The 102330-nt window shown below is 49.0% G+C and overlaps 2 protein-coding genes and 1 pseudogene across 4 annotated transcripts; 2 read left to right on the top strand and 1 right to left on the bottom strand.

Moving 5' to 3' along the window:
• Positions 1 to 17918: 17918 nt before the first annotated feature.
• On the bottom strand, positions 17919 to 20219 carry LOC131820954 (small ribosomal subunit protein uS2-like; annotated as a pseudogene).
• Positions 20220 to 20431: 212 nt separating this feature from the next.
• On the top strand, positions 20432 to 69181 carry LOC131822019 (IQ motif and SEC7 domain-containing protein 2-like). Of its 3 annotated transcripts, XM_059158398.1 has the most exons (5): positions 20432 to 21399; positions 45503 to 45532; positions 57867 to 57962; positions 66699 to 66788; positions 68459 to 69181. In XM_059158398.1, exons 1-5 carry the CDS (start codon positions 20693 to 20695, stop codon positions 68556 to 68558), a joined length of 1023 nt encoding a protein of 340 aa, XP_059014381.1. In that variant the 5' UTR covers positions 20432 to 20692; the 3' UTR covers positions 68559 to 69181. The 3 variants fall into 3 exon arrangements, with proteins under 3 accessions (XP_059014381.1, XP_059014382.1, XP_059014383.1); XM_059158399.1 differs by lacking the exon at positions 66699 to 66788 and having other exon boundaries at positions 20435 to 21399; XM_059158400.1 differs by lacking the exons at positions 57867 to 57962; positions 66699 to 66788 and having other exon boundaries at positions 20435 to 21399.
• An 8872-nt stretch (positions 69182 to 78053) lies between these two features.
• LOC131822018 (IQ motif and SEC7 domain-containing protein 2-like) lies at positions 78054 to 98358 on the top strand. The gene is given in 14 exon segments (XM_059158397.1): positions 78054 to 78431; positions 79392 to 79656; positions 79659 to 79792; positions 82300 to 83195; positions 84602 to 84763; positions 85239 to 85361; positions 86357 to 86523; positions 89292 to 89431; positions 90372 to 90497; positions 92388 to 92487; positions 92992 to 93153; positions 94727 to 94900; positions 95392 to 95441; positions 96041 to 98358. Coding segments are annotated over 14 exon segments (3828 nt in total). The 5' UTR covers positions 78054 to 78068; the 3' UTR covers positions 97007 to 98358.
• Positions 98359 to 102330: the final 3972 nt, after the last annotated feature.

Here is a 102330-nt window from a genome sequence, read left to right as displayed (position 1 = left end):
AATGGAAATACAACATACCAAAATTTATGGGATACAGCAAAATCAGTTTTAACAAGCAAGTTCATAGCAATAAACACCTACATTAAGAAAAAGGAAAGATCTCTGGGATGCCTGGGTGGCTCAGTCAGTTAAGCCACTGCCTTCGGCTCAGGCCATGATCCCAGGATCCTGGGATCGAGTCCCACATTGGGCTCCTTGCTCCACAGGGAACCTGCTTCTCTCTCTGCCTCTGCCTGCCACTCTGCTTGTTTGTGCATGCTCTTTCCCTCTCTCTCTCTCTCTCTGACAAATAAATAAATAAATAAAATCTTAAAAAAAAAAAAAGAAAGATCTCAAATAAACAACCTAACTTTACACCGAAAGGAACCAGAAAAAGAAAAACAAGCCAAGCCCAAGGTTAGTAGAAGGAAGGAAATAACAAAGATCAGAGTGAAATAAATGAAATAGAGATGAAAAAGACAATAGAAAAGATTTTTTAAAAAGCTTTGAAAATGTAGACAAACCTTTAGCTAGACTTAACATAGAGAATGAGAGGGAGAGAGAGAACTCAAATAAATGAAATTAGAAATGAAGGAGGAGTCATTACAACTGAAACCAAACAAATACAAAGGATCATAACAGACTGTGAATAATTCTATGCCAACAAATTGGACAACCTAAAAAGAATGGATAAATTCGGGGCGCCTGGGTGGCTCAGTGGTTAAGCCGCTGCCTTCGGCTCAGGTCATGATCTCAGGGTCCTGGGATCGAGTCCCGCATCGGGCTCTCTGCTCAGCGGGGAACCTGCTTCCTCCTCTCTCTCTCTCTGCCTGCCTCTCTGCCTACTTGTGATTTCTCTCTGTCAAATAAATAAATAAAATCTTTAAAAAAAAAAAAAAAGAATGGATAAATTCCTAGAAACATACAACCTATCAAGACTGAATCATGAAGAGATAGAAAATCTGAACAGAACAATTACCAGTAATGATATTAACTTAGCAATCAAGAACTTCCAATAGGGGCGCCTGGGTGGCTCAGTGGGTTAAGGTCTCTGCCTTCAGCTCAGGTCATGATCCCGGGGTCCTGGGATCGAGCCCCGCATTGGGCTCTCTGCTCAGCAGGAGCCTGCTTCCTCCTCTCTCTCTCTGCCTCTCTGCCCACTTGTGATCTGTCTGTCAAATAAATAAATAAAATCTTAAAAAAAAAAAAAAAAGAACCTCCAGTAAAGAAAAGCCCAGGACCGGATGGCTTCCCAGGTGAATTCTATCAAACATTTATAGAAAAATAAATACCAATTCTTCTCAAATTTTCAAAAAATATAGGAGAAGGAAACACTTTCAATCTCATTTTATGAGGCCGGCATTACCCCAATAACAAAACCAGATAAGAAGACTACAAGAAAAAAATTACAGGCCAATGTCCGATCCTGAATTCGAAAATACATTAAAAGAATCATGCCCATGATCGAGTAGAATATATTCCGGGGATGCAAGGATGGTTCAACATCCACTGACCAAACAATGTGATACACCACATTAACAAAATGAAGTATACAAATCATATGATTTTTTAAAAAATCATATGATTTTCCTAATGGATGCAGAAAAAAAATTTGACAAAATTAAACAAACTGGTTTAGAGGGAAGATACTTCAACATAATAAAGGCTATATACGACAAGCTTACAGCCAATACCCCACTCAGTGGTGAGAACCTGAAAATTTTTCCTCTAAGATCAGGAGTAAGAAAAGGATGCCTACTCTTGCCACTCTTGTTCAACGTAGTACTGCAAGTCCTAGCCAGGGAAATTAGGTAAGAAAGAGAAATAAAAGACAGCCATATCAGAAAGGAAAAAGTAAAACTGTTTCTATTTGTAGATGATATAATATTATATATATAAAACCCTAAGGATTCACAAAAAAACTGTTGGAAAGAAACAATTAATTCATCATATTTGCAGAGTACAAAATCAATCTTAAAAAATAATTTGCAGGGGTGCCTGGGTGGCTCAGTGGGTTAAAGCCTCTGCCTTCGGCTCAGGTCATGATCCCAGGGTCCTGGGATGGAGCCCCGCATAGGGTTCTCTGCTCTGCAGGGAGCCTGCTTCCTCCTCTCTCTCTCTCTCTCTGCCTGCCTCTCTGCCTACTTGTGATCTCTGTCTGTCAAATAAATAAATAAAATCTTCAAAAAAAAATAAGTTGCAAAACAAAATAAGATGTTTTCTATATGTAAGATATAAATGCTGACAGTGAACTATTAGAAAGAGAAATTAAGAAAACAATCCTGGGGGTGCCTGGGTGGCTCCGAGGTTAAGCATCTGCCTTGGACCCATGTCATCATCCTGGGGTGCTGGGATTGAGCCCTGCATCGGGCTCCCTTCTCGGTGAGAAACCTGCTTCTCCTTCTTCCACTCCCCCTGTTTGTGTTCCCTCTCCCGCTGTCTCTCTCTGTCAAATAAGTGGGTAAAATCTTAAAAAGAAAAGAAAAACAATCCATTTACAATGGCATTGAAAGGAGTAAGATACTTAGGAATAAATTCAACCAAGGTGGTGAAAGATCTGTACACTGAAAACTATAATACATTGATGAAAGAAGACACAGATAATTGGAAAGATATTCTATGCTTGTGGATTGAAAGAATTACTGTTATTAAACTGTTGTACTACCCAAAGCAATCCACAGATTCAGTGAAATCCTTACCAAAATTCCAATGGTATTTTTTCATAGAAATAGAACAAACAATCCTAAAATTTGTTGGAACCATGAAAGATCCTGAATAGCCAAAGCGATCTTGAGAAAGAACAAAGCTGGAAGCATCATATTTCCTGATTTTGATCTATATTACAAAACTATAGTCATCTAAGCAGTATGCGCTCATAATCTTAAAAGTTCTCATCACAAGGAAAAAACCTATAACTATATGAGGGATAGATGTTAGCTAAACTTATGTTAACTAAACTTAATCATCTTGCAATATATGTATGTCAAGCCACTATTCTATACACCTTAAACTTATGCAGTGCTGCATATCAATTACATCTCAATAAAACTGGAAAAAAAAACAGTATGACATTGGCATGAAAAGAGACACATTGATCAGTGGAAAGAATAGAGAGCCCAGAAGTAAACCCAGGCATATACAGTCAATTAACTTACAACAAAGGAGCCAGGCATACACTTGGGGAAAGGATAATCTCCTCAATAAATGGTATTGGGAAAACTGGACAGACACATGCGAAATAATGAACTGGACCTCCATCTTACAACATACTCCCAAATCAGCTCAAAATAGATTAAAACCATGAATATAAGACCTGAAATTGTAGTAGAAAACATACAGGGTAAGCTCCTTGACAGTAGTCTAAGCAATGATTTTTCGGATTTGACACCAAAAACAAAGGCAGCAAAAGCAAAAATGAATAAGTATAACTACATCAAACTAAAAAGCATCTGCACAGCAAAGGAAAGTCGTTATTCTGCACACCTTTTTGAAATGGAAAGGCAACCTATGGAATGGGTGAAGATATTTGCAAATCATATATCTGATAAGGGTTAATATTCATAATATATAAAGAACTCATACAATTCAATAACAAAAAACCCCAATAAGATTAAAAACGGGCAGAGGAACTGAATAGACATTTTTCCAAAGAAGATACACAAATGACCAACAGGTACATGACAGGTGCTCAGCATCACTAATCATCAGGGAAATGCACCTCAAAATCACAATATCGCTTCACGCTTGTTAGAATGGCTATTATTAAAAAGACAAAAGATAAGTGTTGGTAAAGACATGGAGAAAAGGGAACTCTTGTGCACTGTTGGTGGGAATGCAAATTGGTGCAGCCACTACTGGAAAACAGCATGCAGGTTCCTCAAAAAATAAAAACTTGAACTACCATATGATCCAGCAATCCCACTTCTGGTTATATATCCAAAGGAAATAAAAACAGAGCCTCGGGTGCCTGGGTGGCTCAGTGGGTTGAGCCGCTGCCTTCGGCTCAGGTCATGATCTCGGGGTCCTGGGATCGAGTCCCGCGTCGGGCTCTCTGCTCGGCAGGGAGCCTGCTTCCTCCTCTCTCTCTCTCTGCCTGCCTCTCTGCCTACTTGCAATCTCTCTCTGTCAAATAAATAAATAAAATCTTTAAAAAAAAAAAAAAAAAAAAAAAAAACAACAGAGCCTCAAAGAGATATCTGCATTCACATGTTCATTACAGCATTATTCACAATAGCTAAGATATGGAAAGAACCTAACAGTATATGTGATATATGTGATATGCATCCATTATATATTATTATATTATATTATATTATATCATATTATATATTCAGATATATACTCAGGCTATTATTCAGCTGCACCAAAGAAGGAAATCCTGCCATTTTCAACAACATGAATGGACCTAGAGGACATTATGCTAAATGAAATAAGTCAGACAGAGAAAAATAAATATTACATTGTACCATGCAATGTGTGGAATCTAAAAGGAAAAAAACAATCAAACCCAGAGAAACAGACAGGAGAAAAGTGGTTGCCAAGGGCAGGGGAGTGGGGAAGATGGGGAGAGGTTGGTAAAAGGGTAAGAACTTTCAGCTATAAGAAGAATAAGTCTGAGGATCTAATGTATAACATGGTGATTAGAGTTGACAACACTGTACTGTATAATTGAAATTAGTTAAGAAATTAGAACTTAAGCGTTCTCACCAAAAGTAATAAATAAATTAAATTAAATAAACAACAACAACAACAACACAGTTTCTCTAGCTCCTACCCTACTTCTCTGCATGGGCAAAAAGCTTGAAAATGTTTGTACTCGTGTACATATTTCCTCACCTCCTGTTCACTTTTTTCCTCTTTTAATCTTTTATTCCTCCAATCTCCCCTTAACCCATTGCATTTTGCCTTCCACTCCTTCATCTTAACTGATTGTAATTTGCCATCCACCACCATCACTCCCTGTTCTCTGCAAGACAGCCAGCCAGTGACCTTGCTGGTAAATCTAGTGGCTGGTTTTCAGACTGTTTCATGTACTATTTGTAATGTTGACCTGTTCCCTCCATTTGGAAGATAATTTGCCCTTGGTTTCTGTGACACCCCATTATTGCTTCTATTCTTTACTCTTTGGCCACTACTTCTTGTTCCCTTTTGTGGGCCCCTTTCCAACTTCCTTTCCTCAAATGTTGGTGTCTGATAGGGTTATGTCCAAGACCCTTTTCTTTCCTCAGTCTGTACAACCATGGTGGGTGATCTCATTCATTCCTAAGGCCCTAATAACCATCTACATGCTGATGGCTCCCAATTCTCCAGCTCCTGACTACATTTCTTTCCTGAACTCCAGATCCATAAATCAAACTGTCTCCTGAATATCTTTCCTTGGATATCCCCCAGACACCAAAATCGAATTCAGTATTTTCTCTCTGAAACCTGTCCTTATTTGGTTGTTCTCTGTCTCAGTGATTTGTTCCACTATCCTCCCAGTCATGTCAGCCATAAATCTAGGCTTCTTCTTTGACTCACTCTGTTAACTATCACATGCAATCCATTCACTAATAGTGCTGATTTTCACCTCCTAAATATTCTCTTTTATTTAAAGAGTTTATTTATTTGACAGACAGAGATCACAAGTAGGCAGAGAAACAGGCAGGAGAGAGAGAGAGGGAAGCAGGCTCCCTGCCCAGCAGAGAGCCCAATGTGGGGCTCGATCCCAGGACCCTGGGACCATGACCTGAGCTGAAGGCACTGAGCCACCCAGGCATCCCCTGAATATTCTCTTATTCAGAGATTCTACACAGAGGTTCATAGGCTCTGGAGGGTTTTAGAAAGTACACGAACATGCTGAGTTGTAAGCAAAACTTGATATGATTATGTATATTAACATTTTTCTGGGAAAGTGTGCAGACCATAGCTTTCATCACACTCTCATAGAGGTCTGTGACTTGACAGAAAGTGAAGCATCGGAGCCCCTGGGTGGCTTCACCCTATTCGTTGGTTCCCACTTGCAGAGAACCCCTAGCAACCCCTCCAAAGAAGAGGAAAGGAGACTGAGCTTGAGGTATGATGTCTGTAAGTAGTGAGACACCAGCCCCAAGTACAGCTGTAGTAGCTTAGGAGAAATATGTGGTCAGGCCAAGGAATCATGGGCCTTATAATTTTTTATTAAAACTTAGAGTTTGGGGGCACCTGAGTGGCTCAGTGGACTGGGCCTCTGTCTTTGGCTCAGGTCATGATCTCAGGGTCCTGGGATCAAGTCCTGCATCAGGCTCTCTGCTCGGTGGGGAGACTGCTTCCTCCTCTCTCTCTCTCTCTCTGCTTGCCTCTCTGCCTACTTGTGATCTCTCTCTGTCAGATAAATAAATTAAATATTTAAAAATTAAAAAAATAAAACTTAAAGTTTGGAAGATAATTTTAAAAGGATCTAACCTGATCTTCCTCTCATCTCATGCACATGGTCCTTCTTGATTCCCTACTTTTCTTCATCCTGTACCTCCATCAACAAGTTTATGGGCTCCATTTTTATATATATTTCATTTTTTCCATTAACCTAAGTGTCTATTCTTTCTTTTAATACCACTACCTTATGTACTGTAGTTTTATAGTATTGTAGCTATCTTGAAATCAGTAGTGTGAATCGTCCAACTTTGTTCTTCAGTATCATTTTGGTTATGATAGGTCTTTGGCTTTTCCATATAAATTGAGAATCATTTTGTTTATATCTACAAAATAGTTTGAATGCATTTTAACTGAAATTATTCTATAGATCAAGTTGGGAAGAACTGACATATTTGACAACATTGAGTCTTCCTATCCATGAACATGGAATATCTCTCCATTTATTTAGATCTTCTTTGTTGTTGTTTTTTATTTGTGTTTTGTAGCTTTTCACATTCAGATCCTGTACATATTTTGTTATATTTATACCTAAATATACCTACCTATATTTATACCTTCATTGTTTTGCAGCTGCTGTAAGTAGTACCATTTTCTTAAAAATTCCTATTCTAGGGCACCTGGGTGGCTCAGTCATTAAGTGTCTGCCTTCAGCTCAGGTCAGGATCCCAGGGTCCTGGGATTGAGGCCCACATTGGCTCCCTGCTCAGCGGGAGGCCTGCTTCTCCCTCTCACACTCCCCCTGCTTGTGTTCCCTCTCTCTCTGTGTCTCTGTCAAATAAATAAAATCTTTAATAAATAAATAAATAAATAAATAAATAAATAAAAATTCCTGTTCTAATTTTTCATTGCTGGAATATAAGAAAGCAATTGATTTTTGCATATTGAGGTTGTGTCTGCAACCTTGCTATATATGTTCTCATTAGTTCAGAAGGTTGTGTGTGTGTGTGTGTGTGTGTGTGTGTGTGTGTGTGATTGTTTGGGGTTTTCTACAATGCTGCAAATTTTGGTAAACTGTATTTTCATTTTCATTTTATTCAAAATATTTTAAAATTTCTCTTGAGACTTCTTCTTTGACACATGCATTATTTTTTTTCTCTTTTTTTTCCATTTTATTTTATTTCTTTTCAGTGTTCCAGCATTCATTGTTTATGCACCACACCCAGTGATCCATGTAATACGTGCCCTCCATAATACCCACCACCGGGGTCACCCAACCCCCCACTCCCCACCCCTCCAAAACCCTTAGTTTGTTTCTCAAAGTCCACAGTCTCATGCATTATTTAGAAATGTGTTGTCTAATTTCTAAACATTTGGGGATTTTCCAGCTATTATCTATTACAGATTTCTAGTTTAGTTCCATTGTGGTCTGAGAGCATACTTCGTGTGATTTCTATTTTTTTCAATTTGTTAATATATGTTTTATGGCCCAGAATATGGTCTATCTTTTTTTTTTTTTTTTTTTTTTTTTTAAAGATTTTATCCATTTATTTGACAGACATAGATCACAAGTAGGCAGAGAGGCAGAGAGAGAGAGGAGGAAGCAGGCTCCCTGCTGAGCAGAGAGCCCGATGCGGGGCTCAATCCCAAGACTTTGGGATCATGACCTGAGCCGAAAGCAGAGGCTTTAACCCACTGAGCCACCCAGGCGCCCCGAATATGGTCTATCTTGTTGAGTGTTCACTGCAGACTTGAGAAGAATGTGCACTCTGCTGTTCGATGGAGTAATCTATAAATGTCAATGAGATCAAGTTGATTGATAATGATGTTCAGGTAAAAATATATCCCCAATCTGTCCACTTAACTTTCTCTACCATCACTATCCTAGCATAAGCTATTATGGGACCTGTACCTCCTAACTGGTTTCATAACTAGCCTACTAACTTTTCTGTTTCCAATTTTGCCCTTCTTATAATCCATTCTCCTCACATCACATAGAATGATTATAGATCATATCACTCCCAGCTCAAAGTCTCCATTGGCTTTTCATTGTACCTACAATAAAATCTAAACACTTTCCCATGGTTGGCATGGCTATGCACAGTCTTTTTAAATTTATTTTTAAATTTAGGTATAATTAACATACAGTGTTTTATTAGTTTCAGGTGTACAATACAGTGATCCAACAATTCTATACAAGACTCATGTATAGGGCTCATCATGATAAGTGATAAGTGATCAATCTCTACCATTTCGCTGTGTTCCTACCCACCTCCCCTCTGGCAACCTCCGGTTTATTCTCTACATTTTAGAGTCAATTTTTTTTGTTTGTGTCTTTTTTCCTTTGTTTGTTTCTTAAATTCTGCATATGAGTGCAATCACATGGTTTATTTATCTTTCTCTGACTGACTTGTCTCACTTAGCATTTTACCCTCTAGCTCTATCCATGTTGTTACAAATGGCAAGATTTCATTCTTTTTTAGGACTGAGTGACATGCCTTACACAGTCTTGCTCCAGAACTTCTTTCCTGCTTCATCTAATATCAGTCTCCCCCCTTGCTCTCCCTAGTCAGACTTCCTCCTGAAACCCTTTGAATATACCAAACTCATTCTCATCTTAGGGCCTTTGACCTTGTGTTTCACCTTGTCTGGGATGCCATGGCTCTGGATCTTCAGGAAATGACTACTTTCTTGTCATTCAGTCTTGCCTTTGCTGTCACCTCCCTGGAGAAACCATCCTTGCCTACTCTATTTAAACTTGTTCCCCACCCCTACCCAGTCACACTGCCTTTGTAGATTTTTTTTTTCCCATTTGTTTTCAAAGAACTTTTAACTTTTGGAAATGATCTTCTTGTATGTGTTGGTTGTTTGTGTCTATTATCTTTTCTCTAAAATGTGAACACCAAGAGAGCTGGGACCCTCTTAACCACTGAGTTGTCTATACCTAGAATAGAGCCTGGGACCTGAATATATATTGAACGGCTACACTTCCACTTGGACATCTCCAGTGACTTGGAACTGACTGCATTGATCTATGAGGCAGCCAATGCCTCTGTAGGTAGTTTTGTAATTTAGAGAGTTCATTTTTCTCTTGAGCTAAATACTGCATCCTTGGCCATAAAAACAGATCAGAAAAGAAAAAAACATGACCATTACAAAAGATGCTGAGGAAGGCTTTGATAAAATTTGACACCTGTTAGTGACCAAAAACAAAACAAAACAAAACAAAATAAAAAACAAACAAACAAAAAACCTTGCATACTAGGAGTAAAAGGGAACTTCCTTAACCCAATGAAAGCAACCTCCAAAATCCTACAGCAAACATATATAATGGTGAAACATTCAAATTTTTCCTTTTAAAATGAATAACAAAACAGGGATGCCCATTATGGCCCCTTTTGTTCACCATTGAACTGGAGATCCCACACAGTAAGACAAGGACATAACATAACAGGAGTAAGGTTTTGGAAGGAAGAAACAAAACTGTCATCTAAATCTACTTTTTCAAATCTTTCACCCACTCGTCCTCCTTCTGTTTCCTGGAGGCCCACAGACCAAAGCTGTCCCCTCTTCTGCATGACAGCCCAGGTCTTCTTCCCTCTATGGGCCTCAGTAACCTCAGGTGGAAAATGAAGGGTTGGACAAAATAATCCAAAAAGCTTTTTGTGGTTTCATCTTGCCATGATTTATGAGTCTGTACCCTCTCTACTACTAAACACCTCTATTTTCTTTAACAGTTTCTAATAGTGATGACTTCCAGAACCTTCCTTTCTTACTGACATGCTGAATCTTGTTTTTTTTTTTTTTTTTTTTTTTTAAGGTATGATGCCCAGAATTGGGCAGAAGGTGAAAAAAGGATAAAGCACGAAAAAGCATGAAAATATTGGAGTAGAGGGAGTTAGCCTGAAAATAGAGCCTAAAAATGAAATGGTAGAGAGAGGTAGCAGAGGGAATGGTCAAGGGACGGCATTTGAGGAAGAAATTGCCTGGTGGGAGAGAACTCCTTGACTTCTCTCCCTGGGATGGGAGAATGGTCCCCCTCATGGTTTAGGGGACAGTGATGGGAACTGAGTTGTAGTTGGTCACAAACATTTGGTGGCTCTGTCAGTCTTTCCTTCCAGCTTTCCTATCCCTAGGCTGTAGGACCCTCCTTTCCATAGCTGAGATTGGGGGAAGAATATTGACTAAAGCCAGCTCAGGGCGGCAAGGGAGGCTGCACTGAGCCAGGTCCCTGTCCAGGAGGCAGGAGCAGCCATCACAGTGGGAGGGAGCAGCAAGCCAACAGCTGAGTGAGACAAGGCCTGGGTTATTTTTTTTCCAGTTTGTTGGCATGTGGGTGGATTTTTCTCCTTTTTTCTTCTCTCCTGCTCTCTGCCGTTTCCACAGAGATGTGGGAGTTTGCAAATTTGTCTCCGTGGAGGGGAGAGGCAAGAGCTGATTTGGGGGGTCCTTGACAGGGACCAGGGGAACACCAAAGGACACTGCAATTCTGGTAGCAAGAAACTAGGACCTATTCCCTGATGGTATCACTGGGGCAAAGAAGGCTCTCGCTCTCTCTCCTTTCCTCTTAAGGTCACAGATATGCCTTCTCACCTCTGCTCAGCTCTTGGCTCTCAAATCCATCCCACCTGGTAATTGCAAAAAATCTCTCTCTTCTTCTTTCCTTGCTCTGCAGTGCCAAATGCCTTTTCCTCGGGGCATGGGAAAATAGAATATTTTCTATGGGAAATATGAGAACAAACTATGGGAACACCTGACACTCATGCCCAGAGGCTGCTCTCCTCCCCAGTACCTGTGGGGGTTTGGGGGTGGGAGGCCAAGGAGTCTTACTTTTTTTTCCAGTTATTTATTTAAAGCATTAAAAAACCCCAGTACCTATAGCACATGCTAAGTGTCAGATGAGTGTTTCAGGGGAAAGCTTTCTGAAAGGACTGAGAGGTGGGTAGTTTAGGAAAGGCTTCCTGGAGGGCGTGGGACCTAGACAAATTGACAAAGCACACAAAGGCATGCCAGGCAGGGACAGAGAGCACGGCATTGTGGGTCTGGATACCTACATGTTGATCCCAGTTCTGCTATAAATTTGTAATGTGATGTTGAAAAAGGAATTTGCTTCTCTTGGGCTTTCTTTTCTCATTTGGGAATCAGGCTGGGTAGCTAAAGCTCTACAGGTCTCTGGAGCCTGAATCTTCATTCATGGCCCTGGGGGCTATGAGCCATCGAATGAGATCGTGTGTATGCATCGTGCACTAAACGTCATCAAGGGGTAAAATGACCAAATTTCACTGTTTGCCTGGGACCCAGAGGTTCCCCAGAAAGTGGAACTTGAGAGCTGAAATGATCCCGGGCAAACCGGAGTGGATGGTCACCCTAATAAGGGCCACATCCATTACTTGCTATTATAGTGATCATGATCATTATTACCACTAGAGGGCAACACTCTCTTATGCTTGGGAGAAGGTCTTACCAGACCCCCCCCCCACTCCGCCACCACCACCAAAGATGCAGAACTGCCCCCTCATTCCAGGACCAGTTAATCCTCTGGATCTTTCTCCTGTAGAGGACATCACTAAGGAACAGAGAAATCTGGATTTCAAATACCAGCAGCGTCCTTTTGGCCTTGCCAGCCCCATGTCTGGTTCTGCCTTTCGTGCCTGGTACTCAGGTGCCCAGTCTGTGCGACTGTGGCAGAACTACTGTGATTCTCCAGGTACTCACAGCTTTGGTTTGTCTAAACACAAAAGGCACTTTCTTTTCTTTCTTCCTTCCTTTCTTCTTTTAGGTAATCTACACCCAACGTGGGGCTTGAACTCATGACCCCAAGATCAAGAGTCCCATGCTCTAATGACTAACCCAGCCGGGTGCCCCCAACTGGCACTTTCTCAAGGCTATGCTGTTAGTTTCCTACTTTGATTGTCTGGCAGTGTAATTATTCTACAAGGCCAGATCCGTTGATACAAGAGCTGGCTTTCTCCCTCCTACGGAATTGATTTCTGTATTACCATATATCCCTTATCACAGTGAATTGTAGTTATGATTTATCTATCTATATACCCAATTAGGTTGTTGATTCATGCATTCAACAAACATAGATTGCTTATTGCTTGCCTACCATGTCCCAGGCTTTTTGCCAGACTCGTGGTACAGTGGGGAGCGTAACAGACGGAGTATCTGCCCTTGTAGAGCTAATAGTCTAGTGAAGGAGGCAGGAGGAAAGCAAACAAAGAACCGCACAAATCAATATGTAATTACATACTTGCTAAGCTCAAGGAAGGAGAAAGACTCACTGAGGGCGTTTATCAGAGGGATCTGCCTCATCTGGGAGTGAGAGACGGTGCCGCTGAAGAATTGACATTTGAACTGAGATCTGAAGGATGAATAGGCAGTAAGTAGGCAAAGGCAGCGAAAAGAGCTTTCTGCGCCAAAAGAACAGCAGGTGTGCAGGGCCCAAGAAGGGAAGAGCCCAGCTCCCAGGAGGAGCCGGTTGCTCCTTGAGGGCACAGCCTGCCTCTTGTTCCTCTCTTGCTATAGCTCCAGGCCTGGCACACAGATATGCCAAATCAGTGTCTGTTGAATTGAAGTGGATGAAATTTTGTCATGGAAAGTATTGTGGGCTGCGGGTGGGGGTGCCAAAAGACCCAGCTTCTACTTCCAGCTCTTCTGGGCAATTCAGTTCCATTTTCCAACTGCCTACTGGGCATTCACCATGTCCAAGGACCTGCAGCCCCATCTAGGTGGGGGACTGAAGGGTAAACAAAATTGTCTCTTCCCCTTAGTACCACATGGTCAGTGAAGGGGCTGACAGGTAGACAGGGAGGCCCCTTCCACTCTCTGGGCCTCTTTCTCTCCAGTTCTAAAGTGCGGGGTTGGGATAATAGGATCTCTAAGGCTCCTTCCAGCTCTAAAGGTCTTGATGTGCTCTTTCTTGAATAACAGCACCAGGAGCAATGGAGCTGATTTTTTCGTTTCTCCTGCCCTGTAGGAGTTAGATGGAATAAGACTGGGGAAATTGCGGCCGGGGATTCTGTTTGTGGATAATTTTTCCATGTACAAGGATCTTGGAAGCAATTAGGGTTTGCTGCTTCTGACTAGAATGTTCTAGCATTTGATGAACTTTTGTATCTTTCCTGTCTCTTTCCCCACCTGTCCCCTGCCCCAGTCTTCTTTTCTACACATAGAGCTGTGTTTTACGTCTATTAGGGCTGGAAAGGGCCTTTTAAATAATCTCATCCAACCCTTCCATCCAGTGCTTACATTCCCTATGCAATAAGCCCCTCCAAATGAGGCCATCCAGCCACTATATGAAGACATCCCATGGTAGTAAACTCACCGTCATTGCTAAGCTTTGCCTCTGAGAGGTTTCTTCCCTCTGGGAATTGGTCTTCCTGTACTTTTTATCCATTGCTTCTGATTGTGCCCTTCAGAGCTAAGCACAATAATTCCACTGCATTGCCCCTCTGACAGCCTATTGGATATTTGAAGCCAGTAATCATGTCTTCACAAGCCTGCTCTCTTCTAGGCCAAATATCATCTGTTCCTGCAAATGTTCTTCACTAGTTCAAATCCCCTTAGCATCTGTAAATATAGTTTAGTTTATGTAAGATTTATATCCCGCCTACCTTAAAGAGGATATTAGGAGGCTCATCAGTTATAACATGAAAGAAAGACAATTAGGGATAAAAATGTGGAAGAAAACAGACCAGAGACCATGTAAAGGAAGCATGAATAGATGTTGCCAGGTACCCAAAATGAACTGGATTATAATTGGACTCTGAATTTGGCTCAAAATTTTATGGCAGCTAGGACAAATTTGGAAACACATTGGGTTATGTGGTTTTATGTTCTGACAGGATCAAGCTTACAAATCCTCTTCGGAGAGAAAATTTTTCCTGAAACAAAACTCCCGACTAACCTATTAGGATTGCTTTCTGTGAGACTGTTCAAGACTGACAGGCACTTTGGATATATCTTGTCCCTTCCCCCACTAGGGGAAAGAGGACTGGAAAGATGATTAATTAATTAGCTAAATGCTGTCTCAGTTTTAAGCACTGCTATCTCTTTAGGGATCCCCACAGAGATGAGAGACTTCCTTTTCCCGTCCTTCTTGGTTCTCCTATGTTCCTCATGGATAGGCACTTCCTTAGCATTCCGCTCTTTATAGTCTGCAATCTTAAGACTCTTTGGAACACTGGACCTCAGGAAATAGCCCAAGTCAGGAACTGTACCTCAGTGATCACACAGCAAGTATGTGCAAATCATTTCTCTGGGTCCTCAGCGCCCTCATCTGAAAAGTGAGTTAATCTTTAACATCACTTCTGCTCTGACATTCTGGACCTGCAAACTCTCTGATGGAAAGAACAATGACTTTTAAAAATTTTTTGATTTTCCCATCTCATGTCTGGCAGCTAACCGGTATAAGAGAAGATCTGTTTATGGACAGAGCTGTGAGAACCCAACAGGAAAAACCAATTTGAACAGGTGCCACCTTTGCATCTGAGGAAAATATTTCCTGGCTCTCGTTATCGTGATGAGTTTTGTTGACTGGATACTGGTAATGGTGAGATGTGGTTTTCAGGGCTCTTTCCTGCTCTTTCCTGCTCTGGCTCCATATTCCTTGGCAAAGCCGGCCCTAGGATAAGGAGAATTGGAGCAATCATGCCAGAGGCTGAGGCTTCTGGGAAATGACCCTGGGAGCCAGCAGGCAGGAAAAAACAAAAAGGTAGTACCACAGTTTCAGCCAAATAGCAATGAACCAAGACAAAACTCACCTTATGGTGTATAATGTTTGGTACATATGATATCCATGTGGAGCCCCCCTCGCCGCCTACCATGTTACTCTCTTGCTCAAAAATGCTCCTGACTTTTCATTGCCTGTAAGAGAAAGTCCAGATGCTCCAGCTTGGCAATGGAGTCTTCTCTAAGCTAAATCAAGCCATGTCTTCCCACTACCTCCTATCCCTTACAACACACACACACACACACACACACACACACACACACACCTGCTCACACACTTATATCTTGTGCTCTCTTCAACCAAACTGTGTGTGGCTCCTCAAACACACAGTTTTACTGACCGTTCCTTTCCTCCCACCACACGTGGCTCCATGCAACAGGTATTTTTCTCAGCTCTTCCACTTCCACCTGTTAAAATCTTTTTTAAAAAAAATATTTTATTTATTTATTTGACAGAGAGAGATCACAAGTAGACAGAGAGGCAGGCAGAAAGAGAGAGAGGGAAGCAGGCTCCCTGCCGAGCAGAGAACCTGATGTGGGACTCGATCCCAGGACTCTGAGATCATGACCCAAGCTGAAGGCAGCAGCCTAACCCACTGAGCCACCCAGGCGCCCCCCACCTGTTAAAATCTTAAGCTCAGCTCAAATACCTTCACAGCCATAAAGACATCCCAGCACCCCAGTCCTGCTGCGCCTCTGCTCTGGTCCTTTACACCTTGTGTTGTTAGTCCTGTCTGTGACTTATGGTTGGAGCTCTCTGACTAGACCGGCAGCTCCCTGAGGGCACAGGCTATGTCTGATTCACCCAGGGCTCTCTATCATCCTTCCTTGTTTGGTCTTTCTCCAGAGCACCAGTGTTAGTCTCCTAGGGCTGCTATAACAAAGTACCCCAAACTGGGTTACCTCAAACAATGAAAATTTATTTATTCTCTCAGGGCTCTGGGGGCTGGAAGTCTGAAATCAAGGTGGTGGTGGGGCCATGCTTCTCTCTAAAGTCTCTAGGGAAGAATCTTTCCTTGTGTCTTCCTACCTTCTGGTGGTTACTGACAATGCTTAGCATTCCTTGGCTTGTAGATTGCAATCTCTGCCTCTGTCTTCACACGTCATTCCTCTTTGTGCGTGCACACGTGTGTGCATGTTGTGTGTGTGTGTGTGTGTGTGTGTCTATGTCCAAGTTTCTCTCTTCTTATAAGGACACCAGTCATTGGATTAGGACCCACACTAATGGAGTATGGCCTCACCTTAACTTGATGACATCTAGTATACCATCCAACATGCTCTGTATTTTCTATTTGTTTATTGTCTCTCTGTTCTACTAGAACATTAGCTTCATGAGGTTAGAGATTGTTGTCTAGTTTGTTCATTATTCTATCCTCAGCGTCTAGAACAGTGTTTGACACATAGTAGAGACTCAACCAGTATTTTGTGAATGAATCTCCCTACCCATTCACCCCATGACCCACAGGGAATCTGAATGAAAGAAGCAAGGATAAGGATGAGAATGCAGGTATTGCCTAGAACATAATACTCTGTAAGTGTTCACTGGATGAATAGAAGTGTGCAATGGATGTGTTAACTTAACACAAAGATGGTGCATCTTTTTTGTATAAAATACTGAGAAAAGATATGAAGAAGCGAGAAGGAAAACTCTGAGCATCCTGGCTATGCCTCCTTGTGACCCTGGGCAAGTCATTCAACCTCTGGGTTTCACTCTCCTTGTACCTGTAACATGGGGGTAATAACACTACCTACCTCATAGGATTGTCATAAGGATTAAGTGATGTAATGTAAAATGCTTAGCACAGTCCCTGGCACATGGTAAGCTCTGTAGAAGTGTTAGTTATTACTACTGTAATTGCTGTTATGTGCTACACTCTGTGCAAGGTATTTGGTTTTTTCTTAAAATAGCCTTATCAAAATAAAATTTACATATCATAAAATTCTCCCTTTAAAAATGTACAGTTCAGTGGTTTTTAATTAACAGAGTTGTGCAACCATCACCACAATTGAATTTTATTTTTTTATTTATGGTATTTTTAGAGAGGGAGAGAGAAAGAGGGAGGGACAGAGGGAAACGGATAGAGAGAGTCTTAAAACAAACTACACACGCAAGGAGAAGCCCACCTCGGATCTCCATCTCACAACCCTGAGAACACAAACTGAATTCAAGAGTCGGGGGCTTACCCGAGGGAGCCACCCAGGAGTCCCACCAATCTAATTTTAGAACATTCATTCTCTCTCAAAAAACCTCATACCTGTTAGTAGTCACTCTGCTTTCCCCAACACATGCCCCAGCTCCTGGCAAGCACCAGTCTGCTTTTTGTCTCTATGAATTTGCCTATTCTGGAATTTTATATAAGTGAAATCACGATATGTGGCCCTTTTTTCTTCTTAATAGAGAGAGAGAACGAGAGAGTGAGTGCATGCCGGGAGCAAGAGGCAGAAAAAGAGGGAGAGTGAGAAACTTAAGCAGGCTCCATACCCAGCATGAAGTTCAAGAGGGGGCTGCATCTCAGGACCCTGAGATCATGACCTGAGCCAAAATAAAAAGTGAGCTGCTAAAGCAACTAAGCCGCCCAGGCATCCCACAATATGTGGCCTGTCGTGTCTCATTTAGCATAACGTAACATAATGTTTTTAAGGTTTATCCATGTTTTAGCATGGATCAATACTTCAGTCCTTTTTATGGCTGAAAAGTACTCCATTGTGTGGATATGGCACATTTTGTTTGCCCATTCATCGACAGATGAACATTTGATTGTTTCTGCTTTTTGGTTTTTGCAAATAATGCTGCTATGAACATTCATGTACACGTTTCTTGGTGGACATATGTTTTCATTTCTCTTGGCTATGTACCTAGGAGTGGAATTCCCGGGTCATATGGTAACTCTATGGTTAACATTCTGAACAAATTTCAAACGGCTCTCCCAAGTGACCACACCATTTTGCATCCCAAAGGACCACCCAACGGTTGTTCCTACCCATTCAGTGGCCGAAGCAGTGGGAGTTGCAGACCAGTCTTCTGTAGTGGGCTGAGCGCTCCAGTCTTCAGCAGGGAACTTCTAGGAAAGGCACCAAAGGCACATACACACCTTCAGACCAGTTTAGGACCTTGGGTTGAGTAACAGTAAACTCAGGAACTGGAGCAGTACATTCACCTTGAAATTCCTCCTTGGGCACAGCCTTTTCAGCAGTAGCCTGCTCTTCCTCTTCAATCTCTTCAGGATCTCTGTAGAAGTAGAGATCAGGCATGACCTCCCATGGGTGCTCATGGGAAACGTTGCCATGCATGCACAGAAAGAACTTCCTGGTCCAGACCCACTGAGGGTTCTGCCTTGTTGTTGCATGGAATGGCAATGCCCACATGGCACAGAGGAGTGTCTGTGTAATACAGAGCATTGGTAGGCAGATTAACATAAGACACTTAGGTGGCAGGCTGGTGATCAGCCCGGGGACCAGACATCACCAGAAGTCATGGCTCCAGGGAGGCTGTCTGGAGCTGGCTAGTGAAGTTTCGGGGAGTGACGTGGCCAGCGGTAGGACTGGATCCAGGAACAACAGCAAACTTGAACACAGCTCACTGGCCACTATTACTGGAGTATATGACACTGGCAGCAACCAAGTTTTCAATGGTATCAATGGTACAAGCCACCAGCAGAAGCTTCTCCCAGGTTTTCTTCAGATTTAAGCTGTATATGCCTTCATTTTTCTCTTTAGAGATGTACAGTTCCACTTGGAAGTCAAGCTTGGTGCCACTTAAGAGGGTTCTTGTTGCAAAGATTTTAAGGACAGCCGCCTCCTTCATGTGGAGGACACTAAAGGCTCTGGAAATTGTGAAAGTTATGACAGGAACTCAGAACAACACCATATGGGTAGCACAGAAATCTCATTGTGTGTGTGTGCGTGTGCGTGTGTGTCTCATTGTGGTTTTTGATCTGCATTTATCTGGTGGCTAATGATGGTGAGTGTCTTTTCATGAGCTTATTGGCCCTTTGTATCTTCCTCAGAGCGATATCTCTTCAAATTCTTTGCTCATTCAAAAACATTGGGTTGTCTTCTTGTTGTTGGGCTCTAAGAGTTCTTTGTGTATTCTGAATACAAAACATTTATCAGATATACCATCGGCAAATATTTTCTCCTATTCGGTGGATTGTGCTTTCTGTGCCAAATGTTTTTATCTGCTTTTTTCTAAGACCACTCCTACCAGACAGGTGTTATTGATTGGGGAAATGGAAGTTCAGAGAGAAGATAGAATTTAAATCCATTTTTGTCTCACTATAAAATGGATGCTTTCTCCTCTACCCCAACCTGCTCACAAGGATGAATGAAGACATGTTTCTGGCTTTAAGGAGCTCGACTTGGCAGAGGACATAAAATAAGAACACAAACGAATACATTTTAAAGCAGAGATCCACTTGTCCCATAGTACCACAAGAGAAGTGTAAAGAAGTGAAATGGGAGGTTGAGAGGAGAGAGAAAGCGAGCACTTCTGGCCAGGGAAATTAAGGTTGGCTTCAATAAGGTGACATTTAAGTCTTGAAGGATGGGTCCCACTGGATGAAGACAATGGACACAATGGAGAGCATTTCCAGAGGAGGGCAGAAAGTGAGAGCTGGAGGAATGAATGGAGCTTTGATCCTTAGCTGCGATGGGGAGTCCCAAAACTTGTTGGGATGGGATTCTGGGACCTCCTTGGTTGGAGGACCCAGGGACTGGGTAACTTTCCTAATCCTGGGGTTGAGGGGGTGGGGGATCTGGATGTTGCACTGGATGGAGAGTTTAGGAACTGGCTGCAGTGGGGGGTGGATGGCTGTGATGACTGTGGGGAAAGGGAGGTGATGTTCTGGGGGCTGCCTGGGAAGTGGGAGCTGTGGCCTTCCTGGGCTGGAGGGACACGGGGCTGGCTGAGATGGAAGAATGGTCCAGGGACTGGCTAGGGTAGTCCCGGGATGTGGGCGGGAGGGAGGTCGCCTGAGATAGGACGTCCGGGGGTTGGATGGGATGTGGAATCGGACACTTGGGATTGGCAGGCCCGGGAATGCGGAGTCCTCGGGAGGCCCGGATCCGGAGGCTGCCTGCAATGGGGGTTCCAGGGATGTCTTAGATGAGGATCTTGGGCTGAGAGGACCCCAGGGACATTGGAACGGACCGAGATGGAGGGCTGCGTTGGGCTGCATTGGGTGAAGCCCCTGGGAGCGGTGGCACAGAGAGATTCCCCGCAGCCTATGTTGCGGCCGGCGCGAGTGTCTCAGGGCGGGTCTGCCTTCGGGCTCGGGTGGCGGCGGCAGGTGGGGCGCGCGGGGGCGGGCCGGGCGCGCGGGGTGGGGGCAGGGGCGGGGGGCGGGCCGGCGGCCGGGGCGGTCCCGCGCGGCCGCGCTGCGCAGTGACTCCGCAGCGGGCGGAGCGCCGTGGGCCGCGTCCTCCTGAGCCGTGGCGGTGGCGGCGGCAGCGGTAGCCTCAGCTCCTGCTCCCGGTGCGGCCGGCTCCAGAGCTGTCTCCCGGGCCCCCCCGGGCCCCCGGGCCCTCGAGCCCGGTGCGCGCCCTCGCGTCCCGCCGGCCCCCTCCCCCGGCTGGGCCCGGGGGAGGGTGGCGCCGTGAGCGAGCGGGGACCGGGCTCTCTTGCCCCTTCCCCTGCCCCTGGGCCGCCAGAATGGAGGCGGGGTCGGGGCCCCCGGGCGGTCCGGGATCCGAGAGCCCCAACCGGGCGGTGGAGTACCTGCTGGAGCTGAACAACATCATCGAGAGCCAGCAGCAGCTGCTGGAGACCCAGCGGCGGCGCATTGAAGAGCTGGAGGGCCAGCTGGACCAGCTCACCCAGGAGAACCGCGACCTGAGGGAGGAGAGCCAGCTGCACCGCGGGGAGCTGCACCGGGACCCCCACGGCGCGCGGGATAGCCCCGGCCGCGAGAGCCAGTACCAGAACCTGCGCGAGACCCAGTTTCACCACCGAGAGCTGCGGGAGAGCCAGTTCCACCAGGCGGCTCGGGACGTGGGCTACCCGAACCGGGACGGCGCCTACCAGAACCGGGAGGCGGTGTATCGGGACAAGGAGCGGGACGCCGCCTACCCGCTTCAGGACACTACCGGCTACCCAGCCCGCGAGCGCGACGTGGCCCAGTGCCACCTGCACCACGAGAACCCAGCCCTGGGTCGCGAACGTGGCGGGCGGGAGACCGGGTCAGCTCACCCGGGCCGCGAGAAGGAAGCCGGCTATTCGGCGGCGGTGGGCGTGGGGCCCCGGCCACCGCGGGAGCGGGGCCAGATGAGCCGTGGCGCATCCAGGAGCTCCAGCCCCGGGGCCGGCGGCGGCCACAGCACCAGTACCAGCACCAGCCCGGCCACAACCCTCCAGAGAAAGTAAGGAACGTGTGTTCGTACCACCACCCACCCCTCCGTTCATCCCAGCTCTTCCCCTCTAGTTCCCTCTCCAACTTGTATGGCTGATAAAGTAAGAAGCCCGTGCCTGATTCCATGTCCTCCTCTCCCGTCCCAGCCTGTCAGGAGGAGCTGACACCCCTTCTCTAGCCACCCCAGCCTAGGTTGGCCAGATGAGTGCAGGTGTCTCTTCTTTCTCAAAACCACGAAGTGAGGGCCTACAGCAGTCATCACCCCTCCACTTCTTCACCCCCTAGCTGTACCCTTGCCAGAGGATGGCTATTTATTTATTTATTTATTTATTTTGGAGGTGCTGCTTGGGATTTTTATTATCTGATGGTGTCACCTCAGAGCCCCAAGGGAAAGAAAGCCCCCCCCCCCCCCGGCCAACCAACCTTTGGGTTTCCTCTGCAGGTGCTGAGTGCAGGCCTGATCTTGTCTCTGATGGTCTCAGACCCATCCTTTCCCAGATAGGCAGGTGGGGACTGGAATGGCTGCTGGAGGCTGAGACGCCCCTCTGAGGGGAACTGCAGCACATTCTGGCCAGGGGAGCAAAGATGGGAGAGCAAAGATGGAGGCCAGGCCCTTGGCTAGTTCCTCAAAGACCACCCCTCTCCACCCTGGAGAAAAACACCACCCAATGAAAGAGCTACCAGGAAGGGAAGTCTACAGATCTTCCCTCTTGTTGGATCAGTGCCAGTTTCTCTTCTGGGGCCTGTATCAGCCTATTCGGGACATGTTGGCAGTGTCTCTTGGGTTGGTGGGACATAGGCTGGGTCCACTTCTTCCTTGCAGACAGTACCATGAACTGGTCGAGATAAATGTCAGGCTAAGAGAGTCAAGGGCATGTAGGCTCACAGGGCTTCCCTGAAGGCTCCCTGCTTTCCCTTCTGCTGTATTGGAAAGAACACTGAACCGGGAGTTAGGAGACCTGGGTCCCCCTTCCAGCTGTGCTGCAGATTGGCTTCGTGACCTTGACTGAATCCCTTCCTCTCTCGGGCCTTCAGTCCCCCCCCCCCATATCTTGTCTGCCTCGAATGCTCTTTAAGGTCCCCCAGCTTAGATTTGATGGTTCTGTGACTAATACAGCCACACTACAGAGCAAGTCTGAAGTCCTCTAGCGAATGGACAGCCTTCCCCCTCCTCTCACTGCTCAGCTGGTCCTACCATGTGCCACAACCAGTGGAGTGTCTCTTGGAGGCTGGGCTGGGGGTGGGGAAGCCTTCTGCCTCAGGAAATCTGCCGGGAGACAGCTCTCTGCAACTCCCCCGTGGTGAGGCAGCAGGCTGGGGTGCTGGGTTGAGATGGCTGGGCCCCAGGAGCAGCAGCTGCAGCTCGAGGGCTCAGCTGGGCTCCGCTGCAGTGCACCCTCAGCTGAGTTTTGGTGTGCACTGCCCCAGAGTAGTCCGGGGACGAGGGAGATGGGTTCTCCTGTCCAGGCATGACTACTGGGAGCCCATTCCCCGTAGACTGACTGCTTGTGTGGGTCCCACGCTGGAGGAAGGAAGGGGTCAGACCCACTGAACGAGGCTGTTTCAGGAGAGGCCCCTGGTGGGAGTAGGAGCAAGAGACTGGATGGACATGGTGGTCCTTGAGCCTGGCTGTGGAATAATTTTCCAGAGTGGTCAGACCTGTGATAGTCTCATTATGTGTGGCTCAAGGGAGCAGAACCAGGAGCAGGCGGAAATTAGGGGATAATTTAGGGAGAACTTTCCAGCCTGGCTGGATGGTGATGCAGTGGACTGACTCAAGAGATGGTTGGGGGGCGGCGCTGGACATGTCCAGTAGAGGCCCAGTGGGTGTCGGGAAGAGCTAGAGAAAGCACCATTCCTGAATGAGGTATAGAGCCCAGTGAAGTGACCTGGGTCTTCCCCAGTTCCAGGATTTCATTACCCTCAGATTCTCCATCCTGCAGCCATGGATCTGAATCTCTTGGCTGGCTGGAAGCCCATTTGCTCTTGAGCTCTGTGCTTCTGCCATCCGCACAGGCCTGCCTCTCGGTCTGTCCCTCTTTTGTAAACCCTCCAGGCTGTTTGTTGGATTCTTTTCTTCAACTAGATTAATAGGAGGGTTTAGATAGTACTTTAAATTTCTCCTAACCATATATTAAATATTTGCACATCCACCTTGGCCTCTTTGGAGCCTCACAACAGGCCCTGTGCAGTGATCAGTAGCAACTCCATCTTAGAGATGGGGAAACCGAGGCTCCAAGATGAAAGGGTTTTGCTCAAGGTTATGCTGCTGGTCCTAACAGAGCTGGGACTCGAACCCAAGTCCACCTGCTCCAAGGCCTGTCATTTTTCCACCAGAGCTTGGCGATCCACAAGAGTCTGTTGGCTTTGGGACCTGGCCAGTTCACAAGCTAGGAGAGGCCAGGAGAGCCTTAGATATCTAGAGGATTTGAGCTGGAGGAGCTGACACTGGGATGAGTGGGGGAGCCAACGAGGGAGGGAAGAGGGTCCTGTGTCTCCCTCCTTTCCTCTCTCCCTCGCAGCCAGGCATCAGGAAGGGGCCTGTTGCTGCAGTAGCCATTGCTGCCACCACTGCTGCCAAGGAGACTCCCCTGCCGGGCCGTTCTGGGTTTGTAAGGAGTGGGTGAGAAGGCTGCCTCGGAAAGCCAGGGCAGGCAGGGTGGGAGTTTTTGCAGCAGAGGCTGCCGCACTGGGGGAGGATAGGTAAAGCGGGTACAGGCTATAGGCGTTTCTGGTCCCCAGGCTCCCTCTGGCGGAGAGAGAGAGGAGAGAGGCCAGCTGCCGCTAGCTGAGGGCCCCGTGTGCCTGGAGATTTAATTCAGTCCTCCCCGCGATCCTGTGCGTCTGTCACCACAATGCACATTTTATAGCTGAAGAAACAGGGGGCTCAGAGGAGTGAAGCGACCCGCCCGAGGTCACACTACCCCGAAGACAGACTTTTGGTCCTGGGAACTTTAGCTCTGCTGCAGCTGCAAGTGGCTGTCTTGTCCACCCCCACCCATGTCCTACTCCACTCCGCCCCCCCCCCCCGCTCTCCCCCCCAGAGTCCCACATCCTCCTGCACTGTCTCTTCTGGACAGGTTCCCGGATGCCAGTCTGCCTTCTGCTGTACTCTGGGTGTGGCCTTTTTAGTGCAGCATAGAGTGAGAGGAGGCTCAACCTCCTTCCGGCCACTGGTCTTCTGGATGTGAGGGCTTTGCTTGGTTGTTTGCTTCTTTGTTTGTTAGTCACTGCTGGGCTCCATCAGCATTCAGGTCTTTTATCCTTGGCATGGCCGCCCCTCTCCAGATGATCAGAGAAGAGCTCTGCGTTCCTGGTTGATCTTGGCCTGGCCCCCCTTGCAGTTCTGGGACCTGGAATGATTTACGGGTGTGCTGGGGGGCACTGCTGAGACACTCCACACTGAAGAGAGCTGTATTTCCCACGCTTTGTGCATGGGGCCCAGCTCTGGCTCCGCTGTAGGCGGTGGTGGGCTGAAGCTGGTTGGGTGGTAACTCTCCATCCTCTGCCCAACCCCCTCCAGGCATACCTCCTCCCCCGCCCACCCACCCTGCAAGCTAGCTCACACTGGGGGACAGCAACCAGAGGGCTCGGCCTGGTGTTCCTGACAGCCAGGACAATGCATGGTCTACTGCGTGGCTGCTGGGCTGTGTCAGTGTGCTTCCTGCAGGGGCCGAGGGCACTGGGGGGAAGTGGGGGTGATGAGAGAGAGCCCAGGGAGGGGGCCCTGGGGAAGTGTGTCTCCTCTGGGGTCTTGGTTGCTTTTCCCGGGGGTGAGGGGGCTCTCCTTCTTCCCAGGAGGGTAAGCCATTTATTTTCCCCCCACTGTGTTGGGAGCATTATACTTGTGTGGGAGGAAATGATAATGTTGAGTTGAATGAGAATTAGAGGAGTCTTGCTTCTCTGTCTAGATCTGGGGCAAGAATGGGGTTGTTGTCATCTACAAACATTTCTTGGCTGCGTGCACAGATCAGCAGGGGCCCCCAGGCTGAGCAAACACCGTGCTCTCAGCACTTATAGAGCCCCTTCCTACTGGCCAGAGACACAGCCCATGGCAGCGACAGTGCTCAGCACAAAACAAGCAGCAAGGGTGGTGGGGGTGTGCAGGATCTGGGAGGAAGGAAGGATCAGGGCAGGGCAGGCCTCTGGCTGAGTACCTGGCTGGAGGGCTTTGAAGGGAGTAGGTGTCTCCTGGTGTCAGATGGGGGCCTATGCGGGAGAAAGACTGGACTCAGGCTTGCCCTCTGCTACTGTTTGATCTCATCCCCCACCACCTCTTGCCTTGCCTACTGGGGCCTCTGAATTTGTTGAGAGTATAGTAAAGGCCTGGAGCATGGAGAGGAGGCCACACACATGCTGAGTGAGTCTCAGCCTTCTGTGTGCCAGGTGCCACCCTATGTGGCTTTATGTAAGAATAGCTAGATCTTCTTCTTCTTCCTCTTCTTCTTCTCCTTCTTGTCCTTCTTTTTACTGAATTTACTGAGTGCCAAGCACTATTTGTTCTAAGCGCTTTCCATGTATTAATTCATTCAGTTGTCACATGAATCCTTTGATGTGGATGTTGTTATTAAATCCATTTCACAGGGACGCCTGGGTGGCTCAGTTGGTTAAGCAGCTGCCTTCGGCTCAGGTCATGATCCCAGCGTCCTGGGATCGAGTCCCACATCGGGCTCCTTGCTCGGCAGGGAGCCTGCTTCTCCCTCTGCCTCTGCCTGCCATTCTGTCTGCCTGTGCTTGCTCTCTCCCCCCCCCTCTCTGATAAATAAATAAAATCTTTAAAAAAAAAAAAAAAAATAAATCCATTTCACAGATGAGGAAAGCAAGGCCCAGAAAGTGTTGGTTAACTTGCCCAAGGTCACTCAGTGAATAAGCAGCAGGACCAAGAAGGAGCTCGAAGGAGCCCAGGTGGCAGGCTCCAGAGTCCATCTGCAGTGCTCTCACCCACCATGCAGTCTGGCCGCTTATCTCATTCGCAGAGTCCCTTGCCAGGTTAGTGAAGGGGTAGTATTATCCTCATTGTTCAGACAGGGCAACCAGGATCGGAGAGGTACAGCGACCTACCTGAGGTTACACAAGCTCATGGGGCCCAGAAGTGTCTGGCTTGAGTCTGTGAGATACCATGGCCTCCCGTAGGCAAGGTAGAAAGACTTTAAAGACACTCCAGGAACAGCTCTGGCCTCCCCTCCATCCCCCGGCAGAGCTCCGGATACCACTAGTCGAGTCAGGGTCCGGCTCCTGATTGCCGCCTAGATTTTTGCCACAGTCTCCTCTCATAGATGCCTCCCCTGCTCTTGCTCCATCAAGCCTCTGGTAACACACAGCCAGGCCGAGCTTTCTGCAGGGCTCCTCCACCTGCCACCCAGGGCCCTCTTAGGATTGGCACCCAACTCACCATTCTCCTCTCACCTCTTCTCCAGGCCCCTTCCCATACACCATGCTCCAGCCAGAAGGGCCGGCGTACCCCCTCATTAGCCAGCGCAGCCTGCTCATGGTCTCGCGGTCTTCACTCATGCTGCCTCCTTCTCCTAGGCTGCTGCTCCATCCACTTCCCAAGGCCGAGCTGCCCTGTCCCCTCTCCCATGTTGGTTTGCTGGGTTACCTCCAGCCCTTGAAACGAGCACTTTGCCCCAGTTCTTTGTTTGCATCTCGTGTCCTCCCTACTGGATGGAGAGCTCCTTCAGCTTGAGATTGAACTGACACGTATCAAGAGCATGTTGCCTGTGGCAGGTGCTCTGGGCATGAGTGAGAGAGCAAGCAGCTTGGAAACACACAGCACAGCACACAGTAGCTGCCTAGGAAACAGTGAATAGACAAATGAATGTCAGATTAAGCCTTGGCGCACTAATGGCTAGAGGTGCCTCTGTCTTTCCTCATTCCAGGGCTCTGGCGGTGTGAAATAACTCCACTTCAGAATCCTCTTGGCTCCTGTGTGGCCTTGTCCTCATGCTCCCAGGAGTGGTTTGGCCTCCACTCTTTGGTGCTTTTTGCACTCACTCATTTTTACAGTTGGTAGGATGTCAGGGTAGCAGAGTCAGACAAAACTTTGGGGACGCCACGGCCAGTCCACTCATCGTTACCTCTCCCTCCCACACTGTGGCCATGTCATACCATGGTCCTGCCCTTTGGTGCAGAATCTTCTTCTCTGAAAGGAGCAAAGAGACATGCATAGGACCCATGCACAGTCTGCCCAGTCTAGTGGAAAGTTACTTATTTTTCATCAAATCTTTATTGGGTTCAGACCCTGGGCCAGGCATGGGGTCTTAGAGTCAAATAAGACTCAGCCCCTTTGACTCTTTCCCTACTGTGTTCCCTGGCAGAAGGATAAACCCTGGTCTTGGGGAAGGATGATGAGTAAATGACTGGTTTCCACTTTTGATGTAACTCACGTAGGGCCAGGTAGTTTGCTAGTTACTCCGACTTTCTCCTGGAAGTTATTTGGTCTCTCTCCAAGCATCCACATTGAAAGTATTTATGTGGGGAAGCCTGTTCTCAAACACTTAAGAGCCAAATCTCTCTAGGGGCCTTAGCAGTCAGGGAAAATGCAGCACTGTGGAAGGAGGACTTTTCTCCAATTCTGGGCAAGTCACTTAACTCTGAGAACCTCGGTTTTCTCAAGTAGGAAATGAGAAAACTGTTTTCTGATAGAAAATATTCATGTTGAACCTCTCCCCACCCCCACCCCGCCGCCAAATATATCAGAAAATTGCCTCTCTGCCTAATATACCCATCAAGGCTCTCTGATCCGGATGGAAAGCTGAGAGCTAAGGATGGCAAATAATCTGTGGGGCTACCCTGCCCCCTAGAGGTGTAATGTAGCAAACAAAACAACTCAGCCAAGAACCTCACCGCACATCTTCAAAACAAAGGTAACAAGGCAGAGCCCCGTGGGCTCATCAGGATCAGTCCTCTAATATTTTGGAAGGAAATTTATCCCAAGTAGCACCTGATATGTACTGTTTCCCTAATATCGATCCATTTCTTTGTAGCTATGTGATTTTTATACCCTTTTAAAGGGATAATATGACCGCAGATCTGGGCCTTGTGATTTCCTGCTGGATTCTAGGATGCTGCCCTCACCTGAACAAAGCCAGTATTTTTCTCGCTATAGCCACGTTAGAATCACTGTCATCATATCTGTGATGAAAAGTACCTAAATCGTTTTCCCTCCCCAAATTTCCCTTAGAACAGTGGGAGGGAGGCAGTTGTCCATCTGATGGGCTGGCCAGTTCCTAAATGGTTATGAATCTTCTCGGGATTATTGTGCAAATTAAATAAGATGACATAGGTGAAGCGTTCAGCACACGGTGTCTGCTTCCTTAGCAAGAAGCATTATTATTATTAATAACTTGGCCAAACTCTGCTGCAGAGGAGCTGGAGGGAGAGGCCATATGGGAGCTCACTGCATTTCTGAAAGAGAGGTCAGTCCAGTGAATGTTACGAGCCTAGTACGTGCCATGTCTTGTACTACTGCCGGCAGGAAGTTCTGTGGTTAATATTACTCAGTTCCCGGATTCCCGGCATTCACAGTTGGGTAGGGAAGATGAATATACTGAGGTTTCCTGTGGGCTAGAGGGGAACACAGGGGGGCTGTGGGTGCCCAAAAGAGGGACATCTACCTAGACCATCAGGGAGAGCTTCCTGGAAGAGGTGATGCCTGAGCTGAGACTTGGAGGATGAGTAGGAGTGAGTTAGATGAAGAAGGACAGTATGGCGGAAATGGAGAGCAAAAGGGAGGCTAAGGCAGAGGGGACCACATCAGTGAATGTGCGGAGACATGGAACCAGCTGGGTGTGTAGGGGAGGGGAGCACTTACTTTTATGAGGTCAGTACAAACTGAAGCACAAACAGCGAGACAGGAAGGGTTTCTGGAGGAGGGTCTGCAGGGTCAGCCAGCCCAGATCAGGAGGACACTTGAATAGCAGGATGAGGAGCTTTATTCTATTGGGAATTGGGAGCCAGGAGAGGGTTTTAGATTGAGGAAAGAGATGCTCATTTTAGACTGTGGGGTGATGTGTTGAGAGCTAGGTTCTGGAGAGATCCCATGAGTGGACAGTGTGGAACACAGATTGGAGGGCATCCAGTGAGGTGGCTAGTGGGACAATCTGCATGAGAGATGATAAGGCCTGATCTCAGTCAGTGGGGAGTAGAGATAATCTACTGGAGGAGAAAGACAGTGACAACATGGGGGCAAGAGCCGTGACAGGGGTGTGTAGATAGCTGCTGGGCCTTGTTCATGACCAGCACAATTTCAGTGATTCCAGCATAAAAGCCAAGAAACTTGAGCCAGAGGGACCCTTAAAAAGCATCCAGCTCAAGCTGTTCATTTCACAGATGAGAAGGGTGAGGCCCAGAGAGAAAGGGCTCGTCTGAGGCCAATGTGTGAGTAGAAGAGCTCTGACCAGAAGAGTGACGCTAATGTTAGTGCCCATGTTCAAAGGATCATCCCTCAAAAGTGCAGTTTTATGCCTTGAAATCCTGGGAAGGTTGCAGGGCCCATTCTCTCTGTGTCCTACAGATGAGAAAACCTGGGCTTGAGGAGGCTTGATGACTTGCTGGGGAGGAAGCCATGAAGAGGAGGCATCCCTCAGAGAAAGGGTCTCTTGCTTTGATGGCAGACAGACCCTCCACCCTGTCTGGCTCAGCCCCTCAGAAATCAGATCTCCTAGATTCACAGTGAGGGAGAACGCCCAGATTTCCCTTTCTCCACCCAGGCCCACCTTTCTCCCTGCTGCTCTTTGCCTTTGAGGTCCTCATTTAATGTAATTGAGACAGCTCAGAGGCAACTTTCGGCTTGAGAGCTAGGCCAGTCACCCGCCTTTTTTCTGTTTTCATGGGAGAGGGCAGGCTTGTGTCTGTCATCACTTGGGTGCCTGTTGCCTTGGGCAGAGCATCTCCAGCCCGGATGCCTTGGTTTTGAGGCCCCACTGTATGATACACAAAGAATGAGCTTTCGAAATGGAGAGATCTAAGTTTGTCTCTGTTTTTTTGTTTGTTTGTTTTGAGTGTAGTGGACACACAATATCACACTTGTTTTCAGGTGTAGGACACAGACTCCACAAGTTTACACGTTGTGCTGTGCTCCCCACAAGGGTGGCTACCAGCACACAGACCCAAGTTTGAATCTCGGCTGTGCCCCCACTGGAGGACCTCAGCTATGTCATCTTGCCTTCTCTGAGGTTTAGTTTTCTTGTCTGGAAAATGGCATGATAATGGCCATCTCTCAGGATTAACCGAGATCATTTCAATGGCATTCCCTGATACCCCTAGGTGCTTAATAGTCATTTTCAGGGGAAGAAAACATATGGAATCATTCAAGATTGTGCCAAAGTACATGCTCTTATACATTATGTCTCTCTCTCTTTTTTTGTATTTTTGAAAATATTTAATCATTTGAGAGAGAGAGAAAGAACAAGTGGGGTGGGGTAGGCAGAGGGAGAGGGAGAAGCAGACTGCCCGTTGAGCAGGAAGCCCCAACTGAGGCTCAATCCAGGACCCCGGGATCATGACTCGAGCTGAAGGCAGATGCTTAAATGACTGAGCCACTCAGGTACACCTCTTATACCTCATTTCTATAATCATGATATTACCTGAGATTCTTTAGTTTTTATAGGCCTTAACTCATCCAAATATCTGGATAGCACATCATTAAAGTAGGACAACTTTAAGTTTAAAAAACAAACCAAACCAGTCCTTTCCTTCTCCTTCATGAAATCTCCCACAGACAGTGATTTGCAAAATTTCTTGCCCGGCAAAGATTTATGTCCCTGGAGAACGGCTGTATTTCCTCCTTCCTAACATGAGGCTATCATGGCTCATTGTATCTCGCTCTAGTTCCCCAGCTACCGGCCAATTTGAAATACAGTTTGAGCATCTTTGTTGATCTCTTTTTCTGAGTCCTATTTTCTAGTTCAATTTTTTAATTCTTCCTTTATCTGTGTTATTGGAGTAAGCCACCTCAAATCCTTTGTGACTCAGGCAGGTATAAATAACTAACTGGCGTAAATAGTCAAATGAATGGAAGGCTGGAGAGGCTGGACAGACGACCGTGGGGCTGGAAGGGGACTGGAGGGCCGTACAGGCTGGAGCAGCTGAGAAGGTACCCTCACCGACTACTGTGACTCCAGAAGGAGTTGAGGTGTTAGTTGGGGGCGGGGGCTGTAGCCTGTCTCATTCCTGCTCTAAAAAGAAGGCTGCACTGGAGAACAGGCCCTCACATCACGTGGAATCATCACCCTCCCTCTTCTGTCCGTCCTGTGAGGGAGACTGAGGTCCAAAGAAAGAGGAGGGGCTTGTTTTTTTTTTTAAATTAAGTTAAAGCTGTACATTTGCATAATTTTAAAAAGGCAAATACTGGGCAGGAGGCTGGCTGGTTCAGGCAGTAGAGCATGCAACTCTTGATCTCTGGGCTTGGTGGGTTCTAGCCCCACGTTGGGCAGAGAGATTACTTAAAAATAAAACATTTTTTTAAAAAAAGGCAAAGAGTACACAAAGATGTATATAATAAAAAGCCTATGTCTCCCTATTCCCCCCTTCCAGCCCTCGGAGGTGACTGCTTTTACCATTTAGGTTTTCTGGTGGTGATTTCACATCTCTAAATAACATGCTTCCGTGGTTATTTCTTCATTTATCAACTTGATCTTTTTAAAACATTTTATTTATTTATTTGAGAGAGAGCGCACTGTGAGAGAAAGAGATCACAAGAAGCAGGGAGGAGGTAGAGGGAGAAACAGACTCCCCGCTGAGCAGGAAGCCTAGTGCAGGGACCCTGGGATCACGACTGAGCCACCCAGGTGCCCTTCATTTATCAACTTAAACATTATTTACTGACTTCTTTCTACTAAGACAAATGAGGATCTAGCTTCTTCTTTTTTTTTTTTTTTAAGATTTTATTTATTTATTCGACAGAGAGAGATCACAGGTAGATAGAGAGGCAGGCAGAGAGAGAGGAGGAAGCAGGCTCCCTGCTGAGCAGAAAGCCCGATGCGGGACTCGATCCCAGGACCCCGAGATCATGGCCTGAGCCGAAGGCAGTGGCTTAACCCACTGAGCCACCCAGGCGCCCCAGGATCTAGCTTCTTTACAACACCTGACTCTCTCCCTTTCATAGATTGCGATAGTTATACTACTACTTCGGTTCCTCTGTTAGTTACCTTTGTAACTTTAACAAGCAGTGTTTTGTTTATTTTTTATTTTTATTTTTTAAAGATTTTATTTATTTACTTGACAGAAATCACAAGCAGGCGGAGAGGCAGGCAGAGAGAGAGAGAGAGCAGGAAGCAGGCTCCCCGCTGAGCAGAGAGCCCGAAGAGGGGCTCTATCCCAGAACTCTGGGATCATGACCTGAGCCGAAGGCAGAGGCTTTAACCCGCTGAGCCACCCAGGCCCCCCAACAAGCAGTGTTTTAAACTACGGTTTCCTATTCCATCCATTTTCCACACTATCTCTTCACCACTTGGTCTCTAAGACATAGTTATTAGGGCCCCATCCTCCCCTCCCTCTCTCCTCCACCCTGGCACCTCCCACATTCTGTGCTCAGTACTTTTGCATTCCACAGGGTTGACTGCATTTGCATTCTGTAACAATTAGGTGTTTGGTGGTTTATCCAGACAAACCGACCACCAATAATGCACTGTGTTCATGTGCTTAGGACTATAATTGCACCTCAGTTTCCATGGTCCGCTGTCACAATCTCTGTACTCCCAGGAAGATGTTCCTAGTGTCAAAAGCAAATGCAGGGTCACCTGGGTGGCTCAGTTGTTAAACGTCTGCCTTCGGCTCAGGTCATGATCTCAGGGTCCTGGAATTGAGCCTCACATCGAGCCCCACATCGGGCTGAGTCGGAAGCCTGCTTCTCTCTCTCCCACTCCCCCTGCTCGTGTTCCCTCTCTCGCTGTGTCTCTATGAAATAAATAAATAAAATCTTAAAAAAAAAAAGCAAATGCATTTTCCTTTCTTATTTTCTATGACATGGCTCAAAATCATGCCACTGTTTACTTTGCTTTGTATTTGAGACCAGAACTTTCTTTCTCCCTTATTTGTTCGCTCACTTGTTCATTTATGTCGTTACTGTCCCGTGGAGTTCCTTGAAACTGCAGATAATCATAGCACACCTTCTGGAGAGAGTTTGCTGGAAGATTTCGAGAAGGTGTTCTTTTTTTCTTTTTTTCTTTTTTTTTTAGATATCACATGGAAATATGATATGCATACAGAAAAGTGCTCATGTCACAAATGAATTGCTCAATTTTTACAAGCCAAATACACCTATGTAACCAGCTATGTAAACTATGTAATCAGTTCAAGGTCTGTTTTCCATTCACCCAACCTGGTACTCAGTGAGTCGGTTCAGTTGGATTCTTTTGATCTCTCCTTACATAATTTCTTCGGTAGTTTCTTTCCTTTCATTTTCTCTGTTTTCTCTTTCTGGAATGTCCGCCAGTTAGATGTGCAACTTCCTGGATTGATCCCCGAGGCTGCCTGTCTTTTCCCTCATACTTTCTATCTTATAGTCTATGAATGAGTTAGGAGAAAGTCTGATTGAGATGCCCTTACACCCAGACTGGCTTATCCACTTGCTGGCTTTATTTTAGGTGAGACACCAGGGGGCTGGCTATTATAATGGGTGCTCCCTGAATGCCAGAATGAAAAGCACTTCATCCTGGGGACACCAGTAGGCCCCTGGGGGCCCTAATTGACTGCAGATAGGTTCATTCCCTTAGTCAGGAGCTCTCTGATATCTTGCTTTGCCAGGCAGCTTGGATTCTGGATTTGGGGCTTAGGGGAGCAGGGGAGGATTTCATGTACTTACCTTCAGCATATACCCCCATTTTCAGATCCTGACCATTCCTGCCCTTCCTCATACCTACCATCTTCATGTCTGCAATCTCTTTGGACCTCTGCTGGCCAGATTGGCTCCCACCCTGGCTGCAACCCCCTAAACGGTGTCCCTTCAACTATGAATATTCTCCTCTTTCGTTGTTTTTGTTTTTGTTTTGCTTCCAGAAATTTGTTGAAATCTCTCATCAATACCACTTTCTTCCATCCTCTTCACTGTTAGGACTTCATACCTTTTTTTATTTTTCACATTCATTTTAGTGGGCTCCCAGGAGCTCAACCCAGCCTGCTTTGCTTAGGCAATAGGAGCAGGTAGGCCAGAGATGGGCCCCTAGTGCGCAGGAGGGGGCTTTGAGTCTGAGCTGAGGTTTCTGCAACATCGAGCTGCTCTAAGCTGCTCCCCTTTCCACCCACTCTCCTCCCCATCATCACTGAACTTCCATCCCTCTGCCTCTAGCAGAGGGAGGCAGGAAGGGAGGGCTAGAGAGAGAACCAGTTCCATTTTCCTTTTCTCTCTCTCTCTCTCTCTCTCCCCCTTCTTCTTCTTTCTTTCTTTCTTTTTCTTTTTTTTTTCTTTCTTTTTTTTTTTTTTTTGTCATAATGTGGAGCTGATCTGGGCTGCAATACCTGTACCTAACACCACCTTCCTGTTTTGGCGCTCCCCCTCTGACCTTGAATGATTGCTTCTTTCAGAAGCACTCCCCCCCACCCCAATGCTCATGGGTGGTGGGAAGGTGGGGGCAGGGGCTTGGGCGGCATGTTGTGTAGGGGAGATTGGAGCCAGGTGAGGGAGAGAGGCCAAGCTCACAGGCTGGTATGGGAGATGAAGTGCCACTTAGCTCTGACATAACAGAAGGAAACCACAGCTGTAGAAGTTAAAAGCATTGGTTTTAGAGTCAGACCAACCCAGACTTGAATCTCAGCTCCACCGATCATTAACTGCATAACTCTAGGCAAATCACATTGCTACCCTGAGCCTGAGTATTCATATTTATACAATGGCAAGAAGAATAACCATCTCGCCCAGCTGTCAAGAACATAACACAAGCCTGAACCTTCGTAGGTGCCTAATAAATAGTCACTTTATTCTTTCTGCATTACTAGAAGGCAGAATAAGCGAAAGACCAAATAAAGCCTGCTTGACAGGAAGGAGCATGAATTGGGGGAAGGCAGCTTTTGACCTTATCACGCCCAGGGCTGAGCTCCCCAAGGACTCCCCAGAAATTACAGAACAATATACCCTTGCCTGGTATTCAAGGCTCTTTGTTGTAGCCTCTGCCTGTCTTCTTTTTAAAATAAAAAATGTGAAGTGGCACTTGCCTCATTTTCTGAGGAAGAAATTTAAAAAACAATAGCTAAACATTTCTTTGAAGTATGCAGCCATCTTCATCATCATCCTCAGCATCCCAGAACTTGTTCAATGAATAGTGGTAATCAAGGACCCCTTAGGAAGAGTAATCACCAGCAAAAGGATAAACGGCAGCTGAAATTGCCACGGCCTTCATTTTGCTTCCCTGCCACCATTTTGGCCTTGGATGTCGGGTGGATCCATTACTGACAGTGGCTTCATTATCCCCCAAGCTTTCTGATTTGTCCGGTGGTTCATCTGGTTGTTCTCTCTTATTAACCCTTATGAGATTTTCTTGCATGTCACCATTCTCTTACCCTCCTGACCTCTCTACCTCCCTCTGTGTCATTTCTAGGCTCAGATTGGGCTCAGATTGGTCCCTTAGGCAGGAGTCTTTCTCCAGCTGAATTATCTTTCAAGAGGTTTTTTACAGTCACTTTTCACATTGTCATGATTTAGGTGGCTCTTGAACTTGGGAGGTATCTTTGCCTCTCCCCGAGGGCTTTTCCATTCCCTGGCCATCATCACAAGTAAGTCTTTATACCATTTATGGTCTAGGAAAGCTCTCGTGTGCTCCTTTTGATCAGACCATGGCTCCACTCATCTCTCTAGCCACGGTCTTCCCTTCCTGACCAGTATTCAAGTTGTATTGAACTGTCTAGGGTTCCTAAGCATAACAGACTTATGTGTGCCCCCATGCCTATATTCTGACTATTGTATTTGCCAAGAATGCCTTTTTGCCCCTAAGGAGCAGATATCCACTTAACTGTAGAAGAACATCTTCTCTGTTCGCATTGTTCTAGGTGTTTGGACACAGTGAACAAAAGAGGTAAAATCTCTGCCCTGCGGAGCTGATATTCTATTGTGTGTATGTTGGGGGGCGGGGTGTGGAGCAGGGGCAGAAAAGAAACAAGATGACACAGAATATGTCCTATAGTGGTCAGAGCTATGGCAAAAAAAAAAAAAAAAAAAAAAAAAAAAAAGCTGGGCAGAGGGGATGGGGAGTACAGGAGGCCCCATCAACTCTACCATAACCAATATTTGTACAACGATTATTAAGCAGCCTTTCCTCATTTAAGCCTTTTCCAATGTTATTACATATTCTTTACAACCACAATCCTTCCAGCAACTCTGTTAGGTTAACCCTGTTGTTATCTCCATTATACTAAGGAATAAACGGGGCCTTATAGATGTTAATCACATAGTTACCGAGGCCAGAGCTGCCACTGAGGCCTAGGCCCCTCTGACCCAAAGCCTGTGCTCATAACCACTAGGCCTATTTGTCCTTAGCAAACCTCACTGCAACCCTCTGAAGTTGGAATTACTATACCTATTTTACAGTTGGGGAAATTGAGGTTCGGATAAAGGAATGGATTCATTCATGGTTTCACAGCAAATAAGTGGTTTTGAACACAGATCTGTCCACCTCTAAGTGTTAGGCCTTTTTGTAAACCCTGAAGGCGCAAGGACCTATGGACTTGCCTGCCTCTACTTCTGCAGGGCCCATCAAGGTACCAGCTTAGGCCCTTGGCCCTCCCCCCTTCTCTTCCCACCTGTGGTTCATATAGAACCTTGATATGTATATGGACACTCAAGGCGACATCAAAGCCCCACCTCCCTCCAACTTCCCCTTGGCCACCTGTTGGCCCTAGCAGATGGACCTGGATAATAAGACCAAACAATTCTTGCAAATAACCTCAAGAGATATGAGCAGGGAATTCTGGGGTTCTGGGTACCTGGAGTGCAGTCTGGAAGACAGAGAGCCAAAGATCCTGACAGTCATATTCCCTTGGCCCCACAGACTCTTCATCTCATGGAGAGGGGCATCTGAAGTTTGGAGCCCAGTGTAGAGGTCTCTGTTTCCCAGTATGGCCTATGGTGATGTGATTTTTAAGAAGCTAGACTCCCAAGATCCTCCTCCTTTGGCTTCCAGAGCAACATCCTTCTTTTGCAGTGAGAGGGGGTGGTGTTCCGTGGGTCTGAGTCTTCAAGGCCTCTGGACAGTGGAGAACAGAGCCTTCCCAGCAAGCACTGCTGGACCTGCACTCAGACTCTCAGGTGCCCTTCACAGTGTTTTCTCCATGGCACTCTCAGTACATTTACCTTCGTTTCTTAGGAGCTTTTTAAAAAATTAGACATTTAATGCACTTGCATTAGAAAATGTAGAAGAACTCAGAAAAGTAGAGGAGAGGGGCGCCTGGGTGGCTCAGTGGGTTAAAGCCTCTGCCTTTGGCTCAGGTCATGATCCCAGAGTCGTGGGATCGAACCCCGCATCAGGCTCTCTGCTCCTCAGGGGACCTGCTTCCTCCTCTCTCTCTCTCTCTGCCTGCCTCTCTGCCTACTTGTGATCTCTGTCAATTAAATAAATAAAATCTTAGAAAAATGACTTTATTTATTTATTTGACAGACAGAGATCACAAGTAGGCAGAGAGGCAGGCAGAGAGAGAAAGAGAGGGAAGCAGGCTCCCTGCTGAGCAGAGAGCCCGATGTGGGGCTTGATCCCAGGACCCTGAGATCATGACCCGAGCCGAAGGCAGAGGCTTAACCCACTGAGCCACCCAGGAGCCCCAAATAGATAAAATCTTAAAAAAAAAAAAAAGTAGAGGAGAAAAACATTACCTGTAATTAGAGCGCACAAAGACAGCCACTGCGAGCATTTGGTGTATTTCCCTTGTTCTTTTTATTCTTTTCATATAGCTGAAATGATATAGCACATATAAGTTTTTCTTGCTTCTTTTCACTTGATCATTTCCCGCATGTAACTGCATATTCGTCGCAAGCATTATTTTTAATGGTAGCTGATATACCATAATGTACTTAACCATCCACCAAATGTAGGGCATAGAAGCTGGGCCCATTTTTCCATGGCTTTAAGTCCTGTTTCAGTGGGCAAGCATGCACATATAGCTTTTAGGGAACTTACAGCTTTTAGGGAACTGGTCTTGGAGAGGAAAAATCAGCTTCAGCTTATTTCCCTTTCTGGATGATCCCTCCAACTGGGTCTGATTCATTCAGGTAGTCATTCATTTATTCATTCATTCCATCACCACATAGTAGCTCTGTACCTCTGTGGGCCAGACCGTGAGGTCTGGAGGTACAGGCATGACTAAGTCACAGCCCTAGACTGCTCCTAATCTACAGGGGCTCCTAATCTACAAGGAGAGTGGGGCATGGAAATGGACACTTTCAGAATAAGTTTGATCGGGGCTGTGATGGAAGCAAGAAAAGGACACTGCGGGAGAACAGAGGAGGGCCTCCTCATCCAGCCTAGAGACATTCAGATAAGCTTTCTGGAAGAGGTCTTGCCTAAATGAGTCACTGAAGATGAATAGGAGTTGGCTGCAGCAAGAAGAGGAACTTCCTGTTAAACATAATGAGTTGAATAAACTTATTTATCTCTGCTGCTTCCTCAAACCCAACTGAAATATGAGTAAAGAAATAAAAAAGGTAGAAATGCACAGGGTCTGGGAAGCTGACCAGAAGTAATCTATTCTGCCCAGAGAGCCCCAGAAATGCTTAGGATTCAGAGATGCTAGGAACCACAGAAGGCTGGGTGAGGTGTGGAATTAAAAACAGGGAGAATATTGAAAGTCTGTGAACAGACCTTCTTGTCCCTTCATGGCCCCATCTAGTGAGGGACCTCACCCCCCCACCACCACCAAGCCCCATCTCTGCAGATGGGGGTTGATTCTTTGGAGAAATTGAAGTTAGGGGGCCCTGGGCTTGGGGATAGCAGGCACAGTGAAGTGTGGGATGAAGCAGGGATATAAGCAAAGGGATCTGCATCCCAAAACAGTGGGACTCCAACCTCCTCCCACTCCCCTACTTCTAGGACACCAAAGTCAGGAGCATACAAGAGAGGAAAGTAGTCTTCTTTGAGGAAACTAAAAGGCTCTAGAAAAAGGCCTCCAAAAGATGACACGTGGGAGTCTTTCAACAAAAGAACAGGCTTCAGCCCAGCAACTGTAGTGAAGCCCACCATTTGGCAAGCTTCAGCTATGCACAGAGCTTTCCATCTGCTTGTTAGTGTCATGGGAACCAATTGCCAAGGATCACCAGCCAAGGACCCTTAAGACAGGTATATTTGATTTTATGTACATTAAACCTCAGTGCAACTAACATTTCTTTCTCTCTCTCTCTCTCTCTCTCTCTCACACACACACACACACACAAACACACATGCGCAAGTGTGTGCTCTTGCGCATGCACACATGCACGGGCAAGTCTTAGGTAGCTAGAGATGATCGGATAGTACAAAGCTATTTGAACCTCTAAGAGTGACCAAAAAAGCAAGTAAGCAAACAAACAGAAAACAAAGGGATTTGGAAGGAACTGAGGTCAGGAGGGAGGAGAAGAAACCTGGGAAATTAAAGATAGCGAGAGTCAAAATAAAGATTTCAGTGGGAAGAATTAGAAAATAAAAGGAGACAAAATATCCTAGGAGGCAGAATAACAAGATGAAGGAATAGACAACAGAAGAGAAAAGATGAGAAAATTGGAGGATCAGTTGAGGAACTCCAACATCCAACAACAGGAGTTCCAGAAATAGAATGGAGGAAACAGCAGGAAGGAAGGGATCAAAGCCAAAATACAAGAACATGTCCCAGAACTGAAGGATGCAAATCTCACTGAGTAGCCAGCAAGATAAATGATAAAAAGATTTACACCAAGGTATGTCTGTAGAATTGCAGAATGCCAGGGATAAAGAGACGATCCTGAAAATTTCCAGGGGTTGGTGAGAAAAACATATCATGCACAAAGTTTCAAGAAAGAGAATGGCATTGGATTTCTCAACAGCAACACTGGAAGCTAGGAGACAGTGGAGCAGTGTTCTCAAACACAGAAGACAGGTGAAAGGAATCCCAGAGTGCTGGGGCAGGGACAAGACCCTCCGTGCACCATTATGCGGGTCTAGAGAGCACCCAGCCTGAATTGCAGTTGGGACAAATTCTCGAAAGGAAGAAAAAAGAAAAGAAAAAATCTGATGGGTTATCTGAGGTGTCAAAACACATTGAGAAGAGAAATGTACTCCCAACAGAGTTCGGGGAAAACCAGTCATAGATATGAAGAAAACTAAGCAAGCAAAGACATCACCATCAATACCAGGGGAAAAGTGGGGTGCCTGGGTGGCTCAGTGGGTTAAGCCGCTGCCTTCGGCTCGGGTCATGATTCAGGGTCCTGGGGTCAAGCCCTGCTTCAGGCTCTCTGCTCAGCAGGGAGCCTGCTTCCTCCTCTCTCTCTGCCTGCCTCTCTGCCTGCTTGTCATCTCTCTCTGTCAAGTAAATAAAAATTTTAAAAAAATACCAGGGAAAAAGAAAAGTTGTATGGGAAATGAAGTACAGTTACCGCACATACTATGGTGAGCATGAGCAGGGGAGGGGAAGAGAGAGAAGCAGGCTCCCTGCTGAGCAAGGGTCGGTCCTCGGTTCTCCATCCCAGGACCCTGAGATCATAACCTGAGCCAAAGGCAGCTGCTTAACTGACTGAGCTGCCCAGGCGCCCTGCCTGGGTTCTTTAGAAATGAGAAGGCAAATACCTGAGCAAGCAGTGGTGGTATTTCTGACAGTGGGGGTCAAGGGTGGGAAGGGAGTAGAGTGGGGAATTTGTGTTTTCTGTTATAATCCTCACAGTCCTTGTGACTTGAAAATCTGCATACATTTATTACACAAAAAAATGTAAAAAGACACACAAGAAAATAAATTTCACAAGCAGATTAGCAATATAATATGAACATATACTTTAGAAATCTGAAAGTGAACTCAGAAAAAAAATGTCATTGAAAAGGAGTCTCATTCTGTTGAGATCCTTTCACAATTTGACTTTTAAAACTATTTCACATATCGCTGTAACACAGTTAAAAGACCTAGAGAGGGGCAGGAGTGTTCCAGGTAGCAAGTACCAGATGTGCTAGAAAAGTCAATGGGAGGGCAGAGTGAGATGGAGAGCTTTGGAGTGCTTGGGCTGAACAGGCAGGGAAGTCAATGGGGGGAGTTACTGAATACTTGAAGCAGGAGAACCATGTCAGCTGATTTGCATTTCAGAGATGTTCTTTCAGTAGTGAGGAGGGAGTGCTCCACTGACGAGACTTGTAGTTAGACTAGGTGATGGCTAGGAGAGAAGGTCCATGGCTACCCCAGGATTGGTTCTGTGCTTTGCAAGAGACCTGTGAGATCCGTGGGCTAGTGTACCCCCCTCTTTCTCCTCAGGGTACTGCTGGGAGGAGCCCTATTCACAGTTGTCCTTCAAGCCTCCTTTTTAAATTAAAAAAAAAAAAAAAGATTTTATTTATTTATTTGAGAGAGAACAGAGAATGAGAGAGAAAGAGCATGAGCAGGGGGAGGAGCAGACTCTTCAATGAGCAGGGAGCCCAGTGCGGGCTGGATCCCAGAACTCCAGAATCATGACCTGAGCCAAAGGCAGATGCTTAACCTACTGAGCCCCTCCTTCAAGCCTCCTTAAAAAAATTTACCTCCATGGGTGTCCAGTCTCCTTTCTTTTGACACCCAATTTTTTAGACATGTTACTCAACTCAAATCCTGACTTGAGGACCAGTCTTTCTCTTTCAGGTAACTTTGCATGTCTCATTTTTTATGTATTTTATGTTTATTAATTTAGCTCTCAGAGGATCATCTTGTTTATCTAATTCTAGGATATTAGGGCAAAGCACCTTATTATTTCCCCACGCACTGTTTACAGGAGGCTCAGAGTACCAAAACCAGAGGCAGGGAACCAGTCAGGAGGCTAAGGTAGAAACCCCAATATGGCAACTCAAGGGCTTACATTCTTTTCAAGTATTCCAGCCTATTGTCCCCTTAAGTCCCTCAAAGTTTCAGGAACTTCCAATATTTTGCTATTTATTGTCCCATCTGCCAAACTGCTTCTCGTACCTGGAAGCAGCAGTGTCAAAGTCCTTGATCAGGGGCTCTTGGCTGGCTCAGTCAGAAGAACACGAGACTCTTGATCTCAGGGTCATGAGTTTGAGCCCCACATTGGGTGTAGAGATCACTTAAAATCCTTGGTCTGATTACATGGCCAAGTTTTAGATTCAGAAAATGTGGTCACTGTACTCATAGCTTTTAGTAAGTTACTGTTTATTGAGGACCACTCCTGAGGATAAGAATTGGCCCAACTAAACCTTTTGAGACTGGGGTCCTAAGGGACCTTTCATTAGGAGAAGACATTTGGAGTAGCAGGAGAGATGGATCTCTTCTCCTGACATGGATTGATAAAGAGAGGCCTGGTACCCCAAGTCTTTGGGTCTCTATGTAGGCAGCTGAACCCAGCTGATGCAAAAGAGAAACTCTGGAATTCTGAAGAAATGAGATATTTTAGGGTTAAGTTTAGGGCCTAAGATTGTCTGGAACTCAACTAACATAGCCCCATTATTTATAGATGAGGAACCAAGGTCCAGGGGCAGTGACTTATCCAGGTCTGCGCTGTCTCTCAAAGAATGGTCCTGGGATCGAGCCCCGCTCAGTGGGGAGTCTGCTTCTCCCTCTCTCTCTGCCCCTCCCCACACCTGATTGTGCACTCCCTCTCTCAAATAAATAAATAAATAAATAAAATTTTTTAAAAAAGAGAGAGAGAGAAATGCTTTTGGAACAGAGGTGCATATGTGGTAATCTCTTCGAACAAAGAGCACTGGAGAAGAAGATTCTGTCTTGACATTAGGGAGGTAGGATAAGGGAACTCATCTTAACAGTGTGTATGTGTCCAGGGTGGTGGTAAGAGCATGGATTTTGGGTTTTATGCCAAGCTCCCCTACCTGTATGCTATGTGGCAAATCATTTTGACCTCTCTGAGTCTCAGTTTCATCATCTTAGAATTGAATGAGCAGTTCCCATATTGCAGGATCAAAGAGTCTGCCTGGTGCCTAGCAGGGGCTCAGTGATTACTCACATGCTGATGGTAGTGATTATATAGGTTGCTTATGCTCTAAAGAAGATTGGGGCAAGGGAGTCCACCTGTGAGCTCCTGGAAGGTTCCTATTCATTCCCAGGTCTGGGTCTGATTAAGTGTGTGCTGGGGGTTAGGGATGGGGTGGGGTATCCGAGAAGACAGAGCCTGCTTGGAGCAGAGTATTAGTGTTAGGGAGGGTGGCTGAAGGGTTTGGCCTCAATTCTGTTGACAGTTGGGGAGCCAGCGAAGTCAGACCCCTCCAGCCTGGTCCCTATGAAGAATTGGGCCAGGCCTCAGAAGCAATCTTGCTGCTACAGAGTGAGATGGAAAGTTTTAATAAATGCAAAAAGGTGCTTTGTGGCCCTGGTCCTCTGTCCCTTTAGGGAGCTCTGAAGGCTAAAGGTTAGTGCTACTGTCCTTGGCTGAACACGGACCACGGGCCATGCAGACACTGTCCTAGGCGGAGCCTCACAGCCTCCTGGTGGAGGGGAGGGCTTCTCTCCCCCACCCCATTTTCCAAATGAAAAAGCTGAGGCAGGGCATAGGGGAGTGCCTTCCCCAGGATTACGTGGCTAGCAAGTAGCAGAACTGGGCACTTCGGTGGCTCAGATGGTTAGGCTTCTGCCTTTGGCTCTGGTCATGATCTGGGTCTTGGATCAAGCTCCAGGCTTGAGGGGAGTCTGCTTCTCCCTCTGCCTCTCCTCCTGCTCATGCGCTCTCTCTCTCTCTCTCTCTCCCTGTAGCTCTCTGTCTCAAAAGAATAAATAAAATCTTAAAAAAAAAAAAAAAAAGAACTGGGCATGCTGTACTCACCCAGTTAGAGCTCCAGCACCCTGAGGCCTGCCTGCCCACCCGCCCCGTGAGGGCTCCATTCACTCTTCTAACAAATACTCCCTCCTGAGGTCCACCTCCTCTCCCTGTGCATCCGTCTCTCACTTTGCACCCAACATAGATGATGCTCCTCTCACTGAGGTTGTCTTGGCTCTCTCACCTGAGGATGGAGCCTGTGAGGTGTTTTTTCTCTCTCTCTCTCTTCTCCGCAGGGGAAAAGGTGGGGCAGGGAGTGGGGAGGGGTGTGAAGGAGGAGGAAGAAGACAAAGGGGATGAGAAAGGCTGCTTCCCACACTTTCCCACTTCTTCCAAGTTCCTTGGTCTCTCTTCCTCCCCTTCCCCAACTCCAAGGCACCAGCTCCACTAAGTGCCCCCCCAACCCCACCACACACCCTGCTCTGAGGAAGAGCAGCCAGATGGGCGGGTCTCAGATTTCCCTCATTCCCTCAGTTCCTTCAAAGCTGTCCTCCACTCCATTCTCTTCTCTCGCCCTTCCTTCACCTCTGAGGGGGCCTCACAATGAAGAAGGCAGACCAATGTAGTAGAAAGGAGCCCAGTGGCTGACTCACTTACCCCCTCAGCCTCTTTCTCTTCATCTAGAAAATAAGCAGTTTGGACCAGGCAATTGGCAAAGCCTTTTCTGTGTTGTTAATAATACCTGGCATTTGTCTGCTGGGTTACAAAGGGCTTAATCATCCCAACAACCCTGCCAGAATTGGCCTTGTATTCCAAGTGGGGAGACTGAGGCTCAGGTCCTGAGAAGGGAGGTGGCTTGCCTGGGTCACTGGGCTGGTATGTGGCAGAACGAATATCCAAGGGGAGGTCCCTCTGTGTTTAAAGCTTGGGCTGTGCCCTAGCCCACAGCTGCAGGCTGCCTCTCAGCCACTTGGATTTGGGCCTCGCTTCCCCCTCTGACCCACGAAGCCCCAGGTGGTTGGTTCCAGGCTCCTCTCTGACCTCACCACCTACCACTCCTCCCCTTGCTCCATCCACCCCAGGCACACTGTGCCCTTCCCTGTCCCAACAACTCAGGCAGGCCCATCACCATCTCCCAGCCTTCGTGCTGGCTCTTCTCTGCATGAAATACCCCATCCCTCATATTCGTGATATGTGTTGGCCATGAGGCCATTGTTTAGGGCACAGGGAGAAGCAGCATTGAGAGCATATTGCTGATTGTTGATTTTTTTTTCTGTTTCCCTTTCAGATCTGATGGTGAGAATTCCAGGACAGTCAGGTCAGTACCCCCTTTCTCTAGTAGCAGTTGGGAGATGGGGCAGAGATTGGGGTGGGGCCCTCTGGTTTGTTACTTGGGGAATCCATGGGCAGGGGCAGGGGTCGACCCCAGGGGTTTTTTGTCCCATTGGTATTAGGAGTGGGTATGGAGCCGAGTGGGAGGGCTAGGGTGAGTGTGGCAGGCGTGGGCAGGGGGGTGAAAACTGTTCCTCAGCCTTTCTGACCCTAGCTCCTCTGGGCTGGTCTGAATTCTAGAGGGACTCATGGCTGCTGCCCTGGTGGGAACGCCATCCTGCAGAGAGGGTGGCTCTGGACCTGGGACCTTCTCCATCTTCTCCTTTTAGGAGAAGTGGGCATGAGAGAAGGGGGGCTTCCCTGGTCTAGCGCTGGTGCTGCGCCCCAAACTGCACCAGCCCTTAGTGGTGGGATCCAGGTGGACTTCCGTGACACACTCTACACATTATAAACATACCTTATGGTGACGAGGGCACATTTTTTATTTACATGCTGGCTAAAAAGGGCTTACAGGTTTCAGTAAGTTGTCACAGTGTGATCAGTCTGCCACTTGGGGAGGTGGGGTAAAGACAAGGGCTGTTTGTGCCTTTCTGGGGGCTTAACCCATTAGAGGCTTCGTGAGGTCACAAGTATCAAGGATAGGGTCTATATGGGAATGATGGGGGACCCAGGCTGAGGCCCATTCACTCTCAGCATCTAGGCCAGGGGCGATGCGGTGGGCTTCTGAGATGAGAGGGACCCAGGCAACAGAGGCATGGGATGGGTACACTGAGTCCCAGCCAGGGCTAGCCAGTGCCTAACTAGCATACACAGTGCTTTTGTGAAGGGTGGAATGCACTGAGTGGATCGGTGGAAGAATATTTGCTTCCTGCTACCACGGGGTTACCACGGGGTACCAGGGGCTACCACAGCCTCTCACCAGGGTTCCCAGCTCAGTGAGCAGAGCACAGGTTGCATGTCAGCCCCCGTCTGTTCACAGCCCCCATCTTGGATGTGAACCCTTGCACAGGGCACAGCTTGCCCAACCATATGCAGTGGCCCAGGTCTGGCCATTCAGGCAGTGCGGGAGGGGGACTGAGGACCCTAGCATCCAGCTGGGAGTACATAATGAGACACTCCGCTTCCTGGCATCCCAGGCAGGGACCACAGGATGAAAACGCTGATAATAGGCCCAGGGTAGGGTCTGTGGCCAGCAGGAAAGCAGGGGACCATGACGGAGGCAGTCAGGCCTAGCGTCCCGGCAAAGAGTACATGACAAGATGCGATTAGTCCCAGAATGCAGCCAAGGAGTAAAGCATGGGCACAGCCTGTCCTAGCTTTTAGGAAGCCACTAGTCTGACAAAGGACACAGATCCCACTGTCCCACTGCACGTTTGGAGAAAGACAACGGGGCAACACCACTGAGGAGCCCTGCTACTTACTCGTCAAAGCCATCTCTAGCTCCCAGCTCTCTGCAGCAGAGAAGTCCCTGGGACCTAGAGCTCAGGGTGTTTACTAATGATCCTAATCATAAGCCACGATGACATGCGTTGGTCCTTTACAACTTACAAATGTTGTCAGGGCCTTCCTTTTGTTTGATCCTCCCAGTGACACTGTAGGAGGGACCTGGGCCGGCTTTATCATCATTGTTTTACAGTTGAAGAAACTGAAGCTGGGGCTGGGTGTGGGTTTTGCATACAGCCACGCAACAAGGAGATGGCTGGGCCAGGATTCAAACCCAGGTCTGCCTGGCACCAAGCCCGGAGCCCTGCCCACGCCACCACTGCGGGAGCTCTTGACAGCCTTGCAGATAATAATAATCCTTCTCATCATCATCCTAATATTAGTAATAATAGCGGTGATCATTTGCTTCTTACATATTAAGAACTCTGAACATGATCTTATTTAGTACTCACAACAGCCCTGTTATATGTGTTTTGGGATCCCTGATTTACAGATGAGGAAAAGGAGGTGCCCCAGAGGGTCAGCGCCTTGCCCGAGGAAAGAAGAGCGAGAGGTCAGGGTGGAATCACTCTGGCTTATACCCCTTATACCCTGTGCTGTCTGTTTCCAAAGCCAGCATTTGTTTTATTAAGGCATACTTCCCAAATCCGTCCTGGGCCCCCCATCCAGGAGTCTACGGGGGCCTTGAGGACTCAGCAGTTGGGAAGCAAGGGTCACATTCGGGCTGTGGAAGGGTCCTCAACATAGCCCCTGTGCGGCAAGATCTGGCAAACATGGTGGGAAGAGCCTGGAACTTGGAACTGAGGGCTATGAGCAGGGGCCGGGGGCGGGGGGCATGTGAGGATGCTACCAGGACCTCACCTAGATTCTTGAGCTCACTTCAGTTAGGAGTCTGGGAGAGCTTCCTGGAGAAGGCAAAATCCGATCTGGGCTATGGCAGACTGATAGGCTGACACTGCATGGAGGCTGGGTGGGGGTGGGGTGGGGTGGGGTTCACATCTCTGGAAGTGGAACCAGTGTGCATCAGAAGTAAGGACAAGATCAGAATGGGTTCGGTGGGTTGGGCTGAAATATGTCTGGGCAGGAAAAGAGCTAAAGTTCAGAACACGGACGGGAAGGGAGCGGGGGTTAGGTCAGATACCGTCTGTCATCAGTGGGAGCCAGGGAAGGCTGGCAGGGAGAGACGGGACTCTGCAGGGTAGCAAGGGCAGTGACTGGATCTGGGCAAAGGGCTCTATTTATGGCCAGGTCACTTTCTAGCTATGTGACTTGAGAAAAATCTGTTCATCCCTTGGAGCCCCCAGTGTCCTCATCTAATAAAGGTCGTGTGTCTGTGTGTGTAAAAGGGAAAGGTTTAGATGGGGAGAAGACATGCCAAGGAGAGGGGCTAGGCCTTGGCTATTTCGACAGCAGTACAGCAAGGAAGGAGCAGGGTCAGTAAATCGAAAAGCCACCGAGGCCTGAGGGCTTCTAAGTATGGGGTGCCAGAGGAAGTGTGGAGTCTAATTAGAGCTGAACAGCTGGTGTTGCGCGAGGGCTGTGGCAGAGGAAGGTGCCCGGACTTCCTGTGGATTTGTGAAAAGTTGTCAAGCCTACAGGCACTCAAAACCAAGGTCTGCAGAGGGTGATGGCTCAAGCTCACAAAACTAGTTCTCAGTGGAGCCTGCTTCCTACCTATGCGCTCTCTGCAAAGTCTCTGAACTTCTCTGATCCTTGGCTTCCTCATGGTGAAATGGGGACAATTCTGACTTCTCTGGGTGAGGTGAGAGAAATGAAAGTAAAACAGGGTTCAGCATCTAATAGTGCACAATACAGAGTAGTGCTCTCTGCCCTCCTCTACCCCAGTCCGTTGTCTTTAATGGATAGTAAAACTTGAAGATGTGGAGATGTGCCCCAAGAGGGAGGAGGGCCCGATACCTCTGCTGCCTGAAGCCAGAAGCCCAGGAATCCCAGGTTTGGATGCACTGCCATGGTAGGGAGGCTCTGGCTGAGACTTAGGGGGCTTTGGGGACCAGGCTGGGGTTTCCAGGCACGCAAGGATGAGAGCCGAGGAGGTGGCCCGTTGCTAGGGAAGGAAGGAGGAGAAGGGGGAGTCACTGACACCCGCAGAGTCAGGGATGTCCCCATGGCAACGGGAGCCGCTGCATTGGGGAGGAGAAGTGGGAGGAGGAGCCACTGCTGGCTCAGTTCCCAGAGGAGGCCTCCCACTCTGGGCCTCCGTGCCCCCATCTGTCCAACGGCGATGGCGATGGTAGTTTGAATTAGATAATCTGTAAGATTCTTCCTTGTTTTGACCTCTTGGCAGTCCGGGTAGCTGAGACCTCACGAACCTTCTGAGGCTCCCCCAGCCACATATCAGAGATGCCACCAGTCCCGGAGGCAATCCAGCTGTGTTCAAGTCTTCCCTCACGTGCGGCCTCTTGTTTGGTGGTGTAGCCTTGTTGCCCTCCCTGTCCAACTCTCTGTTCCCACCACGTCCTGTGCCTGGAACCCTGTCACTTGAGTGTCTGCTGAATGCCTTTTGGCTCTGCGGGCCCAACGCCATCCTGCTCACTCCGGGAAGCATTCCCTGGCTGCCCGGGTCCATCCAGCCTGTTTCCTCCCTCCTGGGATGCTCTGGCCCCGAAGGTCTGAACTCCTCCCTGCTGCCCTGAGTATTCACTGCTGCCATTTCTCAGGCAGCTTCTAAGGACTGGGCTCCACAAGGAATGCCTGACAGGCTCAAATCTTTCAGTACATCTCTGGCATCATGTCACGAATCTCCATTTTTCGGGTGAGGCAGGCTCTGTGAGCATATGTGACTCTGTTTGCCGTTCCCCGGGTACTGCAGGGTGGAAATGGGCTTGAAACTCGGCTCTGCCTAATTGCTGCTACCCCAGGCCTGAGGTGGGGTGTTCACAGCGGCAGCACTCAGTGAGCCCTGCTGAAGCCTGAAGCCGGTGTATGCCAGGCCCCCTGCTGACCACTTTACCTGTACTCTCTCATTTAATCTCCATAATAATGCTATCAGGTGTATATTCTTGTAATTTTACCAGTGAGGAGACCAATCTTAGCTGAAGTTATTTAGCCCACAGGAGACCTAGGATAGGAATTCAGACCATCAGAGCTGCAGTCACCACTGTATACTGGAGTCAACCCAACTGCATTCCAGAAGTCCGCAGAGCATTCCTTGGGTACTGGACCTGTGTTGGGTGGTCTGTTGGGGCTGGGGCTGGGGAGACAAAAGCGGAGTACACACACAGACAAGCCGGCTCTGGCAAGCCCATATGGGAGTGTGCTGAAGAGGAGAAGCCAGTTGTGAGGACAAGAGTTGGGAGTGGGTAGAGCTGGAACAGCAGTAGGATAGAGGAGGATGGGGGGGCGGGGAGTTGGGTAATTTTCCCAAAGGAGGTGCCATTCCAGGAAGCTCGTGAGGGACAAGAAGGGGTAAGAGGGTCTTCCTTCCCCTTCCTGTTTTGCCTTCCCCTGCCTCTGCCTGGCCAAGCCCCAGGAAGTGGGTGACCCCTAAGCTGGCTTCGTGCCTAGTTGGCACCAAAATAAACTTGCCTTCTCTCTCTTCCCCTCCCCTTGCCTCTGTCCCCTCTGTCCTGGCTTTAATTAGCAGCCCTAGGGATGAGTCACTTGGCAGCTGGGGAGGGAGGCTGCGCAGAGCCCAGTCAAGGCGCGACTCTTGCCCTGAGCCTTGTGGGCAGTGCCACTGAGTTCATGTGTGTCGGCACACTCCTGTGTGCCACCGATTCCATGTCCCTGCGGGTGTGGAGAGCACAGGGGCACTGGAACTTGTCCATGGGCATCTGGGTGTCTGCATGAAAGCATCTCGAATCATTCCTGCCTTTGTTTCTGCATGCCACCGAATGTCAGCGTGTGTGAGTGCGTGGCTGTAGCGTGTGTCTAGGGTAGCAACTGTCAGGAAATGAGGGAGCATTTGAGTAAGCAAACACAAACACTTTATAATTGCCTTCCCCCCTCCCTCCATCATGTTCCCTATGTGGTCTTGCTTATGCAAGCCCTGCACTTATATCCCCAATTTTCCCTTGTCTTAGTCTGGGTACATTTTGTTGCAGGGAACAGAAGCCCACTCAAACTCGCTCCAGAATAAAGAGTTGGGTGGGGGGGTACTACTGTGAGGCTATATATCACAGAATCTGAGAAATGAAGTATACAGAGCCGGGCCTCACACCAACTGGAAGCAGGCCCAAGAAGTCAAGAACCCATATTTCTTTCTTCCTCTCCCTCTCTCTCTCTCTTTCTCTGCATCTCCCAGGCCCATGTCTCATCTCTCTATCTATCTCATGGCTTGCTTGGTCCCTGTCATCTCTGTCACTGACTCGTTTCTCTGGACTAGCCCACTCTGCTTTCACAAGACCTGCTGTGGCTGCCAACCCGCAAGCTACGTGACCTTCCAGCTTAAGGGTCCATTTCACGTGCCCGCAGTGTTTCTGTCCAGCCCGGGGTAACACAAGACAGCAAGGGGCTGTTGGTGGGAGTCCGTTCCCTTAGAAGTGGGTGAGGGGAGAGAGGTCAGATACTTCCACGGTAAGCAGTTTTTCTTAGTGCGCAAATGAGGTCAGCGCCTGGGGTGGGGAAGGTCTGCTCAGAGCCCAAGGAGGTCAGATTGCCCATCCATCAAGACTTCCATTCCCACTCTAATGCAAGTTGACCTTTGCTGACTATGCTTTCAAGTTCCATGGTCTTCCATCAAAACACCCCATTTTATCAAAATAATTCCCCCCTTTAAATGCCAGAGCAGTTTTTAAGGGCACAGTAAATATTACCATTGCTACAAGTGTGTGGTGGTTTTCATAGCCTTGGAACAACTGGCATAAATGCTACTCATAGTACCAGCTGCTACCAAGTTGTTGGTGGCTTTGGGAATTTTCACATTTTATTAGCGCATGACTGAATTTATAGTTATCTGCAGTATATAATTACAAGCACACATTATCAATATTATCAGCTTGATGCTTGAGCTTACTTTTCCATTAATACAAACCCCTGCAGTTTTTACATTAATTACAGAGAGAATTAATGACCTCTTAGACAAGTTTTCACCTATGAGTAAAGAGTTTGGAACCAGCTGTGCCCATTATGACTGCTCTCCAGATGCAGGAGCAATACCCATCGCTCTGACTTTGGCCTTGGCCTCATACGCTCTGACTGAGACTTAGAGGCTGCCCACCGCCTCCCCAGCGGCCTCCTGTTTCTGGCCGGTGGTGCTGTTGTTATTTTTAATAAGATTGATAGTTTTCTCATCATTAAAGCCATCTTCCACGTGTAAATCGTAAATGTGAGTGGGAGAGATCATCCCAGGTTCAGGGCAGAGTCTCTTTCAACTTCTCCCCTCCCTGCCTTTTAAAAAAAAACTATTCCAAATATTAATAATTGCTTTTGATCCACAAAGTGTCCGCTGTGTATTAGGTACTGTTAGGGAGAATTTGGCACACATTCTCTTTAAACCTCTTGGCCACCCTGCTGAGTAGGGGCAATTGTGTGCACATCACAGCTGTGGGGAAACTGAAGCCTGTGGTGGTAAAGTGAATTGCCAGAGTTCTCCATCCATCCATCCACCCACCCACCTGTCCACCCACCCTTCCATCCATTCATCCACCGATCCATTCACTCACTCCAGGATGATTTATTGAGTACCTCCAGTGTGCCAGGCATCGCGCTAAATTAGAGGCAGTTGATACAATGGTGAAGACTAGAGTCCTGCCTGGAACAAACTCACTGTCCATTAGGGAAACAGACGAGAAAACAGACAATTACTGGGGAAGTGCAGGGGGCAATCATCTTAGTACCCAAGCAAGCCTGAGGGCCAGGGAGGCGTCTCTAAGCTGACATCTAAGTTGAGACTTGGAGGGCAAGTAGGAGTTGGCCAGGTGAGGAGTGGGGGTGCGGTGAGGTGAAGGGGAAAGTGTCCCAGGCAGAGCAGAAAATGTATGCCATGACTGTGGGAGGCATGTTTGTCACCTGCGTTTTTGAAGAACTAAAGCTGTATCTGTAGAGGAACGGGGCTGTCATGAGAAATGGTCCAGAACAGGAGCAGAAGGTAAATTGGGAGGCTGTGACTGGGACCCTGATCAATTAGGCCCAGAGCTCAGGAGCTGCATGCCCCAAGAACAGAGTTTTTCCCTGCTTCCCTGCGCACCTGGTCCTGGGGCCCCACCTCGGTTCTCCTGGGCAGCATCAGGCCACGATTCCAATGGCCGCAGTGCCCTCTAGTGTCCACCAGCCCATCTTGCAGCCTCCGCCTCAGGCTGGCTTGTCTACCACCACCTCCACTTACTGACCTGTGTGACTAGGTGCCCTGTACTGGGTACTGGGGACACGCGGATAAGTAAGCCTCAGCCCCTGTCCCCACAGGGCCCCGGCCCAGAGGGAGCATCAACATGTGAACAGACGATGCAGAGACAAGCTCAGGATGGGAAGGAAACAGGGGAGGGGGGTCAGGGTGGTTTCCCAGAGGGCACAACCTCTAAGCTGACTTGTGAAGAACGAAGGGGAGCTAGGAAGGTGGAGATGGGGCATTGGGGGTGGGGGGGGTGGGGAATGGCTTTTGAGTGGAAGCCAAGGGAAGGCTTGGACAGCCTTGTAGGCAAGAATGTGAGCGCTTCTGTCTGGGTGGAGCACTGGTTGAAGTTGAGGGTGGGGTGGGGGAAGGCTGAGACTAGCAGCCAGCTCAGAGAAGGTTCTAGGGCGCCTGCCCCTAGCTTAGGGTTGGCACTAAGTGAATGGAATCGTATAAGGAGCTTCCCTGCCCTTTGGGGATCATAAACCCATCTGCTCTCCCCTCAGACATGCTGTTACTCATTAATATTTTCCATACAATTTCAAGGGCTTCAGAGATACTCCCCCCTCCCCACAATGGGGGCACCCACGAATCACAGGCTGCCAAACTGCTCTTAGTATCAATACTGAAACTTTATCATGGCCTCAGAGGCTCTGCAGGATTGGACCCCCACCTACATCTCCAGTCTCCCCTCTCTCCCCCTCGCTTTTTCCACTCAGTTGCATTGGCCTCCTCGCAGTTCCTGGAAATATTGCCTTGGGTCCTTTGTCCAAGTTGTTTCCTCAGCCTGGAACACTCTCCCCTGCCACCTCCCCTTTTTGCCCAGCTTCATTCCATTTGTTGGTGAATGTCTGTCTCCTCTCAGATACAAGCTCCATGAGATAAGGCCCTGTGCCTCGTCCACAGGACCTGTTGAATAAGTGAGTGAAGGCCCCACCAGTGCCCTGCGGCTGGGGTCAAGCTCCTCACCCTTAATTCCTCTTCCTTTTGGCTCACTGGGTCATCACATGAGTCTACCCAACGTGCTCAGATATGTCTGAGTTCCAGGAGTGGCTCAGAGATATTTTCCAAGAATTCTCCTCTTCCCTGAAACAAAGAGGCTTCCCCGTGGGTCTCCACAGTCTTCCTGGGAGAGAGGTCAGACTCTTTCAGGCTCAAGCTGACTCTTCATCATATATGCACATTTGTTTCACTGAATCCTCACAAGAACCCGTGAAGTAGAAATTTGCCACTTGTCTCTTAGAGATAAAGAAACTGAGTCTCCGAGGGGTTATCTAGCTAGAAAGTGGTAGAGCTAGGACTTGCACTGGCTCTACCTGGCCCCCAGCTATAGGCTCTTTGCCTCACCACAGAGGGGAAGGAGTTTGCCCTGGGTCACACAACCCTCAGGCCGGGACTAGAACTTCTGTCTCTCAGCTTCTACCAGTCCAAGAGGAAGGTCTGGCCAGGGGTGCGTGGGCACAAGGCACAGCAACTGCAGGAGTGAGAAGGGCTGCTGAAGGAGAGAGAAAAAAAGCAGTTGAGGCTGGAGCCGAGCCCTGAGGACCAGGGGCTTTAGAGAGTGGGAGGAGGGAGAGGAGGCCACAACTGGCCCACAGATGCCAACTTTGCGGTGGTCCGGAGGGCGTATCTCTCAGAGGCTTTGGCTTTCTTAAGAGGAACCAGCTGCCCCAGCAGGGAGGCAGGAAGACAGGAAGGCTGGCCTGTTGCCTGTCAGTTCCTATTCCTTCTAGATCACTGCCCCCCTGGCTCCTCCCAGGGCCGCCTTCTGCTTAGAACAGCCAGGGGCCTGGGCTCTGGGGCCCTGAAAGGACAGGAGCACTCTGAGCTGGAGCTGGGGGACTCTTCAGGATCACCACCCCCCCCAACACACACAATCCTTCACATCGTCCAAATTCTCTCCTTTCTCCAGCCCCACCCATATGTGACAGGTAGGTGGGAGTCAGGGCATCTGGATTCTAGTCTGACTGACTGTGTGAACATTAGCAAGACTCTTTGCCTCTACAGGCCTCAATTTCCCCATCTATAAAGTCAGGCAGGGCAGTTTCCCTGGGAGAAGAGCCTCTTGATCCAGAATGGCGTTTCTTCTGATTTTTGCTTTTCTCTTCAGGGAGCATTTCTCTTAGCCAGTCCAGGAAACTGAACTGTGAGCTTATTGTGGTGGTCAGGCATATTGGCCAGGGCCTCATCTTGATTTCCCCAAATGGTTGATTTGAATATTACTTGATCTGGAGCATCAGGGCACAGCAACAAAACAGAGTCTCTTTAATTGCATGGAAGATGAGAATGTTTGTTGAAGAGCTTCTGTGGAAAGTTTTCAGCAGTATGGCCGAGGGAGGAAGAATCCTGATCTGGGGAATGGCCAAATCAGGTCTTGAACTTGAGGTTCCGCCACTTTGTAGCACAGTACCTGTGCCCAATTACTTAGTCTCCCCGCCTCAGTTTTCCCCTTAGGAGACTAGAGCTAGTGACACATAATTGAGAGGGTGCTTGGGGAGATTCCAGCAAAGATGCATATAGGGAGCTTAGCCTGGCTTTGGCCTGGAGGAGTCAACTGTGAGTTCTCAAAACTGCTTCCTCTTACTTGGCGTTCCCAGTCCTCCTGGGGAAGCAGGGGAAGGAGCAAAGTTTCCAGTTGCAGTTTGGCCTACCGCCCAGCTGGCCCGGCCCCGCCTCTTTGGTTCCTCCTTCTAGGGAGGGGCAGGGGAGGAGGGGGTGGTGACAAAGTGGAGGCACCGCCCGGCCAGGGGGCCTGCCCTCAGGGTAGGTCCAGACCCATGGAGACCCCCGAGAGGAGTAGCAGGTAGGAACCTAGCCCCCCACCTCCCACCCTGCAGCCTGACCGCCTCCTTCCCTGCCTGGGCCACGGGCCTTGGGCTGCTGATTCAGCAGCCTCCTGTCTTCCTGGTTCCTGGCTCCCCTTATGGACTCTTGGAGGCCTTTGGCTTTAGGAGGGAGTTTGTGAGAGCCAGTGCGCATGGACCTCTGGGTGCCCAGCACTGGGAGGACCCTGGAGCCCTGAGCAGCACAGTTCATGGGCCCTTGAGTGGCCCCCTTGGCTTGTTAGTCTGGCTCAGCACTGTAGGGCTCCCCACAGCTGCTGAGCTTCCCTGAGGCGAACATTTCAGCAGCTGGAGGGGCTCTGCATCTCAGGTTTAATGAGATAAGGAGTCAAGAACTGGGGCTGCTGACGGGTGGGCACATAGATGGCACTTGAGAAACACTCTTTCTGATGACGACAAGTACTTCAGAGTCTGACAAGAATAGATTCTAAGATGTCTATAAGGATCTAAGATTTGGGCATCCTCCAAATCACAAGTGAGATATTGGGTAGCTGGAATGGCCTGCAGCCACATTTCCCAGCCTTTACTTGGGCTCTGGAATGGCTGGGCCCTGACCACAACCTGCCTTCAGGGGCTTGTGGGGGACAGGGGCTGGCTGACCTGGAAGGGCCAGCTCCACTCCCAGGGTCCGCCCTGCACTGGATAAACCAGGCCCTCAGCCTCACTCCCCTTACTGTCCCTCCGGCCCCCCCACCCCTGCCCCCGCCAGTCTCTGGACTTTAATCATGGGAAGCAGGAGGCACGGGGCCTTTGGACCCTGCACTAGGGGTGGGGGCACAGCTCTGGGGGGTGGAGTATGGGCTGTGCCCTGGGCTGGGGGCACAACACTGACCTTGGAAGCTAAGACTCCTGCTGGGAACCACCCTGTCCTCTGCCTCACTGGGCCCCACCCACCCACTCAGCCCCAGTCCCCATCCTGTCACCTAGACCACAGAGACCTTGTCAGCTCTCCTCCGCCCTCGCCACTCCTCTCCTTTGCTCTGGTGCTCTCTGCCTCTCCCTGTCTTCTCTCCGTGTCTTTTGTCTCACCCTTTCTCTGTCTTCCTCTTTCTCTGTCTTTTCTCCTTTTCTGTCTCACCCTTTCCTTGTCTCTTTCGGTTTCTTTCCGTCCCTCTCCCTCTCCTCCTACAGTGTTTCCTCCATCCACCTGGCCTGCGTTCTTCCCCCTCTTTGGATCCAGAACCTCTTCTCGCTCCATCTCTTCCTCCCTTTCTATAAGGGGGAGCCCCCCCCATACAGCTTTCCCCTTTCTCTTTCATCTCCCCTCCCCTCCCCTCTTCCCTACCCGTGTAGCGTCTGGTGTGAGGAGGGCTCCCTTCCCCCTTCCCTGCTGTGGTGTCCCAGTGTCTCCGTGGCTCAGGTCCCCACGGAGTCACCTGGAACACAGGAGGCCCAGACTGGCTCTTTTGTCTCTGCTGCCCCCTGTTGTCATTGTGTTCTGTTTGTGGTTTGAGTGCCGTCCTCTCTTTCTTGACTTTGTGGTTTTTTTCTTTTTTCTTCCTTCTTTCCTTCCTTCCTTCCTTCCCTGCTTCCTCTCCCTCCTCTCCCTCCTGCCCTGGCTCCCCACCTCCCACCACTCCTCTTCCTTTCCCAATCCTCCTCCACCCATCCTCCCAGTCTTCCCTCCCCTCTCTCTTCCCCACTCACTCTCACTTCCTTGTCCCTACGCCCCACCCTGCCTCTCCCCTCCCTCCCTGTCTCTCTCTCTGTCTCTCTTTCTCTCTCTGTCTCTTGCTGTCTCTCAGGTCCACAGCGTCTCATACTCTACACCAGTATTGCTGTCCTACTCAGGTCCTTGACTCCATGAAGCTTACCCCCTCAGGCAGGCTGGCAGAGAGCAGGTAAGAGCTAGACCCATCCCTCCCCTCCATCCTTCACCCTTCCGGACAGATCTGCCATAGGATGGCCAGACCCCCTTTCCCACCTCCCTCTAGCCTCTGGAATGAATGGGGAATGGATGTCTGAGCATGTGAGGAGAGTGACTGGGAGACCAGGTAGGAGACCAAGGAGGACATTCAGATTCTTTTTTGTTTTATGTTTTTAAGATTTTATTTATTTATTTGACAGACAGAGATCACAAGTAGGCAGAGAGGCAGGCAGAGAGAGAGGGGGAAGCAGGCTCCCTGCGGAGCGGAGAGCCCCATGGGGGGGGGGGCTCTATCCCAGGACTCTGGGATCATGACCTGAGCCAAAGGCAGAGGCTTTAACCCACTGAGCCACCCAGGCACCCCGGACATTCAGATTCTGTTTGTAGTTTGTCCTTCCTTAAAAATCCTTCCCTAGATATCTGCCCCCAAAAGTGGGAGTGGTTGGTTCAAGAATATGTAATATTTGAGCTGTTTTGAAGGATGAGTAAGAGTTTGCCAGTTGGCTAGGATGGGGAAGGGTGTTTAGGCAGAGGGGAAAATCGCCCACACCTCTGAGAACAACATTATTTCCAAAGTAATTGAAAATCACATTTTACGTTTTCTAATTATAATACAATAACATGAAATATTCATAGCAATGACAAAAAGGTTAGGCCTATTGGAAAGCTGAAAAAAATACTTGGGTGAAAGAGGAAATAAGAATGGAATTTATAGACTTTTTAGGGTAAGTATCAATTATAGACTCTTTAGAATAAATGACAGTGGGAATACTATGTATCAAAACCCACGGGATGTGACCATGGGGGATTCCTGGAGGAAAATTGATCATCTTAAATGCTTTTATTAGAGAACAAGACAGTTTAAATTTAATGAACTAATTATTCCACTCAAGAATTTAGAAAAAGAACAACTGTGAAAGAAAGCAGAATAAAGTAATTACTATAGATAAAACCAGAAATTCATGGAATAGAAAATAAAAGATTTGATAAACTATGAGGTGGTTTTTGAAAAGACTGATAAACTAGACAGACTGTCCTCTAACTGATATGACACAGAAAAAGGCAAGAAAGACATAAATAAAATAAGGTATGATGAAGGGGACTTAACCACAGATTTTGAAGAGATGAAAAAGTCATAAAAGATGCTTTGTATAATCTTATACTAATAAATATAAAACTGTAGATGAAATGGGTGGTTTTCTAGGAAAATATAAATTACCAAAATGATATAAGGAGTGACAGAAAAGCTGACTAGAATAGAACAATACAGAAGAAGTTAAAAAGATGGTCAAAGTTTTCTCCTTAGAAATGGTACCAGGGCCCAGTTGGTATCATGGACGTTCTGGTATGATGGAAGTTCTGTCAAATCTGGAAAGATCAGGTAATAGAAAAAAATGGACTCTCTCTCTGGGTAGTTGGTTCATTCCAGAAAGCTAGTGTAACTGGATAGGTTTAGACAAAAAAAATATGAAAACTATAGCCTAATCTCATATATTAATACAGTCACTAATATTTTAAATAAAAGTATCAAACGGAATCCATCAGTGTATTGAAAGAAGAATGCATTGTGACAAATGAAGGTTTGTTCCAGGAATGCAGGGATTGTTCAACATTAGGATAGCTGTTATTGTAATGGATTACATTAATAGATTAAATTAAATGGAACATATAACTATCTCCATAAATGCTGAAAAAATAATCTGATACAATTACACATCCATTCTTGATTTTAGAACTCTTAGTAACTGTCCTAGTTATTTCTTGCTGTATTGGGTAATTTGTTACACAGCTATAGATAACTACTATAGTAAGCTATCAGTGAAAACGTCCTTAAGTTGGTAAAGAATTTTTTATCAGAAACCAAAGACAATCATCAGATGTAATTGTGAACTACTAGATAAATTGCCATTAAGTTTGGGAACAAAATAAGTATGACTGCCATTGCTGTCACTAACCAACATTTTTTTTTCTAGAAGTTTTAACCAGTGGGCTTAAAAAAAGAAAAAAAGTGGTATAAATATTAGAAAGAAAGACCCAGAATTAGCACTCTTTGAAGATTGTGTGGTTGGCTACTTAGACAATCAACGAGAATAAGAGGAAAATTTATTAGAACTAATATAAAAATTATGTGAGATGGCCAGACACAAGATGAATATGCACCCAAACCATTAGCTTCTCTGAATACCAGCAATAACTAATTAGAAGACATAATAGAAGTAGTAGGGAAAAATGATAAAATTCCTAGGAATTGACAAGAAACATGAAATACTTCTCTGTAAAAAACTATAAAATTTCATTAAAGGCTGTGAGAAGACTTGCATAGTCAAGCGTTGTATCCTGCTCCTGGATGGGAAGATTGAATATAGTAAAAATGATATTTTTCCTCTCAATTTGGTCAAAAGGTTCAATGCATTTCTCATTAAAATTTCATTGGTATTTTCTTTGGGAATTGGGCAGTTGGATTTTAAAGTTCATTTGGAAGAGTGAATGCTCATGGATTACTAAGAAAATTTTGGAAAAGGAGAATAATGAGGGGGACCTTGCCCTATTAAATGCAAAACTTAACATAAAGCTGCAGAAATTACATATAATAACACAGAAATGGAGGATGGCATACATGGAACAAAACAGAGTTTAGAAACAAACCCATATATTCATATGAGAATTTAATTTATGATTAAAAAAAAAACACATGTCAAATCAGTAGTAAGTGGGATGGGACCATTGGCTACCATTTGGGGGAAAATGAAGTCAAACCTCTGTCTCATATAAAATTGAATACAAAGGATAGAACTATAAATGTTCCAGAAGAAAATACGGAATATTTTTATAATACTAAGGTGGAGGAGCCTTTCTGAGCATGACTGAAGAACCCAGAAGCCATAAAGTAAAGAGCAGTTAATTCTGGCTACATCAAAGTTAAGAGCTTCTGTTTGGACAAAGATACCATACACAAAGTTAAAACATAACAACAGGCTAGGAAAAAAAAAAAAAGAACAACAACATAGATATCAGGCAAAGGTTAATATCTATGTCTGTATATCAACACCTGGAAACTAATAAGAAAAAGTTGTATACCACATTTAGAATAGAGAAATAACACGATTTGGCAATTCAGTGAAGAAATCGACATCCATTAGCTGATGAATGAGAAAGAATACTAAAACTTGCCAATAGCTAAAGAAATATAACTAAAACATCAACAAAGTACCAATTTTAAAATGCCAAATGGGAAGATTGAAAGAGTTGTGAAGAAATGGGAGCTCTCACATTCCTTGACTGGAGTGCAAATTGGTGCAATTTTTTTAATGGCACCTATTTGTCAGTTGTCCCCAGAATCTTAAATGTGCATATACTTCTAACCTGAGAACCATGTCTTGGAGGGAGGTAGACTTCTCTAAGGCTTTACTACTAGGCGGTCCCCCAACCTGAGGTCTTTTCTTAAACATTCAACCCCAACTACAAGCTTAAACTGTACTGTGCAGCTCTTTTATCAAGTGCCCTTGTAGGATAGCATTCTTAGCCAACTCTTAATGAAAAGGTTGCATGATGTATGCTACTCAAAATAAAGACAAGATTATGTGAGTATGAGTAGGAATAATCTTTTAGCCAGTCTATAAAAATGTTAAAGCAACAAAAAAAAATTTTTAGCCACATTTCACACAAAATATGCATTCCTTCGGCCCTACAGTTCAACTTTTAGGAGCCTATCCTTCAAAACTACTTCCAGACAAATGCAAAGATATTCATTGCAGCATTGTTTATAATAGTGAAAATTAAAACAATCTTCCTGTCCGTTATGGAGAGCAGGTTTTCCTTCATGATTCACCCCTACTATGTGATACTCTTACAGATCAAAAGAAAAAGATCTATCTCTATACTGGCATGGAAGGATCTCCAAGGCTTATTGTTATATGAAAAAAAGCAAGTTGCAGAACAAGGCTTGTAGTGTTACCCCATTGTCGTAAGGAAAAGAAAATCCACATAACAATGATGAAAACATGTTATACATATCCTGTCATGATATCAAAATCACTGGCCTTTTTCCTTGGTCTATTTTCCTCCCTTTTACTAATTGATTTCCTTCTTCCTCTATACCATTTCCCTGTGTCCAGTTGTTCAGATCTTGCTTTTTCTTTTAATAACTAGCTCAAATACCACCTGATTCATTTAGCAAGATTTGTCTGGCTTACCCTTGATTAAGCCTTGTGCTGAGCCTCTGTGGGATATAGGACTGAATTGTATCTGGTCCTACCACCAGGGAGCTGAAGTCTAGAAAGGAGAGACAGGTAGACAATAACAGCATAGTGTTATTTGGTATGGGACAAAAGTAGGTTCAGAGGGCCTCCTGAGGAAGGGCACCTAATTGCATCTGCTCCTACAGGAGGGGACATGGGTACTGAGTCTTGAAAGAGCAATAGCTTTTCTTCATCCCCCAACCCTGACTGAACTGGTCTACTTTTTGGCTCTTCCAAGCAGGATGACGTAATGGGGGGAAATAGTTGAGTCAGTACCTTTCTTTATTCAAATCTAAGTTTGACCACTTACCAAATCTATGACTGTGGGCAGGCTGTTTAACCTCTGAGCCTCTGTTTCCTCATCTGTGTAATGAGGATAATGCCTACTTAACTCTCAGGGCTGATTTAGGATTGGAGATGGTACATGTAAAATTCCTGGGTGACTATCAACTCTTGAAAGACAGGGACCACCCGTGTCTTCTGTTCCTCATAGGCAAGTGTGTTGCATTGGATTGGATTGAATTGGATTAAATTGGATTGGATTGGATTGGATTGGAACTGGTTCTGGAGCAAAGAATGGGCCTAACCATAGTGGGACTTTGAGATGAGAAGGCTGAGAGTTGTACACAGGACGGAGGGGACTGCACTATAAGAAGAGAGAGCCACGTCTCTGGTCTTGCCATGAAGGTGGCACAGGAAGGAAAAAATGGGCAGGTGGCCCTGGGAAATGGAGCCTATACAGGGCATTCTGCCCCTGGTTCTTGGCCCTGTTCTACTGATGCCATCTTCCAGTCTCACAGTCCAAGGCAGGGAAGCATGGTGGACCAATATTTGCACTGGGGCCAGAACATCTCAATTTCATTCCCAGTTCTTTCACTCCCTAGCTGGGTGACCGTAAACAACTCCCTTCACATCTCTGAGCCTAGTTCCTCATCTGTTAAAAGAAACACAATACCACTAACATCGTGGGGTTTATAGAGGAGATCAATTGCTGAGTGCCTGGCACATAATGGGTACTCAAAAAAAAAAAAAAAAAAAAGCATAGCTCTTCTTAGTGTTTGTTTCAGGAGACACTTAGAGAGTTCTCTTGTAGCCAGGACCTATGCTGAGTAATGGTTCTTGCCTTCCACAAGTCCCCAGTTAGTTAGGGAGACCAAGGAGCGCTATGATAGAGGAGCTCATTGGTGGGGGGGGGGTGCTGTAGAAGCCCCAAAGGGGGGATCTGGGCCTAGTCTAGGACTGCTGCAGGTCAGCTCAACCTAAGAGCTGAATCTTAGAGGACGAGTAAGAGGTAGTCAGGGATAGAAGGCTGAAGTGTGGAAGAACATTTTAGGAAGAAGGAATGGCATATGCAGAAGAACCTAGATGTTATTGGGTAGGGCCAGAGGTTCTTAACCTGGGGTGACAGGGGCTACAAGTGGTCCATGAAACTCCTGAAATTGAGTGCAAAATGTTTTGTGTGTGCACTTATTTTTTTGTGTGTGTGCATTTTTTTTGTTGGGGAGATGGTCCATGGCTTTTGTTATATGCATAAAGTGTTTGTGCTCCTACAAAAACGTCAAGAACCAGTGTTGCCAGTGACAAAGTGTCTTGGGAATGGATCCTAAACAGGAGAGAAATTTGGTGAAATTTGTGTTTTAGAAACATCCCATTAGCAGTCAGTATGAGAAGTGGATTATATGCCTGGGGGCCAGCTGGAGGGCCTACACTGGGGTATTGGTACAGAAGGGAATGGATTTGAGAAGAACTACCCTGTTGCACTACTTCAGTGGGCACTGGTCATATAGAAGCATTTTAATTGCAAATTACAGAATCAAAAGTCTTTGAGAGTTATTAATGAGATAGACTTGATGGAAGATGAAGGGAAGGGAGGAGACAAGGATGAGCTGGCATTAGCAGAGGGCCACAGGGACATGAATCCAGGGTAACTGCAGGAGGAAAAGGGAACCTCTATTAATGCTTAACCAGCACTCAGTGTCCTTGGTGGTTACTAGCTTCCAGCCTGCTTGGTTCTTGGAGATCCCAGAGCGACACTGAAGATACTTCTCTCTCTATGGACTTTGGAGAGGATTTACGTCTGGGTTGTGAGTCATGTTGTTTCCTAAAGAAAGTGATGTTTGAGTCAGTCATTCAAGGTCCCTAAAGATCTGGAGAGCTAGGGATGGGGGAGGATGCTCTGGGAAGACACACAAAGGCTCAGGGGTGAGGGATGGTGAAATCAAATGTGGGAGGGGGTGGAGTTTAGACCTGCCTCAAACAACTCTCTGGGGACAGTCAGTTTTCCTTCTTCATGGTAAGCGCTAGGGAGCCAGGAGCAGATCTTGAGTAGACAAAGTGACACGTCAAAGAGGCTTTTTAGAGGAAGGGAAACTAGGGAGGAGGCTGCTGTGGTAATTTAGGAGAGAGAGAAGCTCAGGTAGCAGCCATGGGGATAGAGCAGAGGAGATGCATTGGAGAGGTGATTGGGAGGAAGAGAGAACTGGAGTAGTAGGCTGAATAAATAGTGGGGATGGGAGGGAGTGGAGATGACAGAGGTTGGAATTCACAGTGAGTTTCAGTGTTCGGGTCTGGCAATGGAGTTATGCATTCAATGAATATTTCTTGAGTGCCAGACGCTGTGCTGGGCATTGGGAATACAGCACTTAACAGAACAGATGCTGGTCCTGATGGATCTTATGGTGGGTGAGATGGATAATAGATAAATAAACCACAAAATATATAGAATGTGTCTGGTGCCACGCCTCTCTGGGGGATGATGTTCCAGACAGAAGGAACATGGAGCGCAAAGACCCCAAGATAAGCATGTGCAGGTCATGTTTGAGGGACAGCAGGGAGACTAGTATGATTGGAGAAAAAACCAACAAGGAGTGAGAGGAGTAGAAGATGAAGAGGTGGAATCGGCAGAATTTGGTGACTGACTTGTTAAGGGAGCAGGAAGAATCTAGCATGGCTCCCAGGTGTGTTCTGCGCTTGGACCACTGGGTGGAAGGTGGTGCTTTTCATTAAGGTGCAAAATGCAGAGGACATGTTTGCAGTGGTAAGATGCTGAGTTTGAGGTCACCGTGAGCTCTGAAGGCCAAAAGGCCATCCTGGCGGAGCTTTCTGCAAGCATTAGGCTTGATGGGTCTGAGACCCAAAAGAGAGATCCATGAGACAGAGACAGAGATGGGGGAGGAGGCCTAAGCCATCCCTGATGTTAGGCCATGGAGTGGGACTGCTGAAAAAGGGTGTGGAATGAAAGAGAAGAGGGCCAGAGCAGGACTAGGGTAGAGGAACCAATGCATAAGAGATGGGGAGAGGAAGAAGAGATGGGGATGGTCAGAGAAGTAGGAGGAGAACCAGCAGGGAGTGGGCTCACAGAAGCAGAGGAAGGCAGGAGCCATCCGCGCACAAAGGAGGGGCTTGTTAAGAGTGGCAAATGTTACAGCTGGGGGAAGGAAGATGAGGGTGGGAGAGAGTCTATTGGCTTTAACCACTAGGAGGTCCTCGGCGACCTGGCTAAGAACAGTTTTGGTGGCAGGGTGGGCGCACAAGGCAGATTGCAGTGGGTTGGAGAGCTCGTGGGAGGTACTGAAGTGGAGATGGCCAGTGGAGATGAATTTCTCAAGAAGCTTAGCTGTGAAGAGGAGAGAGGGACAGTGATTGCTAGAGGGAGATGTGGGGGCAGATAGAGGGTTTGTATTCCCAGATGGGAGAGACTTGAGCTTCTATAAATGTTGGTAAGAAGGAGGCAACAGAAAAAGAGAGAGAGAGAGAGAGAGGGAGAGGGAGAGAAGTTGAAACACGGGAGAGAGAGGGGATGGTAGTTGTGGAGGAGGTAGCAGGGGTGGGCCCAGTGCCCGAGTGGAGGGGCCAGCCTTAAATAGTATAGGGGCCCTCTCTTTCTCACAGAGAGGCAGAGCAGGGGTAGTGGGGGCGAAGACAAGGGCGTTGAGGGGGCTGGTGAAAGAAATGCTTCAGTGGAGTTTGGAGCAACCACCAAGAGCAGGGATGGGGAAGCTAAGAGGAAGCAAGGAATACTCCTTCTTGTGAGTCAGGGAGGACTTCCTGCAAGAAGCAGCATTTAAACGGGGCCATCATGTTCAGATGGGATCTCAGTAGCAGAAGATATGTGCACAGGGAAGAAACAGAGTCAGCAAAGGCATGGAGGTATAAAGAAGCTGGCCATCCTAATGGAGTAATGAACGAGCTGGTTTGATGAAGGCTAAGCATGAGGTGAGTCACTAATAATGACATAATAAGAGTTACTGTGTATGAAACCCCAAACATACCCTGTGGCAGGTGCTCGACATACTTGACTCCATTTAATTCCACCACACCCTGCAGAATGGGCATTTTCTCATTTTGTAGATGAGGAACATAAGTCCTAGAGAAGTACAGAAGTGGACCCAAGGTCACCCAGCTAGTAGGAGGTGGGGCTGATATTCATACCCAGGTCTGGGGAACTCTAAAGCCCATGTTTTCTCTACCAGACAAGACCAGGTGAAGCCATATGGTGGTGGAGCCTTGAATGCCAACTTGGAGAGTCTGACCTTTTATCCAGGAAGTGACGGAGAGCCAAGGTGGGCGTCTAAGCAGAGACATGCAAGAGATTTGTACTTGCAGACTCTATTAGGAAGGCTAATGGGTCCAAAAGGGTAGAGAGAAAAAATCGGGAGGGGATGGCAGGATAGGGTGAGCGGTGGCAGAGACCTGACCTGAATGCGAGGGGAGTGAGCGGTGGGACTGGAAGATCACTTGTCCTTCCTGATAGCCTTGAGGGGTGTGGTATTTGCTCCTTTTCTAGATGAGGAATGAGACTCAGGAAGGGCGAGTGGCTTGCCCCAGACTTGAGTTCTGCTTCACGTGGTTCTGCTGACTCACTGACTGTGGGACAATGTGTTAGAGGGAACTTTGAGTATGAAGAGGGAATGCATGTGTGCTCGGGTGCCTGCGTGCGAGTACGCGTGTTACCTGTGTGTGTGGGGGCTCGTCTGCCTGTCTGGTGGACAGCAGTGCCTTCCCTTGCCTGTCCCTGTCCTCTTTCCTTCTCATCTCTTCCCAATCCTCCAGTTTCCTGGCTTCCATACTTCCTGCCTCCCTTGAGCCAAGGGATCTGGGAGCGGGGCGATACTGTTTCATTAGCTATCTCCAGAAAATCAACCTTTCCATTCCCAAAGCAGCTGGACCCCCTGAGCCCTAGTGTCTGTCCATCCATGCCACAAAATTGTAGCCTGGCTCCAGGGACTGCCACGCACAGACTGGCCCCTGGTGCCTGTGTGCAATACCCTGGGGCCAGGAGCTTGTTCCTGCACCATCTCCCCCCGCCCCCTGCCACCTTGGCGCTTCTGCACGGGTGCCAATGGCCAACTTGGGAAATATATTCTGTTCACGAGCAGTTAACAGTAACCACCACCATGTTCCTGTTACTCTTATTTGCCAGGCACTTGATGTATGTTCCAGTCCTTGCAACAGTCCCGAGGGGTTGGCATCATGAGCCTCATTTTTACAGATGAGAACACTGAGGCTTCAAGAGGGGCAATAGCATGCCGGGGCACATAGCCTGGAAGCACTTACAGAGCTGGTGTTGGAACCCAGGTCTGTTTGCTTCCAAAGCTGTGGGCTTTCCACACTCCATTTCTGACATCGCCAATTTCCCTGACCCTGAGACTCCAAGAAATACAAATCTTTGTCTTTCAAGGGCAGAGCGGATTTCTAGCGGTTGTGCCAAGTTCACCTAAAGGACCCAGTGGGATGAGTCTGAGACTTGGAGCTCTGAGAACTCCAGGCTGAAATCCTGACTCTACCACTCAGCCAGCTATGTGACCTTGGGAATGTTATCTCAACCTCTCTGAGCTTCAATTCCCTCATCTCTAAAATGTTGCCGTGTTGTTGCAGTGGTTAAATGAGATGATGTCTGCAAAGAGCCAGCACCAAGCAGGTTGCTGCTATTTCTATTCAACTGAAGTTTGGGCACCTGTCAGGTCTGAAATGGAATTGGTATACTCTGGGTGTGACCTTGAACGAGCCCAGCCTGGGTGTGGGGGAGGGCTGTTGCAGGCTCCTTGGAGACTGAGTTGGGCATGGCCCTAGGTAAGCTGTCATGCTGGCCTCCCCATTCAGACCCCACTCCTAGCCCACCACCCTGGTTCCAAAGCCGTTCATGTATCTCCCCTGCTCTGCAAACTAATGCCTCTGCCTCTCTCTGTCACCCGCCCGCCTGTGGCCTCTACCCTGCCCTTCCTGGCCCCAGGGAAGAGGAGGAGGAGGAGGAGACTGAGGAAGAGGAAGAGGAAGACGCTCATCAGTTCTGCTGTCCGGCCTCCGAGTGCAGTAGTCCCTCCTCTCGGTAACTGAGAGGACAAGGGTCATTTTCTATGCAGAAGCAAAAGCCTTAACCAGCCCCCTCACCCCCCCCCCCCCCGCTATCCCCTATGGGACCCTGTCCCTGCTTCAGGATGGGCAAGCATCGTGCCCCTTCCTCCCCCACCTCCTTGGAATTCCCACACACCCCTACTGCTGTTTCCCCTGGACTCCAGCCCCCGAATTATAAAGGCTGGAGCCCTAGGTCTGACTAAAATATGGGAGTAGCAGAGCTTGGAGCTTGGAGCTTGGAACCTGGACCCTCCCGCACCCGCACCCCATTTCCCAGGCACCCTGGAGCCTGCCACTCCTGGAAAGGTCTCCAAATGACATCCCAAGGACCTACCTCTGTCCTCTGTGAGCACAAACAGAGATGCAGGGTGCCTAGGGCTCAGAGGACCAGACGGGGGCGGTACCCAGCCTGCCTAGTTCCCCGTTGCTCGTTCCCTCACTGCGGCCATTGCTGCCATCTCCTCCGCCGCTTGAAGGCCTCGTCCCGTGCCCTCTGCCACTCCCATAGTGCTCTGTAAATATGATCAGGAGAAAAAGGCCTTTCAGAGTGCGTGTGTCGCTGTGTACAAAGGAATTTCCATCAATAAAAGCTGATCTCTTCTCTCTGTCTGATGTATGTTCCACCCTACCCCCCACTTCCCTCTCTTCATCCCCACCAGGGCTTTACCTTCTTTCCTATCCAGGGCTGGGGACAGGGCCTGGGAGAGAGAATAGGGTTTGATTGTTGGTATTGTCAACACCCTAGTGGCAGGCACTCAGTGAATGAATGAATGGTGTGGTGCTCTCACTCTCACCCAGGGCAAGCCTGTTGCCTTCTCCAGCCTGTCAACCTGAGGCCAGCTCAGACATGCTGCTTGGCCCCTCTGCTACCTAGTTCCCCACCTCTGCCATAGAGGGGTTGGGTCAGAGGCTCTCCAAGGGCTCCTCCAGCTCCAACAATCTGTCGATCTCAGGTCCAACAATTTTAAGGAAGTATAATTACACACATTTAAAATATGATGATTCAATGACACATTCCATGCAATTCTGTGGTTTCTATTTCTATAAGAACACTGATTTGGGGAGTCTCCAGTCCTTTGGATTTCTTGATTCTATTATTTTAAAAGATTTCATGATTCTATTATTTTAAAAAGCTTCTGATTGTATGATTTTAATACTCTGTGATGGTTTAAGAGTCCTTGATTCTGTACTTTCAAGGTTCTGATTCTACAACTTTAGGGATCTCTGAATCTAAGCCATTTCCTCCAGTTGCAGTGACGCTAAGTATTTCCTGCACCTTCCAGAAGCTGGTTCTAAGACTCTCTGGAGGCTGTTGGCAGGAGGGTGGAAGGTATCCTTTAGGGACTGTAGGACCCACACCTTCCATAATGTGTCATCACATTATGGAGCAAACTCAGGAGACCCCCATGTGGGTTCATACCCCCAGCTTTCCCTTTCTAAGCCTTTGGCATTGAACAAATCTGAGCTTACCTTCCAGTTCTCTCACTTACTGCCTGTGTAATCTTGAGCAAGTATTTTCTTCTCCTTGAGTTTCATCTTCCTCCTGAGCACAGTGAGAATATATCTACCTCTGTGGGTTATTGTGAAGATTAGCAAAGAAACACACAAGGAGCCCAGCACAGGGTCTGGTGCACAGTGGGGCAAGTGTGATTAGGGTCCACGTGAGAGTGCCTCCTCTCCTTTCTTTCAGCCCTCCCTTCAGCATCCCTATCACATGGGTCCCGTCCTTTTCACAGAGGCTCACCTTATTCCCTCACTCAGCCACTCAACTCATCTACTCACTTATTCAAATTCTAATTTATTTCTCAGCTCCCTCTGGCCTTTCCTCTGTCCCTTCCTCTCTCTCTTCCTCTTTTCCCTCCTTTACTCTTCCAGAAGGCATTGCTTGAACACCTAACTGTGGGCAAGGCTTTATTTTATTATTTTTTTAACGGTTTTATTTATTTATTTGTCAGGGAGAGGGAGAGCTGTAGGCAGAGGGAGAAGCAGGCTCCACCCTGAGCAAGGAGTCCGATGCAGTACTTGATCCCAGGACCCTGGGATCATGACCTGAGCCAAAGGCAGATGCTTAACCGGCTGAGCTACCCCAGGTGTCCCGATGAGGCTTTAAGCTAAATACTGTGAGGGCTCCAAAAGAAGACAGTGGCTCTGTTCTCCCCGAGTTCTCCATCTCCCAGGGGAGGTGAGAATTCCTTTGGAAAAAGAGGCAGGGTGTGAGGGGCAGAAATGATAGAGTAGATACGGCTTCACTGTTGAGCAAAATTGGTTCCTAGCCCAAAGAAGAGTGAGTGTGTCAGAATGGGCTGAGGAGGGTGGTAGAGTCAGGGAGGGCTTGCTGGAGGAGGAGGGGCAAAGAGTGGAAGGCTGAGAAGGGTTCGAACGGGTGGCAGACATGACAAGGCATCACAGGAGACAGGCACAGCCTGGAGGAAACCCTGGCGGGGAGCTCCAGAGTTATGCTGGGGAATGGTGTGTAGGTTGCTCTGCTCAGCTGGTCTCCAGGACTGTGGGAGGCTAGATGACCTGTAGATGGAGAGACCATTCTACCCTTTATCTGACTGGAGGTAGGGTGGGGGTGGGGGTTCAATGAAATGGAGGCAGAGGCCAAATAAAGGTCAGGCGATCACTGTGGAAGCCAAGGAGGTGTGGACACCTGTGTAGGCAATGGAATTGGCCAAGGGCCTGTGCTGCAGGAAGGGGGAAGGTTACTGTCAGCTGTGAGGGAAATGTGTATGCCTGCACGTACGTGTGCGTGTCCTTATGTGTGGTGGGCGGGTGGGTCAGTATTAAGAGACCATGCGTTGTTATGTATCTAAGGGTATGTGATTGTGTGAGGCTGGGTGTGAGGAATTCTGAGTATGTGTGGGAGATTGATTGTGCAAGGGGCCGACCTTCTGTGCCCGGCAGGCTCTCTGTGTCTGCCTGGTAGAGATAATCATGAGACTGTGTGTGGGTGGCTTTTGAGCATGTGGGGCCATGGCTTTTAGGGTGACAGTCTTCGGGCAGGATGGTCACACACACTCAGACATGCACGACAGTCACTTGTCGTAGGGGACGGAAGTGGCCACTGAGCACGTGCCGTGTGCTGTGCCCTGGCCTGGGCTTGCAGGGCCCACAGAGGTGACTCATATCAGCCACTGCCATTGGGAGACAGGAGCAGGGAAGGGGAGGGACACATCACAAGGTAGCTGCCGGTAAGGACCACCCGTCACGTGAGTGTGCACAAGACTCAGAGTGGGGAGTAGCTGACCCTGTCGGGTTCTGTGTGTTTCGGGGGTGTGTGTGTGTCGCAGAATGAGTCAGAATTGACTCTCCAGGAGGGCTCACATGCTCAGAGTGCTGCAAGATGCAGATGAGGTCTGGGGCCAAGGGGAGAGGGAGGCCATCCTGGGCAGAAGAAACCAAGGAAGAGTATGAGCAACAACGGCACTGGGCTCACTAGGCTAGCAGGTGCAGGTTACCTGCTGTTGCCCAGCCTTTGTCTATGAGCTCAAAGGGGTTGGGGGCAGCTGGACAGATTCAAGGGGCTGCTCAAACTAAAAGCGGAGACACTGGCCTGGAAGGTAGGAGATTTGGGTTCTCATTCTTCATGACCCTGGACACGTCATTTTGACTATGTGGGCCTCAGTTTGGATCTCAGGGATCGGACGGTTCATAAAGCCCATCCCTGTTCTGTGGCTTCTTCTCCCTGTGGCCAGTTAAACCCATGACTCACTCTTCTCAATGTCAGGCCCTTCTTCCATTTAACCTCAGTATTTCCTGCTTCCTCCTGGGTTGCTGCTTCTCCCACTCCACAGATATTTACCCAGCCTCTGCCCTCCGCATGTCACTGTGGGAAGGCACAGGGAGCTGGAGAATACAGATCAGACTTGGGAGGGGTGTGTGTGGGGGTTCAGTGTCGAGGGGTGGGGGCACAGGAGTAAGAGCGGGAGTGTTGATTTGACTCCTGGCTCTACCACTGCTGAGCTTTGAGACTTTGGGCAAGTTGCTCATCCCTCTGCATTTCATTTTCCTCATCTGTTATCTCCCTCAGGGAAAACAACCTGGACCTAGCAGAGTTGCTAGGCCTAGCCAAAAGTAGGTACTCAGTAAATGACAGCAATTCTTTTTAGAACTGCAAAGCAGTAGAGCTGGGATTCAAGCCCAGGTCTGTGTGCCCCCCAAGCCCACATTTGCCTGCTGTCTCCCTAGTCAGCCCCTTTGGTGACCCCCTCCCCTGTCAGCCCCTATGCCAAGTGGGGCTGGCCTCAGGTTTGGAATCTCCAGGGTACTGGGATTGGGTAGGAGAAACAGCTTGCAGAAGAACCATCAGAGGAGATGGAGGTGATTGGGGTCCCTCCGCTCCTCTGCCCCACCCACCCCTGTGTCCCATTCCCCCCCCCCCCCCCGACCGGTTCTTTCTCCAGAGCCCCAAGCCTCTGCTCTCATCTAGGTGCACCGACCTCCTCCTCTTGTTTTTTTGTCTCCCACTTCCGGTCCCGCCCCTTCCAGCCTAAGTTGTCATGGGGATAGTCCTCAGCATCCCTAGCTTCCTCTAGCCCTCATCTTATGGTATCCATAGCGACAGCCCCCATTCATTTCCATGGCAACTGCATCCTGATCCTGTCCCCTGCTGGCTGCCTGGCTCCGGGCAGCACCAAAAAAGGGAAGGAGGGAGAGAGACTTCCCATTAGGAGCAGCATCGGGGAGAGTCTATGCCCATGCTACCCTAAATCCTTACAGAATGTCCTGCCTCTCCCCATCTTAGTGCCTTGGCTCACAAGGTCACTCACTCACTTCTACCAGCTCCTCCGAGGCAAGGTCCTGGTCAACGCTTCCTCCCCAGGGAAGCCTTTAAAGCTGCAGGGGAAATAGTCCAGACTCTGGGCTTTGGATTCCTGTTCTGCCACTTGCTCTCTCTGAGACCTCTGGCAGTTAACTTTCCCCCTCGGAGTCTTTTTCCTCACTTGCAAAATAGGAATCCTAATTCTTCCTTCACGTTTGTCATGCAGATTAAATAATGTGCGGAAAATGCCTGACACAGGGAAGGTGCGCTGCAAGTGTGAGTTTATTTTTATTCTGCTCAGCCACCCCCAAGCAGAAGGAATCTCTCTCCTGAGCTCCCCCAACACTTCCTCTGTTCCCCAGCCTTGAGAACTTTCAGTTTTGTACTGTGGTTATTTGTGTAACGTGGTTTATCCCCCCCCCCGCCCCCCGCCCTGCTGCAGAGGATGCTCTTCAGTTTCTCCCACAGAATGGCCCAGAAGACAGTGCACACAGGCGTGTGTGTGTGTGTGTGTGTGTGTGTGTGTGTGTGTGTGTGTGTTCTTGTGTTCTTTGCTCCAGGCTGGGAGAAGTCCAGAGCAGGGCGGTGGTGGGGAGGGGAGCGGGCCTCCCAGGCCCTTTCTGAAGTCCAGGAATCCAAAGAGGGAATTGCATTTCCCTCTAGCCCTGCACAGGTGAGAAACAAGTGCAGGGAGGTAAAGTGACATGGCCAGGCTCACAAAGCTGCTAAATGGCAGTCAAGAACTGAAGCTGGGCTTCCCAGCTTTTTACTGCACATATCGTGTGTGTGTGTGTGTGTATGTGTGTGTGTGTGTGTGTGCATGTGTGCATATGAGAGAAAGAGATTTTCCATGTGATCAACATATCCCTCAGTGTTTTGGGGGCCCTGAGTAAAGGGATTTCACATCCCCAGGTCCGGTTTTTTCAGCAGTATATATGATATCAGGAAGGACATCCTCAAACACTGTCCTTTTTGCCAGGCCCTCTTGGGGGAGACTGCACTGACAGCCTGACCTCCCTGCCCCCTTCCCTTTGCAATTAAAGTTAGGGGCCAGCTCCGAAGGGAAGAATTGCCAAAGAGCAGAGAGCCAGGGGTAGCATGGAGCCAGAAGTGGCGAGAGGCAACAAGTTGTCGTGCAAAGACAGCCTGGGCCCTGTGTCTGCTTTCTGACTTTCTCACTTAATAGGCCCAGTGACCTTAAGCAAGTTTATATTACCCTCTCTGAGCCTCCCTGTCCTCATCTATAACACAGGGCTAATGGGGTCTGCCATAAGTTTCAAGGATTCAGTCAGCTCATTGATGCTCTTGCCCTAGGGATGGGGGTGACTCTAGGGCCCTATGGGAGCAGAGGAAGGACCTGTAAGCCAAGCCATGTGGAGGGGGCGGGTAGGCATGAAAGGGCGCACCTGAGCTAACTGTTGAAGAGTGGGCAGGATGTAGTCAGATTGAAGTCATGGGGAAGAAGGTATATGAGGCAGGGGTCAGATCAGGAGAGCCATCCATGGCTCTGCTGAGGTAGTTAGAGGTTATCCCCCCAAAAGTTGATCCCTGTAAAGCCTAAGGTAGATCACGTCGCTTTTCTGCTCATCTCAATCAGACCAGAAGTCGAAGTCTTTATCATGGGTTCATTGCCCTTCACGATTTGGCTCCCATTCCTCCTCTAACTTTACCTCTTCTCACTCTCCCCTCATTCACTCTGCTCCAGCTACACTGGCTTTCTTGCTGTTTCTGAAACATGCCAGGCATTGCTCTACCTCAACATCTTTGTGCTGGCTCTACCTTCTGTCTGGACTCCTTTGGCTTCAGGTGACCACAGAACTCACTCCCTCACTTCCATCCAGGCTCCGCTTCTACGCCATTTCTTCAAAAAGACCTTCCCTAATCACCATGTTGAAAACAGTGCATTTGACCATTCTGCCATATTTTCCTCCCTAGCACTTATCTCTACCTGCAATGATAGTATGTATTTATAGTCTGTTTCTCCCGCTAGAATGTCACCTCCCCTAGGGAACACATCTTATGTGTCTTGTTCACTATTATATATTATATTCTATAATTATATTATATTCTGTATAGTCCGAGCACCCAGCACTGGGCCTGGCATACCAAAAATGCTCAACTGTTATTCATTGAATGAGTTCGGATGAGCCCTGGGAAGGTTTTAGTGGGAGAGCAAAATGGACAGATCTGTATGTTGGAGGGCTCTCTCTGGCCACAGGATGGAGAATGGATTGGAAGAGGACACTGGCGGGCGGAGGTCAAGGCTCAGGGGGGAGGATCAGCATGGCCACCGGAGCTTATTCATTGACTCCTTCACTCCAGAGGTTTTGTCAAGCTCTTCTGTTCCAGGCCTTGTGCTCGGTGCTGGCTAGGAGATTACCAAATTCTCTTCCTGTGCTGGGATTCTGGGAGTCATGAACACAAATAGCTGTCACACTTTGCCAAAGCTAACCTGCACCATAAAAAGAAGGACAGACATGTGCTGTGAGTGGGAGCTCTGAACAGGATCAGCAATAATTTCTGGCTGGAGGCGGCTTCAGGAGGGCTTCTTAGTGGTGGCATATGACCTGAATCTTGATAGAAGTAGGGTGTGGGGGGATTTCTCAGATTGCAGATGGCAGAGATGATAGGGACTGCATTCCAGGTGGAAGGTACTGTATGAGCAGTTTGGGAGGTGGAAAGCAGAGGAGTATTTGGGAGAAACAGGATCTGGGCCAGGCTGAAGGGAAGGGTGGAGAGGATGGGAGGCTGGCAGCTCACCCTGCAGTCTGGCTGAATGTTTAAGGGCATGAGATCTGGAGTCAGACTGCCTAGATTTGAATTCTGACTCTAGTATTAGGAGCTGTGACCACTGATAAGTTACTTAACCTCTCTGGGCCTCAGTTTCTTGATGTATAAAATGAAGATAAATCATAATACCTGTCTCATAGGGTTGTTTTGAAGAATAAACAGATTATTAAATGTGAAGTGATAAGAACAGTGACTGATGTGCTAAGTTCTTCATAAGCATTAGCGATTGTGTCTTTGAGAAGCCTCAGGTGCCAGAATAAGAAGCTTGGGCTATCTCTTGTGGGCAGCAGAGCTACAGATGGTTCACGAACAGAGGAGACAATTGGCTCAAAACTGGGTTTAAGCTGTATGCTGAGAGGGAGAGGTTTGAAAGGTTGATGAGCAGGATCCTTCAGTCCTGAGGAGCATCTTAGATGCCTGGGTTGGCGGGGAGGGCGGGCTAGACTAGGTCTGACGCCTGAAGTGGGAGTTCACAACCCCTGAGGCCCAGGAGGAGAGAGGATTTGGGGTAGAGGGCAGCTCCCCAGTCTGCTTCTGCCTTGTTCCTGGCAGTATTATAGCATGATGTTGGGAGGTTAGAGGATGAATGGTGGGCGGGGAGGGGGTCCTCTAAGGTGGAGCTGAGCTCTACTCCTGCAGCCCAGGACTCAGCTGAGTGGGTGGGTACTGGCTCCCCACTGCACCCAGCCCCCAGCCCGAAGTGCTCTCCCACAAGGCTGGCAGGTCTGATCCAGCTGAAGTTCTTACACTGGTAGGGAGTCCCCATACATCCACCCTAGCTTGCCCTGCCCTGAGCCTGGCCTCTGCCAAGTAGGGCTTGAGAGTGGCCCCTTAAGCCTTTCCAGCTAAGAGCCCCCTCAACCATGTGCCTGCCCAAAACCAGACCATTCTCTGGGCTCTACCACACCCACTCCCCCCATAGCCCCCATGCCTCACCCACCTGTCCCTTCCCTCCCAACCCCCTTCCTCCATTCCTCTCACCTCTGTGGCTCCTCACCTTGCCTACTAGGCTCAGGGTGCCTGGGCGCTGTCGCCACCTGGGTTCCCTGGCAGCCTGGTTGCCATGGCACCATGGGAGCAAGTCTGGCGGAACAACAGCTCTGGGTAACCAGGGCGGGCAAGGCCCCGTTGTCCCGCTTCTGCCAGTCTCCGACCTCAAGACTTTTGCCTCCCCTCCCCCAGCTGAACAGAAGAGGCCATGAGGAGGAAAAAGAAGTTGCCCCGCAGGGCAGCTCTTTATCTGTGAGGATGCTGAATGGGAGGCGCCTCTCTCTGTCTCCGAGCCTGAGCCCTTGCAGCCAAGGAACCCTGGGAACTAGCCAGGCAGTGTCCAGGCAGCAGAGGGCAGGGGCAGGGCTGGGCAGGGGAGGGGTAAGTCTGGAGGCACAAGATTCAGGAGTGGGCCCCAGGCTTGGCATCAGGCTTGGTTGATCTGGGGTGGTGCTGGAGGATCAGGCTGGGAGCGAAAGTGCAGCAAACCGTGTTGGGGACAGAGCCATGAGGGGGCTGGAGCTGAGAGGGGAAGGGGCCTGCGGTGGGGAGGGGCACTGTGAAGGAACTGGTCTGTCAGGGGAAGGAAGGTTTTGGGATGGAGTTGTTAGGGGCCAGGACTATTAGAAAAAGGGACTTGAGTGGACAAGACTGGGAGGAAATTGGTCTGTGGATAAGGCTCTGAGGAGACGTGACCATGGTGGGCCAGGTGTGAGGGGTGAGAAGGAACCAGGACAAGTCTGTGAGAAGACCCAGCTTTGAGGTAAAGGAGTCTAAGCAGCTGGAGCTGTGAGCAGTGGGGCAGAAGGGCAATGGATGGTAAGGCTGTGAAGTCAAGAGGGCCTGCAGGGAAGGGACTGCAAGGGCAGCTTGGGGTGGGGGGTATACCTCCCCTCTGGCCTTTAAATGTTGGGTTCCTATGTCTGTGTGGAAGCTGGGGAGGATGGGGTTGTGGGAAGGGATACTGGTCCACCCATGTTCAGTCTGGCTGAGCAGGCCCATCTCCTGGTGCCACATCCTGGTTCATCTTATCTCATCCCCACAGTGTGGAGGGGAAGCCCCAGGCAGTGACCTGAGCACAGCAGTTGATAGTCCTGGGAGCCAACCCCCCTACCGGCTGAGCCAGCTGCCCCCACCAGCAGCCACATGGGGGGCCCCCCCAGCTGGGGTGGGCCTTCCCTGGGCTCAGCGAGCTCGCCTCCAGCCAGCCAGTGTCGCCCTGAGGAAGCAGGAGGAGGAGGAGATAAAGCGCTCCAAGGCCCTGTCAGACAGCTATGAACTCTCCACGGACCTGCAGGACAAAAAGGTGCAGAGGAGATAGCTCTGGCTGGGAATGGAGCTGGGAAGGGGAATGGGGGTGTGAGAGAACCAAGGGAGGGATCCCCAAAGAGGGATACTTGAGGGTGGTATCCAGGGAGGGAAAGGAAGCCCAGAATGGGAGACGAGCTCTAGGATTCTTTGCCCTACTGGAGACTTACCCACTCATTCACCATCCATCCGCTGAGTCTCCTTTTCACTCAACAAACATCGACTGAGCTCCAAGCCCTCACTGGAAATGTAAAGAAGAATAAGACCCGGCCCCAGTCCTCCAAAAATCCAATATGAGAAGCACACACATCCATTGACACTTTCAGAAGACTGTGCTATAGTACATCACATATATCACACAGGATATCATTTAGTTAAAAAAAAAAAAAGGCTGGGGGGGCACAAAACGCCATGTATATGGGGGGGAAAAAAAAACCCCTGGAAGGTTTTCCTTCCAGGAAAATTTCATATACCAAAATGTTAATTGTGGTTATTCCTACATATCGTGACTTTAGCCAAACCGATCTTCCTTCCTCTCTTCTTTCCTTCTTTCTTCTTTCCCTCTCTCCCTACTCCCCCTCCCTTCCTCCTCTCTCTCTCCTTTCTCTCTCTCCTCCTCTTCCTTTCCTCCTTCTGGCTCTCAATTTACTTCTTACTTTCTCACCGTTTTTGGCTTCTCTGGGTTTTTTTCCAACTTTTTTGGAATAATGGACCTCTATCTCTTGTAAATAAGAAAGAAAACCACCATCCAGCCTCATGTGCCAAGTGCTATCAGAGATTAAAATGAGGACACCACACAGAGCTCAGCCTGGCGTGTCCAGGCAGCTCTAGGCAGTTAGCTGTGACTTGGGGCCGGTGGGGAGGGGAGAGAAGGGGGTGGTATGTGATTGAGGCTCAGGGAGATGAATGAGGCTGGCGTGAGTTTCTGACCTTGTTCCCCTCGATCCTCCCCTGCTAGGTGGAAATGCTGGAGAGGAAGTATGGGGGCTCCTTCCTGAGCCGCAGGGCTGCCAGGACCATCCAGACAGCCTTTCGCCAGTACCGCATGAACAAGAACTTTGAGCGGCTCCGCAGCTCAGCTTCAGAGAGCCGCATGTCCCGCCGCATCATCCTTTCCAACATGAGGATGCAGTTCTCCTTCGAGGAGTACGAGAAGGCACAGAACCCCGCGTACTTCGAGGGCAAGCCTGCCTCGCTGGACGAGGGTGCCATGGCCGGTGCCCGGAGCACCGGCTTGAACGAGGGCTCCCCTATGGAGGCTCCTGTGGAGGAGGCATTGATGGTGGGGGAAGCTCCGTCACCACATCTGGAGAGTTTTCTAATGATATCACAGAGCTCGAGGACTCCTTCTCCAAACAGGTCAGTATCCCTGAAAAGGGCCTTTCCTCCCCATCCCCATGCCCTAGCTACTCCTATGCCTCTTTACCTATGTTCCGTACTAAAAGGAGTTGCCTGGCAAGCATTTGAGGAGGGGCTGTGAGATTGAGGAGAAAGATTTGGCCAGACGAAAAAATCAGGTCATTAAACAAGCAAGTTAAAAATCTAGGCATGGAGAACACAAAGAAAATTTATGTTCCCACTCTCTGGAACGTGACCCACTATGGAGTTCAGGCCTAACCAACAGGTGATGAGCTCCTACTCCGTGCCACGGGCTGTGTGCGAGACCCCCGCGAGACCAGGAGAGGGGACAGGGGTGGTGGTGGTGTTTCCCAGTTTTACAAGAAGGAGACTGAGGCTCCAAATCCCTGAGAAGCGAAGGGACTTCTCCAAACTGGAGTGGAACTCAGCTCTGTCTAGTTTCAAACTCTGAGCCCTTTCTCTTATACCACACTTACTAGGGACCAGGCTCTGGGCTGGGCACCTTGACGGAGACAGATGAGAGCTGTCCAGGGTCGGTTTTTAAGGCTCTCCGAAGCCAGTAGAAAATAGCAGACATGTGTGCGTGACTGTCCCCTGAAACAGAGTGGGCTCCAAGCCATGAGGAAGGACCACTAGAGTACCAAGGGAACCCAGAGGAAGGAAAAGAACTTTCTTTTGGGATTAACAGAGAAAGCTTCTTTGGGAAAATAGCACTGGAGCTGGGCCTTACCAGACAGATAAGATTTAGCAAGTTAGAGACTGTTGGGAGGGTGTTGCTTGCCCAGGCAATGCATTGGCAAAAACACCGAATGGCAGGAATGTAATAGGCTATGGTGGTGGTGGTGGAAGGAGACCATTCTCAGCTCAAGGGTGTAGTCTGTGGAGCCATTCAGGTGCAAATCCCAGTTCTGCCATCTCCCAGAAATGTGATCTTCAGCAACTTGCTTAACCTCACTGAAACATGATCAATAAAACAGAGGTAAAACCTTCCTTCTAAAGCTGTGTGAAGAGTCACTTCAGCTAGGAAATATACATGACAGCACTTATGCATGGTGGCTGTTAAGTACATGTTAGTTTCCTTCCTAAAACCAAGGAGGTATTTGGCAGAGATTATTGAATGAAAGAATGAATGAATGAAGCCTTGTAAGAGAAGAAATCATTCTTCTCTAATCTCTGTGATCTGGCCCCTGCCATCAGCCAGGATGGGCTTCCCTGGAGCTAGGGATAACCCCTGGGCTATCCCTGGAGGGGATATATGTAGGGGGAAGGAAAGAAGTATTAAAGGGAAGATTGAAATCATCCATCCATTCATAACAACAGACATTTAATTGAATACCTCTTCTGTGTCAAGTGTGTTGAGCTGAGCTGAAAAGAGGGAAGCCGGACCTGGACCCAGCCCTCAAGGGGAGAATGGGGGTTACGGGATCACAGTCTGGTGATTCTATGAGGGACTAGGCCTGGGTCCAGCTGTCAGTGCTGTCCACGTCCAATGGAGAAGTATGTTAGTTACGTGTATTAGTTACATTGCTGCATATCAAATGATGCCGAAATTTAGTAGCTTAAAACTGAACTTTAAGACTGAGCTTAAACTAGAAACATTTATTCCTTCATGCAGTTTCTGAGGGCCAGGAGTGGCTTGGCTGGTGACTCTGGCTCGGGGTCTCTTATGAGGCTGCCATCAGGCTATAGGTTTAGACCACAGTCTCTGAAGACTTGACTGGGGCTGATGGGTCTCCTTCCAAGCTCACTCACTTGACTACAGATGCTCACCATGTGGACATCTCCAAAGGGCTGCTCATGGTGTGGCTTCCCCCCAGAACAAGGGGTCTGAGAGAGAGAGAGAAAGAGTGAACAGGAGTTCTCAGGAAGGAATCTAGTCTTTCATAACCTAATCCCGGAAGTGACATCCCATCCCTTCTGCCATATACTGTTGGTTCCACAGACCACGCCTTGGTCAGTGTGGTACACAAGGGTGTAGAGACTGGATACCACAGAGAAGCCGAGTTACCAGCCACGGTTTGGATCTCAAATAATAACTATATGGATTTCGTAAGACAGAACCAGATGGGGGGCTCTGGGAGCCCAGAGGAAGCCGAGATTTTGGTTTACCCTGGGGAATGGCAGAGGCAAGAAATAGGGATTGAATCCGGGAGATGGCATTTGGCTTGGGTCTATAGGGACATGAAGGAGATACTGAGATTTCTGAGAAGAGAACTTGTCGCCATTACCCAGCTCCTGTGAGCTCACAATGGCTCCCTGGGAGTTGTTTTATATACTGCAGAGAACCTGTGGAGGTGGGGGAGGGGAACCACTTACTTTTTCTTGGCTGACCTACTAGGAAGATTTCCCCTTTCTCCCTCCCTCCCTCCTTCCCTTCTACCCTCCTTCCCTCCCTCCCTCTTACCCTTCCTCCCTTCCTCATTCCTCCCTTGCACCATCCCATCCTCCTTCCCTTCCTCTTTCCTCCCTTTCTCTCCCCTTCCCCCTTCCCCTTTCCGCCCACACAGGTAAAGTCTCTGGCTGAATCCATTGATGAGGCCCTGAACTGCCACCCATCAGGGCCCATGTCTGAGGAGCCAGGGTCAGCCCAGCTGGAGAAGCGGGAGTCAAAGGAACAGCAAGAGGACAGCTCGGCCACATCCTTCAGTGATCTTCCCCTCTACTTGGATGACCCAGTTCCCCCACCATCCCCTGAGCGACTGCCCAGCACAGAGCCCCCACCCCAGGGCAGGCCCGAGTTCTGGGCACCAGCCCCTCTCCCACCAGTTCCTCCACCAGTGCCACCAGGGACCCGGGAAGATGGTGCCCGTGAGGAAGGCACTCGCAGGGGTCCTGGGTGCTTGGAGTGCCGGGATTTCCGGCTGCGGGCCGCCCACCTCCCCCTGCTTACCATTGAGCCTCCTAGTGACAGCTCCGTGGACCTGAGTGACCGCTCAGATCGCGGCTCTGTCCATCGCCAGCTGGTGTATGAGGCTGATGGCTGCAGCCCCCATGGGACCCTGAAGCACAAGGGGCCACCAGGCAGGGCCCCAATCCCACACCGCCACTACCCAGCCCCAGAGGGCCCAGCCCCAGCCCCACCAGGGCCCCTGCCACCAGCCCCCAACAGTGGCACCGGGCCCAGTGGTGTGGCTGGGGGTCGGAGGTTGGGGAAGTGTGAGGCAGCAGGCGAGAACTCTGATGGTGGAGATAATGAGAGCCTTGAGAGCTCCAGCAATTCCAATGAGACCATCAACTGCAGCTCTGGCTCCTCTTCGAGGGACAGCCTGAGGGAGCCTCCATCCACAGGCCTGTGCAAGCAGACTTACCAGCGGGAGACGAGGCACAGCTGGGACTCACCAGCCTTTAACAATGACGTGGTGCAGAGGCGACACTACAGAATTGGCCTCAACCTGTTCAATAAGTACGTGCTCCCTGCTCCTGCCTCTTCACCCCCTCCCTATCCTGCCAGAAGCACTTGGACCATGGGGGCTGGACTCCAAGCAGAGCTCCTGTTTCTGCTGTCCTCTCTCATTTTGTGGATGGGCTTTCTCCCTGGCCTGGGCAGCGGGGTGGCAGAATAGAAAGCCCTCCTCACCACACACACACACACACACACACACACACACACACACACACATCCTCCCTCTTTCAGAAGCAGCTCTAGTCCTAATACTGTCTCTGACTGGCTGTGGGACTTGGGGCAGGAAGCTTCCTTTTCTGGGCCCCAGTTTGCTGTCTGTAGGGATAGGTTTTGAACCTCAGTTCCCCCACATCCCCTTTTCGGTGAGGAGGTGATACAATGTATCAAGAGCCCTGCTCTGAGTCCCAGGAACCCTGGACCCGTAACCCCACTTTGGCCAAACTGTGTATGCAGCCCTGGGAAAGGTGTGTTCCTTCCTTGGGCTTCAGGGCTTCCATCTCTTAGCAGGGTATATATCTGAGGCACTGGGGGGCAGCGTGGGGTGCTGGAGTAGTCCGTGACCATGACCGAGCTCTTTCCAGATGCCTGGTTTTGTGCCAGGTGCCTAGGAGCGGGGTGGAAGCGTGACATTTGGTCAGAAAAGGAAGAGAAAATGGATGCCCTATGTCTTTATAGCTTAGTAGATGCCATCACCTGTATTTACTTCTTGCAATAGCTCAGTAAGGTGGGAAGTAGTGTCCCTGTTTTATAGAGAAGGGATTGAGGCTTGGAGAAGTAAAAAGGAGTTGTCCTGAGTCATGCAACAGGTAAGTAATGGACTCTGGTGGCACCAAAGTCCCTTCCAAATTCCAGCCTCGTTGGGGCCCAAGGCTCTGGGGTTCTGAATATGGGATAGTTCAGACCCAGATTTGGCCTTGTGGAAAGTGGGGAGTATCTTGTCTGTTGAACAACCCACAGAGGCTGGGTAATACCTTGTCTGGGTGGAATGTGAGACGCAGACAAGGTAACCTCTTTGCTTTCCTATTCAGAGGGTTTGTGACTGGGAGAGAAGGGCGTAGTCTGGAACTCACGCCTTTTCCCAGGACTCCTCTGTGCCTGCTAGGGGTATGGAAGCTCCTGGCATAGAGCAGCCTCTCATTAGATCTTAATTTTCTTTCCATCATAGTGTGGCTCCCATGGAGGAGGAAGTTGGGTTGAGGATACCTTGGAGTTTGGAAGCTCTGTGAGAGTGGCTTCCTCTCCTTGGGCCTTGGTTTTCACATCTGTGAAGGGATTGGGCCAAATTATGTATTCAACTTCCTTGGTTCTTTGAGGCTGTGGTTGGACCTCAAATTAGTTCAAGTAGTGGGACAGAGGGCCAAGGTCTCGGAGGATAGTCATCTCATCTACCTCCCCTTTTTCTGCAGGAAGCCAGAGAAGGGCATCCAGTATCTGATCGAGCGGGGCTTCCTGTCAGACACACCGGTGGGAGTGGCTCACTTTATCCTGGAACGGAAAGGCCTGAGCCGGCAGATGATAGGGGAATTCCTAGGGAACCGGCAGAAGCAGTTCAACAGAGATGTGTTGGAGTGAGGACCCCAGGATGGGGCAGACTGGGCCAGGGATTCCTGGAAAAGGAGGGCAGGAGGGAGGAAGTGGGCAGCTGGTCCTTTTTGCACGGATAAACTTTACAAAACAGGATGAAGAGACCTTTCTGCTCCCATGCCCCTGTACTTCAAAAAGGTCTGATCTCTTTTGGCCCTATTTCTACAAGTCTTCTGGGTGGCCCTGTTTGTCCTCGGACCTGCTTTGGGCCTCAGTTTTTCTGTCTCTGAAAAGAGTGGGTCAATGGAAAGGACCCTTAGTAACCATGTGTCTGGCCTTGATTTTTCTGGGATGGATTCCATTTCAAACATTCCATCCTTGAAAGTACTTGCTAGGGCCATGGGTCCAGATTTTGGAAGTCTGGCAGTGGGGGTGTTTGTCTATTCGGGCAGGTCAGGATAGGTCAGAGGTTTTCTACAGAGGATTTGAGAGTGCCATACCCACTTCTTTGTTCCACAGCTGTGTGGTGGACGAGATGGACTTCTCCTCCATGGATTTGGATGATGCACTCCGGAAGTTCCAATCCCACATCCGAGTTCAAGGCGAGGCCCAGAAAGTGGAGCGACTCATTGAAGCCTTCAGGTGTGCCTGTCTCCCATTCCCAAAACTTCCCTTAACCTCCTTCCAGGGGGCAGCGGAGTCTGTGTCTCCAAGTCACCTCTCTGAACCTCAGATTTTCCTCACACCAGAAAATGGAAATTATAAGTCCTATCTTGCCAGGCAGTCATGCAATTGTGAGGATCAGAGGTAGTGTACCTAGAGTATCTAGCTCAGCACCTGAGATGTGGACATCCAAAAGTTGATGACAGCAGCCCCAGCTAACACTTGTCGAGTCCTCACCAGATAGCAGGTGCTGAGCTAGGCACTTCGTACGATTATTTGACCAAATACTCATAACAACCCAATGAGGTAGGTGCTTTTATTATTATCCCCCTGTTGCAGATAAGAAATCGGAAGTTTAGGAGGTGAAGTAACTTGCTCAGGGTCATACAATGAGTAAGAGGTGGAGCCGGGATTTGAACTCAAGTGTGTTTTCCTCCATGACCCAGTGCCCTTAACTCTTATCCTCCACCATTGATACTTTGGGAATTAGGCAGACCTGGATAGAAATCCCGGCCCCAACATTTCAGGGTATGTAGCAGAGAAACAGAAGAATGACGGAGAACTTGTTGCTCATAATGGGAGAAGGATTTGCCTTAAAGTCAGAAAGATCTGGATTTTCATCTTGTCTTCACCCTTTGCCAGCTCTTTCACCTCGCAGTTTACCTCTTTCCTTTGGGTCTCATTACTTCCTCTGTAAAATGGGGCTGCCAATCACTACCTTGCAGGCTTGTGGTAGGATTCCATGACACAATATACCTAAGTCCCCTAGGGGAGCTCCATAAAAGGTAGTGGTAGTGGTTTTTACATGCTGGTCATGGGGAAACTGAAGGAAGAAGACATGCCCAAAAGGCTTGGGGACGTTTCTTGGGGGAGAAGGCTGGGGGCACCAGACTGGATTGGTGGGGTGGGAGCGAGGGATGGTGGGTAGGTGAAGCTTACTGGTGACTAACCTTGGCCATGATCCCGCCCTGCAGCCAGCGGTACTGTGTGTGTAACCCAGCCCTCGTGCGCCAGTTCCGAAACCCAGACACCATCTTCATCCTCGCTTTTGCTATCATCCTCCTCAATACCGACATGTACAGTCCCAGCGTCAAGGCTGAACGCAAGATGAAACTAGATGACTTCATCAAGAACCTGAGAGGTGACCCTACACCTCCCTATCGGCTTGTCCCATTCTTCACCTGGGAAGGGAGAGTGGGAAGATTGGGAGTGGGCTGGGGAAGGAGGGGAAAGATCACATAGACTCCCTGGAGATGAACCTGTGGGGTTCTCTCCTTTTCTGCCAAAGCTGCCACGTTCCCTTATTAATTCGCTCGAATATTGTCTGTCTGCTCATTCCTGCACCGAATACTGAGCGAGTGGGTTCTGGGGTTATTATAGCAGTAAGCATGAGAGCTAAAAGCCCTGGCTCTTACAGAGCGTGTACTGATCCACTCATTGACATATCACGTCCTCTTTCCCTCTCCTCTTTATTTATATGCCCATAAAGACTCATTTAATTCTTCTCTGTACCCTTTCCTCCATCCATATGTTCACTTATTCCCTTGACCAGCCAGCTGACCCTGAGTGCCTCCCATGTACCCGGCCCTGTGTTGGACGCTAAGGACACCCCAGCCCCTGCCCTTAAAGCTCCTGGTTTGTGGGACAGACTGACTTACTAGACCAGATACCCAACACAAGAGAAAGAGCGAATCGTGATGTTAGACAGGCCACAAGTGCAATCAGAGCTCAGAGGAGAGAGAGCCCACCTCCAACGCACTTTCTGGAGGAAGTAGCATTTTCATTTTAAGGTGGGCCTTGAAGACATGAATAATGTGACAGAATAGCAATAGAGGAGGCTTATGTAGCAATAAGAATACAAAGGCACAGAGGTAGGACAAGTTGTTGAGAAAACAATCAAGATGGGGTGGACGAGGGACGCCTGGGTGGCTCAGTTGATTGGACGACTGCCTTCGGCTCAGGTCATCATCCTGGAGTCCCGGGATCGAGTCCCGCATCGGACTCCCAGCTCCATGGGGAGTCTGCTTCTCTCTCTGACCTTCTCCTCGTTCATGCTCTCTCTCACTGTCTCTCTCTCAAGTAAATAAATAAAATCTTTAAAAAAAAAAAAAAAAGGTGGGGTGGACGATGCAGTCAGGAAGGTCAGTGGGAATCAATACATGAGGGCCTTGAATGCCAGGTGAGAAAAAAGGTCAAGGTGACCTTTTTTTTTTTAAGATTTTATTTATTTGACAGAGGGGTACAGCGAGAGAGGGAACACAAGCAGGGGGAGTAGGAGAGGGAGAAGCAGGCTTCCCACTGAGCAGGGAGCCCACTGCTGTGCTTTATCCCAGTACCCTGGGATCATGACCTGAGCCAAAGGCAGACACTTAACCACTGAACCACCCAGGCGCCCTGACCTTTTTTTCTTAGTTTATTGTATTGATGTCAAGCCCTGGCATCTCACCAAAGACCAGCCTACTAAAAACAGCACAGACGTTAGGATTATTTAAACAGAAATGAGAGGGGGAAACAGAATTGAGGAAAAACAAACAGATGAGACAAATTGGCTGACCAGCAGGCTGTGCACGGTTGCTGGGCTCAAGCTCTTTGGCAGCTGAGGTAAAAAGGCGGTGTGATGACGGATGTTCCCTTAACACCTGCCCAAGGAGGAGGTGTGGCATTTCCAAAGGAGAAAACATCTTCTCTAGCAGAAGGTTTAGAGGGAAGAGTGAGTGGGTTTCACTCAGCAAACAGTCAGGAGTGGAGAAGGATGGTAGACTTGGGAAGAGAGAGTTAGATCAGAGGCCATCTGGAGCTGTCTCCCAGAATCCTGCTATTAGTCATTTATTCATTCATTCATTCATTTCACCCATCCTCTCTCCCTCCGTCATCCTCTCTCTGTATGTACACACACGTACATGTACATACACACTTATATGTGTGAATACATATGTATATGTGTGTATATGTATTTGGAGAGGAAGTACCTCTCCAAATACATATACACACATATAAATACATATATGTATGTATATACATGTATATGTATATATATATATAGTATATGCATATATCTTTCCCCTCCAATTATTAAATAAATAAGCAAACAAACGAAATGAATACTTGCTCATACCCAGAAACTTCAGAAATATAGCAAATGAGAAAAAATTGTTTAATCATCCCGAATTCTGCCCCCTAGAGGCAACCATGGTTGATATTTTATTTTGTTGCTTGCTAGTCTTTTTCCTTCTGCATATGGAACTTTTTATGAAGTTAAGATCGCGCCGTGAATGTGATTTATTATCCTGCTCTTTCTACTTACCTTGCTACAGGAATTTTTTCATGCTTTTTTGTAAACACCAAGTTTTGAATAGTTGTAAATTATTTTAACTGGATACACTCAGCTTTAATTAATTGGGCCTCTGTTGTGAGAACTTAGGTTGTTTCGAAGTTTTCCTGTAAGTAGCACTTGTACATGTATCTTTGCATGTATTTCTGAGTAATTCCTTAGGGCAGATTCCGAGAAAAAGAGTCATGGGGTATTCAAGCTTTTGCAAAGTTATCATCCAAAACAGTTATGTTCATATACAAGCCCACTTCCCTGCCCTCTTTTTAACACTGGATATATAATTTAACATTATTTTTGCTAGTTAGAAAAGAAAAAAAGTATCTGATGATTTTCATCACAGCGTGCTCTGAGTTGCTTAGAAAAAATTCCCATGCGGGGAAAGAAAGCAGCTGGTCGTCCAGATGCTTGACAAAGGACGCCTTTTCTGGCCCGGTCCTGACCAAAGGACTGAGGGTGCACACTCCTTCCAGTCATAGCCATTGTTTGCACTCCTGCTTCAGTGTGGGATATTGTGGAGAACCCCTGCCACCCACCCCCCACATTTATGCAATATATCCCTGTGTTGCTCCCCTCCGCAGGGGTTGATAATGGTGAAGACATCCCCCGAGACCTCCTGGTGGGCATCTACCAGCGTATCCAGGGCCGTGAACTGCGAACCAATGATGACCATGTGTCCCAGGTGCAGGCCGTGGAGCGCATGATTGTGGGCAAGAAACCGGTAAGTGCCTTGGGGGGCTGCAGAGGGGACAGGATTTGGGCTGGTTTCTGCCACTGAGTGGTAGGTAAGTCAGTATCCCTCTCTGAGCCCCAGACTCCCCGTCTCCTGCTGAATGGTGATAATGGTGATAATGCATTCCTTGGGGGTCATGGTACAGAGCGAGATGCTCTTGGGGGAATGCCTCTAGTGCACATCCTTTCCACCTGTAGTTTTGCCTCTCCATCCCAGGTGGGGAACCAAGGTAATAGTTAGTTGATAACCAAAACCAAGAACACCCTCTAGTCTTATAGTCAACAAACATTTACAGATGTTGGGACACCTGGGTGGCTCAGTTGGTTGAGTGTCTGCCTTTGGCTTAGGTCATGATCCCAGTGTCCTGGGATCAAGCCCCCAATCAGGCTCCCTGCTCAGTGGAGAGCCTGCTTCTCCCTCTCCCACTCCCCCTGCTTGTGTTCCCTCTCTTGCTGTATCTCTCTCCATCAAATAAATAAATAAAATCTTTAAAAAAAAAAAAACATTTACAGATGCCTTTCCACAGAGCCCAGCATTTCACTAGGAAATAGGAACATTGATAAAATCAGACAGAGTCTCCATCCTTGGGGACATTCACAGACTGGGAGTGGGGAGTGTCAGCATAATACTTCTTTCTGCCTTATAGTCAGTCTAAGGGAGCAGAAAGGAGGGAAAAGTCATTTTTCAGTCATAGAACTGGGATGCGGAGGAAGAGTGGAATATGGAACTGGGCAAGAAAGGCACTCCAGACAGAGAGAGCTCTAAGAACAAAGGCAAGCCGACACCTCCATTGCTCGGACTCCTCGTGTCACAGTGACAGTGATATGTATCAGAAGTAGACTTCCTCCTGAGGTTAAACGGTAAGGTGCTGAAGGCCCAAAGCTGGCATGCTAGCCTTGCTGACACCTATTTCTTCATGCTTGCCTAGGTCTTGTCTCTTCCTCACCGTCGACTGGTTTGCTGCTGTCAACTCTACGAGGTGCCAGATCCAAACCGCCCCCAGCGGCTAGGGTTGCATCAGCGGGAAGTATTCCTCTTCAACGATCTCCTTGTGGTATGTGCCTTGGGGTACGGAGGGCAGGGGAAGGAAATGAAGAGGAGGTGCTGAGCTTGGACCCTGGGTCTAGGGTGAACCACGTTAATGGTGGCGGGTGGAGGTGTGGTGGGTGAGGTGCTTCGCCATGGCCTCTGTGCCGTCTTGGATAAGGCACAGGCCCCCTATGCCCCTCTTTCCCCTTTCGGATCCATTTGGTGGTGGTGGACAGCTGCACGGGGGAGAAAATGTGAGGACCAGGGGACTTGACAGACCTACAACCTGGGAAGCCATAGAAAAAGTCCCCGTCCATCTCTGTAGCCCAGAGTGTTGGCTGGAAGGAGAGGAACCTGTGACCCTGAGGTTACTCCGAAACCTTTAGGTGGTCAGGATGCTCAAAGTGATTCTGAAAACCAAGCTTGTCACCACTGTAGACATGCATCTTTTAGAGCTGGGACTTTTATTGACTCTGCCAGTGGGAAGAGAATTTCAGGGTTTCCCTTCCAACCTCCTACCCGGAGCAAGAACCAGTATCCTGCATGGCCCCCTAGTTGACTGCGGAGACAGAAGACTGCCTTCCTCCAAGGCAGCCAGTTTCCTGGTTAGACAGCTCTGATTGGTAGAAACTGTCTCCCAATGGGTTTCTTCTAACCATCTTCCCTGGGCCCTTGCAATCACAGAGAACAAGTGTTTCTTCTGCTCCTCAGGGATTTGAGGACAGTGGCCTGTTCCCCCCGACCCTACCCCCATGGTCTTCTCTAATTCTTTAGAACAGGGTCTCTCAATCTCAACACTATTAACATTTGGGGCAGGATAACTGTTATGGGGGCTATTCTGTGCGTTGGAAGACATTTAGCAGCATTCTTGGTCTCAACCTCCTAGATGCTAGTAGCACTCCTTTAAGCAAAACTGTTTCCAGACATTGCTAGATGTCCCCCAGGGTTCGAAGTCATCTCTAGTTGAGAATGCCTTCTCTAAGCCTCAATTTCCTCCTCTACGAAGTGGGGCTAATCCCTACCTCATGGGTTGTCCTGAGGATGGAGTTAAGAAGTCAGATGGGGAATAGCCTAACCCAGAGGAGGGCCTGGCTCACACAGGTGCTGAGTAAATATCTCACCACCTCTCACGCACTGACGCCAGAGTGTGTCCAGCCCCGTGCTAAGCACTGAGTTCACAGAGATGAGCGAAACTCGGTCCTTGTTCTTGGGAGCTCACGGTCCGAAGGATTGAAAAAAAAAAAAAAATGCTTTGCATAACCACACGCTGTAACAGTCCTGAAATGAAGTATTTTGCTTTTAAATGCCACTCATAGACTGCCTGAGGTGTTCAGAGCCTATGGTGGTCGAATCCAGAGTGCCCAACCACTTGACAAAGACCCTGGGCTATTGAGAGGAAGACCCGTTAGCTCTAGACATGGGTTCAATGGCATTTGCCATTGTTGGCTGGGATCTTCAGGGATGGGCAAGAAACCCGAAAACCAGACTCCTCTTGGTGCTCCCAGTCCAGCAGGGGGCGACCACTCCCGCACAGTGCTCAGCTAAAGCCTCCTGGTGAAAGGCACGGAAGCAGCAGCTTACCAGCTCAGAGAAGGGGGTGGGGTAGGGGAGTGCGTGTGAGGTGTTAGATACAACAGGCTTTCTGGAGAGGACAGCATTCAGTTACTTCCTGTAAAAATCGTATATGCCTGTTGTGCGTCGTCATTACATATGAGGAACTTGCATTTTCTCCCGTCTCTTCCGTTTTGCTTCTCAAGCTTCAGTTCTTCCCAGCTCATGGGTATGTGTGTTTGTGTGTATGTGTCCGCTAGTGCTGGTGGGAGGGGAGAGGGCGGCTTTGAGAAATAGGTGTCATGTGGAAATTCCCCACCCAAACCCTGCCTCTTGTCTCCATCTCCCCCCTGCCCCGCCAAAGGTCACCAAAATTTTCCAGAAGAAGAAGATCTTGGTGACGTACAGCTTCCGTCAGTCCTTTCCTCTCGTGGAAATGCACATGCAGCTCTTCCAGAATTCATGTGAGTCCCTTCCTGGATTCCTGCATCCCAAAAGTCTATGCCATGGCCCCGATGCTCATCCTTCATCCGTACCAGCCTCCGGTTTTTTTTTTTTTTTTTTTTTTTGGAGCCCTTTATGACGGGACTAAGATCTCCAAAGCACCTACTTGGTCCCGGGATGCAGGGCAGGCCAGGGTGAAGTATAATTTGGGTCCGTGCCCTGGGGAGCTCGTGGTCTGGCAGAGAGAACCATGGGGTGTGTATGTTTTCTGGTGGGCCGAAGAGATGGTGATCTTGCTGCGCTTTGAAAGACCAAGCCAGAGGAGCTTTGTTGGGTGGCTGCAGAAGCAATGTGAGTAGAAGCAGAGATGTGAAGGAAGGGATTTGAGAGAGCAGCTAGAGTTCAATTTGCCTTCATATCTGGAGTACAGGGAGTAGCGGGGCCATGAGTACCAGAAGCTTGGGGGCTGCGGGGTAGGGCAAAGGGGAGCTGCTGAAGATCCCAGACCTCCCCCTTCCCCACAGATTACCAGTTTGGGATCAAGCTGCTGTCCGCGGTACCTGGCGGGGAACGCAAAGTCCTCATCATCTTCAACGCCCCCAGCCTCCAGGACCGGCTTCGCTTCACATCCGACTTGCGCGAGTCCATTGCCGAGGTGCAGGAGATGGAGAAATACCGTGTGGAGTGTGAGTAGCCCAGTGGCATCTCTTTCCCCTTTTCCTGACACAGCACCCTGCAGACACCAAGAATTCTGTCCTTTGAGAATCTCAGAGTCGAGGGTGAGCTTGTCCAGCCTTCCTACCCTCATTCTAGGAAACTTTCAGCCTCTGCTTGAATACCTTCAGTGACAAGAGGCTCATTACCTCTGAACAGCAGATTATTACGCCAAGCCCAAATTATGAACCAACTCTTCCTTCTATTGAAAGGCGGCAGGGAGAAGAATCAGGGTTCTGGAGGTAGGACTCTAGTTTCAGATCCCAGGTTTGCTACTCATCGCTTAGGTAAACCAGGGCAAGTTGCCTGACTCCCTGAGCCCCAGTTTCTTTATATATGACATTGGGAAGATAAAAGGTCCTTCACAGAGTTGTGGAGATTCGATGAGGTAAGGTAGACAAGGTGTCCTATTCCCACATTCCAGTTCCTGAGCTGAGTCCCTATCACCCATTCTTCTGGCCCCTAGAGGCCGCATCAAGTCACTTTCAGCATATATAAATGGGAAATAGTGATTACATCTCATTCCACTCGATGCCCTCCAAGTTTTTTCTTCTCCAGGCTAAGCAGTCACAGTTAAGTAACATGGTGTTGAGGAGAAAGAGGCAGGCAGACACACAGAGAGAAACTGAGGCAGTGGACAGCTGCTTGGTGAGCTCTTCATGGTTCCAGGGTCGATGCTACTCCTCAGCAAGGCAGGGTCCTACATATCAGTTCACCAGATCCTTGAAACCCAGGGGCTAATTAGAGAGGGGTGAGCGTACCAATATGAGGGGGAGGGCGATAGAGGTCTCCATGACCACCTCAGGGAGGTGGGGTAGAAAGAGGCTGGAGAATGTAGGCTTTGGACTCAGGCAGAACTGCTTCCAGAATATGGCCTCCCCATTTCCAGCTGTATGACTCTGGGCAAGCTCTCTGACTTCTCGGATTCTCAGTTTCTTCCTCTGAAAAATGTGGATAATAATGCCTTACCTCTGAACTGTCGTGAGATGGAGTGAAATCAAGTAAACACAGCTCCCAGCATACTGCTGGCATATAATAGAGGCTTCGATTCCTGTTGGTTTCCTGCTCCTGTCCTTCCAGGAGCCCTCTGCTCTGGAGCAAGATATCTGAGAACCAAGCAGACTTTGGAATGATTGCCCTTTGCCATAATCCTTCCTGCCCCTGCTGTGACCAGCAGCTGTGAAGCTGTTTTGAAGGGCAGGGGTGGTTTGGAAGACCAGACTGAGAGTGGGCAGGGGAGCTGGGAGCAAGAAGGGTGAGAGGAAGAGGGGAGGAGCAGGAGAAACCGGAGGAGCAAGCACCAGAGAGGAACAGAGGGAAAACCTAGCCAGAGGACATGGCACAAAACGGGGCTGGGCAGTGTGGGTAGCGGGGAGGGGGGCTTCAAAGATGGAGCTGAGGTTTGGGGGTAGCATGCTGCCTGTCCAGTGGGCAAAGCAGGAGCCCTGGGGAGAGAGTGGGCAAGGATGGGGAAGGCTCATCTCTCAGGTGGCCTTTCACTCTTATCCCTGACCTTCTCTCCCTGTCTCTCCCACTACCACCCAGCGGAGCTAGAGAAGCAGAAAGGTATGATGCGGCCTAACGCCTCACAGCCGGGAGGGGCCAAGGACTCAGTGAATGGCACGCTGGCCCGCAGCAGTCTGGAGGACACGTATGGGGCAGGCGATGGGCTCAAACGGGGCGCACTCAGCAGTTCCCTGCGAGACCTCTCTGACGCAGGCAAGTCTTTGGGGCCCTGCCCTGGCTGGGGAGATGTGGGACAGGGCGTCCTTTCTGCCTCCTATCACACTGACCGCCAGCCTTCCCTGCACCCACCACACACGCACGCACCCTGCCTTTATCCAGAGCCCTGGGCACCATGCCGCAGGGGGCCTGGGAGCCAGGTCAGAGCAGGTGGAGCCCAGAGTCTGGGCCACGGAGTGTGAAGTGGGGCCACAGTCTTAGCCCCTCTCTCTCGCTGCTCCACCTCTCCTCCTCTCTTTCCTCTTCTCTCTCTCCAGTACCACCTCTCCTCCTTCTCCATCTTTTCCTCCTCTCACGCCTCCTCCTCCACCTCTCCTCCTCCCCACCTTCCCCTCTTCAATGGGGGAAAGGGAATAGGGGTGTCTGTCCCCGGGAGGGGCCCAGGCCTGGTGCCCAGCTCTGGAGCCCAGCAGGGTGGGGAGGGGGGGTTGCTGCTCTGACGCTGGGCTCCTTGCTTGTGGGTGCAGGGAAGCGGGGGCGGCGTAACAGCGTGGGATCGCTGGACAGCACCATCGAAGTAAGTGCCAGCTCCTGCCCCACTCGCCCTCTGCATGAGCCCTGCCCTGCCTCAGAGCCCCAGAGGAAGAGGGGACCTGTTGCTTCCCCCTCTTCCCTGATGGGAACCTCGAGGCTGCCTCTCCCAGCCAACCACTCTCTCCATCTGTCCTCAACTCTGTCTGTCCTCACTCTGCCTGTCTCTCAGTCTGTCTTCCACTCTCCCTAGCCCCTCTCAACCCCAGGGCCGACTCTGAGTAGAGATGCCCTTGGAGTTGGACCGTGAGAAGCTCTCACCTCCAAGTCCTGCCCTTTGAGCCGGAGCAAGTCACTCTGTGTCTCTCCGGGCCTAGCATTCTCCCTGCCTGCAAAATGGGGATAAGGAGGAGGTCCTACTGATTCTTCCTCTCCTGGCGGAGGCTCAGATGAGATAGTGGATGTGACAGCAGAGCTCTGCAAGCTGGGGAGCTCCGCGTACAAAGTACAGGACTGTTACTGGCTTTCATTATGCCCTGGGTGTTCCTGTCTCCCCAGCTCCAGCCCTCAGGGACTGGGTGGAGTTTAGGGTTGGGGGTTTAGGAAGTCTAGACTGGCCTGACTGTCCCCCCTCCCCGCTTCCAGGGGTCTGTTATTAGCAGTCCACGCCCTCACCAGAGGATGCCACCTCCGCCCCCGCCCCCGCCGCCAGAGGAGTACAAGAGCCAGAGGCCCGTCTCCAACTCCTCCTCCTTCCTGGGCTCCCTGTTTGGAAGCAAGCGGGGCAAGGGGCCCTTCCAGATGCCACCACCGCCGACAGGCCAGGCTTCTGCATCCTCTTCATCTGCTTCTTCCACCCACCACCACCACCACCACCACCACCATGGTCACAGCCACGGTGGCCTGGGGGTGCTGCCTGATGGGCAGTCCAAGCTCCAGGCCCTGCATGCCCAATATTGCCAAGGACCAGGCCCTGCCCCGCCGCCCTACCTCCCACCCCAGCAGCCCCCTCTCCCCCCACCTCCTCAGCAGCCCCCGCCCCTGCCCCAGCTGGGCTCCATTCCACCACCACCTGCCTCGGCCCCACCTGTGGGGCCACATCGCCACTTCCATGCCCATGGCCCCGTCCCAGGCCCCCAGCACTACACCTTGGGCCGGCCAGGCAGGGCCCCCAGACGGGGGGCTGGAGGACACCCTCAGTTTGCTCCACATGGCCGCCACCCCCTGCACCAGCCCACATCCCCATTGCCCCTGTACAGTCCTGCCCCCCAGCACCCGCCAGCCCACAAACAGGGCCCCAAACACTTCATCTTCAGCCACCACCCACAAATGATGCCAGCAGCAGGGGCCACTGGGGGCCCTGGATCCCGGCCACCAGGGGGCTCCTATTCCCACCCTCACCACCCCCAGTCACCCTTGTCACCACACTCACCCATCCCACCCCACCCTTCCTACCCACCCCTGCCCCCACCCTCACCCCACACCCCACACTCGCCCCTGCCACCCACCTCCCCCCATGGCCCACTGCACGCCTCTGGGCCCCCTGGCACGGCCAACCCACCCAGTACGAACCCCAAGGCCAAGCCAAGCCGGATCAGCACCGTGGTCTGATGAACAGAGGGAGTGAGCTGGGGCCCAGGGAGGTCTGGGGAATCCACAAGAGATTCCCCGGTTTTTCCAAAATATATGTACACATAGAGATGCCCTCCTCCCCACTTCCTCCCTGCCTTGGAATCCCTCCTCTAACCCACAACAGCTGCCGTGGGGTTTCCTTCCAGATTCAAGGATCCTTGCCACTTGAAGCCTGGACGCAGGGCTCTCAAGCCCTGGGGAGTGGTGAGGACCTTTTGGAGATCCTCATTCTTTCTTTTTTTTCCTCCTCTACTCTCTCCATCACCACTCCCCGCCCCCAGCCCTCACTCCCTGAGGTGGCCTCCGACCTCTGGGCCAGTGTGGGCTCCCTGTTAGCTCTGGCTGGTAGAGAAGGGCAGACAGGTGTCAGGAGCAGTGAGGGTGAAGGTTTCCCCAGAGCACCTCTAGCCACGCAGGGCTAGGAGGGAGCTCCATAGAGTTGTGGCCAACCTTCAGTTGGCTCTGTCCTCTCTCAGACCTCAGGGCCTGGCTAAATTCCTCCATGTGTCTCTCCATCTGCCTGAGGAACAGAGCTGTAGGTGCCCTCAGCGGGTGGGCCCCCACTAACGCTGGCCCCCCATAGGGGCAGTCCCTCCCCTCCAGAGCCAGCCTCTGTCCTCTTTCCAGTGGGCCCCAGCCCAGACCTCTTCAGCTTTGGGACCTTGCCTCTCACAGCAACGTTCTTATCCTGATCAAAGTCCAGACAGGTTTGGGCGGGGCGGGGGGGAGCGAGGGGGACTCAAGTCTGGGATGAGAAGGGCACTGCCCTCCCTCACCCATATTGCATGCCCCCCATTCCCTTACACCTACCCCACCTACAACTGAAGACAATGCACTTTACAGATCTTGCCCACATACACCTCGCTGGAGCAGGGCAGCCAGCATCAGCCCTGGGGAGATAGGCTCCCAGAGGGCCACCATAAGCCCATGATGTCCTTCCTGAGGCAGATTGAAGCCATCAGAGCAGGGGCTGGGAGCCAGGATGCCTGACTCCTTCTGTACGTCAAAATCTCTGCCGCCTCTCCAACTCCTTTACAGCCCTGTTTATTTATTATAAATATATTTTTTACAAGCCCCAGCTCTTCCTCTCGCCCCACATACCCAGCTCCTTTCTCAGTTCCTGCCTCCCTCTGCCCCCCACCCACCATGGGCTGCAGTACAGACAGACAGACCCTGGCTGTATGAAGGTCCAGGGACCCAGGGGCTTGGGGGTGGGGGAGGGCAGCAGCCAGAGGGGCTGTATGGAGAGGAGCTGGGGTTCAGGCATTGTCTTTTTTCCTCCTTGTATATAAGAATGTATATTTGATGCCTCATAAAAGACCTTGTGCTCACCTCCCGCCTCTGCCTCCTACTTATGCCCCCTCTCCCTGGGGTGGAGCCCATGGAGAGAGAGGCCTTTAGCCCAGGGAGGTGAGGAGTGAAGGGTAGCAGCCCAGGCACCAGGGTGGGTGAGATGCCTTGGGTGGGTGGAAGGTGGGGGAGGAGGGAGGTTTCCCCATCTCAGCTTGTTAACTGCCATGTGACAGCAGCAAGGGTGTGTGGGCTTTGGAGTTGAGCCAGTTCAAATCCTGGGGTTTTCCCTCCTGAGGCACACACACTTGGGAAAAGCATCCTCTCAGACTTGGTCTTCTTGATTTAAAACTGGAGGGGATGAGCTGTTGTCACATAGGATTGTGATGATGACAGGCAGTGACGAATGTCAAGCAGACAGCGTGGAGTAGGTGCTTGGGAAGTTAGTTCCCTGCTCTTCCTTTCTCAGGTTGGAGACTTCCTTCTGCTCTTCTGCCATCCATGCTTACCCTTCCTGTGGCTGGCCTGGCTTTGTCCTGGGGCCCTCCCCACACCCCTGGGGCAAGCTGTGTTTCTGCCCTGGAGGGTAGGTGGGCAGGTAGGAGACCTGGGCCAGGAAGCCAGGGGCTAGATCCATTGTAAGAGCTCTCAACATGTATATACTTAGGTTGTCAGGTAACAAGTAACTGGATTCTCTTCAGCTTAAACGGGAGTGGACAAGTCCAGAGAAGAGAAGGGTCTTTTCCAAGTCCACACAGCAAGTCGGGACAGGGGCTCCTGCCACTCTCCAGTCCCCCTAACTGCCCCCTTAGGAAATGAACACATTTCCAGCCCCGCCAGTTATGTCTTTGCAGAGTCCAGGAGGAATGGGGCTAAACATTGGCTCTTGGTTAGGGTCAGCAGCTTCCCAGAAGCAGCAGTCAGTAAACATTTTTGGTGCCTTCTTAAGAGTCTGGAATAGCCAGAGGTGTCTCAGTTTTTCCGCTTCGTATGCACATTCTAGTGGAAGAAGAAGCTGGGGCCATCTTGATGCCTCCTCCAGGATCCAACCTGAGCTTTTGAAGAACTTAGATCCAGAGGGGCCAGAATGAAGTCCAATAAGCATTTTGCTTGTTGGTTTCTTCCCTGGTTGCTCCCCCTTCTCCCACCTTCAACCTAATGCTGGTTTTGTCTTCCCAAAGTTTAGCTGTTAGCCCTCGAATCCTTGCTTAGTCACAGACTTGACCAGGTTGCTGTCGGCAGCTCACCTAGCCCCTCAGAGGCTGGTCTTTCACCTGTATAGTAAGGATAATAATCTTGCAGGGAAATTGTTCACAGATGCATGTGAAATGCCTGCCTCCTGCACAGTAAGCTGTTCTCTGCCACCTACAGAAATGAACGCAAACTCCCTGTCTTGACATTGGAGGTCCTCCACCACGTGGCCCCAGTCGATCTCCTCGTCCTCATTCCTCGCCCACACTTCGACCACCCACTCACTGTTCCCAGAGAAGGCCTGTGTGTAATTTTCCGGCTCTGTATTTTACCTGTGCCTGCCCCCACCCCCGCCAAAGGTGCCTCCCCAATCCCCTGATGAAGATTTCCTCCCTCTGGTGAGATTGGGCTTAAAAGACCCACCCCTCACAAAATGTGCCCTTGATCACATCCTCTGATATCTTTCATGTCATCTTTCTTCCCCACTAGGCCACAAGTGGCTCAAGAGTGATAATGGTCTGAATCATTGCTGTCCAGAGCGTTGCACGGCACAGATGACACTGAAATTTTGTTGATTTGAGTCGGTGTATAGTTCTTTCTAAGCTGAATCTTAGAGTAAGGTATCTTTGCATTGGTTGGTTTACTGATTGTTACAACCTGTGTACCGACAGTCCCCCCCCCCCCCCCCGCCGCCCACTGGCCCTGGACCTCTTCATGCCTCCTTCAGCTCTTTCCTATGTTCTCCCCTACCCTCCTCAGTGCGGCACCAGCACTCAGCTGTCCCTGTCCCCACTCCCTATCCTCTGCTTCCCGGAGCCTCACCGTCCAGACAGTGGAGGAGGGGTATTTTGGCTCCTCACCTCCCCATTTCTTTGAGGGCCTGAAGACAAGAAGCCCAGTGGCTGTCCAGCCTTCCAAGGTTCTACTGCCCATCTCTTTGGGGACATGGATGGGAAGGGACAACATATAACAAAGGACAAAGGTCCTAGACACTCACAGTGTTCTTTGTCCTAGACCAGTGCTGTCCAATAATCCTTTCTGTGATGATGGAAATTTCCTATATTTGTGCTGTCCAGTATAGTAACCCCTAGCACATGTGGCTATTGGGCCCTTGAAATGTGGCCAGTATAACTGAGGAACTGATTTTTATTTTTTAATTTAAATAGAAATAGCCACGTGTGGGTGGTGGCTGCCATATTAGAGCAGGACAAGACCTTCAGGAGGGAACAGCTTGGCAGGGATAATGTCCACACCATATGATACTAAGTACAGGCCCAGAAGGGAGCAGAGTATGTGGGGGGAGGTACAAAGAAGGGGAAAGCCCAACTTTGGGTGGCGGGATGGGTAAGCAAGGAGGGCACTGCCCCTTTAGCTGAGTCTTGAGTGGTAAGTAGGAATCACCCTGGTAAAGAAGGGCATTTGTCAGGGGGAGCAGGGTAGACAAGGGTGTGGAGGGAGGTGTGTATGTGATTGTTAGTGGCATAGTGAGAAGGAATGGAAGAGGGAAGCCCAGGTGGCAGACATGGCATATTCTCGAAGCCCAGAGGCTGGCAGGCAGTGTGCCCTCTTTCCTCTGTTGCCAACAGGTTTTTTTTCCCCCTAGTCTCCTGAGGACCTAAAGTATGACGTGGTGACACATTGAGCTACACAGTGTTCCCCACTGTAAAGTTACTGTTTTCCCCCTTATAATAAATGAGCATCTCGTGGAGAGCAACATTGAGATTGTATAAATATCCCATTCTCCTCAAACTTTCACCCACCAGGATTCACTGATGCTTATCCAGATTGCCAAATGGTGATTTTCAATTCTTTTTAAAAAATATTTTATTTATTTATTTGACGGACAGAGATCACAAGTAGGCAGAGAGCCAGGCAGAGAAAGGGGAAGCAGGCTCTCTGCCGAGCAGAGAGCCTGATGCGGGGCTCGATCCCAGGACCCTGGGACCATGACCTGAGCCGAAGGCAGAGGCTTTAACCCACTGAGTCACCCAGGCGCCCCCAAATGGTGATTTTCAAATGCTATCATACTTTTGACATGGATTAGTTGACTTTCCACTGTAAGGGAGAGCTTTCCCTTCTTCTACAGGTATTTGTTTGTATCCTCATGGACTCTTGATTGTCTGTTGTATTTGATGGTTATAACACATTAGTATCATTCTTTATTATGGTGTTCAAAATGTCCCATATTTGGCCAGCAGGAGGCTCTCTGGGAGCTGGCTTCTATGGCCTTTGGGCAAGTCTCCATTTTTTATTTATTTATTTTTTTTTTAGCACTTCCTTGTTTTCTGGCACCACAAGATGCTCCAGGCCCATCATGCACTTTCTCTGCCCCAGACTTGGAATCAGCCACTTTTCCCAAGGACCCCTGGTTCTTTTTAGTAGAGAATAGCATTTAGGAAGCAAGATTTGGGCCAAAATTTCAGTGTTAGAGCTATGTTTTAAGAATTTACTTTTTTGCTTGGAAAAATTCTGAGCATCTGTTGATGATCATCTTACTCCATCCTTCCTTTAAGGACAAGTTTCCTCTTTTCTCTCTTTTTATATATGTATACCAGTGTGGAGTCATGGATTTTTATTTCATTCTTCAATGAGTTAGAAATCCATTATAGTAATTCTTTTGGAATTATCGCTATTTTGAACATATTTTATTGTTCTGCATATAGATATATTCATGAATTCACACAGACACCTTGATACTTCGAAGAGGCTAGAGATAGTAAATGGCTCTCAGGGGAAGAGAAGATTAGAAAATGGTAGGGGGAGGAGGGGATGGATTTCAGAGCTATTCAGGAGTTAGAACTCACAGCTCATACCTACTTCAG

The sequence above is a fragment of the Mustela lutreola genome, chromosome X (assembly GCF_030435805.1).
Source record: "Mustela lutreola isolate mMusLut2 chromosome X, mMusLut2.pri, whole genome shotgun sequence".
NCBI classification, from domain to species: domain Eukaryota; kingdom Metazoa; phylum Chordata; class Mammalia; order Carnivora; family Mustelidae; genus Mustela; species Mustela lutreola.
The sequence above is the reverse complement of the archived record's forward strand: the minus strand, read 5'-3'. Positions and strand labels throughout refer to the sequence as shown.

Excerpts from the sequence above, each read along its gene's own strand:
- LOC131822019 (XM_059158398.1), top strand. The coding sequence starts at position 20,693 with ATGGAGGCGGGGTCGGGGCCCCCGGGCGGTCCGGGATCCGAGAGCCCC. Across the intron at positions 21,400-45,502 it reads GCCACAACCCTCCAGAGAAA|ATCTGATGGTGAGAATTCCA; the intron begins GTAAGGAACGTG and ends TTTCCCTTTCAG. Across the intron at positions 45,533-57,866 it reads GAGAATTCCAGGACAGTCAG|GTCCACAGCGTCTCATACTC; the intron begins GTCAGTACCCCC and ends GCTGTCTCTCAG.